This window comes from Phyllobates terribilis, unplaced genomic scaffold (assembly GCF_046119375.1).
Source record: "Phyllobates terribilis strain yellow unplaced genomic scaffold, ASM4611937v1 Scaffold_473__1_contigs__length_1414477, whole genome shotgun sequence".
Lineage (NCBI taxonomy): Eukaryota > Metazoa > Chordata > Amphibia > Anura > Dendrobatidae > Phyllobates > Phyllobates terribilis.
The window spans coordinates 454,894-599,072 of record NW_027363233.1 but is presented as its reverse complement, the minus strand read 5'-3'; positions in this window follow the sequence as shown (position 1 = coordinate 599,072).

Below are 144,179 nucleotides of genomic sequence, written 5' to 3'. Positions count from 1 at the left end.
CTCTGACTCCAAACTAGCGGCCTCATTCATTTTTTCAATTAGGACTTCATCCAAAATGCCAGGATCTTCTATGTACTGTTTCAGCTGAAACTTGATATCTTTGCTGATTAATCCCATTCCCAATGATCTCAAGAACTTCTTCTGGACTAGTCCAACATCACACTTCTCTTCCGCTTCTACATCTCTGGATGCAAACAACAGTCTATCCTTTAGTTCAATTGCTCTGAACAAGAAACTTTGGGGCGATTCATTATTTTTCTGTGAGAGGTTAATGAGTTGGTGGAACAATTCTGAAGTACTCTCTTCTTTATAGTGCCTTTTTAAAATCATCTTCAGCTGTTGCGAGGTCAATTGACTTTTCATTTCTAGCATACTATGGAGGTTCAGTCCTTTCACCACCCCCTCAACAATCTCATCTGGCTGGTAGCCTTTCTGTAAGCCTGCATCAATCTGGTGCAACAAGTTCCTATAAGACAGTCTCTCTTTCTGTACACACTCTTCAATCTGTCCCAGGATCTTGAATTCTTTCCATATGGTGATTTGTGGTGTTAGAGAGGACTGTCTCCCTGATTTATCTAACCCGAGCAGGTTAAATGTCCTGTCTGAATCTATCACCCGTTCAGAGGTTTTGGTCGATTCCTGCAGGGCTGTTGTTAGGGCTTTGAATTGTTCTTTCAATTCCTGTCTGTGGACAGAGATTCCTGCTTTTGGTAATTGGTGCCGCCCCTCCATCCTCCAACTTCAACCTGGTTAGAAACTGTGTTAGTTCCTGGAGGAATGTCCCCATGATGTCTTCAGCTTCTTTCTCCCCCAGCTCATCCATTTTTGCATTAATGGCAGCTAACAGTTGCCTGCGGTTGTGTGCTTTGGAAATCTGTTCTACTGACATCTTTATATGTTCTGCTACTGTGCTCAATTCTTCACAGGTTAACTGAAGAAGCAGCTTACTAATTCTGTCCATTTGTATTTCCACATCCATTGCTGCTAGTGAGTTTTTCTTTAGGGCTCAAGTAATGAGAAAGCAAGCAAAGATATCTCCAGCAGGACCAGGGTTGTATATATATTGTTAAAACTTCACTTTTAATTTCAAATTGTAAAAGCCAAGGATGAGTTACAAAATGAGCAATATAGCGGCTCTTAGGTACAGCACATTCCAACGCGTTTCGGCTAAACCTTAACTGGTGTAGCAGAGTTGAGTTGAGGTGCTCTGCTGCTGTGCTTTTCCAGACACTTTTCCTCTTCTCCCTCTACACGCTAATTCCCACATAGGATTCCCCGTACGGGCCACCAATGTTACACACACGCTGCTAGGTTCAGATAGGGGCGAGACAGGTTATATGAATTCTTTGGAATACTAGGGGAACCGTTACTCAGGGCGACCATCGACAATGTGCTGCAGCTTCTCTGCACACAGGGGTATTGACCCTCAGGCACAGACACGTAGGTTGTTTCACTTGCTGACCAGACACACTTGACAAGAGTCCTCATAAACGGTAGAACAGTAGCATTTAATAAGAAGCCGCACACCCAGTCCAAGTTAAGACTTATGAGCAACAGGCTCCAGTGACAAACAGTACAGTTTCCTTTGCAGCACAGCAGTTCACAGTCTTCCCAGTAGTACAAGACAGCACAGTTCTAATGCAAAGGCACATTAATGAACACAGCATTCTTTACAGCACAGTGAGATGGAGGCTGGGAGGGTTTGCTGAGGGAGATGATCCCTGTGACACCATTTCTTACAGTCCTTATCTTTCTGTCTGACAATACTCTGCACTGATAGTTCAGGAACTCTCCTGACCTGTGCTTAGCTTCACTCCTGACTTGAATCCTTTTCACTTGCAGGGGCGCTTCTGTGAGATACAAAACACACATAACACCTTTCTCTTCAGCTCCAGCCAGACAGTAAACAACTTCCCCACAATCCCCCTGGGGCTCTGCTAAAAACACTCCCCTTCTCCTGTGACTGTGTTAACCCCTCTAGTTGCTGGATGCTTCTGGAGCACAACACTTCCTGTCTCATGTGCTTGTGTTACTTCTGCATGTCACATATTCCCTTGTATCTTCATCCCAAGGATGCCGATATTAGTGAAAGTGCCATTGCATAAACTCTTTGGCTGGCTGTTCCAGTGCGGCCCGCGGACTGGGACAACCACGAGCCGCATTTTGCCCAGGTCTGCCCTAAGTGATGTTATTTATTTTGAATACATGAATTCTTAAAGCATTGTACAAATATTTGAGTTGATACTGTAATAATCGAATTGAAAGAGAAGTGAAAAAAAGTTTCTCTAATATGAATATTTATTTTTTCCAATGCTCCAGCTGTTACCGAACTAGTGACTTGGGACATGATCAACCCTATTTAGGACTTTAATTTGCAATCCTTTTTGTTGGTCAAATCATTGAAAAATCTCCATTTATATTATATCATTTTTGAAAGCTGGATGGGAATTTTTTGCTCACCTAAACCATTTCATGCATCATAAACAAGCGTTTTTGGACAGAGCGTTAAGTTGCTGAACCCTTTAACATTACACAAATATTGTGAATGATGGGTTGGTACTGTTAGAATCTGACAGATTATCGACCAGTGTAAATGTAGCTTTAGTCTCCATTACAGGCAGATCAGTGGGGGAGACATCTGTATTTGTAGAGATGTAAACTCAACTTCTTTTCTAACTCAATTGATCATAGATTGGGGAGATAGATGCTACCAGTGAAGTGCTGCTGTCAACCAAAGTTCATTTCTCCGCACAAAGGATGTGTGAGCAATGCCTGAGGATGGCTCTGTGTATCCATTCTTCATAATATCGCCTTCGTTTTTTTTCATCCTTTTCTTCATAGAAGTATGAAAAGCGTTTAATGTACTAAGAAAAAATAAAAACATTTCTTTGTGGGGTAAAACCTTTAAGACCCCTCAATTTAGTTGTGTGATGGCTTGTGTAACGACACAGCTTTTCTTCTTAAAGGGAATCTGCCACACCCTGGGAGATATCAGACCTCTACTATGAACATACAGGTTATAGAAAAGTAAGTCTATATGTTACACGCACTCCACTAGGTTCAGATAGGGGCGAGACAGGTTACATGAATTCTTTATATTCCTGGGGAAACCGTTACTCAGGGCGACCGTAGACCATGTGCTGCAGCTTCTCTCAGGCACACAGGGGTATTGACCCTCAGGCACAGACATGTAGGTTGTAGGTAGACACACTTGTCAAGAGTCCTCATAAACAGTAAAACAGTAGTGTTTAATAAGAAGCCACACAGCCAGTGCAAGTTAAGTCTTATGAGCAACAGGCTCCAGTGACAAACAATACAGTTTCCTTAGCAGCACAGCAGTTCACAGTCTTCCCAGTAGTACAGGACAGCACGGTTCTAATGCAAAGGCACATTAATGAACACAGCATTCTTTACAGCACAGTGAGATGGAGGTGGGGGGGAGGGTTTGCTGAGGGAGATGATCCCTGTGACACCATTTCTTCCAGTCCTTATGTAGCACCCTGAGGATTCGGCTGCTACAGGGGTATTGCACCTCAACCCAGAGGTGTGATATTCCACTCCCGGGTAAGGATGGAGTGTGGAACTGAGCTCAGTTAGCTGCATGCACTACACACATCCCATTTCCGGGGAACAGACCGATGGTACTCCCACTAGAGAAATGTGCAGGTACGACAGTGTCTGTTCCTGGCTGGAGTGGGAGGGGGGTGGAACATCCCAGTAGTGTAGGGGCAGATAGGGGGAGCAGTCTGGGTAGTGCTAGGAGCTCATTGGGTGCTGGTCACCTGAGCTCACACATAGAGGGAGTATATAAGGTGGGCACCATCTTAGATCAGGGTCAGTCTGTCAGTCTTTTGTCAGAGCAGAGCAGAGGAAGAGAGCAGAGGAGAAGAGCAGCTCCAAGGCCCAGAGAGAGAGAGGAGAAAGAAAGACCCAGAGGGGGAGAAAGAAGGAACTCCAAGAGCCCAAATTAGACCAGAGGGTGAAGAGTTGGCAACAGGGTACCGGATCCCAAGCTGGCAGAGGCTACAGCACACCTTAGCCAGGAACCGGAGGTCGTGGGCAGGACCGATCTGCCACGATCACCCACTAAATCCACCCGGAAGGCAGACCAGGAATAGGGTCAGGGAACCCAGAGACAAGGGTTTACCACCAAGAGGCCCGAGGGAGCCGGACATAGGTGGATCCCTGGTGGGGAAGGCCAGAGAAGAGGACAGGACAGAAAGGGAGCTCAGGACCACGCTCCAGAATCACCTGGGGGTTGGACGAGTCCAGGACCTGGTGGACGCAGCACGGCTCGGGTGGTCACTCAAGGCCGGAGTGACCAGAACAACTGCAGTAAGTAAAAACCCTGAACTGCACAGCCCGACTCTGAGTCTCATTTCCATCCTCGCTGCACCACCACAACCCCCATCCTCTGCAACTGACCCCCTGAGGCTATACCCCTCCCATTGGGGGTTATACTACCTGAGCTGCACATACATCACCAGCCTCAGCGGACCCTGCTGCAGCGGCGGCCGTATTGACCGCAATTCAACGGGTGGCGTAGTCGACACAAAAGAACATCTAGTAACATCATAAGGACTGCCACACACTGAGCTTGACACCCTGGGCACGGACCGGGTCACAGCCACTCGGAGACTACAACCCCCATCTGATCCGGCTCCGGGTATCCCCAACAACACTGGCCCAGGGGGCGCGTCACTTATCTTTCTGTCTGAAAATACTCTACACTGCTAGTTCAGGAACTCTACTTGACTTGTGCTTAGCTTCACTCCTGACTTTAATCCTTTTCACTTGCAGGGATGCTTCTGTGAGATACAGAACACACACACCACCTTTCTCTTTGGCTCCAGTCAGACAGTAAACAACTTCCCCACAATCCCCCTGGGGCTCTGCTAAAACACCCCCCTTCTCCTGTGACTGTGTTAACCCCTCTAGTTGCTGGATGCTTCTGTAGCACAACACTTCCTGTCTCATGTGCTTGTGCCACTTCCAATAGTTGCTGAATGCTCCCAAAGAAACAGCACCACTTCTGCATGTCACACTCTGCAACAGCACTACTTCTGCATGTCACATATACATACCTGTATGGCCCATAGTAGAGATTTGATTGCAGAGCTATGTGTTTTTATCAACTTGGTTTTGCACAGGCTTGGCTTCCCCCGGATGCCAAGAAATCCCAGCTTATCTGTTTTTTATTCTCTGAAATCCCCGCCTATGTTCTTATTTACCATATCCCCCCCTCCTCTGCACGTCACATAGAGCGCGCTTTGCTTCATCCCGGCCCGTCTCTCTGTGCACTGCGCCGCAGCTTTCTATTGCACAGGCTCCGGGGAGTCAGCTCTTGGCTTCTCTGGAGGAGTGTTTTGTCCTCCCTGCTTCCTGCTTATGATTTGTCAGTGTTATACAGGGGAGAAAAATTAGAGTCCCCAGAGAAGAATCTCTTTTAACCACCTTTTGGTCTTAGTGAAAACTAGAATTTAAACTTTATTAGCCAATATCTCTGTAATGAAAATGAGAAAAAAATAAAATATATATTTTATTCAGCGCTGCAGTCACACCTTGTTCACACCTATTTCTTGTTTTGGAAGTGCCGGTCTGTTTCTTCTGTTTCTATGTATAAGCTTTGACTGCGCACTCCGCCTCTAGGCCACAGGCGATTTTAATTGCAGCAGGATCTTATTGTCCCACACACAAGCAGACATAGTCTCTTAGAGAGGTATTCATATTGATAGGGTCCTGGTATTTTGAGAGACGCCTTACCGTGGCTACCAGGTACACATGAATTGGCCAATTTATGCGCTAAGATTTCTCATTTATTTCTATTTTCTACAGCAGTAATGCTATTCAAACTTCATATATTTCATGTTTGCATACTTAGCGTTACACTTAGCGTTACAAATTGCAAGACGTTAAAACACACTTCATCACCTTTATGCCACACACAGGTTACTGTGCAGCTGCTTGGAATAGCAATAAGCGACATTGTAATAAAAATATTACTGGCCCTTTAAGAAATTAAACCCTGATCACAATGACTCTCAGGTCAGGCCCCCTAGAGACCACTGAACTGGCTGTGGTCATTGAGGACCGGCTGAGAGCCACTGGACCCAGAGATCAGGAGGAAGGCGAAGAAACCCCCCGGAGAGTTCTGACTCGGAGGGGGGGGGGGGGATTCCTTCCTGACCCCAGTGGTGGCGATCGGATATTTCGCTGGATCATTTCTGTCCTGCTGCATATTGCTGTATATCTACATGTATTATAAGCTCAGGAGAGCCGATCCTGGGAAGGAAAAGAGAAATACACCCACAAATTACAATCTAATGTACAATGTACAGACTGCTCCTGAGGGCATGCAGAATAATGTACACCCTGTCCTAGGAGCTTACAATCTAATATACAATATACAGACTGCTCCTGAGGGCATGCAGAATAATGTACACCCTGTCCTAGGAGCTTACAATCTAATATATAATATACAGACTGCTCCTGAGGGCATGCAGAATAATATACACCCTGTCCTAGGAGCTTAAAATCTAATATATAATATACAGACTGCTCCTGAGGGCATGCAGAATAATGTACACCCTGTCCAAGGAGCTTACAATCTAATATACAATATACAGACTGCTCCTGAGGGCATGCAGAATAATGTACACCCTGTCCTAGGAGCTTACAATCTAATATACAGTATACAGACTGCTCCTGAGGGCATGCAGAATAATGCACACCCTGTCCTAGGAGCTTACAATCTAATATACAATATACAGACTGCTCCTGAGGGCATGCAGAATAATGTACACCCTGTCCTAGGAGCTTACAATCTAATATACAGTATACAGGCTGCTCCTGAGTGCATGCAGAATAATGTACACCCTTTCCTATGAGCTTACAATCTAATATACAATATACAGACTGCTCCTGAGGGCATGCAGAATAATGTACACCCTGTCCTAGGAGCTTACAATCTAATATACAGTATACAGGCTGCTCCTGAGGGCATGCAGAATAATGTACACCCTGTCCTAGGAGCTTATAATACAATATACAGGCTGCTCCTGAGGGCATGCAGAATAAGGCACATCCTGTCCTAGGAGCTTACAATCTAATATACGATATACAGACTGCTCCTGAGGGCATGCAGAATAATGCACACCCTGTCCTAGGAGCTTACAATCTAATATATAATATACAGGCTGCTCCTGAGGGCATGCAGAATAATGCACACCCTGTCCTAGGAGCTTACAATCTAATATATAATATACAGACTGCTCCTGAGGGCAAACAGAATAATGTACACCCTGTCCTAGGAGCTTACAATGTAATATATAATATACACACTGCTCCTGAGGGCATGCAGAATAATGTACACCCTGTCCTAGGAGCTTACAATCTAATATACAATATACAGACTGCTTCTGAGGGCATGCAGAATAATGCACACCCTAGCCTAGGAGCTTACAATCTAATATACAATATTCAGAATGTTCCTGAGGGCATGCAGAATAATGTACACCCTGTCCTAGGAGCTTAAAATCTAATATATAATATACAGGCTGCTCCGGAGGGCATGCAGAATAATGCACACCCTGTCCTGGGAGCTTACAATCTAATATACAATATACAGACTGCTCCTGAGGGCATGCAGAATAATGTACATCCTGTCCTAGGAGCTTACAATGTAATATATAATATACAGACTGCTCCTGAGGGCATGCAGAATAATGTACACCCTGTCCAAGGAGCTTACAATCTAATATACAATATACAGACTGCTCCTGAGGGCATGCAGAATAATGCACCCCTTGTCCTAGGAGCTTACAATACAATATACAGACTGCTCCTGAGGGCATGCAGAATAATGTACACCCTGTCCTAGGAGCATACAATCTAATATACAATATACAGACTGCTCCTGAGGGCATGCAGACTAATGTACACCCTGTCCTAGGAGCTTACAATTTAATATATAATATACAGGCTGCTCCTGAGGGCATGCAGAATAATGCACATCCTGCCCTAGGAGCTTACAATCTAATATACAATATACAGACTGCTCCTGAGGGCATGCAGAATAATGTACACCCTGTCCTAGGAGCTTACAATGTAATATATAATATACAGACTGCTCCTGAGGGCATGAAGAATAATGTACACCCTGTCCTAGGAGCTTACAATCTAATATACAATATACAGACTGCTCCTGAGGGCATGCAGGATAATGTACACCCTGTCCTAGGAGCTTACAAGCTAATATATACAATATACAGACTGCTCCTGAGGGCATGCAGAATAATGTACACCCTGTCCTAGGAGCTTACAATCTAATAAACAATAAACAAACTGCTCCTGAGGGCATGCAGAATAATGTACACCTTGTCCTAGGAGCTTACAATCTAATATATAATATACAGACTGCTCCTGAGGGCATGCAGAATAATGTACAGCCTGTCCTAGCAGCTTACAATCTAATATATAATATACAGGCTGCTCCTGAGGGCATGCAGAATAATGTACACCCTGCCCTAGGAGCTTACAATCTAATATATAATATACAGACTGCTCCTGAGGGCATGCAGAATAATGTACACCCTGTCGTAGGAGCTTACAATCTAATATATACAATATACAGACTGCTCATGAGGGCATGCAGAATAATGTACACCCTGTCCTAGGAGCATACAATCTAATAAACAATATACAGACTGCTCCTGAGGGCATGCAGAATAATGTACACCTTGTCCTAGGAGCTTACAATCTAATATATAATATACAGGCTGCTCCTGAGGGCATGCAGAATAATGTACACCCTGTCCTAGGAGCTTACAATATAATATATAATATACAGGCTGCTCCTGAGGGCATGCAGAATAATGTACACCCTGCCCTAGGAGCTTACAATCTAATATATAATATACAGGCTGCTACTGAGGGCATTCAGAATAATGTACACCCTGTCCAAGGAGCTTACAATCTAATATACAATATACATGTTGCTCCTGAGGGCATGCAGAATAATGTACACCCTGTCCTAGGAGCTTACAATCTAATATATAATATACAGACTGCTCCTGAGGGCATGCAGAATAATGTACACCCTGTCCTAGGAGCTTACAATCTAATATATAATATACAGGCTGCTCCTGAGGGCATGCAGAATAATGCACATCCTGTCCTAGGAGCTTACAATCTAATATATAATGTACAGACTGCTCCTGAGGGCATGCAGAATAATGCACACCCTGTCCTAGGAGCTTACAATCTAATATACAATGTACAGACTGCTCCCGAGGGCATGCAGAATAATACACACCCTGTCCTAGGAGCTTACAATCTAATATATAATATACAGGCTGCTCCTGAGGGCATGCAAAATAATGTAAACCCTGTCCTAGGAGCTTACAGCCTAATATATAATATACAGGCTGCTCCTGAGGGCATGGAGAATAATGAACACCCTGTCCTAGGAGCTTACAATTTAATATACCATATACAGGCTGCTCCTCAGGGCATGCAGAATAATGTACACCCTGTCCTAGGAGGTTACAATCTAATATACAGTATACAGGCTGCTCCGGAGGGCATGCAGAATAATGTACACCCTGTCCTAGGAGGTTACAATCTAATATACAGTATACAGGCTGCTCCTCAGGGCATGCAGAATAATGTACACCCTGTCCTAGGAGCTTACAATCTAATATATAATATACAGGCTGCTCCTGAGGGCATGCAGAATAGTGCACACCCTGTCCTAGTAGCTTACAATCTAATATATAATATACAGACTGCTCCTGAGGGCATGCAGAATAATGCACATCCTGTCCTAGGAGCTTACAATCTAATATATAATATACAGACTGCTCCTGAGGGCATGCAGAATAATGTACACCCTGTCCTAGGAGCTTACAATCTAATATATAATATACAGGCTGCTCCTGAGGGCATGCAGAATAATGCACACCCTGTCCTAGTAGCTTACAATCTAATATATAATATACAGACTGCTCCTGAGGGCATGCAGAATAATGTACAACCTGTCATAGGAGCTTACAATCTAATATATAATATACAGGCTGCTCCTGAGGGCATGCACAATAATGAACATCCTGTCCTAGGAGCTTACAATTTAATATATAATATACAGACTTCTCCTGAGGTCATGCAGAATAATGTACACCCTGTCCTAGGAGCTTACAATCTAATATATAACATACAGACTGCTCCTGAGGGCATGCAGAATAATGTACACCCTGTCCTAGGAGCTTACAATCTAATATATAATATACAGGCTGCTCCTGAGGGCATGCAGAATAATTCACATCCTGTCCTAGGAGCTTACAATCTAATATATAATATACAGGCTGCTCCTGAGGGTATGCAGAATAATGTACACCCTCTCCTAGGAGCTTACAGCCTAATATATAATATACAGGCTGCTCCTGAGGGCATGGAGAATGATGCACACCCTGTCCTAGGAGCTTACAATCTAATATACAGTATACAGACTGCTCCTGAGGGCATGCAGAATAATGTACACCCTGTCCGAGGAGCTTACAATCTAATATACAATATACTGGCTGCTGCTGAGGACATGTGGAATAATGTACACCCTGTCCTAGGAGCTAACAATCTAATATACAATATACAGACTGCTCCTGAGGGCATGGAGAATAATGTACACCCTGTCCTAGGAGCTTACAATCTAATATATAATATACAGACTGCTCCTGTGGGCATGCAGAATAATGTACACCCTGTGCTAGGAGCTTACAATCTAATATACAATGTACAGACTGCTTCTGAGGGCATGGAGAATAATGTACACCCTGTCCTAGGAGCTTACAATCTAATATATAATATACAGACTGCTCCTGTGGGCATGCAGAATAATGTACACCCTGTCCTAGGAGCTTACAATCTATTATACAATATACAGACTGCTCCTGAGGGCATGCAGAATAATGTACACCTGGTCTGAGGAGCTTACAATCTAATATACAGTATACAGACTGCTCCTGAGGGCATGCAGAATAATGTACACCCTGTCCTAGGAGCTTACAATCTAATATATAATATACAGACTGCTCCTGAGGGCATGCAGAATAATGTACACCCTGTCCTAGGAGCTTACAATCTAATATATAATATACAGACTGCTCCTGAGGGCATGCAGAATAATGTACACCTGGTCTGAGGAGCTTACAATCTAATATACAATATACAGACTGCTCCTGAGGGCATGCAGAATAATGCACACCCTGTCCTAGAAGTCTACAATCTAATATATAATATACAGACTGCTCCTGAGGGCATGCAGAATAATGTACACCCTGTCCTAGGAGCTTACAATCTAATATACAATATACTGGCTGCTCCTGAGGACATGCAGAATAATGTACACCCTTTCCTAGGAGCTTACAATCTAATATACAATGTACAGACTGCTCCTGAGGGCATGCAGAATAATGTACACCCTGTCCTTGGAGCTTACAATCTAATATAATATACAGGCTGCTCCTGAGGGCATGCAGAATAATGTACACCCTGTCCTAGGAGCTTACAATCTAATATGTAAAATACAGGCTGCTCCTGAGGGCATGCAGAATAATGTACAACCTGTCCTAGGAGCTTACAATCTAATATACAATATACAGACTGCTCCTGAGGGCATGTGGAATAATGTACACCCTGTCCTAGGAGCTTACAATCTAATATACAATGTACAGACTGTTCCTGAGGGCATGCAGAATAATGCACACCCTGTCCTAGGAGCTTACAATCTAATATAATATACAGGCTGCTCCTGAGGGCATGCAGAATAATGTACACCCTGTCCTAGGAGCTTACAATCTAATATATACAATATACAGACTGCTCCTGAGGGCATGCAGAATAATGTACACCCTGTCCTAGGAGGTTACAATCTAATAAACAATATACAGACTGCTCCTGAGGGCATGCAGAATAATGTACACCTTGTCGTAGGAGCTTACAATCTAATATATAATATACAGACTGCTCCTGAGGGCATGCAAAATAACGTACACCCTGTCCGAGGAGCTTACAATCTAAAATACAGTATACAGACTGCTCCTGTAGGCATGCAGAATAATGTACACCCTGTCCTAGGAGCTTACAATCTAATATATAATATACAGACTGCTCCTGAGGGCATGCAGAATAATGTACACCCTGTTCCTTGCTTACAATCTAATATACAATGTACAGACTGCTCCTGAGGGCATGCAGAATAATGTACACCCTGTCCTAGGAGCTTACTATCTAATATACAATATACAGACTGCTCCTGAGGGAATGCAGAATAATGTACACCCTGTCCTAGGATCTTACAATCTAATATAATATACAGGCTGCTCCTAAGGGCATGCAGAATAATGTACACCCTGTCCTAGGAGCTTACAATCTAATATACAATATACAGACTGCTCCTGAGGGCATGCAGAATAATGCACATCCTGTCCTAGGAGCTTACAATCTAATATACAATGTACAGACTGTTCCTGAGGGAATGCTGAATAATGCACACCCTGACCTAGGAGCTTACAATCTAATATACAATGTACAGACTGCTCCTGAGGGCATGCAGAATAATGCACACCCTGTCCCAGGAGCTTACAATCTAATATATAATATACAGGCTGCTCCTGAGGGCATGCAGAATAATGCACACCCGGCCCTAGGAGCTTACACTCTAATACACAGTATACAGACTGCTCCTGAGGACAAGCAGAATAATGTACACCTTGTCCTAGGAGCTTACAATCTAATATATAATATACAGACTGCTTCTGAGGGCATGCAGAATAATGTACACCCTGTCCTAGGAGCTTACAATCTAATATATAATATACAGGCTGCTCCTGAGGGCATGCAGAATAATGTACACCCTGTCCTAGGAGCTTACAATCTAATATATAATATACAGGCTGCTCCTGAGGGCATGGAGAATAATGTACACCCTGTCCTTGGAGCTTACAATCTAATATATAATATACAGACTGCACCTGAGGGCATGAAGAATAATGTACACCCTGTCCTAGGAGCTTACAATCTAATATACATTGTACAGACTGCTCCTGAGGGCATGCAGAATAATGTACACCCTGTCCAAGGATCTTACAATCTAATATAATATACAGGCTGCTCCTGAGGGCATGCAGAATAATCTACACCCTGTCCTAGGAGCTTACAATGTAATATATAAAATACAAGCTGCTCCTGAGGGCATGCAGAATAATGTACACCCTGTCCTAGGAGCTAACAATCTAATATACAATATACAGACTGCTCCTGAGGGCATACAGAATAATGTACACCCTGTGCTAGGAGCTTACAATCTATTATACAATATACAGACTGCTCCTGAGGGCATACAGAATAATGTACACCCTGTCCTAGGAGCCTACAATCTAATATATAATATACAGGCTGCTCCTGAGGGCATGCAGAATAATGTACACCCTGTGCTAGGAGCTTACAATCTAATATACAATGTATAGACTGCTCCTGAGGGCATGCAGAATAATGTACACCCTGTCCTAGGAGCTTACAATCTAATATATAATATACAGACTGCTCCTGAGGGCATGCAGAATAATGTACACCCTGTCCTAGGAGCTTACAATCTATTATACAATATACAGACTGCTCCTGAGGGCATGCAGAATAATGTACACCCTGTCCGAGGAGCTTACAATCTAATAAACAGTACACAGACTGCTCCTGAGGGCATGCAGAATAATGTAAACCTTGTCCTAGGAGCCTACAATCTAATATATAAAATACAGACTGCTCCTGAGGGCATGCAGAATAATGTACATCCTGTCCTAGGAGCTTACAATCTAATATACAATATACAGACTGCTCCTGAGGGCATGCAGAATAATGTACACCCTGTCCTAGGAGCTTACAATCTAATATAATATACAGGCTGCTCCTGAGGGCATGCAGAATAATGTACACCCTGTTCTAGGAGCCTACAATCTAATATATAATATACAGACGGCTCCTGAGGGCATGCAGAATAATGTACACCCTTTCCTAGGAGCTTACAATCTAATATACAATGTACAGATTGCTCCTGAGGGCATGCAGAATAATGTACACCCTGTACTAGGGAGCTTACAATCTAATATAATATACAGGCTGCTCCTGAGGGCATGCAGAATAATGTACACCCTGTCCTAGGAGCTTCCAATCTAATATATAATAAACAGGCTGCTCCTGAGGGCATGCAGAATAATGTACACACTGTCCTAGGAGCTTCCAATCTAATATACAATATACAGACTGCTCCTGACGGCATGTGGAAAAATGTACACCCTGTCCTAGGAGCTTACAATCTAATATACAATGTACAGACTGTTCCTGAGGGCATGCAGAATAATGCACACCATGTCCTAGGAGCTTACAATCTAATATAATATACAGGCTGCTCCTGAGGGCATGCAGAATAATGTACACCCTGTCCTAGGAGCTTACAATCTAATATATACAATATACAGACTGCTCCTGAGGGCATGCAGAATAATGTACACCCTGTCCTAGGAGCTTACAGCCTAAGATATAATATACAGGCTGCTCCTGAGGGCATGCAGAATAATGTACACCCTGTCCTAGAAGCTTACAATCTAATAAACAATATACAGACTGCTCCTGAGGTCATGCAGAATAATGTACACCTTGTCGTAGGAGCTTACAATTTAATAAATAATATACAGACTGCTCCTGAGGGCATGCAGAATAATGTACACCCTGTCATAGGAGCTTACAATCTAATATATAATATACCGACTGCTCCTGAGAGCATGCAGAATAATGTACACCCTGTCCGAGGAGCTTACAATCTAATATACAGTATACAGACTGCTCCTGAGGGCATGCAGAATAATGTACACCCTGTCCTAGGAGCTTACAATCTAATATATAATATACAGACTGCTCCTGAGGGCATGCAGAATAATGTACACCCTGTCCTAGGATCTTACAATCTAATATAATATACAGGCTGCTCCTGAGGGCATGCAGAATAATGTACACCCTGTCCTAGGAGCTTACAATCTAATATATAAAATACAGGCTGCTCCTGAGGGCATGCAGAATAATGTACACACTGTCCTAGGAGCTTACAATCTAATATACAATATACAGACTGCTCCTGAGGGCAGAATAATGCACATCCTGTCCTATGAGCTTACAATCTAATATACAATGCACAGACTGCTCCTGAGGGCATGCAGAATAATGTACACCCTGTCCTAGGAGCTTACAATCTAATATATAATATACAGACTGCTCCTGAGGGCATGCAGAATAATGTACACCCTGTCCTAGGAGCTTACAATCTATTATACAATATACAGACTGCTCCTGAGGGCATGCAGAATAATGTACACCCTGTCCGAGGAGCTTACAATCTAATAAACAGTACACAGACTGCTCCTGAGGGCATGCAGAATAATGTAAACCTTGTCCTAGGAGCCTACAATCTAATATATAAAATACAGACTGCTCCTGAGGGCATGCAGAATAATGTACATCCTGTCCTAGGAGCTTACAATCTAATATACAATATACAGACTGCTCCTGAGGGCATGCAGAATAATGTACACCCTGTCCTAGGAGCTTACAATCTAATATAATATACAGGCTGCTCCTGAGGGCATGCAGAATAATGTACACCCTGTTCTAGGAGCCTACAATCTAATATATAATATACAGACGGCTCCTGAGGGCATGCAGAATAATGTACACCCTTTCCTAGGAGCTTACAATCTAATATACAATGTACAGATTGCTCCTGAGGGCATGCAGAATAATGTACACCCTGTACTAGGGAGCTTACAATCTAATATAATATACAGGCTGCTCCTGAGGGCATGCAGAATAATGTACACCCTGTCCTAGGAGCTTCCAATCTAATATATAATAAACAGGCTGCTCCTGAGGGCATGCAGAATAATGTACACACTGTCCTAGGAGCTTCCAATCTAATATACAATATACAGACTGCTCCTGACGGCATGTGGAAAAATGTACACCCTGTCCTAGGAGCTTACAATCTAATATACAATGTACAGACTGTTCCTGAGGGCATGCAGAATAATGCACACCCTGTCCTAGGAGCTTACAATCTAATATAATATACAGGCTGCTCCTGAGGGCATGCAGAATAATGTACACCCTGTCCTAGGAGCTTACAATCTAATATATACAATATACAGACTGCTCCTGAGGGCATGCAGAATAATGTACACCCTGTCCTAGGAGCTTACAGCCTAAGATATAATATACAGGCTGCTCCTGAGGGCATGCAGAATAATGTACACCCTGTCCTAGAAGCTTACAATCTAATAAACAATATACAGACTGCTCCTGAGGGCATGCAGAATAATGTACACCTTGTCGTAGGAGCTTACAATTTAATAAATAATATACAGACTGCTCCTGAGGGCATGCAGAATAATGTACACCCTGTCATAGGAGCTTACAATCTAATATATAATATACCGACTGCTCCTGAGAGCATGCAGAATAATGTACACCCTGTCCGAGGAGCTTACAATCTAATATACAGTATACAGACTGCTCCTGAGGGCATGCAGAATAATGTACACCCTGTCCTAGGAGCTTACAATCTAATATATAATATACAGACTGCTCCTGAGGGCATGCAGAATAATGTACACCCTGTCCTAGGATCTTACAATCTAATATAATATACCGACTGCTCCTGAGAGCATGCAGAATAATGTACACCCTGTCCGAGGAGCTTACAATCTAATATACAGTATACAGACTGCTCCTGAGGGCATGCAGAATAATGTACACCCTGTCCTAGGAGCTTACAATCTAATATATAATATACAGACTGCTCCTGAGGGCATGCAGAATAATGTACACCCTGTCCTAGGATCTTACAATCTAATATAATACACAGGCTGCTCCTGAGGGCATGCAGAATAATGTACACCCTGTCCTAGGAGCTTACAATCTAATATATAAAATACAGGCTGCTCCTGAGGGCATGCAGAATAATGTACACACTGTCCTAGGAGCTTACAATCTAATATACAATATACAGACTGCTCCTGAGGGCATGCAGAATAATGCACATCCTGTCCTATGAGCTTACAATCTAATATACAATGCACAGACTGCTCCTGAGGGCATGCAGAATAATGTACACCCTGTCCGAGGAGCTTACAATATAATAAACAGTATACAGACTGCTCCTGAGGGCATGCAGAATAATGTAAACCTTGTCCTAGGAGCCTACAATCTAATATATAATATACAGACTGCTCCTGAGGGCATGCAGAATAATGTACACCCTTTCCTAGGAGCTTACAATCTAATATACAATGCACAGACTGCTCCTGAGGGCATGCAGAATAATGTACACCCTGTCCTAGGAGCTTACAATCTAATATATAATATACAGACTGCTCCTGAGGGCATGCAGAATAATGTACACCCTGTCCTAGGAGCTTACAATCTAATAAACAGTACACAGACTGCTCCTGAGGGCATGCAGAATAATGTAAACCTTGTCCTAGGAGCCTACAATCTAATATATAAAATACAGACTGCTCCTGAGGGCATGCAGAATAATGTACACCCTGTCCTAGGCGCTTACAATCTAATATACAATATACAGACTGCTCCTGAGGGCATGCAGAATAATGCACATCCTGTCCTAGGAGCTTACAATCTAATATACAATGTACAGACTGTTCCTGAGGGAATGCTGAATAATGCACACCCTGACCTAGGAGCTTACAATCTAATATACAATGTACAGACTGCTCCTGAGGGCATGCAGAATAATGCACACCCTGTCCCAGGAGCTTACAATCTAATATATAATATACAGGCTGCTCCTGAGGGCATGCAGAATAATGCACACCCGGCCCTAGGAGCTTACACTCTAATACACAGTATACAGACTGCTCCTGAGGACAAGCAGAATAATGTACACCTTGTCCTAGGAGCTTACAATCTAATATATAATATACAGACTGCTTCTGAGGGCATGCAGAATAATGTACACCCTGTCCTAGGAGCTTACAATCTAATATATAATATACAGGCTGCTCCTGAGGGCATGCAGAATAATGTACACCCTGTCCTAGGAGCTTACAATCTAATATATAATATACAGGCTGCTCCTGAGGGCATGGAGAATAATGTACACCCTGTCCTTGAAGCTTACAATCTAATATATAATATACAGACTGCACCTGAGGGCATGAAGAATAATGTACACCCTGTCCTAGGAGCTTACAATCTAATATACATTGTACAGACTGCTCCTGAGGGCATGCAGAATAATGTACACCCTGTCCAAGGATCTTACAATCTAATATAATATACAGGCTGCTCCTGAGGGCATGCAGAATAATCTACACCCTGTCCTAGGAGCTTACAATGTAATATATAAAATACAGGCTGCTCCTGAGGGCATGCAGAATAATGTACACCCTGTCCTAGGAGCTAACAATCTAATATACAATATACAGACTGCTCCTGAGGGCATACAGAATAATGTACACCCTGTGCTAGGAGCTTACAATCTATTATACAATATACAGACTGCTCCTGAGGGCATACAGAATAATGTACACCCTGTCCTAGGAGCCTACAATCTAATATATAATATACAGGCTGCTCCTGAGGGCATGCAGAATAATGTACACCCTGTGTTAGGAGCTTACAATCTAATATACAATGTATAGACTGCTCCTGAGGGCATGCAGAATAATGTACACCCTGTCCTAGGAGCTTACAATCTAATATATAATATACAGACTGCTCCTGAGGGCATGCAGAATAATGTACACCCTGTCCTAGGAGCTTACAATCTATTATACAATATACAGACTGCTCCTGAGGGCATGCAGAATAATGTACACCCTGTCCGAGGAGCTTACAATCTAATAAACAGTACACAGACTGCTCCTGAGGGCATGCAGAATAATGTAAACCTTGTCCTAGGAGCCTACAATCTAATATATAAAATACAGACTGCTCCTGAGGGCATGCAGAATAATGCACATCCTGTCCTAGGAGCTTACAATCTAATATACAATATACAGACTGCTCCTGAGGGCATGCAGAATAATGTACACCCTGTCCTAGGAGCTTACAATCTAATATAATATACAGGCTGCTCCTGAGGGCATGCAGAATAATGTACACACTGTTCTAGGAGCCTACAATCTAATATATAATATACAGACGGCTCCTGAGGGCATGCAGAATAATGTACACCCTTTCCTAGGAGCTTACAATCTAATATACAATGTACAGATTGCTCCTGAGGGCATGCAGAATAATGTACACCCTGTACTAGGGAGCTTACAATCTAATATAATATACAGGCTGCTCCTGAGGGCATGCAGAATAATGTACACCCTGTCCTAGGAGCTTCCAATCTAATATATAATAAACAGGCTGCTCCTGAGGGCATGCAGAATAATGTACACAGTGTCCTAGGAGCTTCCAATCTAATATACAATATACAGACTGCTCCTGAGGGCATGTGGAAAAATGTACACCCTGTCCTAGGAGCTTACAATCTAATATACAATGTACAGACTGTTCCTGAGGGCATGCAGAATAATGCACACCCTGTCCTAGGAGCTTACAATCTAATATAATATACAGGCTGCTCCTGAGGGCATGCAGAATAATGTACACCCTGTCCTAGGAGCTTACAATCTAATATATACAATATACAGACTGCTCCTGAGGGCATGCAGAATAATGTACACCCTGTCCTAGGAGCTTACAGCCTAAGATATAATATACAGGCTGCTCCTGAGGGCATGCAGAATAATGTACACCCTGTCCTAGAAGCTTACAATCTAATAAACAATATACAGACTGCTCCTGAGGGCATGCAGAATAATGTACACCCTGTCATAGGAGCTTACAATCTAATATATAATATACCGACTGCTCCTGAGAGCATGCAGAATAATGTACACCCTGTCCGAGGAGCTTACAATCTAATATACAGCATACAGACTGCTCCTGAGGGCATGCAGAATAATGTACACCCTGTCCTAGGAGCTTACAATCTAATATATAATATACAGACTGCTCCTGAGGGCATGCAGAATAATGTACACCCTGTCCTAGGATCTTACAATCTAATATAATATACAGGCTGCTCCTGAGGGCATGCAGAATAATGTACACCCTGTCCTAGGAGCTTACAATCTAATATATAAAATACAGGCTGCTCCTGAGGGCATGCAGAATAATGTACACACTGTCCTAGGAGCTTACAATCTAATATACAATATACAGACTGCTCCTGAGGGCATGCAGAATAATGCACATCCTGTCCTATGAGCTTACAATCTAATATACAATGCACAGACTGCTCCTGAGGGCATGCAGAATAATGTACACCCTGTCCGAGGAGCTTACAATATAATAAACAGTATACAGACTGCTCCTGAGGGCATGCAGAATAATGTAAACCTTGTCCTAGGAGCCTACAATCTAATATATAATATACAGACTGCTCCTGAGGGCATGCAGAATAATGTACACCCTTTCCTAGGAGCTTACAATCTAATATACAATGCACAGACTGCTCCTGAGGGCATGCAGAATAATGTACACCCTGTCCTAGGAGCTTACAATCTAATATATAATATACAGACTGCTCCTGAGGGCATGCAGAATAATGTACACCCTGTCCTAGGAGCTTACAATCTATTATACAATATACAGACTGCTCCTGAGGGCATGCAGAATATTGTACACCCTGTCCGAGGAGCTTACAATCTAATAAACAGTACACAGACTGCTCCTGAGGGCATGCAGAATAATGTAAACCTTGTCCTAGGAGCCTACAATCTAATATATAAAATACAGACTGCTCCTGAGGGCATGCAGAATAATGCACATCCTGTCCTAGGAGCTTACAATCTAATATACAATATACAGACTGCTCCTGAGGGCATGCAGAATAATGTACACCCTGTCCTAGGAGCTTACAATCTAATATAATATACAGGCTGCTCCTGAGGGCATGCAGAATAATGTACACCCTGTTCTAGGAGCCTACAATCTAATATATAATATACAGACGGCTCCTGAGGGCATGCAGAATAATGTACACCCTTTCCTAGGAGCTTACAATCTAATATACAATGTACAGATTGCTCCTGAGGGCATGCAGAATAATGTACACCCTGTACTAGGGAGCTTACAATCTAATATAATATACAGGCTGCTCCTGAGGGCATGCAGAATAATGTACACCCTGTCCTAGGAGCTTCCAATCTAATATATAATAAACAGGCTGCTCCTGAGGGCATGCAGAATAATGTACACACTGTCCTAGGAGCTTACAATCTAATATACAATATACAGACTGCTCCTGAGGGCATGTGGAAAAATGTACACCCTGTCCTAGGAGCTTACAATCTAATATACAATGTACAGACTGCTCCTGAGGGCAAGCAGAATAATGCACATCCTGTCCTAGGAGCTTACAATCTAATATACAATGTACAGACTGTTCCTGAGGGCATGCAGAATAATGCACACCCTGTCCTAGGAGCTTACAATCTAATATAATATACAGGCTGCTCCTGAGGGCATGCAGAATAATGTACACCCTGTCCTAGGAGCTTACAATCTAATATATACAATATACAGACTGCTCCTGAGGGCATTCAGAATAATGTACACCCTGTCCTAGGAGCTTACAGCCTAAGATATAATATACAGGCTGCTCTTGAGGGCATGCAGAATAATGTACACCCTGTCCTAGGAGCTTACAATCTAATAAACAATATACAGACTGCTCCTGAGGGCATGCAGAATAATGTACACCTTGTCGTAGGAGCTTACAATCTAATAAATAATATACAGACTGCTCCTGAGGGCATGCAGAATAATGTACACCCTGTCCTAGGAGCTTACAATCTAATATATAATATACAGACTGCTGCTGAGAGCATGCAGAATAATGTACACCCTGTCCAAGGAGCTTAGAATCTAATATACAGTATACAGACTGCTCCTGAGGGCATGCAGAATAATGTACACCCTGTCCTAGGAGCTTACAATCTAATATATAATATACAGACTGCTCCTGAGGGCATGCAGAATAATGTACACCCTGTCCTAGGAGCTTACAATCTAATATACAATGTACAGACTGCTCCTGAGGGCATGCAGAATAATGTACACCCTGTCCTAGGATCTTGCAATCTAATATAATATACAGGCTGCTCCTGAGGGCATGCAGAATAATGTACACCCTGTCCTAGGAGCTTACAATCTAATATATAAAATACAGGCTGCTCCTGAGGACATGCAGAATAATGCACATCCTGTCCTAGGAGCTTACAATCTAATATACAGACTGCTCCTGAGGGCATGCAGAATAATGTACACACTGTCCTAGGAGCTTACAATCTAATATACAATATACAGACTGCTCCTGAGGACATGCAGAATAATGCACATCCTGTCCTAGGAGCTTACAATCTAATATACAGACTGCTCCTGAGGGCATGCAGAATAATGTACACCCTGTCCTAGGAGCTTACAATATAATATACAGACTGCTCCTGAGGGCATGCAGAATAATGTACACCCTGTCCTAGGATCTTACAATATAATATACAGACTGCTCCTGAGGGCATGCAGAATAATGCACAACCTGTCCTAGGAGCTTTCAATCTAATATACAATGTACAGACTGTTCCTGAGGGCATGCAGAATAATGCACAACCTGTCCTAGGAGCTTACAATCTAATATACAATGTACAGACTGCTTCTGAGGGCATGCAGAATAATGTACACCCTGTCCTAGAATCTTACAATCTAATATATACCATATACAGACTGCTCCTGAGGGCATGCAGAATAATGTACACCCTGTCCTAGGAGCTTACAATCTAATAAACAATATGCAGACTGCTCCTGAGGGCATGCAGAATAATGTACACCTTGTCGTAGGAGCTTACAATCTAATAAATAATATACAGACGGCTCCTGAGGGCATGCAGAATAATGTACACCCTGTCCTAGGAGTTTACAATCTAATATATAATATACAGACTGCTCCTGAGGGCATGCAGAATAATGTACACACTGTCCTAGGAGCTTACAATCTAATATACAATGTACAGACTGCTCCTGAGGGCATGCAGAATAATGTACACCCTGTCCTAGGAGCTTACAATCTAATATAATATACAGGCTGCTCCTGAGGGCATGCAGAATAATGTACACCCTGTCCTAGGAGCTTACAATCTAATATATAAAATACAGGCTGCTCCTGAGGACATGCAGAATAATGTACACCCTGTCCTAGGAGCTTACAATATAATATACAGACTGCTCCTGAGGGCATGCAGAATAATGCACAACCTGTCCTAGGAGCTTTCAATCTAATATACAATGTACAGACTGTTCCTGAGGGCATGCAGAATAATGCACAACCTGTCCTAGGAGCTTACAATCTAATATACAATGTACAGACTGCTTCTGAGGGCATGCAGAATAATGTACACCCTGTCCTAGAATCTTACAATCTAATATATACCATATACAGACTGCTCCTGAGGGCATGCAGAATAATGTACACCCTGTCCTAGGAGCTTACAATCTAATAAACAATATGCAGACTGCTCCTGAGGGCATGCAGAATAATGTACACCTTGTCGTAGGAGCTTACAATCTAATAAATAATATACAGACGGCTCCTGAGGGCATGCAGAATAATGTACACCCTGTCCTAGGAGCTTACAATCTAATATATAATATACAGACTGCTCCTGAGGGCATGCAGAATAATGTACACACTGTCCTAGGAGCTTACAATCTAATATACAATGTACAGACTGCTCCTGAGGGCATGCAGAATAATGTACACCCTGTCCTAGGAGCTTACAATCTAATATAATATACAGACTGCTCCTGAGGGCATGCAGAATAATGTACACCCTGTCCTAGGAGCTTACAATCTAATATATAAAATACAGGCTGCTCCTGAGGGCATGCAGAATAATGTACACACTGTCCTAGGAGCTTACAATCTAATATACAATATACAGACTGCTCCTGAGGGCATGCAGAATAATGCACATCCTGTCCTAGGAGCTTACAATCTAATATACAATGCACAGACTGCTCCTGAGGGCATGCAGAATAATGTAAACCTTGTCCTAGGAGCCTACAATCTAATATATAATATACAGACTGCTCCTGAGGGCATGCAGAATAATGTGCACCCTTTCCTAGGAGCTTACAATCTAATATACAATGTACAGACTGCTCCTGAGGGCATGCAGAATAATGTACACCCTGTACTAGGGAGCTTACAATCTAATATAATATACAGGCTGCTCCTGAGGGCATGCAGAATAATGTACACCCTGTCCTAGGAGCTTCCAATCTAATATATAATAAACAGGCTGCTCCTGAGGGCATGCAGAATAATGTACACACTGTCCTAGGAGCTTACAATCTAATATACAATATACAGACTGCTCCTGAGGGCATGTGGAAAAATGTACACCCTGTCCTAGGAGCTTACAATCTAATATACAATGTACAGACTGCTCCTGAGGGCAAGCAGAATAATGCACATCCTGTCCTAGGAGCTTACAATCTAATATACAATGTACAGACTGTTCCTGAGGGCATGCAGAATAAGCACACCCTGTCCTAGGAGCTTACAATCTAATATAATATACAGGCTGCTCCTGAGGGCATGCAGAATAATGTACACCCTGTCCTAGGAGCTTACAATCTAATATATACAATATACAGACTGCTCCTGAGGGCATTCAGAATAATGTACACCCTGTCCTAGGAGCTTACAGCCTAAGATATAATATACAGGCTGCTCCTGAGGGCATGCAGAATAATGTACACCCTGTCCTAGGAGCTTACAATCTAATAAACAATATACAGACTGCTCCTGAGGGCATGCAGAATAATGTACACCTTGTCGTAGGAGCTTACAATCTAATAAATAATATACAGACTGCTCCTGAGGGCATGCAGAATAATGTACACCCTGTCCTAGGAGCTTACAATCTAATATATAATATAAAGACTGCTGCTGAGAGCATGCAGTATAATGTACACCCTGTCCGAGGAGCTTACAATCTAATATACAGTATACAGACTGCTCCTGAGGGCATGCAGAATAATGTACACCCTGTCCTAGGAGCTTACAATCTAATATACAATGTATAGACTGCTCCTGAGGGCATGCAGAATAATGTACACCCTGTCCTAGGAGCTTACAATCTAATATATAATATATAGACTGCTCCTGAGGGCATGCAGAATAATGTACACCCTGTCCTAGGAGCTTACAATCTATTATACAATATACAGACTGCTCCTGAGGGCATGCAGAATAATGTACACCCTGTCCGAGGAGCTTACAATCTAATAAACAGTACACAGACTGCTCCTGAGGGCATGCAGAATAATGTAAACCTTGTCCTAGGAGCCTACAATCTAATATATAAAATACAGACTGCTCCTGAGGGCATGCAGAATAATGCACATCCTGTCCTAGGAGCTTACAATCTAATATACAATATACAGACTGCTCCTGAGGGCATGCAGAATAATGTACACCCTGTCCTAGGAGCTTACAATCTAATATAATATACAGGCTGCTCCTGAGGGCATGCAGAATAATGTACACCCTGTTCTAGGAGCCTACAATCTAATATATAATATACAGACGGCTCCTGAGGGCATGCAGAATAATGTACACCCTTTCCTAGGAGCTTACAATCTAATATACAATGTACAGATTGCTCCTGAGGGCATGCAGAATAATGTACACCCTGTACTAGGGAGCTTACAATCTAATATAATATACAGGCTGCTCCTGAGGGCATGCAGAATAATGTACACCCTGTCCTAGGAGCTTCCAATCTAATATATAATAAACAGGCTGCTACTGAGGGCATGCAGAATAATGTACACACTATCCTAGGAGCTTACAATCTAATATACAATATACAGACTGCTCCTGAGGGCATGTGGAAAAATGTACACCCTGTCCTAGGAGCTTACAATCTAATATACAATGTACAGACTGTTCCTGAGGGCATGCAGAATAATGCACACCCTGTCCTAGGAGCTTACAATCTAATATAATATACAGGCTGCTCCTGAGGGCATGCAGAATAATGTACACCCTGTCCTAGGAGCTTACAATCTAATATATACAATATACAGACTGCTCCTGAGGGCATGCAGAATAATGTACACCCTGTCCTAGGAGCTTACAGCCTAAGATATAATATACAGGCTGCTCCTGAGGGCATGCAGAATAATGTACACCCTGTCCTAGAAGCTTACAATCTAATAAACAATATACAGACTGCTCCTGAGGGCATGCAGAATAATGTACACCTTGTCGTAGGAGCTTACAATTTAATAAATAATATACAGACTGCTCCTGAGGGCATGCAGAAAAATGTACACCCTGTCCTAGGAGCTTACAATCTAATATATAATATACCGACTGCTCCTGAGAGCATGCAGAATAATGTACACCCTGTCCGAGGAGCTTACAATCTAATATACAGTATACAGACTGCTCCTGAGGGCATGCAGAATAATGTACACCCTGTCCTAGGAGCTTACAATCTAATATATAATATACAGACTGCTCCTGAGGGCATGCAGAATAATGTACACCCTGTCCTAGGATCTTACAATCTAATATAATATACAGGCTGCTCCTGAGGGCATGCAGAATAATGTACACCCTGTCCTAGGAGCTTACAATCTAATATATAAAATACAGGCTGCTCCTGAGGGCATGCAGAATAATGTACACACTGTCCTAGGAGCTTACAATCTAATATACAATATACAGACTGCTCCTGAGGGCATGCAGAATAATGCACATCCTGTCCTATGAGCTTACAATCTAATATACAATGCACAGACTGCTCCTGAGGGCATGCAGAATAATGTACACCCTGTCCGAGGAGCTTACAATATAATAAACAGTATACAGACTGCTCCTGAGGGCATGCAGAATAATGTAAACCTTGTCCTAGTAGCCTACAATCTAATATATAATATACAGACTGCTCCTGAGGGCATGCAGAATAATGTACACCCTGTCCTAGGAGCTTCCAATCTAATATATAATAAACAGGCTGCTCCTGGGGGCATGCAGAATAATGTACACACTGTCCTAGGAGCTTACAATCTAATATACAATATACAGACTGCTCCTGAGGGCATGTGGAAAAATGTACACCCTGTCCTAGGAGCTTACAATCTAATATACAATGTACAGACTGCTCCTGAGGGCAAGCAGAATAATGCACATCCTGTCCTAGGAGCTTACAATCTAATATACAATGTACAGACTGTTCCTGAGGGCATGCAGAATAATGCACACCCTGTCCTAGGAGCTTACAATCTAATATAATATACAGGCTGCTCCTGAGGGCATGCAGAATAATGTACACCCTGTCCTAGGAGCTTACAATCTAATATATACAATATACAGACTGCTCCTGAGGGCATTCAGAATAATGTACACCCTGTCCTAGGAGCTTACAGCCTAAGATATAATATACAGGCTGCTCTTGAGGGCATGCAGAATAATGTACACCCTGTCCTAGGAGCTTACAATCTAATAAACAATATACAGACTGCTCCTGAAGGCATGCAGAATAATGTACACCTTGTCATAGGAGCTTACAATCTAATAAATAATATACAGACTGCTCCTGAGGGCATGCAGAATAATGTACACCCTGTCCTAGGAGCTTACAATCTAATATATAATATACAGACTGCTGCTGAGAGCATGCAGAATAATGTACACCCTGTCCGAGGAGCTTACAATCTAATATACAGTATACAGACTGCTCCTGAGGGCATGCAGAATAATGTACACCCTGTCCTAGGAGCTTACAATCTAATATATAATATACAGACTGCTCCTGAGGGCATGCAGAATAATGTACACCCTGTCCTAGGAGCTTACAATCTAATATACAATGTACAGACTGCTCCTGAGGGCATGCAGAATAATGTACACCCTGTCCTAGGATCTTGCAATCTAATATAATATACAGGCTGCTCCTGAGGGCATGCAGAATAATGTACACCCTGTCCTAGGAGCTTACAATCTAATTTATAAAATACAGGCTGCTCCTGAGGGCATGCAGAATAATGTACACACTGTCCTAGGAGCTTACAATCTAATATACAATATACAGACTGCTCCTGAGGACATGCAGAATAATGCACATCCTGTCCTAGGAGCTTACAATCTAATATACAGACTGCTCCTGAGGGCATGCAGAATAATGTACACCCTGTCCTAGGAGCTTACAATATAATATACAGACTGCTCCTGAGGGCATGCAGAATAATGCACAACCTGTCCTAGGAGCTTTCAATCTAATATACAATGTACAGACTGTTCCTGAGGGCATGCAGAATAATGCACACCCTGTCCTAGGAGCTTACAATCTAATATACAATGTACAGACTGCTTCTGAGGGCATGCAGAATAATGTACACCCTGTCCTAGAATCTTACAATCTAATATATACCATATACAGACTGCTCCTGAGGGCATGCAGAATAATGTACACCCTGTCCTAGGAGCTTACAATCTAATAAACAATATACAGACTGCTCCTGAGGGTATGCAGAATAATGTACACCCTGTCCTAGGAGTTTACAATCTAATATATAATATACAGACTGCTCCTGAGGGCATGCAGAATAATGTACACACTGTCCTAGGAGCTTACAATCTAATATACAATGTACAGACTGCTCCTGAGGGCATGCAGAATAATGCACATCCTGTCCTAGGAGCTTACAATCTAATATACAATGCACAGACTGCTCCTGAGGGCATGCAGAATAATGTAAACCTTGTCCTAGGAGCCTACAATCTAATATATAATATACAGACTGCTCCTGAGGGCATGCAGAATAATGTGCACCCTTTCCTAGGAGCTTACAATCTAATATACAATGTACAGACTGCTCCTGAGGGCATGCAGAATAATGTACACCCTGTACTAGGGAGCTTACAATCTAATATAATATACAGGCTGCTCCTGAGGGCATGCAGAATAATGTACACCCTGTCCTAGGAGCTTCCAATCTAATATATAATAAACAGGCTGCTCCTGAGGGCATGCAGAATAATGTACACACTGTCCTAGGAGCTTACAATCTAATATACAATATACAGACTGCTCCTGAGGGCATGTGGAAAAATGTACACCCTGTCCTAGGAGCTTACAATCTAATATACAATGTACAGACTGCTCCTGAGGGCAAGCAGAATAATGCACATCCTGTCCTAGGAGCTTACAATCTAATATACAATGTACAGACTGTTCCTGAGGGCATGCAGAATAATGCACACCCTGTCCTAGGAGCTTACAATCTAATATAATATACAGGCTGCTCCTGAGGGCATGCAGAATAATGTACACCCTGTCCTAGGAGCTTACAATCTAATATATACAATATACAGACTGCTCCTGAGGGCATTCAGAATAATGTACACCCTGTCCTAGGAGCTTACAGCTTAAGATATAATATACAGGCTGCTCCTGAGGGCATGCAGAATAATGTACACCCTGTCCTAGGAGCTTACAATTTAATAAACAATATACAGACTGCTCCTGAGGGCATGCAGAATAATGTACACCTTGTCGTAGGAACTTACAATCTAATAAATAATATACAGACTGCTCCTGAGAGCATGCAGTATAATGTACACCCTGTCCGAGGAGCTTACAATCTAATATACAGTATACAGACTGCTCCTGAGGGCATGCAGAATAATGTACACCCTGTCCTAGGAGCTTACAATCTAATATATAATATACAGACTGCTCCTGAGGGCATGCAGAATAATGTACACCCTGTCCTAGGAGCTTACAATCTAATATACAATGTACAGACTGCTCCTGAGGGCATGCAGAATAATATACACCCTGTCCTAGGATCTTACAATCTAATATAATATACAGGCTGCTCCTGAGGGCATGCAGAATAATGTACACCCTGTCCTAGGAGCTTACAATCTAATATATAAAATACAGGCTGCTCCTGAGGGCATGCAGAATAATGTACACACTGTCCTAGGAGCTTACAATCTAATATACAATATACAGACTGCTCCTGAGGGCATGCAGAATAATGCACATCCTGTCCTAGGAGCTTACAATCTAATATACAGACTGCTCCTGAGGGCATGCAGAATAATGCACAACCTGTCCTAGGAGCTTTCAATCTAATATACAATGTACAGACTGTTCCTGAGGGCATGCAGAATAATGCACACCCTGTCCTAGGAGCTTACAATCAATATACAATGTACAGACTGCTTCTGAGGGCATGCAGAATAATGTACACCCTGTCCTAGAAGCTTACAATCTAATATATACAATATACAGACTGCTCCTGAGGGCATGCAGAATAATGTACACCCTGTCCTAGGAGCTTACAATCTAATATATAATATACAGACTGCTCCTGAGGGCATGCAGAATAATGTACACCCTGTCCTAGGAGCTTACAATCTAATATATAATATACAGACTGCTCCTGAGGGCATGCAGAATAATGTCCACCCTGTCCTAGGAGCTTACAATCTAATATACAATGTACAGACTGCTCCTGAGGGCATGCAGAATAATCTACACCCTGTCCTAGGAGCTTACAATCTAATATAATATACAGGCTGCTCCTGAGGGCATGCAGAATAATGTACACCCTGTCCTAGGAGCTTACAATCTAATATATAAAATACAGGCTGCTCCTGAGGGCATGCAGAATAATGTACACACTGTCCTAGGAGCTTACAATCTAATATACAATATACAGACTGCTCCTGAGGGCATGCAGAATAATGCACACCCTGTCCTAGGAGCTTACAATCTAATATATAAAATACAGGCTGCTCCTGAGGGCATGCAGAATAATGTACACACTGTCCTAGGAGCTTACAATCTAATAAACAATGTACAGACTGCTCCTGAGGGCATGCAGAATAATGTACACCCTGTCCCAGGAGCTTTCAATCTAATATATAATATACAGGCTGCTCCTGAGGGCATGCAGAATAATGCACACCCTGCCCTAGGAGCTTACACTCTAATACACAGTATACAGACTGCTCCTGAGGACATGCAGAATAATGTACACCTTGTCCTAGGAGCTTACAATCTAATATATAATATACAGACTGCTCCTGAGGGCATGCAGAATAATGTACACCCTGTCCTAGGAGCTTACAATCTAATATACAATGTACAGACTGCTCCTGAGGGCATGCAGAATAATGTACACCCTGTCCTAGGATCTTACAATCTAATATACAATGAACAGACTGCTCCTGAGGGCATGCAGAATAATGTACACCCTGTCCTAGGATCTTACAATCTAATATAATATACAGGCTGCTCCTGAGGGCATGCAGAATAATGTACACACTGTACTAGGCGCTTACAATCTAATATATAAAATACAGGCTGCTCCTGAGGGCATGCAGAATAATGCACATCCTGTCCTAGGAGCTTACAATCTAATATATAATATACAGACTGCTCCTGAGGGCATGCAGAATAATGCACATCCTGTCCTAGGAGCTTACAATCTAATATACAATGCACAGACTGCTCCTGAGGGCATGCAGAATAATGTACACCCTGTCCTAGGAGCTTACAATCTAATATACAATATACAGACTGCTGCTGAGGGCATGCAGAATAATGCACATCCTGTCCTAGGAGCTTACAATCTAATATACAATGTACAGACTGTTCCTGAGGGCATGCAGAATAATGCACACCCTGTCCTAGGAGCTTACAATCTAATATACAATATACAGACTTCTCCTGAGGGCATGCAGAATAATGTACACCCTGTCCTAGGAGCTTACAATCTAATAAATAATATACAGACTGCTCCTGAGGGCATGCAGAATAATGTACACCCTGTCCTAGGAGCTTACAATCTAATATATAATATACAGACTGCTCCTGAGGGCATGCAGTATAATGTACACCCTGTCCGAGGAGCTTACAATCTAATATACAGTATACAGACTGCTCCTGAGGGCATGCAGAATAATGTACAGCCTGTCCTAGGAGCTTACAATCTAATATATAATATACAGACTGCTGAGAGCATGCAGAATAATGTACACCCTGTCCTAGGAGCTTACAATCTAATAAACAATGTACAGACTGCTCCTGAGGGCATGCAGAATAATTTACACCCTGTCCTAGGATCTTACAATCTAATATAATATACAGGCTGCTCCTGAGGGCATGCAGAATAATGTACACCCTGTCCTAGGAGTTTACAATCTTATATATAAAATACAGGCTGCTCCTGAGGGCATGCAGAATAATGCACACCCTGTCCTAGGAGCTTACAATCTAATATATAATATACAGGCTGCTCCTGAGGGCATGCAGAATAATGTACACCCTGTCCTAGGAGTTTACAATCTAATATACAATATACAGACTGCTCCTGAGGGCATGCAGAATAATGCACATCCTGTCCTAGGAGCTTACAATCTAATATACAATGCACAGACTGCTCCTGAGGGCATGCAGAATAATGTACACCCTGTCCTAGGAGCTTACAATTTAATATACAATATACAGACTGCTCCTGAGGGCATGCAGAATAATGCACATCCTGTCCTAGGAGCTTACAATCTAATCTGCAATGTACAGACTGTTCCTGAGGGCATGCAGAATAATGCACACCCTGTCCTAGGAGCTTACAATCTAATATACAATGTACAGACTGCTCCTGAGGGCATGCAGAATAATGTACACCCTGTCCCAGGAGCTAACAATCTAATATATAATATACAGGCTGCTCCTGAGGGCATGCAGAATAATGCACACCCTGCCCTAGGAGCTTACACTCTAATACACAGTATACAGACTGCTCCTGAGGACATGCAGAATAATGTACACCTTGTCCTAGGAGCTTACAATCTAATATATAATATACAGACTGCTCCTGAGGGCATGCAGAATAATGCACACCCTGCCCTAGGAGCTTACACTCTAATACACAGTATACAGACTGCTCCTGAGGACATGCAGAATAATGTACACCTTGTCCTAGGAGCTTACATTCTAATATATAATATACAGACTGCTTCTGAGGGCATGCAGAATAATGTACACCCTGTCCGAGGAGCTTACAATCTAATATATAATATACAGACTGTTCCTGAGGGCATGCAGAATAATGCACACCCTGTCCTAGGAGCTTACAATATAATATATAATATACAGACTGCTCCTGAGGGCATGCAGAATAATGTACACGCTGTCCTAGGAGCTTACAATCTAATATACAATGAACAGATTGCTCCTGAGGGCATGCAGAATAATGTACACCCTGTCCTAGGAGCTTACAATCTAATATATAAAATACAGGCTGCTCCTGAGGGCATGCAGAATAATGCACACACTGTCCTAGGAGCTTACAATCTAATATACAATATACAGACTGCTCCTGAGGGCATGTGGAAAAATGTACACCCTGTCCTAGGAGCTTACAATCTAATATACAATGTACAGACTGCTCCTGAGGGCAAGCAGAACAATGCACATCCTGTCCTAGGAGCTTACAATCTAATATACAATGTACAGACTGCTCCTGAGGGCATGCAGAATAATGTACACCCTGTCCTAGGAGCTTACAATCTAATATATACAATATACAGACTGCTCCTGAGAGCATGCAGAATAATGTACACCCTGTCCTAGGAGCTTACAATCTAATAAACAATATACAGACTGCTCCTGAGGGCATGCAGAATAATGTACACCTTGTCGTAGGAGCTTACAATCTAATAAATAATATACAGACTGCTCCTGAGGGCATGCAGAATAATGTACACCCTGTCCTAGGAGCTTACAATCTAATATATAATATACAGACTGCTCCTGAGGGCATGCAGAATAATGCACATCCTGTCCTAGGAGCTTAAAATCTAATATACAATGTACAGACTCTTCCTGAGGGCATGCTGAATAATGCACACCCTGTCCTAGGAGCTTACAATCTAATATACAATGTACAGACTGCTCCTGAGGGCATGCAGAATAATGTACACCCTGTCCTAGGAGCTTACAATCTAATATATACAATATACAGACTGCTCCTGAGGGCATGCAGAATAATGTACACCCTGTCCTAGGAGCTTACAATCTAAAAAACAATATACAGACTGCTCCCGAGGGCATGCAGAATAATGCACACCTTGTCGTATGAGCTGTAAGGCAGCGCTCGTCATCATACTGGGGGTAACTCGCTTCGCTGCGTCAATCAATGCACACGTGCAATGTCTTTACGTTTTTCACACAGTGTTGCAGTTTATTATGGCACTTCATAAACCGCTGTTCACACACAGTTCAACTTAGTCCGCCACCGGCAGGTTTACACACATAAACAATTCATGAGCCAAGTGGCACACCAGCCCACTTGCTCCAGGGTACAGCTTACGGCAAGGTAATAAAGTAGCAATGTTCATATCACAATGTCCATATAGCACCGGGTATTACCTTTGCCGGGTATAGCTGTCTCAGTCCGTTACTCTGCCACCACTGTGGCTCTGCGGCTTCCCAGGTAGGGGTCTCCAGCCGTCGTTCCGTCTAAGGCTACTGGTATGTCTCCACTCACATCCAGCCTGCGCCTTTCAGGACTCTTCCACAAGCCGGCTTTCCCTCAAAGGCCACTGACATCCATGCATCGGATCCAGGCTTGGCCTTTCAGGCTGCCAGGCTTCACTCTCGGCCTCACTAGGCCTCTCACAAACGGTATCACGGTATCCCACACACATGGGGAACAGGCCTCACGCCTCACACCGAACACACCTGTCTCAAATTAAGCAGGGTTTATATATGCTGTGCACAGACAGCCACATACTGACAGGACCTTGCTGATGTCACAGTCATGTGATCAGTCAGCTGTGTGTATAGGTCCTGTGTGCTGTCCCAGTCATGTGTACAGAGCTTTACTGTGCATACAGGACCTGGGTGTTGTCACAGTCATGTGACCAGTCAGTTAAAGGGGAAAGTACATGGTCCGGTAAACACATCCTGGACCATTTACAGTAATGCTAGCAAGCTGCTGCATTACATATCCCCCCCCTCTGTTCAAACTTGTGGGGTTGAACACATAATATACACAATAACATTATAACCCCCAGCTCACATAGAGACCATGAACTTTACAATTGTGCTACTCAGCCCCTGGGACCTTAGTCAATGACACTAGCCCATTCCTTAGGGACCTACCATTTGTCACTGTCACTGACTTCGCCAGGTCACCTTTCCGGGTCGTAACTTTGTCAGGTCTCCCCCGCTCCCAGCGGTCAGTTGTAACCTTGTCAGGTCTCCCCCGCTCCCAGCGGTCAATCGAAACCCTGTCAGGTCTTCCCCGCTCCCAGCGGTCAATACAGCAGCGCGACTCACATGCCCCGGTATCTAAGGTCCGGTTCGACTCCGTACTGTCCCGTCCTCTATTGGGTCGTTTGTATGGGCTGCTCAAACCGGAGTTACTGGAGGTCTCACTACCTCTAAACCCACACCCACTACTCTCAGGACATCCTAAAAGGTCCCTAACTTCAGCTGTAGCTGTTCTGTTATTTAGGGGGCCCTTTCTCTGTCGGGTCTCACTATTTCTAGACGGCTTCCATCTTCTGCTGCTCAGATGATGCTGTCTATCTACTCGCAGTCTAGCGAGATTCAATTGTTCTACCTCCTGCAGGTAGGTCACTCGGTACTCAATCAGCATGCGTATATATTCTAGGCTTTCTTCTGTTCCTACAGCGGAGAAGGACACCATGCCGTCTTCGTCTGGTATCCAGTCCTGTTGATCACGTGGACTGCTTACTCTCATCACACCAGACTTTTTGACCATCATCTGCATGGCTCGACCACTTCTCCCAATGAGCTTTCTCACCAGAACATGAGGCACCCGGATGACCTCTTCACGCATACTGTGAGCTTTCCTCCTAAGCTCCAGTTGTCTAACGGCTTGCTCCGTCTTCAACCGGAGAAACCGCTTCGTGCGAATACATCGCCAGTGCATATCACTTAGGATCGCCACCCTCTTCACTGTGACTTCGGTCGTGGACAGGACCACCAGCTGTTTAGCTTCTGAGGTCAAGTACACCTTACAGGCTCCCACAGCCTTCTTAAACTCTTCATGCACGGACTCACGGGTGCATTCTTCCCTCAAGTCCTCGGGTACATCTACGAGGCACTTGTACCGAGACGTTTCGGTCTCACCAGTGGTTTCCAGACGATCAACCAGCTCAGGTTTCAGGGACAACTGACTTCCAGCTTCTTCACCCTGGATGCTTCCCCTGAGCTGACTCACAACTACCACTTCACAACTTTTCGTCTTGACCACCTCCACTTCACCTTTATCTTCCAACACCATACTCTTAGCTCTCCTCAGGTCTACCTTCTCATGGTCTAAGGGAGTAAGTGCAACTTGTTTGCCTTTTCCCTTCTCCAAGGAGACCTCGTTCACCATGTGACACTTTGCTAGGCGACCTTTGAGCTCCAAAACTTCTCCTTCCAGCTCAATTACTCGCCTCTCAGCGGCCCGTCTCTGAAGCTCTTCCTGCTTCAACTGCTCTTCCAGCAGCAGAGCTCTCTCAGACCTCTCCGTCTCCAATGTGCCCACTCGGCTCTCAATAGCCAGTCTCTCACGCTTCTCTTGCGTCCACTGGGTTTGTAGCAACTCCTTGAGCTCCCTGATCTCGGCTCTTACTTCCACCGAATCATCCAAGCTCGCATCACTCGAGGAGGTATCTGCTTCACACCTCCCCTCACCAGCGGCCAACTCCTGGCCCTGGTCTGTGGATTCTCCGACAGACTCCTCCATCTTTTTCCGCTCAGCTTCCATCTTGCTGACTGTTTCTTTAAGGTACGTCTCCGCCTTCTGGAGAGCATCACAGGACATCTGTAGCTCCTTCACCTGAGCTTCCAGATCTAGGGTCTTTCCCCGGAGACCATCATTCTCCTCATGGGTGTCTTGCAGAGTGGTCACAACCGCTTGGCGCACTTGCTCTGCACCCACCTTATCCTCCTCTAGTTTTTCCTTCACCTTGAGGAGATCCTCATAATCTCTCTTACTCTGTTGCAGTTCCCTACTGCGTTCACCACACTCCTTCTTGGAGTCACACAGCTCCTGGTTGAGCTGTTTGCGCAGTCGTTCTAGGATTTGTTCGCGTCCAGAAACACCATTCTGCCGCGCCTCCTTCTCAAGCTTCAACTGCAAAACCTCTTCCTGGATTTTGCGGCGGTCCTCCTTAATTGCGTAGAACATTTCCTTCCACTGGTTAATTTCCTCGTTGCTTCCCTTTAGATCTCGCTGTAAGTCCTTCACAAGCTGGTGTATTTTCTGCTGTTCAGACTCCAGGATCAACTGGATTGAGGACACGTTCCCCAGGTTTCCACATAATTGCTGCCCGTCACTCTGACCCTGCTGGCCGATAGGTTCCAGCTCTTGGTCACGACTGGCCGCCTCCCCTTCCAGGGCTGTCAGATCCTTCTGACTCGGTACCGTACCGGAGGTTGCTACTGGCAACGTCACCTCCTCTTCTACCTCTAATGGAGGATCCACACTTGAAGCAAAGGCACACAGTACTACCCTCTCTTTATTTTTATTTTCAGCCAAGTCTACAGGAGCAACCTTTTTGTGGCCCTTGCGCCGTCTACGAGATGGGGACTCTCTCACCTCGTCTAGCCCCTCCTGACTGAACTCACTTTTTACTTTCATAGTGTCACAGTCAGCTACGGGGTCTGTGTCACTACCCATGGTGTTGTGGACTAACAGGTCACCTCCCACTTTGACGTCACCCCCTTCTACTGGAGTTACCACGTTATCAACGGTCACATTGTCATTTTTAGGAGGCACCAACCCACCACCAGTAACAATTTTCAGTTTTCTACACTCCATACTCTTGTGAAAATCCGCCCCTTTTTTAGACTCCGCCCCCTTTTTAACAACCACACCGGCAGGGTAATTTTTACACAAAAAATCAGCAGTAGTCTTAGGACTCAGTTCACAACATCTCTTACCACCTCCCCGGGCACTCTGGGACAACACTGGCGCCCCCGGAGAGTCCATAGAATGGTCCACTGCCGCCATTCCATATGGTGCCCACAGCTCCTGCGGTTCCTGCACCATGTCCAGTAAAAGTTTCCCAAATACCTGCTCCGGTCCCAACCGGCCCTTCAACCGCTCAATAGCTCCAGACAGATCTGCTGCTTTGCTCACAGCCATCGCGGTACACTGTTCACACTAGCACTTCATCGCTCTCCCGGAAAAATTTTCGTGGCCCCACCAAGCCACAGCAAACCAGGTTTGAGTGCGACGCCAATCTTCGCAACCCCGCCGAGTTGCCGCAAGATGCTTTATCCACACTCGTCGTCCTGTGCCGTTGCCCCTAGCAACCAGGGTTGTCGTTGCCACTAGCAACCGGGCTGCCGTTGGCCGCACTCTCGAACCATATGTAAGGCAGCGCTCGTCATCATACTGGGGGTAACTCGCTTCGCTGCGTCAATCAATGCACACGTGCAATGTCTTTACGTTTTTCACACAGTGTTGCAGTTTATTATGGCACTTCATAAACCGCTGTTCACACACAGTTCATCTTAGTCCGCCACCGGCAGGTTTACACACATAAACAATTCATGAGCCAAGTGGCACACCGGCCCACTTGCTCCAGGGTACAGCTTACGGCAAGGTAATAAAGTAGCAATGTTCATATCACAATGTCCATATAGCACCGGGTATTACCTTTGCCGGGTATAGCTGTCTCAGTCCGTTACTCTGCCACCACTGTGGCTCTGCGGCTTCCCAGGTAGGGGTCTCCAGCCGTCGTTCCGTCTAAGGCTACTGGTATGTCTCCACTCACATCCAGCCTGCGCCTTTCAGGACTCTTCCACAAGCCGGCTTTCCCTCAAAGGCCACTGACATCCATGCATCGGATCCAGGCTTGGCCTTTCAGGCTGCCAGGCTTTACTCTCGGCCTCAATAGGCCTCTCACAAACGGTATCACGGTATCCCACACACATGGGGAACAGGCTTCACGCCTCACACCGAACACACCTGTCTCAAATTAAGCAGGGTTTATATATGCTGTGCACAGACAGCCACATACTGACAGGACCTTGCTGATGTCACAGTCATGTGATCAGTCAGCTGTGTGTATAGGTCCTGTGTGCTGTCCCAGTCATGTGTACAGAGCTTTACTGTGCATACAGGACCTGGGTGTTGTCACAGTCATGTGACCAGTCAGTTAAAGGGGAAAGTACATGGTCCGGTAAACACATCCTGGACCATTTACAGTAATGCTAGCAAGCTGCTGCATTACAGAGCTTACAATCTAATAAATAATATACAGACTGCTCCTCAGGGCATGCAGAATAATGTACACCCTGTCCTAGGAGCTTACAATCTAATATATAATATACAGACTGCTCCTGAGGGCATGCAGAATAATGTACACCCTGTCCGAGGAGATTACAATCTAATATACAGTATACAGACTGCTCCTGAGGGCATGCAGAATAATGTACACCCTGTTGTAGGAGCTTACAATCTAATATATAATATACAGACTGCTCCTGAGGGCATGCAGAATAATGCACACCCTGTCCTAGGAGCTTACAATCTAATATACAATGTACAGACTGCTCCTGAGGGCATGCAGAATAATGCACACCCTGTTCTAGGAGCTTACAATCTAAAATACAATATACAGACTGCTCCTGAGGGCATGCAGAATAATGCACACCCTGTCCTAGGAGCTTACAATCTAATATACAGTATACAGACTGCTCCTGAGGGCATGCAGAATAATGTACACACTGTCCTAGGATCTTACAATCTAATATAATATACAGGCTGCTCCTGAGGGCATGCAGAATAATGTACACCCTGTCCTAGGATCTTACAATCTAATATAATATACAGGCTGCTCCTGAGGGCATGCAGAATAATGTACACCCTGTCCTAGGAGCTTACAATCTAATATACAATATACAGACTGCTCCTGAGGGCATGCAGAATAATGTACACCCTGTCCTAGGAGCTTACAATCTAATATACAATATACAGATTGCTCCTGAGGGCATGCAGAATAATGCACATCCTGTCCTAGGAGCTTACAATCTAATATACAATGCACAGACTGCTCCTGAGGGCATGCAGAATAATGTACACCCTGTCCTAGGAGCTTACAATCTAATATACAATATACAGACTGCTCCTGAGGGCATGCAGAATAATGCACATCCTGTCCTAGGAGCTTACAATCTAATATACAATGTACAGACTGTTCCTGAGGGCATGCAGAATAATGCACACCCTGTCCTAGGAGGAGCTTACAATCTAATATACAATATACAGACTGCTCCTGAGGGCATGCAGAATAATGTACACCCTGTCCCAGGAGATTACAATCTAATATATAATATACAGGCTGCTCCTGAGGGCATGCAGAATAATGCACACCCTGCCCTAGGAGCTTACACTCTAATACACAGTATACAGACTGCTCCTGAGGACATGCAGAATAATGTACACCTTGTCCTAGGAGCTTACAATCTAATATATAATATACAGACTGCTCCTGAGGGCATGCAGAATAATGCACACCCTGTCCTAGGAGCTTACAATCTAATATACAATGTACAGACTGCTCCTGAGGGCATGCAGAATAATGTACACCCTGTCGTAGGAGCTTACAATCTAATATATAATATACAGGCTGCTCTTGAGGGCATGCAGAATAATGCACACCCTGCCCTAGGAGCTTACACTCTAATACACAGTATACAGACTGCTCCTGAGGACATGCAGAATAATGTACACCTTGTCCTAGGAGCTTACAATCTAAAATATAATATACGGACTGCTCCTGAGGGCATGCAGAATAATGCACACCCTGCCCTAGGAGCTTACACTCTAATACACAGTATACAGACTGCTCCTGAGGACATGCAGAATAATGTACACCTTGTCCTAGGAGCTTACAATCTAATATATAATATACAGACTGCTTCTGAGGGCATGCAGAATAATGTACACCCTGTCCTAGGAGCTTACAATCTAATATATAATATACAGACTGCTCCTGAGGGCATGCAGAATAATGCACACCCTGTCCTAGGAGCTTACTGCCTAATATATAATATACAGGCTGCTACTGAGGGCATGGAGAATAATGTACACCCTGTCCGAGGAGCTTACAATCTAATATACAGTATACAGACTGCTCCTGAGGGCATGCAGAATAATGTACACCTTGTCCTAGGAGCTTACAATACAATATATAATATACAGACTGCTCCTGAGGGCATGCAGAATAATATACACCCTGTCCTAGGAGCTTACAATCTAATATACAATGAACAGACTGCTCCTGAGGGCATGAAGAATAATACACACCCTGTCCTTGGAGCTTACAATCTAATATACAAAGCACAGACTGCTCCTGAGGGCATGCAGAATAATGTACACCCTGTCCTAGAAGCTTACAATCTAATATAATATACAGACTGCTCCTGAGGGCATGCAGAATAATGTACACCCTGTCCTAGGAGCTTACAATCTAATATATAAAATACAGGCTGCTCCTGAGGGCATGCAGAATAATGTACACACTGTCCTAGGAGCTTACAATCTAATATACAATATACAGACTGCACCTGAGGGCATGCAGAATAATGCACATCCTGTCCTAGGAGCTTACAATCTAATATACAATGTACAGACTGTTCCTGAGGGCATGCAGAATAATGCACACCCTGCCCTAGGAGCTTACAATCTTATATACAATGTACAGACTGCTCCTGAGGGCATGCAGAATAATGCACACCCTGTTCCAGAAGCTTACAATCTAATATATAATATACAGACTGCTCCCGAGGGCATGCAGAATAATGTACACCCTGTCCCAGTAGCATATAGCCTAATATATAATATATAGGCTGCTCCTGAGGGCATGGAGAATAATGTACACCCTCTCCTATGAGTTTACAATCTAATATACAATGTACAGACTGCTCCTGAGGGCATGCAGAATAATGCACACCCTGTCCTAGGAGCTTACAGCCTAATATATAATATACAGACTGCTCCTGAGGGCATGCAGAATAATATACACGATGTCCTAGGAGCTTACAATCTAATATATAATATACAGGCTGCTCCTGAGGGCATGCAGAATAATGTACACCCTGTCCTAGTAGATTACAGCCTAATATATAATATACAGGCTGCTCCTGAGGGCATGGAGAATAATGCACACCCTGTCCTAGGAGCTTACAATCTAATATACAGTATACAGTCTGCTCCTGAGGGCATGCAGAATAATGTACACCCTGTCCTAGGAGCTTACAATCTAATATACAATATACAGACTGCTCCTGAGGGCATGAAGAATAATACACACCCTGTCCTAGGAGCTTACAATCTAATATACAGTATACAGACTGCTCCTGAGGGCATGCAGAATAATGTACACCCTGTCCTAGGAGCTTACAATCTAATATACAATATACAGACTGCTCCTGAGGGCATGAAGAATAATACACACCCTGTCCTTGGAGCTTACAATCTAATATACAAAGCACAGACTGCTCCTGAGGGCATGCAGAATAATGTACACCCTGTTCGAGGAGCTTACAATCTAATATACAGTATACAGACTGCTCCTGAGGGCATGCAGAATAATGTACACCCTGTCCTAGGGGCTTACAATCTAATATATAATATACAGACTGCTCCTGAGGGCATGTGGAATAATGTACACCCTGTCCTAGGAGCTAACAATCTAATATACAATATACAGACTGCTCCTGAGGGCATGTGAAATAATGTACACCCTGTACTAGGAGCTAACAATCTAATATACAATATACAGACTGCTCCTGAGGGCATGCAGAATAATGTACTCCCTGTGCTAGGAGCTTACAATCTAATATACAATGTACAGACTGCTCCTGAGGGCAAGCAGTAAAATGTACACCCTGTCCTAGGAGCTTACAACCTAATATATAATATACAGACTGCTCCTGAGGGCATGCAGAATAATGTACACCCTGTCCTAGGAGCTTACAATCTAATATACAATATACAGACTGCTCCTGAGGGCATGCAGAATAATGTACACCCTGTCCTAGGAGCTTACAATCTAATATAATATACAGGCTGCTCCTGAGGTCATGCAGAATAATGTACACCCTGTCCTAGGAGTTTACAATCTAATATATAATATACAGACTGCTCCTGAGGGCATGTAGAATAATGTACACCCTGTCCTAGGAGCTTACAATCTAATATACAATGTACAGACTGCTCCTCAGGGCATGCAGAATAATGTACACCCTGTCCTATGGGCTTACAATCTAATATATAATATACAAGCTGCTCCTGAGGGCACACAGAATAATGTACACCCTGTCCTAGGAGCTTACAATCTAATACACAATATACAGACTGCTCCTGAGGGAATGCAGAATAATGTAAACCCTGTCCTAGGAGCTTACAATCTAATATACAATGTACAGACTGCTCCTGAGGGCATGCAGAATAATGCACACCCTGTCCTAGGAGCTTACAATCTAATGTACAATATACAGACTGCTCCTGAGGGCATGCAGAATAATGTGCACCCTGTCCTAGTAGCATATAGCCTATTATATAATATATAGGCTGCTCCTGAGGGCATGGAAATAATGTACACCCTGTCCTATGAGCTTACAATCTAATACAGAATATACAGACTGCTTCTGAGGGCATGCAGAATAATGTACACCCTGTCCTAGGAGCTTACAATCTAATATACAATGTACAGACTGCTCCTGGGGGCATGCAGAATAATGCACACCATGTCCTAGGAGCTTACAATCTAATATACAATATACAGGCTGCTCCTGAGGGCATGCAGAATAATGTACACCCTGTCCTAGGGGCTTACAATCTAATATACAATATACAGACTGCTCCTGAGGGCATGCAGAATAATGCACACCCTATCCTAGGAGCTTACAATCTAATATACAATGTGCAGACTGCTCCTGAGGGCATGCAGAATAATGTACACCCTGTCCCAGGAGCTTTCAATCTAATATATAATATACAGGCTGCTCCTGAGGGCATGCAGAATAATGCACACCCTGCCCTAGGAGCTTACACTCTAATACACAGTATACAGACTGCTCCTGAGGACATGCAGAATAATGTACACCTTGTCCTAGGAGCTTACAATCTAATATATAATATACAGACTGCTCCTGAGGGCATGCAGAATAATGTACACCCTGTCCTAGGAGCTTACAATCTAATATACAATGTACAGACTGCTCCTGAGGGCATGCAGAATAATGTACACCCTGTCCTAGGATCTTACAATCTAATATACAATGAACAGACTGCTCCTGAGGGCATGCAGAATAATGTACACCCTGTCCTAGGATCTTACAATCTAATATAATATACAGGCTGCTCCTGAGGGCATGCAGAATAATGTACACACTGTACTAGGAGCTTACAATCTAATATATAAAATACAGGCTGCTCCTGAGGGCATGCAGAATAATGCACATCCTGTCCTAGGAGCTTACAATCTAATATACAATGCACAGACTGCTCCTGAGGGCATGCAGAATAATGTACACCCTGTCCTAGGAGCTTACAATCTAATATACAATATACAGACTGCTGCTGAGGGCATGCAGAATAATGCACATCCTGTCCTAGGAGCTTACAATCTAATATACAATGTACAGACTGTTCCTGAGGGCATGCAGAATAATGCACACCCTGTCCTAGGAGCTTACAATCTAATATACAATGTACAGACTGTTCCTGAGGGCATGCAGAATAATGCACATCCTGTCCTAGGAGCTTACAATCTAATACACAATATACAGACTGCTCCTGAGGGCATGCAGAATAATGTACACCATGTCCTAGGAGCTTACAATCTAATATACAATATACAGGCTGCTCCTGAGGGCATGCAGAATAATGTACACCCTGTCCTAGGAGCTTACAATCTAATATACAACATACAGACTGCTCCTGAGGGCATTCAGAATAATGCACACCCTGTCCTAGGAGCTTACACTCTAATATACAATATACAGACTGCTCCTCAGGGCATACAGAAAAATGCACACCCTGTCCTAGCAGCTTACAGCCTAATAGATAATATACAGGCTGCTCCTGAGGGCATGCAGAATAATGCACACCCTGTCCTAGGAGCTTACAATCTGATAAACAATATGCAGACTGCTCCTGAGGGCATGCAGAATAATGTACACCCTGTCCTAGGAGCTTACAATCTAATATACAATGTACAGACTGCTCCTGAGGGCATGCAGAATAATGTACACCCTGTCCTAGCAGCTTACAATCTAATAAACAATATACAGACTGCTCCTGAGGGCATGCAGAATAATGCACACAATGTCCTAGGAGCTTACAATCTAATATATACAATATACAGACTGCTCCTGAGGGCATGCAGAAAAATGTACACCCTGTCCTAGGAGCTTACAATCTAATATATATAATATACAGGCTGCTCCTGAGGGCATGCAGAATAATGCACACCCTGTCCTAGGAGCTTACAATCAAATAAACAATATACAGACTGCTTCTGAGGGCATGTGGAATAATGTACACCCTGTCCTAGGAGCTTACAGTCTAATAAACAATATACAGACTGCTCCTGAGGGCATGCAGAATAATGTACACCCTGTCCTAGGAGCTTACAATGTAATATACAATATACAGACTGCTCCTGAGGACATGCAGAATAATGCACACCCTGACCTAGGAGCCTAGAATTAAATAAACAATATACAGACTGATCCTGAGGGCATGCAGAATAATGCACACCCTATCCTAGGAGCTTACAATCTAATATATAATATATAGACTGCTCCTGAGGGCATGCAGAATAATGCACACCCTGTCCTAGGAGCTTACAATCTAATATACAGGCTGCTCCTGAGGGCATGCAGAATAATGCACACCCTGTCCTAGGAGTTTACAATCTAATATATAATAAACAAACTGCTCCGGAGGGCATGCAGAATAATGTACACCCTGTCCTAGGAGCTTACAATCTAATATACAATATACTGACTGCTCCTGAGGGCATGCAGAATAATGTACACACTGTCCTAGGAGCTTACAATCTAATATACAATATACAGACTGCTCCTGAGGGCATGCAGAATAATGCACACCCTGTCCTAGGAGCTTACAATCTAATATACAATGTACAGACTGCTCCTGAGGGCATGCAGAATAATGTACACCCTGTCCCAGGAGCTTTCAATCTAATATATAATATACAGGCTGCTCCTGAGGGCATGCAGAATAATGCACACCCTGCCCTAGGAGCTTACACTCTAATACACAGTATACAGACTGCTCCTGAGGACATGCAGAATAATGTACACCTTGTCCTAGGAGCTTACAATCTAATATATAATATACAGACTGCTCCTGAGGGCATGCAGAATAATGTACACCCTGTCCTAGGAGCTTACAATCTAATATACAATGTACAGACTGCTCCTGAGGGCATGCAGAATAATGTACACCCTGTCCTAGGATCTTACAATCTAATATATAATATACAGACTGCTGAGAGCATGCAGAATAATGTACACCCTGTCCTAGGAGCTTACAATCTAATAAACAATGTACAGACTGCTCCTGAGGGCATGCAGAATAATTTACACCCTGTCCTAGGATCTTACAATCTAATATAATATACAGGCTGCTCCTGAGGGCATGCAGAATAATGTACACCCTGTCCTAGGAGTTTACAATCTTATATATAAAATACAGGCTGCTCCTGAGGGCATGCGGAATAATGTACACACTGTCCTAGGAGCTTACAGTCTAATATACAATATACAGACTGCTCCTGAGGGCATGGAGAATAATGCACATCCTGTCCTAGGAGCTTACAATCTAATATACAATATACAGACTGCTCCTGAGGGTATGCAGAATAATGCACATCCTGTCCTAGGAGCTTACAATCTAATATACAATGCACAGACTGCTCCTGAGGGCATGCAGAATAATGTACACCCTGTCCTAGGAGCTTACAATTTAATATACAATATACAGACTGCTCCTGAGGGCATGCAGAATAATGCACATCCTGTCCTAGGAGCTTACAATCTAATCTGCAATGTACAGACTGTTCCTGAGGGAATGCAGAATAATGCACACCCTGTCCTAGGAGCTTACATTCTAATATACAATGTACAGACTGCTACTGAGGGCATGCAGAATAATGTACATCGTGTCCCAGGAGCTAACAATCTAATATATAATATACAGGCTGCTCCTGAGGGCATGCAGAATAATGCACACCCTGCCCTAGGAGCTTTCACTCTAATACACAGTATACAGACTGCTCCTGAGGACATGCAGAATAATGTACACCTTGTCCTAGGAGCTTACAATCTAATATATAATATACAGACTGCTCCTGAGGGCATGCAGAATAATGCACACCCTGCCCTAGGAGCTTACACTCTAATACACAGTATACAGACTGCTCCTGAGGACATGCAGAATAATGTACACCTTGTCCTAGGAGCTTACATTCTAATATATAATATACAGACTGCTTCTGAGGGCATGCAGAATAATGTACACCCTGTCCTAGGAGCTTACAATCTAATATATAATATACAGGCTGCTCCTGAGGGCATGGAGAATAATGTACACCCTGTCCGAGGAGCTTACAATCTAATATACAGTATACAGATTGCTCCTGAGGGCATGCAGAATAATGTACACCCTGTCCTAGGAGCTTACAATATAATATATAATATACAGACTGCTCCTGAGGGCATGCAGAATAATGTACACGCTGTCCTAGGAGCTTACAATCTAATATACAATGAACAGACTTTCCTGAGGGCATGCAGAATAATGTACACCCTGTCCTAGGAGCTTACAATCTAATATATAAAATACAGGCTGCTCCTGAAGGCATGCAGAATAATGCACACACTGTCCTAGGAGCTTACAATCTAATATACAATATACAGACTGCTCCTGAGGGCATGTGGAAAAATGTACACCCTGTCCTAGGAGCTTACAATCTAATATACAATGTACAGACTGCTCCTGAGGGCAAGCAGAACAATGCACATCCTGTCCTAGGAGCTTACAATCTAATATACAATGTACAGACTGCTCCTGAGGGCATGCAGAATAATGTACACCCTGTCCTATGAGCTTACAATCTAATATGTACAATATACAGACTGCTCCTGAGGGCATGCAGAATAATGTACACCCTGTCCGAGGAGCTTACAATCTAATATACAGTATACAGACTGCTCCTGAGGGCATGCAGAATAATGCACACCTTGTCGTAGGAGCTTACAATCTAAGTAATAATATACAGACTGCTCCTGAGGGCATGCAGAATAATGCACATCCTGTCCTAGGAGCTTACAATCTAATATACAATATACAGACTCTTCCTGAGGGCATGCAGAATAATGCACACCCTGTCCTAGGAGCTTACAATCTAATATACAATGTACAGACTGCTCCTGAGGGCATGCAGAATAATGTACACCCTGTCCTAGGAGCTTACAATCTAATATATACAATATACAGACTGCTCCTGAGGGCATGCAGAATAATGTACACCCTGCCTAGGAGCTTACAATCTAAAAAACAATATACAGACTGCTCCCGAGGGCATGCAGAATAATGCACACCTTGTCGTATGAGCTTACAATCTAATAAATAATATACAGACTGCTCCTGAGGGCATGCAGAATAATGTACACCCTGTCCTAGGAGCTTACAATCTAATATATAATATACAGACTGCTCCTGACGGCATGCAGAATAATGTACACCCAGTCCGAGGAGATTACAATCTAATATACAGTATACAGACTGCTCCTGAGGGCATGCAGAATAATGTACACCCTGTCCTAGGAGCTTACAATCTAATATATTATATACAGACTGCTCCTGAGGGCATGCAGAATAATGCACACCCTGTCCTAGGAGCTTACAATCTAATATACAATGTACAGACTGCTCCTGAGGGCATGCAGAATAATGCACACCCTGTTCTAGGAGCTTACAATCTAATATACAATATACAGACTGCTCCTGAGGGCATGCAGAATAATGCACACCCTGTCCTAGGAGCTTACAATCTAATATACAGTATACAGACTGCTCCTGAGGGCATGCAGAATAATGTACACACTGTCCTAGGATCTTACAATCTAATATAATATACAGGCTGCTCCTGAGGGCATGCAGAATAATGTACACCCTGTCCTAGGATCTTACAATCTAATATAATATACAGGCTGCTCCTGAGGGCATGCAGAATAATGTACACCCTGTCCTAGGAGCTTACAATCTAATATATAAAATACAGGCTGCTCCTGAGGGCATGCAGAATAATGTACACACTGTCCTAGGAGCTTACAATCTAATATACAATATACAGACTGCTCCTGAGGGCATGCAGAATAATGCACATCCTGTCCTAGGAGCTTACAATCTAATATACAATGCACAGACTGCTCCTGAGGGCATGCAGAATAATGTACACCCTGTCCTAGGAGCTTACAATCTAATATACAATATACAGACTGCTCCTGAGGGCATGCAGAATAATGCACATCCTGTCCTAGGAGCTTACAATCTAATATACAATGTACAGACTGTTCCTGAGGGCATGCAGAATAATGCACACCCTGTCCTAGGAGGAGCTTACAATCTAATATACAATATACAGACTGCTCCTGAGGGCATGCAGAATAATGTACACCCTGTCCCAGGAGCTTACAATCTAATATATAATATACAGGCTGCTCCTGAGGGCATGCAGAATAATGCACACCCTGCCCCAGGAGCTTACACTCTAATACACAGTATACAGACTGCTCCTGAGGACATGCAGAATAATGTACACCTTGTCCTAGGAGCTTACAATCTAATATATAATATACAGACTGCTCCTGAGGGTATGCTGAATAATGCACACCCTGTCCTAGGAGCTTACAATCTAATATACAATGTACAGACTGCTCCTGAGGGCATGCAGAATAATGCACACCCTGTTCTAGGAGCTTACAATCTAATATACAATATACAGACTGCTCCTGAGGGCATGCAGAATAATGCACACCCTGTCCTAGGAGCTTACAATCTAATATACAGTATACAGACTGCTCCTGAGGGCATGCAGAATAATGTACACCCTGTCCTAGGAGCTTACAATCTAATATATAATATACAGGCTGCTCCTGAGGGCATGCAGAATAATGTACACACTGTCCTAGGAGCTTACAATCTAATATACAATATACAGACTGCTCCTGAGGACATGCAGAATAATGCACATCCTGTCCTAGGAGCTTACAATCTAATATACAATGCACAGACTGCTCCTGAGGGCATGCAGAATAATGTACACCCTGTCCTAGGAGCTTACAATCTAATATACAATATACAGACTGCTCCTGAGGGCATGCAGAATAATGCACATCCTGTCCTAGGAGCTTACAATCTAATATACAATGTACAGACTGTTCCTGAGGGCATGCAGAATAATGCACACCCTGTCCTAGGAGGAGCTTACAATCTAATATACAATATACAGACTGCTCCTGAGGGCATGCAGAATAATGTACACCCTGTCCCAGGAGCTTACAATCTAATATATAATATACAGGCTGCTCCTGAGGGCATGCAGAATAATGCACACCCTGCCCTAGGAGCTTACACTCTAATACACAGTATACAGACTGCTCCTGAGGACATGCAGAATAATGTACACCTTGTCCTAGGAGCTTACAATCTAATATATAATATACAGACTGCTCCTGAGGGCATGCTGAATAATGCACACCCTGTCCTAGGAGCTTACAATCTAATATACAATGTACAGACTGCTCCTGAGGGCATGCAGAATAATGTACACCCTGTCCTAGGAGCTTACAATCTAATATATAATATACAGGCTGCTCCTGAGGGCATGCAGAATAATGCACACCCTGCCCTAGGAGCTTACACTCTAATACACAGTATACAGACTGCTTCTGAGGACATGCAGAATAATGTACACCTTGTCCTAGGAGCTTACAATCTAAAATATAATATACCGACTGCTCCTGAGGGCATGCAGAATAATGCACACCCTGCCCTAGGAGCTTACACTCTAATACACAGTATACAGACTGCTCCTGAGAACATGCAGAATAATGTACACCTTGTCCTAGGAGCTTACAATCTAATATATAATATACAGACTGCTTCTGAGGGCATGCAGAATAATGTACACCTTGTCCTAGGAGCTTACAATCTAATATATAATATACAGGCTGCTCCTGAGGGCATGCAGAATAATGTACACCCTGTCCTAGAAGCTTACAATCTAATATAATATACAGACTGCTCCTGAGGGCATGCAGAATAATGTACACCCTGTCCTAGGAGCTTACAATTAAATATATAAAATACAGGCTGCTCCTGAGGGCATGCAGAATAATGTACACACTATCCTAGGAGCTTACAATCTAATCTACAATATACAGACTGCTCCTGAGGGCATGCAGAATAATGCACATCCTGTCCTAGGAGCTTACAATCTAATATACAATGTACAGACTGTTCCTGAGGGCATGCAGAATAATGCACACCCTGCCCTAGGAGCTTACAATCTAATATACAATGTACAGATTGCTCCTGAGGGCATGCAGAATAATGCACACCCTGTTCCAGGAGCTTACAATCTAATATATAATATACAGACTGCTCCCGAGGGCAGGCAGAATAATGTACACCCTGTCCTAGTAGCATATAGCCTAATATATAATATATAGGCTGCTCCTGAGGGCATGGAGAATAATGTACACCCTCTCCTATGAGCTTACAATCTAATACAGAATATACAGATTGCTCCTGAGGGCATGCAGAATAATGTACACCCTGTCCTAGGAGCTTACAATCTAATATACAATGTACAGACTGCTCCTGAGGGCATGCAGAATAATGCACACCCTGTCCTAGGAGCTTACAGCCTAATATATAATATACAGACTGCTCCTGAGGGCATGCAGAATAATATACACGCTGTCCTAGGAGCTTACAATCTAATATATAATATACAGGCTGCTCCTGAGGGCATGCAGAATAATGTACACCCTGTCCTAGTAGATTACAGCCCAATATATAATATACAGGCTGCTCCTGAGGGCATGGAGAATAATGCACACCCTGTCCTAGGAGCTTACAATCTAATATACAGTATATAGTCTGCTCCTGAGGGCATGCAGAATAATGTACACCCTGTCCTAGGAGCTTACAATCTAATATACAATATACAGACTGCTCCTGAGGGCATGAAGAATATTACACACCCTGTCCTAGGAGCTTACAATCTAATATACAATATGCAGGCTGCTCCTGAGGGCATGAAGAATAATACACACCCTGTCCTAGGAGCTTACAATCTAATATACAGTATACAGACTGCTCCTGAGGGCATGCAGAATAATGTACACCCTGTCCTAGGAGCTTACAATCTAATATACAATATACAGACTGCTCCTGAGGGCATGAAGAATAATACACACCCTGTCCTTGGAGCTTACAATCTAATATACAAAGCACAGACTGCTCCTGAGGGCATGCAGAATAATGTACACCCTGTTCGAGGAGCTTACAATCTAATATACAGTATACAGACTGCTCCTGAGGGCATGCAGAATAATGTACACCCTGTCCTAGGGGCTTACAATCTAATATATAATATACAGACTGCTCCTGAGGGCATGTGGAATAATGTACACCCTGTCCTAGGAGCTAACAATCTAATATACAATATACAGACTGCTCCTGAGGGCATGTGGAATAATGTACACTCTGTCCTAGGAGCTAACAATCTAATATACAATATACAGACTGCTCCTGAGGGCATGCAGAATAATGTACACCCTGTGCTAGGAGCTTACAATCTAATATACAATGTACAGACTGCTCCTGAGGGCATGCAGTAAAATGTACACCCTGTCCTAGGAGCTTACAATCTAATATATAATATACAGACTGCTCCTGAGGGCATGCAGAATAATGTACACCCTGTCCTAGGAGCTTACAATCTAATATACAAAATACAGACTGCTCCTGAGGGCATGCAGAATAATGTACACCCTGTCCTAGGAGCTTACAATCTAATATAATATACAGGCTGCTCCTGAGGTCATGCAGAATAATGTACACCCTGTCCTAGGAGTTTACAATCTAATATATAATATACAGACTGCTCCTGAGGGCATGTAGAATAATGTACACCCTGTCCTAGGAGCTTACAATCTAATATACAATGTACAGACTGCTCCTCAGGGCATGCAGAATAATGTACACCCTGTCCTAGGAGCTTATAGCCTAATATATAATATATAGGCTGCTCCTGAGGGCATGGAGAATAATGTACACCCTCTCCTATGAGCTTACAATCTAATATATAATATACAAGCTGCTCCTGAGGGCACACAGAATAATGTACACCCTGTCCTAGGAGCTTACAATCTAATACACAATATACAGGCTGCTCCTGAGGGCATGCAGAATAATGGAAACCCTGTCCTAGGAGCTTACAATCTAATATACAATGTACAGACTGCTCCTGAGGGCATGCAGAATAATGCACACCCTGTCCTAGGAGCTTACAATCTAATGTACAATATACAGACTGCTCCTGAGGGCATGCAGAATAATGTACACCCTGTCCTAGTAGCATATAGCCTATTATATAATATATAGGCTGCTCCTGAGGGCATGGAGAATAATGTACACCCTCTCCTATGAGCTTACAATCTAATACAGAATATACAGACTGCTCCTGAGGGCATGTAGAATAATGTACACCCTGTCCTAGGAGCTTACAATCTAATATACAATGTACAGACTGCTCCTGAGGGCATGCAGAATAATGCACACCCTGTCCTAGGAGCTTACAATCTAATACACAATATACAGACTGCTCCTGAGGGCATGCAGAATAATGTACACCATGTCCTAGGAACTTACAATCTAATATACAATATACAGGCTGCTCCTGAGGGCATGCAGAATAATGTACACCCTGTCCTAGGAGCTTACAATCTAATATACAATGTACAGACTGCTCCTGAGGGCATGCAGAATAATGTACACCCTGTCCTAGGAGCTTACACTCTAATATACAACATACAGACTGCTCCTGAGGGCATTCAGAATAATGCACACCCTGTCCTAGGAGCTTACACTCTAATATACAATATACAGACTGCTCCTCAGGGCATACAGAAAAATGCACACCCTGTCCTAGCAGCTTACAGCCTAATATATAATATACAGGCTGCTCCTGAGGGCATGCAGAATAATGCACACCCTGTCCTAGGAGCTTACAATCTAATATATAATATACAGGCTGCTCCTGAGGGCATGCAGAATAATGCACACCCTGTCCTAGGAGCTTACAATCTGATAAACAATATGCAGACTGCTCCTGAGGGCATGCAGAATAATGTACACCCTGTCCTAGGAGCTTACAATCTAATATACAATGTACAGACTGCTCCTGAGGGCATGCAGAATAATGTACACCCTGTCATAGGAGCTTACAATCTAATAAACAATATACAGACTGCTCCTGAGGGCATGCAGAATAATGCACACCCTGTCCTAGGAGCTTACAATCTAATATATAATATACAGGCTGCTCCTGAGGGCATGCAGAATAATGCACACCCTGTCCTAGGAGCTTACAATCAAATAAACAATATACAGACTGCTTCTGAGGGCATGTAGAATAATGTACACCCTGTCCTAGGAGCTTACAGTCTAATAAACAATATACAGACTGCTCCTGAGGGCATGCAGAATAATGTACATCCTGTCCTAGGAGCTTACAATGTAATATACAATATACAGACTGCTCCTGAGGGCATGCAGAATAATGCACACCCTGACCAAGGAGCCTAGAATTAAATAAACAATATACAGACTGATCCTGAGGGCATGCAGAATAATGCACACCCTGTCCTAGGAGCTTACAGGCTGCTCCTGAGGGTATGCAGAATAATGCACACCCTGTCCTAGGAGTTTACAATCTAATATATAATATACAAACTGCTCCGGAGGGCATGCAGAATAATGTACACCCTGTCCTAGGAGCTTACAATCTAATATACAATATACTGACTGCTCCTGAGGGCATGCAGAATAATGTACACCCTGTCTTATGAGCTTACAATCTAATATACAATATACAGACTGCTCCTGAGGGCATGCAGAACAATGTACACCCTGTCATAGGAGCTTACAATCTAATATACAATATACAGACTGCTCCTGAGGGCATGCAGAATAATGTACACCCTGTCCTAGGAGCTTACAATCTAATAAACAATATACAGACTGCTTCTGAGGGCATGCAAAATAATGTACACCCTGTCCTAGGAGCTTACAATCTAATAAACAATATACAGACTGCTCCTGAGGGCATGCAGAATAATGTACACCCTGTCCTAGGAGCTTACAATGTAATATACAATATACAGACTGCTCCTGAGGGCATGCAGAATAATGCACACCCTGACCTAGGAGCTTACAATCAAATAAACAATATACAGACTGCTCCTGAGGGCATGCAGAATAATGCACACCCTGTCCTTGGAGCTTACAATCTAATATACAGGCTGCTCCTGAGGGCATGCAGAATAATGCACACCCTGTCCTAGGAGTTTACAATCTAATATATATTATACAAACTGCTCCGGAGGGCATGCAGAATAATGTACACCCTGTCCTATGAGCTTACAATCTAATATACAATATACAGACTGCTCCTGAGGGCATGCAGAATAATGCACACCCTGTCCTAGGAGCTTACAATCTAATATATAATATACAGACTGCTCCTGAGGGCATGCAGAATAATGTACACCCTGTCCTAGGAGCTTACAATCTAATATATAATATACAGACTGCTCATGAGGGCATGCAGAATAATGTACACCCTGTCCTAGGAGCTTACAATCTAATATACAATATACAGACTGCTCCTGAGGGCATGCAGAATAATGTACACCCTGTCGTAGGAGCTTACAATCTAATATACAATATACAGACTGCTCCTGAGGGCATGCAGAATAATGTACACCCTGTCCTAGTAGCATATAGCCTAATATATAATATATAGGCTGCTCCTGAGGGCATGGAGAATAATGTACACCCTCTTCTATGAGCTTACAATCTAATATATAATATACAAGCTGCTCCTGAGGGCATACAGAATAATGTACACTCTGTCCTAGGAGCTTACAATCTAATACACAATATACAGACTTCTCCTGAGGGCATGCAGAATAATGCACACCCTGTCCTAGGAGCTTACAATCTAATATACAATGTACAGACTGCTCCTGAGGGCATGCAGAATAATGTACACCCTGTCCTAGGAGGTTACAATCTAATATATAATATACCGACTGCTCCTGAGGGCATGCAGAATAATGTACACACTGTCCTAGGAGCTTACAATCTAATATACAATATACAGACTGCTCCTGAGGGCATTCAGAATAATGCACACCCTGTCCTAGGAGCTTACACTCTAATATACAATATACAGACTGCTCCTGAGGGCATGCAGAATAATGCACACCCTGTCCTAGCAGCTTACAGCCTAATATATAATATACAGGCTGCTCCTGAGGGCATACAGAATAACGTACACCCTGTCCTAGGAGATTACAATCTAATAGATAATATACAGGCTGCTCCTGAGGGCATGCAGAATAATGCACACCCTGTCCTAGGAGCTTACAATCTAATAAACAATATACAGACTGCTCCTGAGGGCATGCAGAATAAAGTACACCCTGTCCTAGGAGCTTACAATCTAATATACAATGTACAGACTGCTCCTGAGGGCAGGCAGAATAATGTACACCCTGTCCTAGGAGCTTACAATCTAATAAACAATATACAGACTGCTCCTGAGGGCATGCAGAATAATGTACACCCTGTCCTAGGAGCTTACAATCTAATATACAATATACAGACTGCTCCTGAGCGCATTCAGAATAATGCACACCCTGTCCTAGGAGCTTACAGCCTAATATATAATATACAGGCTGCTCCTGAGGGCATACAGAATAACGTACACCCTGTCCTAGGAGATTACAATCTAATAGATAATATACAGGCTGCTTCTGAGGGCATGCAGAATAATGCACACCCTGTCCTAGGAGCTTACAATCTAATGAACAATATACAGACTGCTCCTGAGGGCATGCAGAATAAAGTACACCCTGTCCTAGGAGCTTACAATCTAATATACAATGTACAGACTGCTCCTGAGGGCAGGCAGAATAATGTACACCCTGTCCTAGGAGCTTACAATCTAATAAACAATATACAGACTGCTCCTGAGGGCATGCAGAATAATGTACACCCTGTCCTAGGAGCTTACAATCTAATATACAATATACAGACTGCTCCTGAGCGCATTCAGAATAATGCACACCCTGTCCTAGGAGCTTACACTCTAATATACAATATACAGACTGCTCCTGAGGGCATGCAGAATAATGCACACCCTGTCCTAGCAGCTTACAGCCTAATATATAATATACAGGCTGCTCCTGAGGGCATACAGAATAACGTACACCCTGTCCTAGGAGATTACAATCTAATAGATAATATACAGGCTGCTTCTGAGGGCATGCAGAATAATGCACACCCTGTCCTAGGAGCTTACAATCTAATGAACAATATACAGACTGCTCCTGAGGGCATGCAGAATAAAGTACACCCTGTCCTAGGAGCTTACAATCTAATATACAATGTACAGACTGCTCCTGAGGGCAGGCAGAATAATGTACACCCTGTCCTAGGAGCTTACAATCTAATAAACCATATACAGACTGCTCCTGAGGGCATGCAGAATAATGTACACCCTGTCCTAGGAGCTTACAATCTAATATACAATGTACAGACTGCTCCTGAGGGCATGCAGAATAATGTACACCCTGTCCTAGGAGCTTACAATCTAATAAACAATATACAGACTGCTCCTGAGGGCATGCAGAATAATGCACACCCTGTCCTAGGAGCTTACAATCTAATATATACAATATACAGACTGCTCCTGAGGGCATGCAGAATAATGTACACCCTATCCTAGGAGCTTACTATCTAATATACAATATACAGACTGCTCCTGAGGGCATGCAGAATAATGCACACCCTGACCTAGGAGCTTACAATCAAATAAACAATATACAGACTGCTCCTGAGGGCATGCAGAATAATGCACACCCTGTCCTAGGAGCTTACAATCTAATATACAGGCTGCTCCTGAGGGCATGCAGAATAATGCACACCCTGTCCTAGGAGTTTACAATCTAATATATAATATACAGACTGCTCCGCAGGGCATGCAGAATAATGTATACCCTGTCCTAGGAGCTTACAATCTAATATACAATATACAGACTGCTCCTGAGGGCATGCAGAATAATGTACACCCTGTCATAGGAGCTTACAATTTAATATACAATATACAGACTGCTCCTGAGGGCATGCAGAATAATGTACACCCTGTCCTAGGAGCTTACAATCTAATATATAATATACAGACTGCTCCTGAGGGCATGCAGAATAATGTACACCCTGTCCTAGGAGCTTACAATCTAATATATAATATACAGACTGCTCCTGAGGGCATGCAGAATAATGTACACCCTGTCCTAGGAGCTTACAATCTAATATACAATATACAGACTGCTCCTGAGGGCATGCAGAATAATGTACACCCTGTCCTAGGAGCTTACAATCTAATATACAATATACAGACTGCTCCTGAGGGTATGCAGAATAATGCACACCCTGTCCTAGGAGCTTACAATCTAATATATAATATATAGACTGCTCCTGAGGGCATGCAGAATAATGCACACCCTGTCCTAGGAGCTTACAATCTAATATACAGGCTGCTCCTGAGGGCATGCAGAATAATGCACACCCTGTCCTAGGAGCTTACAATCTAATATACAATATACAGACTGCTCCTGAGGGCATGGAGAATAATGTACACCCTGTCCGAGTAGCTTACAATCTAATATACAGTATACAGACTGCTCCTGAGGGCATGCAGAATAATGTACACCCTGTCCTAGGAGCTTACAATCTAATATACAATATACAGACTGCTCCTGAGGGCATGCAGAATAATGCACACCCTGTCCTAGGAGCTTACAATCTAATATACAATATACAGACTGCTCCTGAGGGCATGCAGAATAATGTACACCCTGTCCTAGGAGCTTACAATCTAATATATAATATACAGGCTGCTCCTGAGGGCATGCAGAATAATGCACACCCTGTCCTAGGAGCTTACAATCTAATATATAATATATAGACTGCTCCTGAGGGCATGCAGAATAATGCACACCCTGTCCTAGGAGCTTACAATCTAATATACAGGCTGCTCCTGATGGCATGCAGAATAATGCACACCCTGTTCTAGGAGTTTACAATCTAATATATAATATACAGACTGCTCCGGAGGGCATGCAGAATAATGTACACCCTGTCCTAGGAGCTTACAATCTAATATACAATATACAGACTGCTCCTGAGGGCATGCAGAATAATGCACACCCTGTCCTAGGAGCTTACAATCTAATATACAATATACAGACTGCTCCTGAGGGCATGCAGAATAATGTACACCCTGTCCTAGGAGCTTACAATCTAATATACAATATACAGACTGCTCCTGAGGGCATGTGGAATAATGTACACCCTGTCCTAGGAGCTTAGAATCTAATATATACAATATACAGACTGCTCCTGAGGGCATGCAGAATAATGCACACCCAGTCCTAGGAGATTACAATCTAATATACAATATACAGGCTGCTCCTGAGGGCATGCAGAATAATGTACACCCTGTCCTAGGAGCTTACAATCTAATATACAATATATAGACTGCTCCTGAGGGCATGCAGAATAATGTACACCCTGTCCTAGGAGCTTACAATCTAATATACAATATACAAACTGCTCCTGAGGGCATGCAGAATAATGTACACCCTGTCTTAGGAGCTTACAATCTAATATACAATATACAGACTGCTCCTGAGGGCATGCAGAATAATGTACACCCTGTCCTAGGAGCTTACAATCTAATATACAATATACAGACTGCTCCTGAGGGCATGCAGAATAATGCACACCCTGTCCTAGGAGCTTACAATCTAATATACAATATACAGACTGCTCCTGAAGGCATACAGAATAATGTACACCCTGTCCTAGCAGCTTACAATCTAATATACAATATACAGACTGCTCCTGAGGGCATGCAGAATAATGCACACCCTGTCCTAGGAGCTTACAGTCTAATATACAATATACAGACTGCTCCTGAGGGCATACAGAATAATGTACACCCTGTCCTAGGAGCTGACAATCTAATATACAATATACAGACTGCTCCTGAGGGCATGCAGAATAATGCACACCCTGTCCTAAGAGCTTACAGTCTAATATACAATATACAGGCTGCTCCTGAGGGCATGTGGAATAATGTACACCCTGTCCTAAGAGCTTACAGCCTAATATATAATATACAGACTGCTCCTGAGGGCATGCAGAATAATGTACACCCTGTCCTAGGAGCTTACAATCTAATATACAATATACAGGCTGCTCCTGAGGGCATGTGGAATAATGCACACCCTGTCCTAGGAGCTTACAATCTAATATACAGGCTGCGCCTGATGGCATGCAGAATAATGCACACCCTGTCCTAGGAGCTTACAATCTAATATACAATATCCGAATGTAGCTTACCGAGGGGTGGCTACGGTGGAGCGGGGTCACAGGAGGCCGGTGTCGGCGGGCCCTGGGATCTCATAAGATGTCTGCGCCGGTGAGCAGAGTAACTTTTCCCATTGATTACCCTGCAGTGGGCTTTTTTAAAATGGACGCTGGACGCGGCGCATGCATCTCCCGAGATCTCAATCTGCGCATTCGTCTCCTCCAGCAGCCATTTTCTCAAAGTCTACTGCAGGGCAATCTATAGGAAAGGGTACTCTGCTCACCGGTGCCGATATCTCCTGCCGCCGCCGGCCCCTGAAGCAGCGGCCCTGTCTCTGGTGACCCCGCTCCGCTGCCGCCGCCCCCTGGTGAACTACTGTTAAATAGACTATAAGAGGCACCACCATTTTATTTAAAAAAATGATTTTCCACCCCAAAATTTGGGGTGCATCTTATGGTCCAGTGCGTCTTATAGTCTGCAAAATATGGTAATTGCAATGCAAGTCTATGCGTCTGTGGAAAAATTGGACTGCACGTTGACATCTGAGTGTGGTTCGATTTTCACCGACTGACAGAAGGGAGAAGATGAGAAACCTTTTGTTTCTCCTCTCCATGTCCGAGATAAACTGATACCACTCTGATCAAAGTCTGATTAGAGTCTGTAACTCTATTACACCAGTTGCCTCAATTTTGCTCATTATATCCTGTGGTTCCAGTTCTGGTCTTCCTGCTGCCATCAAGCCACTACGTTCTCCGTTGTTTCTGCTCGGCCATCCTGCTGCGCCACCGTCATCTGTCCGTGCTTCATTACTGCTGCTCATCTGAACTAGATGAGACATAACACCTATCATTACAAAAAAGAGGATTAAATGATAGGTCCTATTTAAGGAATCATCCTGATGCACAAGAGAGAACACGTCACTCAGAGATGTTTGCTGAGATTTTTTAGGGGTAAATGGTGAAGTTCTAAACTTCACCACAAACTCCCCACAGTTACACAATGTGTGAATAGGGCCTTAGTGTTAAGTGAAGAGCTTCCTTCATAGACTTGTGACACGCCCTGGGGGGATGGGGATGACTCGGTACCCGGGTCTTTGCCTGCTGGCCTTTGGGGATGTCGCGGTGGTTGGCTCCCGGGCCCGTACACTGGGGTCAGCTTTAAAAAGGGGATTGTTTGTAAATTTTTATGAAAGTTCGTGACGCCACCTGTGGTGTCTGGTGAGGATCACCAGCGCTGCAGCAGTCCACTGAGGCCGGTGTTGTGGCAGCTTAGATGGTATCGCTCCCCACAGGTGGAGCAGGGCCTCAGGGCAGCGTACGAGGGGGGATGCAGGACAGAGGGGACCCAGCCGGGTCAGAGAAAGAACGGGGATGGACACGGTAGTCACTTCAGTACCTTTTACTGGTGGTAGTTCAGGCACATCCCGGAGCACTGTAGGGTGTAGGGTGCATATCAGGATCCTTCCCAATGAGCGGGTGTAGGGCCTCCTGTTTCTTGCCTCTGCGTAGTAAGTTTCTGACCTGCCTGGAGCTAGGCCTAACTTTATCTCTGTCCTGCACCGCCTTCTCTTGGAGCACACGCTCCCAGTTTACGGGGCCTATGTTTCTCCAAGCTCTGTTACGTATCAGCTCTCTAGTGAACCTGGGACCTGTAGTTCTCCAGGGATTCCGGTTATGCCTTACTGGGTCTTAGAGATCCCGGTAAGCTCGGACCTGGTGTCCGGTAAATTCAACGGGGTGAGCTGGTTAAGCTCCTCTGCCCCCTAGTGTTATGATCTGTAACATAAACTAAGGAAAGAATGGGAAAAGCTGTCCCTACAGTAAGACTAAGCTGGATCCCTACGATGTAGTGGGCAGCCTGTTCCTTGTGAACAGACCCGCCTTCGTCCTCGGCTAGTCTGAACGGAGACCTATAGAATAAAGGGAGGGGTCCCTAAAAGAACTAAGGACTGGGACAAAAATGTGACACCTCCTAACAGAAGTTGTTGCAGAGCAAAAAGACAAACTGACAAAAAGTACTAGAGGTCCCAGAGGACCAAGCAAACTAGACAGAAATAGGCACCGAAGCACCTGGCTAGAGAGACAGGCAAAAAACACTGAAGTCCAGCAAAGCCAGAAGGGTGGGGCTGGAATATATAGGCAGCTGGTCACGTCACTGCAAAACACAAGATAGCAAAAACTAACAGGAGGGTTCTAACAGTACCCCCTCTTCTATGAGGATCCTCCGGATCCTCCAGGCCCAGGCCTATCAGGAAACCTCCTGTGGAAAGCTTTAACAAGCATAGGAGCAGAGACATCATCCGTCCTTACCCAGGAGTTGTCTTCGGGACCAAAACCCTTCCAGGAGACAAGATACTTTAATATCCCTCTATGCCATCTTGAATTCAAAATACGAGAGATTTCATATTCACCGTCTTCCACCACAGGAGGAACTGTGACAGTGGCATCCCTATTAGAAACGTCAGCCTTTTTCAACAAGGAAACATGAAACACAGGATTAATCTTCCAGGAAGTAGGGACATCCAACCTGACAGTAGATGGGTTAACAACCTGAAGCACTTTAAATGGACCCACAAACTTAGGACCCAGTTTTTTAGAGGGAATCCTCAACCGCAAGTTCTTCGAGGACAACCAAACCATGTCACCCACAGTAAACAAAACCTCTTTACGTTTCCTGTCAAAATACTTCTTGGACTTCTTGTTAGCCTCTTGCAGGTTACAACGTACATTAGTCCAAACTCTCTCCAAATCACCGGAAAAATTCTCCTACTCCGGCAACGCCGACCCCAATTTGGAGAACGAACCAAAAGACGGATGTCTCCCAGTGCAACTAAAAAAAGGAGAACACCCAGCAGAGGAGGATATATGATTGCTAAGAGCAAATTCTGCGAGAGGCAGAAACTCAGACCACACCTCTTGATTGTCCGCCACAAAACAAAGCAAAAACTGTTCAACATCCTGGTTCTTTCTTTCAGTCTATCCATTAGACTCAGGATGATAACCAGACGAAAATGACAAATGGACTCCCAACCTGTCACAAAAAGCACGTCAAAAGCGAGCCACAAACTGAGGTCCTCTATCAGAAACAATATCCGTGGGAACGCCATGGAGCTTGACAATCTCCTTAAAAAACGCCTTAGCGAGTGTCTTGGCACAGGGCAACTTAATGAATGGAACCAAATGACACATCTTACTAAAAAGGTCTACGACCACCCAGATGACAGTAAAACACTCAGACACAGGAAGATCAGCAATAAAATCCATAGAGAGATGTGTCCAAGGCGCACTAGGAACCTCCAGAGAGCAAAGCAACCCCACAGCAGCAGTATGTGAAGCCTTTGACATAGCACACACAGTACACTGACGCACCCACTTGATGACTTCCTTCTGCCATCCAGGCCACCAAAAACTGCGACTGATCAGTCTCTTAGTCTCCGAAACTCCTGGATGATCTGACAACCGAGACTCATGACACTCCACAAACAAATCTCTCCTAAAGGCTCTAGGCACGAACAACCTCCCATAGGGAGTGTTAGATGGAGCATCATTTTGAGCATTCAGAATCCCATTCTCCAAATCAGAGTCCAATGCCGCCACCACAACTCCTTTCTGCAAAATGCTCTCCTCCTCCTCGGCACCGACCGTAGGAGAGAAGCTGCGAGATAAAGCATCGGCTTTAACATTCTTAGTACCAGGAATATAGGTAACAGAAAAATGAAACCGAGAAAAAAAAAGTGCCCACCTAGCTTGACGGGCATTCAAGCGCTTGGCAGCATCCAGAAAGATCAAATTCTTATGATCTGTGAAAACCTGAATAGGAAATCTAGCGCCTTCCAAAAAATGACGCCAGTGTTCAAACGCAAGTTTAATAGCCAGAAACTCCCGATTTCCAACATCATAATTCAGTTCGGCTTCCGAAAACTTTTTCAAAAAGAAGGCACAAGGATGTACTCCACCTTTGTTCTCCCGAGACAAAACTGCTCCGATCCCCACCGATGAAGCATCGACCTCGACCAAAAAAGGTTTGGTCTCATCAGGCTGTATAAGGATAGGGGCAGAACTGAACCTCTCTTTGAGATACTCAAACGCTTCAATGGCTTCAGTAGTCCACTGGACCGTATTCGCACCTTTCCTGGTGAGATCGGTTAGAGGTTTAACAATTACAGAAAAATTCTTAATGAATTTCCTGTAATAACTGTCAAAACCCAAAAACCTCTGTATAGATTTCAAACCAATAGGCCTAGGCCATTCCTGCACAGCCTGAACCTTCACAGGGTCCATCTCAAAGCCCTCGCTGGAGACAATGCAGCCCAAAAAACTAATTTTCTGCTCAGCGAACTCACATTTCTCCAGCTTAGCAAAGAGTGAATTATCACTCAATAACTGTAAAACTTCACGTACACTCTGCCAATGGGACTCTAGATCTGGTGAATAAATCAAAATGTCATCCAAATACACAACCACATTCTTACCAATCAAAGGTCTCAGGATGTCATTAATAAGGTTCTGAAAAAATGCAGGTGCATTGGTAAGACCAAAAGGCATCACCAGATTCTCAAAGTGACCTACCGGAGTGTTAAAAGCAGTTTTCCATTCATCACCCTCCTTCACACGTAACAAATTGTATGCCCCTCGGAGATCAATTTTTGAGAACCACTTGGCTCCCACTAACTGGTTAAACAAGTCAGGAATTAACGGCAATGGGTAGGAATTGCGTACGGTAATCTTATTAATTTCACGAAAAACCAGACATGGACGTAAACCGCTGTCCTTTTTTTTAACAAAGAAGAATCCGACTGCCACAGGCGACTTAGAAGGTTTAATGTGACCAGCAGCCAGGCTGGTCTGTATTTATTCCTCCAAGGCCTTTGTCGTCACTGAATTTTGGGTCTTCTATCCTTTGGATTACGAGCTCGGAGAGAATGAAGACACAGGACAGGATGTTTGTGTCTAAACATACTCTAAAAACTTTATTACAAAACACAGGGCTAATATACACCCTAAAGGCAGGAAACGGATTTGCCATATATGGTTCGATTATACAGTTTAGCTGAACAAGCGAAAAAAGCTAGTTTCTGTATGCTTTAAAATATTTAATTAGACTTATCTAGTTAGCAAGGTCATTTCATCTTTCTGCAAGAACACATTATTGCTACAAGAAGAAACATCTGGCCAGGGAGAATCACTTTATCTTCTCCCAAAGACACGCTATTGATACAAGAAGGAACATTCATAGCTGTTGTTTTCACCTAAAATAACTGTCAGACTTATATAGCATAGATGGGGCCCTTAAACTTGAGGGACTCCATCTTCTGCTATAACATTCCATTCTTTTGTTCCTTCATTTATCAATACGAATTTCTATGTTTTCTTTTAGTACAACGCTAAATACACATTAAAAAAAGCTTAAAAACCAAATAAACCGCAAGACACATTAGCAAAACCTGTAAAATAGCTTGTACTATACCAGCCAACCATCCACCAATACCTTTAAACCAATTTGCGGGATTTAGAAAGGAAAATCTCTGTGTGGAATTATTGGCCAAAGTATCTGAACAGTTCACTCAAAAGTTTATCTCTTCCCATGAGACCGGGACAGCGAGAAAGTGTATGCTAGTGGACGTCACAGGGGCATGTGTACATATCCAACAATTAGCAATGGTCTGGTTTTGCTCCTTTAGTCCATCGATTAGAGCAAGATGGTGTCTAATGAATCTATTGTCGTCTCCATCCATGGTGCCTAACCTAGTCCATGCACCTGTGGTCGCAAGTATGCAGGTAAGTATAAACAATGTCAGCATTCTTTGTCCGCTGGTTCTCCTAGTATCTTTTTGCAATGGGACGCGTGGATCCAGGTCTCTTTTCCCTCTAGCTTAACGGCTGTACTTGTGGTCAGCAGAACTTGAAAGGGTCCGTTGCCAAACAATATCTCATATGGAGAGAGTCCAGTCTTTCTATTAGGCGTGTATCTTACTGAAAACAGAGCAAGTGGTAAACAGTCCGGCCATGGTTTTTCTGTCTCAGCCATGGCTTTCTGAATTTTTAATTTCAATGTCCCATTCAGTCTTTCCACTTTACCACTACTTTGTGGGTGATATGGGGTATGGAATGCTTGTTGAATTCCTAGAGCTGACATGACTTCATTCATTATTTCACCTGTGAAGTGTGTACCTCTGTCACTCTCAATTACCTCTGGTACCCCATACCTGCAGACCACCTCCGCAAGCAGTTTCTTTGCGGTTGCCGCAGCCGTGGCTTTGGCAATCGGGAAAGCCTCTGGCCATCCTGAGAACAAATCAATACAGACCAACACATATTCCCATGATCCTGACTTTGGCAGCTGAATATAATCAATTTGCAGTCTCTGGAATGGATAGAGGGGCCGGGGGGGTGTGTTTGGGTGGTGTTTTAACTACTCTACCCTGATTATGTGTAGCACATATCATGCACCCTTGTACCAGGTTTTCAATACAGGTGGAGAATCCTGGTGCCACCCAATGTTTCTGCATCACACTCATCACACCCGTTTTAGATTGGTGTGTCGGCCCATGTAGTATCTGGGCAGCTGCTGGGTACAGTGCCCTTGGAAGGCATCGTCGTGTCCCTTTCCCCCATACCCCATTTGCTTCATTCAGGCATGCACCTTCCTTTAACCACTTATCAACCTCCTCCTTTTGAGCCTGAGCCTGCATTTGGGATAAGATGTCATCTGACACAAAGGGGTTTTTAGGGGCACTTAACTGACATACTGTTGACCCTTGTTGCGGCTTACAGGCTGCTGTTTTTGCCGCTGCATCTGCCATCGCGTTTCCTCTGCTTACCTGGTCGGTGCGTCTGGTATGTGCTCTTACCTTTATGACAGCTACTTGTTTAGGTAGTTGTAGCGCATCAATTAACTGCTGGACCGCATCAGCATTCTTAATGGGGTGTCCTGCTGCCGTCAGGAAACCTTTTGACTTCCATATTGGACCAAAATCATGCGATATACCGAATGCGTACCTAGAATCTGTGTAAATGTTAACAATACTACCTTCCGCTAGTTTACAGGCCTCGGTTAGGGCCCTAAGTTCAGCTTCTTGAGCCGACTGGTGTGGGAGCATTGGTTCTGCCTTGATTACTGCATTGAGGGAGACAACTGCATATCCAGTATGGAAGGTACCTGAATCGTCCTGATGACGGGATCCATCTACAAAAAATTCAAAATCTGCATTTTGTAATTCATGTTCAAATACAGTAGGTAAACCTGCCGTTTCTTGTGCCATCATTTGTACACAGTCATGAGGAACTTCCTCTCTTGGATCTTCCTTATAAAGCACAGTACCTGACTCCTCCTTTAGATCCGAGAGAGGTAACAAAGTTGCTGGGTTCAGAGTAGTACACCTCTGTAAAGAAACATTGGGAGACATTAACAGTGCACATGGTAACCTGAGATGACGTGCTGCTGAGAGGTGAGCGGGTTGCACTTGATTCAATATAGTGTAGACATCATGAGGTGTTAGAACGGTGAGCGGGTGGTCAAGAACAATGTCTGCGGATTTATGGAGTAATAGTCCAACAGCATGCAGAGCACGTACGCAGGATGGTGCACCTCTGGCTACCGCATCCAATCTGCCACTAAAGTAGGCAACAGGTCTCTGATTATCACCGTGTGTTTGAGTTAAAACTCCTGCTGCATGTCCAGCTTGTTCATGAAGGTACAGAGTAAATGGGAGCTCATAATTAGGGGTACCCAAAGCTGGAGCGGCCAAAATACGGTTCTTGAGAGAATAAAAACAGTCTATTGCCTCTGGTGTTAGTACAAAAGGTGTTGGAGTAAGACAGTCATAGAGGGGCTGCATCAAAATAGAGATGGCATGAATCCACTGTCTGCAATAGGAAACAAGTCCAAGAAAAGTTCTGAGGGCTGCAACATTAATGGGGACGGTGAATGCCTGTACTGCTTGTTTGCGTGCATTTGTTAAATGACGAGCTCCTGGTGTAATGTAATGTCCCAAAAAGGTGACTGAAGATTTACAAAACTGAAGCTTATCTTTCGATGCCTTGCAGCCAGCGTGATAGAGAAACAACATAAGCGATATAGTTGCACTATGACATTGTTTCCTGGAGGGGGCACAAATGAGCAGGTCATCGACATATTGCAAAACAACGATATGTGGTTCAGACCATCCCTCCAGTATTTCCTGCAGACTTGCAGTGTACATTGTGGGTGAATTCTGGGCACCCTGTGGCAACACTGTCCATGTATATTGACTACCCTGGAATGTGAAAGCAAACAGGTACTGGCAGTCAGGATGTAATGGTACACTGAAAAATGCATTTGCCAAATCAACCACTGAAAAGCAAAGAGAGTTAGAAGGTATCTGTGACAGAAGAGTATGCGGGTTGGGCACAACTGGTGTTAGAAGTTCTGTGGCTTTGTTAACCAACCGGAGGTCATGGACCATTCTATATGCGGCTGGTTGTCCTGGCACACTCTTTTTCTTTACTGGGAACAGGGGAGTGTTGCAAGGGGACTGGGTTTTGACTAGGACTCCTCTCTGTAGTAATTTTTGGACCTGCTGGGCTATGGCATTCTCCTGAGCCGAGCTAAGGGGATACTGCCTCTGTTGAGGCAAGATGGCTCCTGGTTTTAATTTCACCATTACTGGTTGAACTCTTAACCTACCAACATCTGTTTTGTCTGAGGCCCAAAAATCATGTGGTACAGCATGCTCTAATATCAGGGGAAACTCATTTGTCTCTTCTATGCTGGCAATATCTAGTGACATAATTTTGCAAAGGGTACTTGGTTTTAAACCTGGGGTCATGGTGACAGTGCCATCGGGATGATACTCAATATGTGCTTGTAATTGGGACAACACATCATTTCCCAATAGATTTCATTGGCCTTGGGGCGACACCATGAGCTGGCTATGTACAGTAGCTCCTTGAATTTGCAGGGGAATTCTCTTAGTGACAGGGAGCAGGACAGACGGGGAATTGAAGGGGGTGGCAATGACATGATGTGAAAAATCAGTGTCAGTATATGGCCAATCACCTTGCGTAATTACTGAATTGTCGGCCCCCGTATCTACTTGGAAATCGATTTCATGTCCCCCTGGTAGGTTCACCTGCACTATACAACTGGGAGTTGGGGGTAAGGAGATGAGGGGGTTCATGTGCAAGCTACCCTCATCCTATGGGGGCGTTGTTTGGTCGGCTGGAGGACCCATACTCTGAGCATTTGGATACGGGTTGGTCCTACAGTTCTTTCTAAAATGTCCTGGCTTTTTACATCCGTAACACAGTTTCTGTCCTCCTCCTTCAGTCCGTCCTCTGCCTCTGTTGTTTCTGGGGGTCGTCTCTACTATATGTATTCTGGCAGCTCTTTTTGCCTGCGCTATGTCATGCTGTGCCCCCTGAGCTATTCTAGCTAAATCTTCTGCCTTCACTGATCTCCAGTCCGGTCTACTTGCTTTTACCTTCTCTGCAATCTCTTTCTTTAGTCCATTCATGAAAGCACTTGCTAATACCCTCTCACTAGTCTTATTCCCGGGGTTGAACCCCATTTCTGACCAGGTTTTCTTTAGTGCATAGAAATAATCCTTAGGACCTTCCTCCTTCCCCTGCACTCTATCTTCTAGTGTAACTTGCTTTTCTGCTTGCCTATCTTTACATGCTTTTACCAACGCTTTTGCGTACAGAACCCCGGCTGCTGCATCATTAGCCTCCGCTACATCAGGGCCTGTTCTACTGTCATATTGTTTATAAGTTTCGTCCGTCAGTCTGTCATACCGAGCTTCATCTGCCAATTTCCCTTTAATTACCCCCTGCAGATCTATTCTAGTGGCATGATACGTATCCTGTATGGTGGTGATGATTCTAGCAAAACCCATAGGGGACTGGGATGGGTCTGGCAGCTGGGAGATCAGTGCCAACTGCTCTGAAGGACTCCATGGTCTATACATTAACATTGTGCGAGCTTCCTGACCTGGAACCACTGCATCCCCCCCTGCTGCTGCTGGTGCTGCTCCCGGTGCTCCTGGCACAACTACCGTCCTCATTGGGAATAGACTAGCTGGGTGGGGTCTCGGTCCTCCACATGCCACACAGATGTCTACTGTCAAGGGATTCTGCTGTCCACATCTGGGGCAAACCCAACATTTAGGTTCCTGGGAATTCTGATACTGGGGTGGGGGTGACGTCGGGAGCGGACAGGGAGGAAAATCTGTCATTCCAGTTTGTCAGTCTGTAACGTCCGTCTCCTAATTCTTCAATCTTTCCTTCAAAATAAGCGCATGCATTCATCCATACATCTACTGTCCCTAACAGACCCTTATCTTTCAGCCATCCATGATAGGAGTTAAAAAAGGACTTCCATTTCTCTCCATTCATCTCTCCATTCTCATTCATTCCCGCTTTACACAATATTTTGTCAATTCCAATCAGTGCCTGTTTCCCTTCTCTGCGTACCACTAAGTCTTTGGCTATAATGCCTTCCTTGGCATTTTGGTTCCCCATTTTTTTTCGGTTCTCCTCACCTAGAAGAGACTCCTCAGTCACTTAGACAATGGTCACTTAGACAATGGGCCACAAAGGTTTCTGAACCATTCCACTACTAGCCTCTCTAGGACTTATACGCCAACCAGAAAAACAGACCAAAAACACCAATCCCGGGACACATCCACAACACAATCATTGGATCCATACTTTCATTCTTAAATTCTTCCAAAGGATAGAAGGCAGGACTGATCTGAGGGGATTCTACTGGTTCAAAGGGACCTGAGCCAGACAACAATCTGTGAATTACCTGGGGAGCCGACCGCTCGGGGGTGAGGGAGTCTCTTCTATGCAGTGATATAATTAGGTAGAATATAACAGTTATTCTTACCTCAGCGCTGTATATATCACCAACAGAGAGCTTCACTCTTCCCACGTCTCGGACCGGTCGAGCACCCCTGGGTAGATTAACTCAAGGTCCCTGTTCGAGGCGCCAGCTGTCGTCACTGAATTTTGGGTCTTCTATCCTTTGGATTACGAGCTCGGAGAGAATGAAGACACAGGACAGGATGTTTGTGTCTAAACATACTCTAAAAACTTTATTACAAAACACAGGGCTAATATACACCCTAAAGGCAGGAAACGGATTTGCCATATATGGTTCGATTATACAGTTTAGCTGAACAAGCGAAAAAAGCTAGTTTCTGTATGCTTTAAAATATTTAATTAGACTTATCTAGTTAGCAAGGTCATTTCATCTTTCTGCAAGAACACATTATTGCTACAAGAAGAAACATCTGGCCAGGGAGAATCACTTTATCTTCTCCCAAGGACACGCTATTGATACAAGAAGGAACATTCATAGCTGTTGTTTTCACCTAAAATAACTGTCAGACTTATATAGCATAGATGGGGCCCTTAAACTTGAGGGACTCCATCTTCTGCTATAACACCTTTCTTTCAGGGATAGTCAGATTAAACAAGCGACTTTTGGGAAGAGTAGCACCCGGAACAAACTCAATGGCGCAATCATAATCCCTATGAGGAGGTAAAACTTGCGACTCCTCCTCCGAAAAAACCCTCCAAAAATCTTGAATAGGTACAGGTAATTCCACTTTTTCCACAGCCGCAGAGCGACCATTACAACATTTATCATAGCACTTCAGACTCCAAGACTTAATCACATTAGTAGACCAGTCCAATAAAGGATTGTGCAGTTTTAACCAAGGCAATCCTAGAACAACTGGAGAGGGTAAATTATCCAAAACAACCAAGTCCAAAATTTCTTGGTGAACTCCATTGATAGTGAGAGGAAATGCAGCAACCTTGTGAGTAATACATTTCAAAGGAGTGTTATCAATTGCAACCACAGAAATAGGTGATGACAAAGGTTTGGATTTCAATTTAAGGTTTTCCAAAAACCCTTTATCAATCACATTAAGTGCTGAACCACACTCCACAAATACCTGAAATTCAATCAAATCTCCCTGCAGAGTAGTACACCCAAAAAGGAACACTCCTGCAGAGCGTAAACAAGCTATACGGGCGTAACTGACATTTTTTTTTTCTTTACTTAAACGACGCTCACAATACTTAATCACATGGTCACCTTTACCACAATAAAGACACAATCCCTCGGCGAATCTCCGGTCTTTTTCCTGAGGACGGAGTAACATCCCCCCAACCTCAATCGGTTCCCCGCCGTCAGAGCAGATTTTCTGGGGACTAGGACCTGACATTACAGGAGTCTTTACCTCATTGAGCCTGCACCTCAGTCTCCTGTCTATACGAACAGCTACCTGCATAGCCTCCTGCAGAGTCTCAGGTGCAGGGAATGCAATTAGCAAATCCTTAACCCTTTCACTCAGACCAGCAAGAAATAACCATCTCAGCGCCGAATCATTCCACTTAACTTCTGAAGCCCATCTCCAGAAGTGTGTGCAATAATTTTCAACATCATCAGACCCCTGATTCAAACGTTTAAGTTCTGATTCAGCAGATGAGATTCGATCAGGATCGTCATATAATAGCCCCATAGCAGAAAAAAATTCTTCAACAGAACTTAAACAAGGATCATTAGGCGGGAGAGAAAAGGCCCAACCCTGTGGTTCTTTGCGCAAAAGTGACATAATAAAACCAATGCGTTGTGATTCATTCCCAGAGGATCTTGGTCTCAAACGAAAATATAACAAACAAGCATTTTTAAAGGAAAAAAAATCTTGCTGTTTACCATAAAAAACGTCAGGCAGTCCTACCTTTGGTTCCACAAAATGCGCTCCAGGACAGCTACTCACGTGTTGCTGAAGCTCGGCCACCTCCAGAGACAATCCTGCAGGCGTTGAGCCAACTCCTGGACGGAAACCATACTGATCCCCAAATTTCTTTCCTTTTAGTTTTTTTTTTGGGCTGGACTTACTGTTGTGATCTGCAACAAGAACTAAGGAAAGATAGGGGAAAGCTGTCCCTACAGTAACACTAAGCTGAATCCCTACGATGTAGCGGGCTGCCTGTTCCTAGTGAACAGACCCACCTTCGTCCTCGGCTAGCCTGAACGAAGACCTATAGAAATAAGGGAGGGGTCCCTAAAGAACTAAGGACTGGGACAAAAATGGGACACCTCTGAAACAGAAATTGTTGTAGAACACAAAAAACAAACTGACAAAAAGTACTAGAGGTCCAAGAGGACCAAGCAAACTAACAGAGATAGGCACCGAAGCTCCTGGCTAGCAAAACAGTCAAACAACACTGAAGTCCAGCAAAGCCAGAAGGGAGGAGCTGGAATATATAGGCAGATGGTCACGTGACCGCAAAACACAAGATAGCAAAAACTAACAGGAGGGTTCTAACAATGTGCCCACGATGCAGAAACGCTCCGTATTTTTCCTGAGCATTTCTGCATCTCCCCTGGCAGAAAAAACGCATGCGGATTGTACATGCGGATTGTACATGCGTTTTTCCTGCCAGGGACATGCGGATGTGAAGCGTTCTTCACATGCATTTCCGCATGCGGGTTGACAAGCGCTTTCCAAGCGATTTTAGCATCACTTGGAAAGTGCTTGACAACTTGGTCACACTATATAAATCCATGCAAACAGCATGGATTTATATAGTGTGACCCGAGAAAATGTCAAAAAATAAAAAATAAATATAGACTTACCTTCCGATGGCCCCCGGTGTCTAGCTTCACCGTCCCGGCTGCCGGCAGATCATGTTACACTGAAGGACCTGCCGACGTCAGTGTCGCGTGACCCGTCACATGACTATGGCGTCAGCGCAGGTCCTTCAGTCCATCGCGAACTGCCGGCATGAGAGGAGGAGCGCATCGGGGGCCGCCAGAAGGTAAAAAATAAATAAATATTTATTTTATTCTTTTTTTTTTACAGTTTTCTATGGTACCCGGGTCCGGAGGAGAGTCTCCTCTTCTCTAGACCTGGGTTCGATCCACACATTAGAACGCATGGAATGCGCATCTACATATACAGTGATGCGTAATCCATGCGATCTAATGCAAGTCAATGGCGGCGAAAAAGCAGCACTTCCGCAAAATAATTGGTAGTGCTGCGTTTTTTTCCGCAATGATAATCCGCAGCGGAAATTTCCGCAGCATGTGCACAGCACAAGCGGATTATCATTGGGGAACATGGCAGGCCTTCTACCATGTGTTTTTTAAGCGTTTATGCAGCTTTTTTGCCGCTGCGGGAAAGCTTAAAAACGCATCGTGGGCACACAGCCTTAAGGAGACCAATCTCTGTGATGGGGGAAGGGCACTAAAATAGTGTATGTCCTACACAACAAACTACCTGATAGAAGACTGAAGACCGGGACACAGAGCCACCGAATACAAGAGACACAAGCAGTGTCTGACTGGTGCCAGGGGCCCCCACTATCCAACTCTAGGGCCCCACTTCTCAACTACATGCAAATGTGACATTATCCTCAATCACAAATGTATATAACAATGAACTGGGTAGATTGGTAAATGAATAAGATGCTACCTTTGTCTGCACATAGTGAGTAAAGTTTATTGTGCCAAGTACTGCTCATATAAGAGGGTGGTGGCCACTCTGCACAGGGGCCCACTGGAGGATTCTCCTGTCGGCCAGTCCAAGCCTGAGCACAGAGCTGGCACAAAAATGCTCCCATCCCATCCAAAGTTCTGGCCAGAAGTGGTCTTCATGGAAGAATTGTAATCAAAAACAATATCTTAGTCATAGAAACAAGGGTGCAGAAAAATGGCAGCCTTGGCTATGGACTAATGAGCAAAAATGTGAAATATTTGCCGGTCACAGAAGACAGTTAGTTTGTCAAAGGGCTGGAGAGTGGAACAATATAGAGGGTCTGCAAGCAACAATGAAGTATGGTGAAGGTGTAAGGGACGAGACAAGGGGCTGCTCGTTGTGTGCACATATTACTGATTCAGCTAAAGGCACATTCAGACTATGTTCTGCCACAGTTGGTGAGACACTGGGACTCTTTAACTCCGCAAAGAAGAAGACAGACATGTTTACGAAAATAAAGTCACTTACTAGGTCTGGAAAAAATGTACAATGGGTAGCAGGAATAATGCTTTAAACTTTCATCTGTATAGTATGACAGAGGTTCACACTTAATGGTTGAGGACGGCGCAATACTTGTGTAGAACTTTGCAAATGAACAGCAAGCTCCACCAAGGGCCTTCATATTCCCAGTACAGGGCTACATGGGTCGATGTATTGCGCTGTGACCATTGTACCAGCCTGGCTGATCCCATATTTTTTCACAAAGACCTCCAGGTCTGGCTAACACTGAGACTAGCTTTAAAATGATTTATTTTTCTGTGAGTGCCCCAACTTGCCTTTGGTATGGAGCACTGCTGCCACTGTTACTTGAATGCTGAAATGTATTCCCTAGTATGTCTGCTCTTCGCACACACAAAATTATGGCTAGATCCGATTGAGGGTGTCCTTTCTTCTCTGCAGCTCTACTCAGACTCTCTATTAAAACAGGAACTAACTCCTGGTGCCCACTCACTCCTCCCCAAACTATGGGCTGGCCCTACAGTTAACCATGTCCACCCCTGTACAGAGGAAAACTGGAGCCTACATAAGGATAAAACACATAAAACCACAGGTCACACTAACTATACAGTCAGGAGTCTTCAGAGAGGGTGTTCAGACGTCTTCTACACCATTACAGAGGGACCTGGCATATTTAGAACTCCAGTTCAACAAATGGAGTTGGGGATTTGGTCATCATTAAAGGTGTCTTCAATGCAGAGAAATATAGCAGATAATTATTAGTGTTGAGCGAGTATGTTCTGTTAACCCTTTTGGCGAGTATGCTCATGCCGAGCACCGAGTATTTACAGTTGCTAGTGTTATGTTTGAATCACTCCCATGTGCATGATTTGCGACTGTTTGGACAACTTTAATACATGTGAGGAATGTGTAAGAAATAGACATTCCTTACATGTACTAAAGCTGTCAAACAGTCGCAAATCATGCACACGGGAGTGATTCAAACATAACACCGAGCAGCTGTAGCTACTCGGTGCTCGGCCCAAGCATACTCGCCGAAAGAGTTAACAGAACATACTCGCTCAACACTAATAATTATCCATCATGCAATACCATCAGTTAAGCGTCTGACTGGCTCTAAATTTATTATTCAGCAGTGTAATGCGCTAACGCAGAAAGACCCAGCAAGACTGGCACCAAACCAGCAAATCCGCAGGGACAGACGCACTTGGCGCAAGCTGCCCAGCTAGGTGAGCTCTTTAGGACTGGGAACACTTTTCACTCAGCTCCCAGTGATGGAAGGGGGACTTTGGCAGAGCCTTCCCAGGCCCACTGTCGCCAGCCAGCTGGAGTCTGGTGACACGGCCGGTGCCTAGTCAAGAACCAGGAGGGTACCTCTGTAAGAACATCTAGGAAAAATTAAAAGGGAAAGAGAAGACTCCTAAGACAAAACGCTGGAAAGATAACAACTAACAATGATAGCACCCCTCACCACCACAGCACATTGAAACTGTAATAAACAGCAAAGGACTGAGCAGGGAACAGGGTTAAATAGCCCATCTAATGATCAGGTGTTGAATACCTCTCAATCAATCAACCCAAGACAACCACTCCGTGCTAACTTGCACAGCAGCTTGGACCCAATCCCACCACTGCCTAGTGCCAGACACAGCAGTATCGTGTGTTGCCTGACAACCGGGGGAACACAGCATCCCATGTTAACCGGGCATTGTATCAGTGGGAGATACGGCGTCCCGCGTCCTCACAAATCCTACTACTCCAGAGCGCGATGCTCCATAAGATTGAGACGGTTTTCCGGCATGCATTGTAGCTTCGCCTGCAGAGTCAGGACAATGGTGGCCCCTGCGACCGGAGTAGCGTAGCACTGGACTTGATCCATTCCCAGGTGGGAGCACAGAACCACAATACCTAACAAGTAGGACAATGACCCCAAATATAAAGCCAATGTGACTAAGTACTATCACCAGTATAAAAAAGAACAACGAACCTGGAAATGATGATATGGCCCCCGCAGAACACTGATCTCAAAATCATCAAGTCTGTCTTGGATTACATAGAGAGACAGAAGTATTTTTGTCCAAGCCTACATCCACAGAAAATCTGTGGTTATTTTTTAGTGAGCCAAGATATTGGGAACAGTCTCCTTGTTGAGGTCCTTCACAAAACTGTATGCAAGTGTACCTGATGCTTTGATGTTGTTTTGCAGCATTTTTCCATACCTGTTTAAAAATATTGCACAGTACTGTATGTACCCATTTGACTGACTGGTTATAGATGCATGCAGTGGCGTAACTAGAGTCTTATGGGCCCAAGTGCAAGATCTGGTCCGGGTCCCCCTTCCAACTTGAATAAATTATTATATTATATTATATATATATATGTACAGTGGTGGCCAAAAGTATTGGCACCCCTGCAATTCTGTCAGATAATACTCAGTTTCTTCCTAAAAATCATTGCAATCACAAATTCTTTGGTATTATTCTCTTCATTTAATTTGTCTTCAATGAAAAAACACAAAAAGAATTGTCCTAAAGCCAAATTGGATATAATTCCACACCAAACCTAAAAAAGGGGGTGGACAAAAGTATTGGCACTGTTTGAAAAATCATGTGATGCTTCTCTAATTCGTGTAATTAACAGCACCTGTAACTTACCTGTGGCACCTAACAGGTGTTGGCAATAACTAAATCACACTTGCAGCCAGTTAACATGGATTAAAGTTGACTCAACCTCTGTCCTGTGTCCTTGTGTGTACCACATTGAGCGTGAACAAAAGAAAGAAGACCAAAGAACTGTCTGAGGACTTGAGAAACCAAATTGTGAGGAAGCATGAGCAATCTCAAGGCTACAAGTCCATCTCCAAAGACCTGAATGTTCCTGTGTCTTCCGTGCGCAGTGTCATCAAGAAGTTTAAAGCCCATGGCACTGTGGCTAACCTCCCTAGATGTGGACGGAAAAGAAAAATTGAAGAGAGATTTCAATGCAAGATTGTGCAGATGGTGGATAAAGAACCTCGACTAACATCCAAACAAGTTCAAGCTGCCCTGCAGTCTGAGGGTACAACAGTGTCAACCCGTACTATCCGTCGGGGTCTGAATGAAAAGGGACTGTATGGTAGGATACCCAGGAAGACCCCACTTCTTACCCAGAGATATAAAAAAGCCAGGCTGGAGTTTGCAAAAACTTACCTGAGAAAGCCTAAAACGTTTTGGAAGAATGTTCTCTGGTCAGATTAGACAAAAGTAGAGCTTTTTGGGAAAAAGCATCAACATAGACTGTACAGGAGAAAAAAAGAGGCATTCAAAGAAAAGAACACGGTCCCTACAGTCAAACATGGCGGAGGTTCCCTGATGTTTTGGGGTTGCTTTGCTGCCTCTGGCACTGCACTGCTTGACCGTGTGCATGGCATTATGAAGTCTGAAGACTACCAACAAATTTTACAGCATAATGTAAGGCCCAGTGTGAGAAAGCTCTCTCCCTCAGAGGTCATGGGTCTTCCAGCAGGACAATGACCCAAAACACACTTCCAAAAGCACTATAAAATGGTTTGAGAGAAAGCACTGGAGACTTCTAAGGTGGCCAGCAATGAGTCCAGACCTGAATCCCATAGAACACCTGTGGAGAGATCTTAAAATGGCAGTTTGGAGAAGGCACCCTTCAAATATCAGGGACCTGGAGCAGTTTGCCAAAGAAGAATGGTCTACAATTCCAGCAGAGCATTGTAAGAAACTCATTGATGGTTACCGGAAGCGGTTGTTCGCAGTTATTTTGGCTAAAGGTTGTGCAACCAAGTATTAGGCTGAGGGTGCCAATACTTTTGTCTGGCCCTTTTTTGGAGTTTTGTGTGAAATGATCAATGATTTGATTTTTGCTTCATTCTCTTTTGTGTTTTTTCCTTGCAAGCAAATTAAATGAAGATAATAATACCAAAGAATTTGTGATTGCAATCATTTTCAGGAAGAAACTGAGTATTATCTGACAGAATTGCAGGGGTGCCAATACTTTTGGCCACCACTGTATATATATATATATATATATATATATATGCGCGTCCTCCGCCCTGGTATATACCGTATATCACTCATCCTGGTATATATGTCCCTCATCCTGGCCCCATCCTGGTATTTATATCGCCCTTGTCCCTTATCCCGGGCCCATTCTGGTATATACAGTATATCCCTCATCCTGGTATATTTTACCCATTCTGCTACTGTTCTTTAATGTATAGAAGAAAATAAAATATGCTCATCAGGGGCGTATGTAAAAGTCACGGGGCTCCATAGAAGAAGTATAATGGACATCTCATAGTCCTTTATATTATATAATACATCCCATAGTCCTCCATATAATACACTGCACAGCCCATAGTCATCCATATTAGCATAATACACAGCCCATATCCTTCATATAATATAATACACAGCCATTAGTCCTCCATAAAGTATAATGTACAGCCCATAGTCATCCATGTAGTATAGTGCACCCCATAGTCATCCATAAATTATAATGCACAATCCATAGTCAATCATAACGTATAATGCACAGCCCATAGTCATCCATGTACTATAATGCACCCCCATAGTCATCCATAAAATATAATGCACCCCATAGTCATCCATAAAACATATTGCACCCTATAGTCATCCATAAATTATAATGCACAGCCCATAATCATCCATGTACTATAATGCAGCCCCATAGTCATCCATAAAGTATAATGCATCTCCATAGTCATCCATGTAGTAGTGTGGCGCCCCTGAGGGTTCGGTCGCCACAGAGATACTGCACCTCACCCAGAGGTGTGGTGTCTCCCTTCTCTCAGGTAAGGAGGGAGTGCAGCACGGAACCCTAACACCTACATACAACACTACACTACCCCAGGCCAGCAGGAGGGGCAAGACGCAATGTAGTTTTCTGCTGAGCCATGACCCTGGCTGGGGTGGGGGGAACCCAAAGTTAGGGGGAACCAGTAGTGGGTGTGGGTGGAGGAAGTAGTTTATGGGAGCACTCATACAGTAGATATATAAAAAGGTAGACATCTTAACAAGAGCAGGGAGTTGAGGAGTGTGGTTCAGAGGAACAGTCTGGGAGCAGAGTCTCTGTAGGAGCTCTGCTCCACTACAAGGGCCCAGGACTGAGGCCCAGGAGGGGAGCAGGGAGTAAGCTCTGTTCTGTAGACGGGATCCTAGGGGAGTACGGCGAGTGCAGGCGGCACCCGTACACCCCGAACCTGCCAAGTGTCAGGAGGATCTAGGCCGCAAGAAGGGGACCGGCCCCTGGCCCAGTCGTGCAGCTTCAGGCCTCGGCTGGAAAAACCAGAGGCTTCTGACTTCTATAGCCAGGAGCCAAACCCCCACTTCAATCCAAGTAAGGTCAAGCATGTCTGTGCAACTCCGACGGACAGGGGGGACCTCGCAGTCACCCGAACAGGATTCACAATGGGAAGCGCAGGGCAGGAGGGAGTAAGACCCAGCGTGAAGTCGGTCTAGAGAGGTACATAAGAAAGTGGGGTTCTGCCAGGTACACCCAAACTGCCTGAGGAAGGATGGAACCCCGGCCCGGTGAACCCTGTCCAGCGCTGACAGCCTGCATGGCACAGGGATGGTGCTGCATTCCCGTGCCATGTAGTCGATCAGAGAAAAAAAAGTGAAAGTCCCAGAGTGGGACAAAGCAATAAACTATATAAGCTTCCAGAAAGTGAAAAAAAAAATAAAAATAAAAATTGCAAAAATATAAAAAAAAAATAAAAAAAATAATCCACCAAAAAAAAAATATAATGTACCCATCAATAAATATTATTATAAAAAAAACAAAAAAAACCAATAAAAGTACACATATTTGGTATCGGCACGTCCGGAACAACCTGACCTATAAAACTGTCCCACTAGTTAACCCCTTCAGTGAACACGGTAAAAAAAACAAAAAAAAACAAAGCAAAAAACAATGCTTTATCACCATACCGCCAAACAAAAAATGGAATAACACGCGATCAAAAAGACAAATATAAATAAAAATGGTACCGCTGAAAACGTCATCTCGTCCCGCAAAAAAACAAGCCAACATAAAGCTCCATCAGCCGAAAAATAAAAAAGTTATAGCTCTCAGAATAAAGCGATGCTAAAAAATATTTTTTTTCTATAAAATTGCTTTTATTATGTAAAAGTGCAAAACATAGAAAAACGATATAAATGTGGTACCGCTGTAAACGTACTGACCCGAAGAATAAAGCTGCCTTATCAATTTTACCACACGCGGAACAGAATAAAAAAAAACAAAAAAAACAATTCCTGAATTGTTGGTTTTTGTTTATTCTGCCTTCCAAAAATCAGAATAAAAAGCGATCAAAAAATGTCACGTGCCTGAAGATGGCACCAATAACAACGTCAAGTCATCCCGCAAAAAACGAGCCGTCACATGACTGTCTGCCAAAATCTGGAAAAATTATAGCTCTCAAAATATGGCGATGCAAAAACTAGATTTTACAAAAAATGCGTCTTTTAGTGTGTGACAGCTGTCAGTCATAAAAACCCCATATGATTCTGGTATTGCTGTAATCACACCGACCCGAAGAATAAAGTCGTCTAATCACTTATACCGCACAAGGAACGGCGTCAAAAATAAACTCTTGGGTTAGGATTGGGCTAGGGTTAGGGCTGGGTTTGGGGTTAGAGTTGTGCTAGGGTTAGGGTTGTGCTAGGGCTAGGGTTGTGCTAGGGTTAGGGTTGTGCTACGGTTAGGGTTGTGCTAGGGTTAGGGCTGGGGTTGGGGTTAGGGTTGTGATGGGGTTGGGATTTTTTTCAAAAGTAAGAAAAAAAGATGACGATATGGCGACTAGTGTTGAGCGCAAGTGCTCGCTACTTGAGTTTGCATCGGGTGCTCTGGTATGCATTGAGTATCGTGGGTATTTGAGTGACATGCTCGAGTCTCTGCCCCATATGCTTCGCGGCCAAAAAAACTTTACGGGGATTGCCTGCCATGCACGAGCGATCCCCGCATGTTTTTTTTTGGGTGTCTAATAACCGTGAAACATGCGGAGCAGGGACTCGAGCATGTCATTCGAGCACACGCTGTACATGGTGCATACCTGAGTACCCGATGCAAACTCAAGTAGCGAGCACTTGCGCTCAAGACTAATGACAACTTATTCAATATGATGACCTAATGTAAACAAATTCTGTGTTGTACCTCTGGGTTCAAAATGTTCACTATGCACCTTAATAAAATCCTTGAGGGGTATAGTTTCCAAAATGGGGTCACTTGTGGGGGAGCTCCACTGTTTAGGCACATCACGGGCTCTCCAAACGCGACATGGTGTCCGCTAACAAATTGAATGGAAAATCGTCTCAAATTGTTAGCGGACGCCATGTTGCGTTTGGAGAGCCCCTGCGTGCCCAAACATTGGAGCTCCCCCACAAGTGACCCCATTTTGGAAACTAGACCCCCCAAGTCACCTATCTAGATGCATAGTGAGCATTTGGAACCCCCAGGTGCTTCACAAATTGATTCATAAAAATGAAAAAGTGTTTTTTTTTTCACTTTTTCATTTTTATGAATCAATTTGTGAAGCACCTGGGGGTTCCAAGTGCTCACTATGCATCTAGATAGGTGCCTTGGGGGGTCTAGTTTCCAAAATGGGGTCACTTGTGGGGGAGCTCCAATGTTTGGGCACACAGGGGCTCTCCAAACACAACATGGCGTCCGCTAATTATTCATGCAAATTTTACAATCAAAAAGTCAAATGGCGCTCCTTCCCTTCCGAGCCCTGCCGTGCGCCCAAACAGTGTTTTTTCCCCAAATATTGGGTATCTGCGTGCCCAGGGGAAATTGCACAACAAATTTTGGTGTCCATTTTTTCTTGTTACCCCTGTGAAAATAAAAAAAATTGGGTCTAAAGTAACATTTTTGTGAAAAAAGTTAAATGTTCATTTTTTTCTTCCACATTCAAAAAATTCCTGTGAAGCACCTGAAGGGTTAATAAAGTTCTTGAATGTGGATTTGAGCACCTTGAGGGGTGCAGTTTTTAGAATGGTGTCACTTTTGGGTATTTTCTGTCATAAAGACCTCTCAAAGTGACTTCAAATGTGATGTGGTCCCTAAAAAAATGGTTTTGTAAATTTTGTTGGAAAAATGAGAAATCGCTTGTCAACTTTTAACCCTTATAGCTCCCTAACAAAAAATAATTTTGGTTCCAAAATTGTGCTGATGTAAAGTAGACATGTGGGAAATGTTATTTATTAACTCTTTTGTGTGACATATCTCTCTGATTTAAGGGCATAAAAATTCAAATTTTGAAAATTGCAAAATTTTCAAAATTTTCGCCAAATTTCCGTTTTTTTCACAAATAAACGCAAGTGATATCGAAGAAATTTTACCACAATCATGGAGTACAATATGTCACGAAAAAACAATCTCAGAATCAGGGGGATCCGTTGAAGCGTTCCAGAGTAATTACCTCATAAAGTGACAGTGGTCAGAATTGTAAAAATTGGCCTGGTCATTAACGTGCAAACCACCCTCGGGGCTTAAGGGGTTAAAGGGGTGGTCCAAAACCAAATTTTATTTTACTCCTAAATCTCTAGCTATTTAATGTCATAATCTGATCTTTTTTTCTAATATACTTTAATTTAAAATTCCCTATCCTTCCCTCACTACTCTGATTTATTTATATTACTTTCTCTTTGATGATGAAACGAATCGTCATCAGGGGGCAGAGGCTACAGTCATTGCCACAGCCTTTGCCCACTCCCTGAAATGAAGCGTCATTAGTGGCCTCCGTTTCGGGGGCTGGGCTAGTCCCTGCTTTACCGAGCATGTGTTGGTTGTCAGTTCTGATATATGCTCAGTAGATTCCGGTCACTGTGCACTGTTCTTCTTCTCACCCATTAGTATGGGTGAAATCTGCAGCAAAAACTCTGAAAGAATTGACATGCTGCAGATTTACATCTATAAGGAAAAAATAAGCAACATGTGCATGAGACTTCAGGATTCTCTTTCACTCTGCTGACATCCGGAAACCCTTCAGGTTTTGTGACAAATCTGTGCAGAAAAATCTGCGACAATCTGCAACGTCTGCACAGGCCCTCACACATACAGGATAATATATGATTTATATGACTGACTGATTTGATATACTGTTATACATTATACACATTGTATGTATATACAGATATATGACAGTGCGTATAATGTATAACAGCTGATGTCTGTATTATTCTTTATACTATAGTGTAAACACTAAGAGAGTACACATATGGATATTAATAAAAGAATTACGTTGTTATGTTATTATGTATTGTAAGATGGCTTCCGGACAGGTCCTTGAGGGGAGATATGCGTTACCAAGGTTAGTAGCTTCGGTGATATAAACCCAGAGAGAGTTAATTGGGCGTATCAGGGCTGTTTTTACGAGCAGTCATTAGAGTTGGGAAGGATTGGCTGCTCACATATCCCCACCCAAGGGCCTGTGTATAAAATGGAGACCAAGTGTCTCATTCAGTGTCTGTGGCTGGAGGTGTGGAGACCTCCAGCGTGTCTGTGCTACAGGACACTGACCGTGAGCAGGTGAACCTGCAGTATTGTATGGACTAGTTATTTTCTGTTTTGTTACTTTGTGCCGGACAAGGCTGTCTTTTGTTTACTTTGCAAGTGCGGTTTATTAGGTCTGAATAAACCTGCCTTGGACATTTTTAAAGAAACAGTATCCTGTGCCTACCTCTAACGCGGCTGAGTGAGTACAATTCTCTACAGTATATATATGTATTAATATTATCTTTTTAGTTTTTCCTCACGTTCACCTTTTCCCCCTCCCCAACCCTCCCGTCCACACCTCTCCCCTCCTTTTTTTCCTTCCCTTCCCCTTTATTAATTGTTCACATGTCCCTGAAATTTTATTATTTTATACATTTTTTTCTTTTATATATATTTTATATATTTTTCACCCTTTATTTATTGTTCACATGTCACTGTATTTTTATATATTTATATAAACATATTCACTATTGATTTTCACGATTTCGATATATGTATTAAAGGGGTTTTCCCACAAACAGAAGTAATTGTAATGAATGGCTGTGTCTGATGGTGTACAGAACATGGTCTGATCATACCACATCTCCTGGGCAGGGGAGGAAGCAAAGGAGTATACAGACATTACAGCAGGGAATAACAGAGGATTCATTTTGTGAGGGAAAATATAGTTTAAATCAGGCAGTGAAGTGTTTTACCTCAGAAAATGAATCCTCTGCGATCCCCGGCTGTAATGTCTGTATTGTCTTTTGCTCCCCCCCTGCCCAGGAGCTGTGGTATGTTCCGTACAGGGTCAGACACAGACAATGATTCAAATGAACTTTTGTTTGTGGGAAAACCCCTTTAATAATGACTTAGTATTTATTCCCCCTTTTTCTCCATCTATTATAATGGTTATTTTTAGTCTAATTCATTAATCTTTGTATTGTATATGGGGACTAATATCCGTATAATATACAGTATATATTATTTATTTATCACCTGATCACACATAATAATTTATGATATTCTTTATATTCTTATATACATGTAACACTCACTACCCCCTATTCCTGTGTATTGCTGTAATATATAACCTATACTCGTTATCCATCATTATAAATTAAGAAGATTTTCCACTTTATCCGATATATCCACACTCAATCAGTAGATTAGATGTCTGCTGAAGAGGCAATACACATGAACGTCTCCACGTCATCCTCCCCGACTGTATCTATATGTGCCCCGTGACCCCCGATCATGTGTCTCCATCACGTGATCGCAGCGTCACAGGTCACATGTCGCCGTAGTTGCCTCATAGCGTTGGTGCGCGTTGTGTATCGCGCCACGCCTCCTCAGCACCCATTGGTTGGTGGAGACATACCTCCATCCTGATTGGCTATAGTTGGCCGTTTAACTCTTAGCTCTTTCCGAATGATGCCACCCCCTGACGAAGACAAGAAGCCGAAACATACATCGGGTGGACGCCATTCAGGAGTGGGATCTGCATCTGCTATAGCGTGAGTACAATGCACATGTGGTCACCTTTTTTAAAAAAGCTTAAAGTGGATACAAATACAGATCTGTCAACAGCACATATGCCCAAGTCAGTGCACTACTCTCTACAGGATTCACACCGACATCCAAATAATAAGGGACCAGCCCTTGTATATATACATACACAGGTGCATCTCACTAAATTAGAATATCATCAAAAAGTTACTTTATTTCAGTTCTTCAATATAAAAAAGTGAAACTCGTATAGCCATAATCATCAGCATTAACAGAAATAAACAATAGATCACTCTGTAATGAATCTATATAATATATGAGGTTCACTTTTTGCATTGAAGAACTGAAATAAATTAACTTTTTGATGATATTCTAATTTAGTGAGAAACTCCTGTATTTGTTCACATATGAGATATATAATTTATGTATATTTATACTTTGGAGGCACTTCTGTGGCGCCCCTGAGGGTTCGACCGCCACAGGAATGCTGCACTTCTTTAGTGGAGTGTAGTGTTCCTCCTCCGAGGTAAGGCCAGTGTGATAGTTGTGACCTAACCTTTTGCATCCAACACCATACTTCTCCACCAGAGGGAGCTAGTATGCACTAGGTGCTGCTCCCCTGGTTACAGGGAGACTGGGGAACACAAAGTGGTAGGAACCAGTTAGTGGGTGAGGGTGGAGGACTTACAAGTTAGTTACCCTTGAGATCTAATACTTAATGAAAAGCCATTTTTGATCTTAGTCCTTTTCTGCTAGTCGTTCGTTGGTCCTAGTTAGTCAAGTCCTAGTGATCGCACTGTGCTGTCAAACTACTACGTGTTAATGTGACTTCCCTCCGGGAGCGCAGATCCTGTGTGGGCCTGCACCGGTAAGGGACACAGCCCTCGTACCCTGGCCTTGGGACGAGAGGTAGGTTGCAGACAAGGAATGTCTCAACCCGGCCAAGGACCAGGATCAAGAAGGCCCAGGAGCTGTAGAGTGTGGCTCCCCAGCAAATGGGTCCCGGGGAGGATGCAGACGGAGCGGAGTACGCCACCTGTCCTCGCCTACCTGATCTATTCAGAGGGATTCTGGCTGCATGAGGGGTACTGGCCCCCGACACCCGATCTTGTACCTTATGTCTTGGACGGGAAAGCCCGGTTAGGCCCTGAGGATCCCACCGGGCATCGGATGGAGAGGAATTGCCACCCGTGCCTTAGTCCAGAGAGGAGCTCAGAGGGAGACCCGGCCTAGCTACACACGCACAGACGGGAAAGGGTGAAGTCTGTAGTGCAGGAACATTCTGGTGTAGGGTCGCTACAGAACACTGGACTTTCTCGGAGGTAGTCGGACCCCCGTCCCTGGTGGCCGCAGGACTCGGCGGGGAGAAGGGAGTCACCTTCCCGCTGTCATCTCTAAGTGAGTAAAGCCTTGGAAGTTCACCCCTATGGCCTCCGGACTGTTCATTATGCGCCATACCATGCGACGCGGTGCCCGTACTCCTCGCACTACTACCCCGCTTCCATCCTGTCTGCCTGCCCTGAGGCCCTGCTCCGCCTGTGGGGAGCAGTGAGAACTTTGGCCGCCATAACACCATGCCTCAGCGGACTGTAGCGGCGCTGGTGACCCTTCACCAGGCACCACAGGTGGCATAGTCGTTAATCAGCCACTCAAGCCGGACTAGCCCACACCATCTCTTTCTAATGTGACGGCCCTGAGCACGGGTCGGGCCCGGGCCACGGCTGCATCCCACCTCTCCATCACAGGGCCAGACACCGAGTCCCCCAACACCCAGGGTAAAACACTGGCTTCTCTGAGTAGAGGCGTCACACTTGCACTTTATGTAAAGTTTATGATAATTAAACAATCATATGTACAGATATATCTAACTAATGATATGTATATATATTTTTATATACTGGATTAATTTGTGGCTTGATTCTCTGTATTATCCCTTTGCTGTTCTAATCATGATCCATTCCCACTGGTGTTAATTGTAATTCCTGTCTCGACGTCCCCTTTGCGTATAGTTAATTCCCCCCTTTTTTTGCATTTCCTCCTCTTCCACCTGGTTATCAATAAAATAATTATGTGCATCACCCACATGCCTGGACTCTTCTGGTCGATGTCTCCTTTCTGCTATATACTAGAGTGGTAGACTATGTGCACAGATACATGGAGAGCCATATACTTCTCAGGAGGTGCGCAGCGTCCACCTCCTCACCGCACAGGCCCACAAGCTCCTCTCCGGCAGGAAGAAGATGCATTCAGGCGGCTCCTACCACTGCAGCAGACGGCAGTGCACAAGTATACAGGGTGCAGTGTGGATGTGTCTGCACCACTGGGATGTGGCCGACCTGCATGTATACATATGCCCCTCTGCAGGGGGGACTGGCCCACCGGAGGATCGGGAAAACCCCCGGGTCCCGATGGCCACGCCCCCAAGCCCCGCCCCTCTACACCCCCTGGGCCCTGTACAGAGAACAGAGCCCTCCCCCCCCCCGGTTCGCAGCACTGCCGATATGATTAGTGATGGGCCCTCTGCCTCCTCTGCGCAGCGACACTGCCGGCGCGTGCGCAGGAGGTCAGTCTCAGGGTGATGACGTCATTGCCCTGGGACTGCTTCCTGTGCGCGCTGTGGAGTACGGACCCTGCGTCGCTCCAGGCAGCGGCTGCAGCTCATCTCGACGCGTCAGTATGAAAAGCAGGAAGCGGGGGGGGGGGGGGGGTGACTGGGAGGACCCCTGGCCGAGGCTGGCAGTAAATACTACTGGGCGATGGGCATGATTATCATCAGGAAAACATGGTCGGCGGCTGGAGGCCAGCTGAGCACTTCTCTGACAACTGGGTTCTAGTGTTATTCTGTGCCTGCTCATCTCTGATATTTGTCTGATGGCAAAGATGTAGCAGAGCTGGAGACAGAAGATCCGTGGATTACGTCAGAGCAAGGGTTTTGTTTTTAATTAAAGATGGAGTCCCTACATGTGTTTTGTGTTTTATTTTTATTAAAAAAAAAATTCTGTGTTGTGTTTTTTCTGTTTACTAGAAATTCATGGTGGCCATGTCTAGTTTGGCGTGACGCCATGAATCTCAGGCTTAGTGCCAGCTGATAATACAAAGCTGGTATTAACCCCATTATTACCCAGCGTGCCACCCCCCACCAGGGCCGTTGGAAGAGCCGGATAAAGTGCCTGGAAATGGCGCTACGATGAATGCGCCAATTCCAGGGGTGGCTGCAGGCTGCCATTTTCAGCGTGGGGGGCCCAGAATGCTTGGGCCTTACCATGCTGAGAATCCCAGCCCCCAGCCCCCCCCGATCAAAATATGGCGGGAGCCCACGCATTTTTTATTTGAATTATTTTTTTAAATAATTAAAAAAAAACATTGGGCTTTCCTGACTTTTGATCACCAGTCAAGGTAAAACCAGGCAGATAAAGCAGACAGCTACGGGCTGCCACCTCTATCTGCGCTGAGAATCAAAATTTCTGCAGAGCGCTATGTCATTTTTGTTTTATTATTTATTTATTTTCACACTTCTATATGTGTGACAGTCCCAACAGCTAATCACAGACGCTGACACAGAAAATGGGCGTCTGTGATTGGCTGCTTGAGTAACCTGAAAGCAGCCCATACATAGTACCATACTAGAATGTATGGGCTGATTGTACATTACTCAAACAGCCAATCACAGAAGCCCATCCTCTTTGACAGCATCTGCGATTGACTGTTGGGTCTGTCACATATAAAAGTGTGAAAAGAAAATTTTAAAAACAAATTTTTGATTCTCACCGCAGATAAAGCAGACAGCTACGTACTGCCACCCCCAGCTGCCTGGCTTTACCTTGGCTGGCGATCAAAAGACAGAGAAGCCGAATATTTGTTTTAAACTTAACTTTTTTTTTTCCCGCCATATGTTGATCGCCAGCCAGATAAAACCAGGCAGCTGGGGGCTGGGATTCGCAGCATGGTAAGGCCCAAGCGTTCTTGGCCCTCCACGCTGAAAATCGCAGCCCACAGCCATCCCTGAAAATGGCGCATTCATCATGGCACCATTTCCAGGTGCTTTACCCGGCTATTCCAGCGGCCCTGGTGGTGAGTGGCACCCTGGGTAATAATAGGGTTAGTACCAGGCCAGCTTTGCCTTATCAGCTGGTACTAAGCCCGAAATTCATGGTTTCATGCCAAATTAGACATAGCCACCATCAATTTCTAGTAAACAGAAAAAAAAAGACAATTTTTTTTTTTTTTATTAAAAATAAAACACATTTAGGGACTCCATCTTTAATAAAGAAAAATCCTCACTCCCAACGTAATCCATAGGTCTTCTGTCTTCATCTCTCTTAGATCTTTGCCATCAGACAAATATGTCTGCTGACAGATGAGCAGGCACAGAATGACACTGGAGCACTGTTACTGTGTAGTGCAGTGCTATGTTTCTTTTTTTGTCATTTCATGCAGTGTAGAAATCTTGGGAAAAGTGTGGATTGTGCTCTGGAAGTGATCAGTTATAGCTAACTATGTTATTTTCTGCAGAGATAAGTCCTGTATAGAAGATGTGATATATCGGTCTGCAGTTAAAGAACTTCACCTAGAGACATCACTGGTGAGTATGTGTATTACCTATACACACACACACACACTGACACTATATACAGAGCTCCTGTGCATAATGTCACTGGTGATCACTGTATTACCTGTACACTGACACTATATACAGAGCTCCTGTGTATAATGTCACTGGTGATCCCTGTATTTCCTATACACACACACACTGACACTATATACAGAGCTGTGCATAATGTCACTGGTGATCCCTGTATTACCTGTACACTGACACCATACACAGAGCTCCTGTGTATAATGTCACTGGTGATCACTATATTACCTGTACACTGACACTATATACAGAGCTCCTGTGTATAATGTCACTGGTGATCACTATATTACCTGTACACTGACACTATATACAGAGCTCCTGTGCATAATGTCACTGGTGATCACTATATTACCTGTACACTGACACTATATACAGAGCTCCTGTGTATAATGTCACTGGTGATCACTATATTACCTGTACACTGACACTATATACAGAGCTCCTAAGCATAATGTCACTGGTGATCACTATATTACCTGTACACTGACACTATATACAGAGCTCCTGTGTATAATGTCACTGGGGAACACTGTATTACCTGTACACTGACACCAAACACAGAGCTCCTGTGTATAATGTCACTGGTGATCCCTGTATTTCCTGTACACTGACACTATATACAGAGCTCCTATGCATAATGTCACTGATGATCACTGTATTACCTGTACACTGACACTATATACAGAGCTCCTGTGTATAATGTCACTGGTGAACACTGTATTACCTGTACACTGACACCAAACACAGAGCTCCTGTGTATAATGTCACTGATGATCCCTGTATTACCTGTACACTGACACTATATACAGAGCTCCTATGCATAATGTCACTGGTGATCACTATATTACCTGTACACTGACACTATATACAGAGCTCCTGTGTATAATGTCACTGGTGGTCACTGTATTACCTCTACACTGACACTATACACAGAGATCCTGTGTATAATGTCACTGATAATCACTATATTACCTGTACACTGACACTATATACAGAGCTCCTGTGTATAATGTCACTGGTAATCACTGTATTACCTCTACACTGACACTATACACAGAGCTCCTGTGTATAATGTCACTGATAATCTCTACGTTATCTGTACACTATAAGAAAACCGGAGAAAACACGAGTAGTATAGCAAAGAACAAAATATATTTATTTATAATTAATCAACATGATAATAAAGGGTTATACAAAAGAGATAGTGATAAGGCAAGAGGATCTTAAAAGGCAGTGCCAGACACAGTGACCCATGGCAGTAAAACTGCGAGGCAGTCCCAGATAAAAGGGCATCATCAAGTGTACAAGCATCAGGACACTCCAAATAACAGTACATAATAGCAGTACATGATTACAATAAATAACCCTCAATAGGGCACAAGTCAAAAGAAGGACCATATAACATACACAGTTCTCAAGAGGTAATGGCTATATATGGAAATAGTATAATGTCAGGAACAGAAGTGCTGACTGCTAGGCGCCCATAAAATGCATGGGAACACAGGGAAATGCCCAAAGAGATGGAGAGAATCACTCACCCAGATAAGTGACACCGGGTGACGGAAAGCCCGCAGACTGCCAGAGGGATCACAGAGGGTGCCGGCAGGTGAAAGCGCGCCCCGACGCGCGTTTCGCTCTTCTTTTTCAAGAGGCGCTGTTTAGTGTACCTGACAGGACCTGAATATATACGCCCACCACTGGTCACGTGATGGGTAGGGACGCAATTCATTGGTGTGGGACGGCGCGTGTGCTCGAAGCCGCGCCCCCCGCCGCACGCATCACAGCCACCAATACCCGAGCGCGCGCCCGGGGGCGTGCCTAGGAAACGCCCCCAGGAGCGCGCCCGGGGCATGAGGCAGCCAGATACGGGCGCAGGCAAGCCCAGGATCAGAGGACACGCGCACCACCAATGAATAAGTGAGGATAACAAGGTGGAATATGCATAAAAGACAGAGAGCATGAAATACAAAAAACATCAAATAGGGTAGAATACTCTCTGTCGCAGTACAGTAGATATAACAGATGACTGGGGCATCAATATACAAAGGATCCAAAAACAGTCACATGCGTGATTGAGAAAATTCCCAAAATGGGTATAGATCACAGAGTATGTACATGGATACAATTCAACATAGAACCGCATTCCCCCAAAAAACAGGAAAGATGATAGTCATCAGAGGGCTCTTGAGAGATGCTCCAAGTTGTCAGGTGTCACTTATCTGGGTGAGTGATTCTCTCCATCTCTTTGGGCATTTCCCTGTGTTCCCATGCATGTTATGGGCGCCTAGCAGTCAGCACTTCTGTTCCTGACATTATACTATTTCCATATATAGCCATTACCTCTTGAGAACTGTGTATGTTATATGGTCCTTCTTTTGACTTGTGCCCTATTGAGGGTTATTTATTGTAATCATGTACTGCTATTATGTACTGTTATTTGGAGTGTCCTGATGCTTGTACACTTGATGATGCCCTTTTATCTGGGACTGCCTCGCAGTTTTACTGCCAAGGGTCACTGTGTCTGGCACTGCCTTTTAAGATCCTCTTGCCTTATCACTATCTCTTTTGTATAACCCTTTATTATCATGTTGATTAATTATAAATAAATATATTTTGTTCTTTGCTATACTACTCGTGTTTTCTCCGGTTTTCTTATATTGTTTGAGAGTAGGCAATTTGAACTTGGTGCCGGACAACATGTCTTAGCACCATGTTCTACACCATAGTATTTATCTGGCCAGCTTTGTTTTCATGTTATCTGTACACTGACTCTATATACAGAGCTCCTGTGTATAATGTCACTGGTGATCACTATCTTACCTGTACACTGACACTATATACAGAGCTCCTGTGTATAATGTCACTGATGATCACTGTATTACCTCTACACTGACACTATATACATAGTTCCTGTGTATAATGTCACTGGTGATCACTATATTACCTGTACACTGACACTATATACAGACCTCCTATGCATAATGTCACTGGTGATCACTATATTACCTGTACACTGACACTATATACAGAGCTCCTGTGTATAATGTCACTGATGATCACTGTATTACCTCTACACTGACACTATATACATAGTTCCTGTGTATAATGTCACTGGTGATCACTATATTACCTGTACACTGACACTATATACAGACCTCCTATGCATAATGTCACTGGTGATCACTATATTACCTGTACACTGACACTATATACAGAGCTCCTGTGTATAATGTCACTGGGGAACACTGTATTACCTGTACACTGACACCAAACACAGAGCTCCTGTGTATAATGTCACTGGTGATCCCTGTATTTCCTGTACACTGACGCTATATACAGAGCTCCTATGCATAATGTCACTGGTGATCACTGTATTACCTGTAGACTGACACTATATACAGAGCTCCTGTGTATAATGTCACTGGTGATCACTATATTACCTGTACACTGACTCTATATACAGAGCTTTTTTACATTTTCATTATCAGTCACTATCTGATGCCATTGTGTGCCATGGTCATGGCGTGGCGGTATTTGTCCCTTGTATGTGGTATTATTCAGACAGTCACTATGTTGTGGTAATATGTGGTCTTCTCATGGTGTGGCAGTATATATACCTTGTACTTGGTAGTATTTGATCACTATGTGGTGGTATGTGTTCTGGTCATGGTGTGGCGGTATTTCTCTCTTCTATATGGTATTATTAGTCTAGGTATAGTGGATGGTTGTCAGTCATTTGTTTTTTCGGATATTAAGAATAGGAACATTCTTTATTTGCAATACATATTAAATACTTGGATGTTTAACCTCTCCCTGTGTTGTGACTACTACACAGCAGCAGAGATTTATTGGTTAATAAAGTTGATTCATTTTGAAAGAGTTTGTGGACTTATGTTATTCCTATATACGGTAACTGCATGGTGCTGGTGGGCCCCAAGATTGATTTTTCCTGGTGGGCCCCAGGTACTCCAGTCCGGCGCTGGTCCCAGACAGTTACCTCCTCATCTGTCCTGCTGCCGGCTGGGAGTCCTGTACAGTGCAGCATGTAGTGTGATGTGAATGCCACACTATGGAGATGCTGCTCCTACTACTGCCAAGTGAGGATCTCACCTCCCCAGTATGGTGCCCTCAGGAGCTCCCACAGGGCATCACAGGCCTTAGTATGAAGCAATTCCACAAGTCTTCTAGTATTGCTTCATACTAAGGCCTGTGATGCCCTGTGAGAGCTCCCTGAGGGCACCATACTGGGGAGGTGAGAGCCTCACCTCATGGGGCCCCATGATCTCTATGTACGATCCCTGACTGGGCCCCATGATCTCTATGTACACCGCTGACTGGGCCCCATGATCTCTATGTACACCGCTGACTGGGCCCCATGATCTCTATGTATGCCGCTGACTGGGCCCCATGATCTCTATGTATGCCGCTGACTGGGCCCCATGATCTCTATGTACGCCGCTGACTGGGCCCCATGATCTCTATGTACGCCGCTGAGGGGGCCCCATGATCTCTATGTACACCCCTAACCTGATTGGCCCCATGATCTCTATGTACGCCCCTGACTGGGCCCCATGATCTCTATGTACGCCCCTGACTGAGCCACATGATTTCTATGTACGATCCCTGACTGGGCCCCATAATCTCTGATCTCTCATGATTTATTTTTTTTTATTAAAGATGGAGTCCCTAAATATATTTTGTGTTTTATTTTTACTGTGTAGTGCGGCACTATGTTGCATTTTGTCATTTCATGCAGTGTAGAAATCTTGGGAAAAGTGTGGCTTGTGCTCTGGAAGTGATCAGTTATAGCTAACTATGTTATTTTCTGCAGCGATAAGTCCTGCATAGAAGATGTGATATATCGGTCTGCAGATAAAGAACTTCACCTAGAGACATCACTGGTGAGTATGTGCATTACCTATACACACACACACTGACACTATATACAGAGCTCCTGTGCATAATGTCACTGGTGATCACTGTATTATCTGTACACTGACACTATATACAGAGCTCCTGTGCATAATGTCACTGGTGATCACTGTATTACCTGTACACTGACACTATATACAGAGCTCCTGTGTATCATGTCACTGGTGATCACTGTATTACCTGTACACTATATACAGAGCTCCTGTGTATAATATCAATGGTGATCATTGCATTACCTGTACACTGACACTATATACAGAGCTTCTGTGTATAATGTCACTGGTGATCACTGTATAACCTGTACACTATATACAGAGCTCCTGTGCATAATGTCACTGGTGATCACTGTATAACCTGTACACTGACCCAATATACTGAGCTTTTTTACATTTTTATTATTTTAGCATTATTTGTCACTATGTGGTGGCATTATGTGCTTTGGTCATGACATGACGATATTTGTCCCTTCTATGTGGTATTATTCAGTCACTATATGGTGGTAATATGTGGTCTCATGGTGTGTCAGTATTTATACCTTGTATCTGGTAGCATTTGATCACTATGTGGTGGTATTATGTGCTTTGGTCATGGTGTGGCGGTATTTGTGCCTTGTATGTGGCATGATTTGGGCACTATGTGGTGGTAATATGTGATCTGGTCACGGTGTGGTGGTATTTCTGCCTTCTATCTGGTAATATTGGTCTTGGTAGAGTGGATTGTGGTTGGTCATTTGTTTTATCTGATATCAATAAGGGGAAACCTCTTTATTTCCAATAGATATTAAATACTTGGATGTTTAGCCCCTCCCTGACCTGTGACTATTACACAGCAGCAGAGATGCAGTTACAGAGGTTCACCAGAGAAAGCAAGTTGGCATTTGGTGAGATTTTCACCTCTGTATTTATAAGACAAAACCAGGAGTGGGTGAGAAATGCATAAAACATGACCTCGGATTGCTCCACTCCTGGTTTTGTCTTATAAATACAGAGGTAAAAATCTCACCAAATACTCAAAGTGCCACAATCTTCTGACAGTGCGGATTCCACCAATAAATAAGTGATCCCCTTCCCAACCTGTGCATCGCTGATAACTTGTTTTCACCAATAAAAACCCTTTAATGCAAACTACAGTAATTGTACATCGCAGTTCTGGTGAGCGCACAGTGATGGGCAGGAGCCGCCAGTATAATGGGTATAACGGCTAACAGGTATTTGCAAATAGCTGAAGGGTCGGCTCGGGTGGGTGGGCCCCTGGAGTCAATGTCCATGGTGGGCCCCAGACACCTCAGTCCGGCGCTGCCCCTCTGCCCCCGACCCAGCCCGCCCCTGATTTGTCACGCACGGACCCGAAGCGACTGTGCACTGCGATATACACATCCTGTTGAAATTTCTGCTGGCGTTTACAAGCCCCAACCCCCCTGGGCCCGGTCGCAGTGACTGCCACTGCGACCGCGGACATTACGCCCCTGGCTACGTGAATCATATGTCCCATTTTGGTGCTCCTCACCATTTGCATGGCACAGTCATGCATGCTTCTCCATCACCATAGCATGCTGCAAACAATCAGGATGGCTTCTGCTACATCTCTATATAAAAAGATAGTACATCTGTATTTCTATGATACGTAGAGTGGATGGAAATCATACATCTTGCTAATATTTATTATATTACATTCATCTGATGCTCTGTAGTAATAATGTAAATTAAATTGGCGACTTAGTGCAGTACTATTACTATTAGTAAATGTGGCACCTTGTGTTCCACAGAATATCTGAATATTACCTGAATATTTAATCTCAGCTAATGTTCATTTATCTCTTAAATATCATTGGTCAGATGCTGATCACATGACCAGTGGTGGTGCATGCATGATGATTCCATATGAAGTGCACTGAGTGACAGTTGTAAGTGACAGTTGGAATTGACCAACAACAGTGGAAGAGATGTCGGCTAACTCTAAGCAAAGCAATAATATGGATATAAAAGAGGAGGAGATTGTGGTGAGCAGAGAAAGAGTGAAGACACGAAGACTTTCCCATGACACATCTGATGATGAGAGGAAGTCTTCAGTCAACAGGACAAAACCACCAGTCCAGAAGAAAGAAGTAGAGGAGAACGTGGTGAGGAGAGAAGCAGCGAAGAGACTAAGACCTTCCCATGACACATCTGATGATGAGAGGAAGTCTTCAGTCAACAGGACAAAACCACCAGTCCAGAAGAAAGAAGAAGTAGAGGAGAACGTGGTGAGGAGAGAAGCAGCGAAGAGACTAAGACCTTCCCATGACACATCTGATGATGAGAGGAAGTCTTCAGTCAACAGGACAAAACAACCAGTCCAGAAGAAAGAAGAAGTGGAAGAAAAGGAGAAGGTAGAAAGTCAGAAGATGGGAGCCAAGAAGAGAGGAGCCATCTTCATCTCATCAGGGGACAAAAAGGAGAAGAAAAGAAGAAGGATTACATTAGGACAGAAACCCATGGATCTAAAGCAGAAGGCTGAAGAAGCTGAAGGAAGCAGCGGTGTTCGGCCAACCGGCTCCAAAAGCACAGTCTCTGATACCATCAAGAGGAGATTATTATTCCATCAAGTGCTTGGCCGGGGATGCTATGGAACGGTCCTGCTGGCGGAAGATTCATCTACCCGCAAACATTTTGCTGTTAAGATCATCTGCAAAAGAGCCCTGCTTGCTGACGGTGATGAGCGTGTGATGGTGGAGCGACGGGTTTTACAGCTGGCATCTGGGAGCCCCTTCCTTGTCCACGCAGACTTTGCATTCCAGACCAAGGTACAGTATTGATTGCTCGATATTAGGAAATGTCACACGTACCACACACTGCTCTGCCTCATGGACCCCACTGATATCATCTTACATTTCAATATAGCATGTCCCAAGGTAACCGCAGACAATAAGATGAATGTGATGACTATACACATGGGATATTGTGGCCCCTACTGTAATCAATAACATTTATGGCGGGGCTTGGTACATTGGGAATCATTTATTAAAACAGCCTTTTTACTTATCCCAGCCAATCACAGAACAGCTTTTACTTTTCCAGGTCCGTTAAAACAACCTTAGCTGAGCTCTAATTGGTTAGTATGGGTAACTAGTTTTCTAGTGAGCAGATTTATTAATGAGGCCCAATGTACCCCGCTCTATAAATGATAGAAAATATTAGATGTCATCATAGAGGTCAGTGAACTGTAGAAAATCACTTGCCCGGACCTCATGTGTCTAATTGGGTGACTGGTAATATTTGTATCATTTGCAGCATTCGCTGGGCATTATCTTGTTCGTAGGCATCATCGCCATGTAGTAGTCTCTAGCTCATTTCTTTGACACTGTAGAATTTTACATATTATTATGTGGGGGACCCTGTGTACACTATATGTCAGGGCTATTGACTTTTGTGCACTTTATATACAATTTGAGAATGTGTTAATATTTTTGTATACAAGTATTATCTGTATCTTAAAGGTTTTTGTTAATTAATGTTGGGACATTTTTATGCACGTGCATCTACTTGTTTTTCATTGCCATGTTTTCTATGTATAAATATACTGGAATAAAGTACAAAATCCACTGTCTTGGAGTGAAATTTCTTCTAACCTCACCAACTAATGAAAAAGATGGTATCATATTGACCAGGGGCGAGGTGGGCCAGAGGGGCACATGCCCTCCAAGCCGGTGGCCAAGCAGCTGCTTCTTTACAGACTGCAGGGCGGCCCTGTATCTTTCATTGTGTACATGTGCCAGCTGGGCATCTGCAGCCCAGAACAGCCGGCACAGGCCACGTTCTTATGCCTGCCGGAGAGAAGCTTCAGCCGCTGAGCAGTACGAGAGGGCAGACATCTTTGATTCTTGTAAGGCCACGACCCCACTATCAGTATTTGGTCAGTATTCGGTCAGTATTTTTTCTCAGGAGTTGGAGACAAAACCAGGAGTGGGTGATAAATGCAGAATTGGTGACTTGTTTCTATTATACCTTTTCTCTGATTGTTACTGACCTGGTTTTGGCTCCCACTCCTGAGAAAATATACTGACCAAATACTGATAGTGGGGCCGTGGCCTTAGCCTGAGCTCCGGATAGTGGTCAGGACAGGAGATTTATGCTTTTTGTAGAGTGTGGAAGTGGCAGGATGCTGCTCACCTCCTGACAAGTCCAGGGCCAGATCCTGAATGTTATCTATGGTCGCTCTGCTGAGGATCAGAAAGATTTATTGTAGCAGATGGACCCTTCAAGCAGGTTGGGGTCGTGCTGTCAGTGTGAGATCATCGGCTCTCGATCTGTATGAATGTTCAAATCACATCGGACCTGAGATCGAGACACTTCAGACCTTACTATACAGACCCCTGCCCCAGACTGATCCTGCACCAGCTACAGGGCCAGAGCCGGCATAACCATCCATTGCACCAGGGCAAGTGCCAGGGCCCTGGGCAAGAGGGGGGCCCCACTCACAGTTGGGGACACTGGAACGCTATTGGGCCTGTGAGTTGGGGGGGCTCAGTGTAACCCCCCCCCGTGCTTTACGGTGTTTGAAATATTCACCTCTCGTCATACCCTGCTGGCCGCAGGTCCAGTCTCCTCTGCGTCTTCTGACTCTGTGACGTCTCAGTGTTGAAGAGACAGGACCTGTAGCCAGCAGGGTATGAGGAGAGGTGAGTATTTTATTTATTTTTTTATGTATCGAGCCCATTCTCTATGGAGCATTATATGGGACCCATTCTCTATGGAGCATTATATGGGGCCCATTCTCTATGGAGCATTATATGGGGCCCATTCTCTATGGTGCATTATATGGGGCCCATTCTCTATGGAGCATTATATGGGGCCCATTATTCTGTATGGCATATTTCATGACGCCCATTATTCTGCATGGAGTAATATATGGGGTCAATTATGGTGTAATGAGCATTATATGGGGTTCATTATTGTGTATAGAGCATTATATGGGGCCTATTATTCTGTATGGAACATTATATGGGGTCCATTATTCAGTATGGAGCCCATTCTGTATAGAGGACTATGTGGTGCCCATAATACTGTATGGAGTACTATGTAGTGCCCATAATACTGTATGGAGTACTATGTAGTGCCCATAATATTGTACGGAGGACTATGTGGTGCCCATAATACTGTATGGAGGACTATAATGTACAGTCTAAAATGAAAACTTTTGAATCCCCCCTTGACACGCCCCATACACTGTGAGGATTCGCCGGTTTCTGAGCTATTATAGAATTTACAATAGATATCACTCATGTAATGTAAGAAGTACCGTATTTTTCGGACTATAAGATGCACCAGACCATAAGATGCACCTAGGTTTTAGAGGAAGAAAATAAAAAAATAAAAATTTAAGCCAAAAATGTGTCCATGATGCACTTTTAAGGGGGAGGGGGTCTTCTGCTGACACTGGTATAGGGGTAATGTCCCCCAATTCTGACAATATCCCCCATCCTGGTATATATGCCCCCCTCCTTCCTTTTATACGTGGTCCCCATCCTGGTATGCATGGAACCCCTCATCCCTATCCCGGTATGCATGGCACCCCTCATCCCTGTCCCGATATGCATGGCACCCCTCATCTCTGTCCCGGTATGCATGGCTCCCCTCATCCCTGTCCCGGTATGCATGGCACCCCTCATCCCTGTCCCGGTATGCATGGCACCCCTCATCCTTATCCTGGTATAGTGGTATGCATGGCACCCCTCATCGCTGTCCTGGTATGTATGGCACCTCTAATCCCCATCATGCTGCACATGGCCCCCTCAACGTTACCCTGGTATGTATGGCCCCCTCAGCATTACCCTGGTTTGTATGGCCCCCTCAGCGTTTCCCTGGTATGTATTGCCCCCTCTTCCTTATCCTGGTATGCATGGTCCCCCTAATCCCCATCATGCTGCACATAAAAGAAAATAAACACTGATACTCACCTTTCTTCTCTCCTCCAGCGCCGCGTCCTGTCTGCCCGTACTGATCTCTCCATGTGAGCCGCGCATGACATCACTGCCATGCGTGGCTCACAAGGAGAGATCAGCTGCCAGAAGTCACTGCTCCCCATGCCGGGACTGTGTGCGCTTATTAAAGGGCATGAATATTCACCCCTTCACCATGCCCATGGGCGTGGAGAGAGGTTGAATATTCATGCCCTTTAACAGCGGGCACAGGCGATTCTGGCAGGAGCCACAGCGCGGCTACACTGTGTGCTGCTAATAAGGAGCATGAATATTCATTTTCTTTAGCAGCGGGGACAGTGTAGGCTGCAGCGGGCGGCTGCTGCCTCCTGTGCCCCGCTCCTCTACCGCTCCCCCAACACCCCACATATATATACCCCCCCCCAACATTTGGACTATAAAACGCACCCCCCATTTTCCTCCAAAATTTTGGAGGGAAAAAAGTGCGTCTTATAGTCCGAAAAATACTGTAAGTGAAATTTTTGGCATTGTACTATATCTATATTTCTCCGCCTTATCTGTGCATCATGAATTGTGGTATGTGGTAAAGGGACCCACTGAGACTCTTTTGAGCCTATGAAAACCTGGAGCCGGCCCTGTACAGGACATCACAGATTATATCTATACTGCCATCTATACAATGTGATGTCTGGTAGTCGGTGCAGGATCAGTCCAGGGCATATATGATCTAATGTCAGTGCACAATAAAGTACATACTGTACATTGCTGACATACTGTGACTACAGACATCAGATCTTATACAGTATATATATTGCTGTATGTATATACATGTATATGACTGTAGATACCACCAAAATAAAACAATAGGTGCTTATTGACGCTAAAATAAATATTGCAAAAATTAAAAGACAATTCTACAGAGTATAACATTGGAGGACCCCAAGTCACCAACACATGAGTATCACATATATAGAGACAGTAGTGAATATATATATACTAGATGGTGGCCCGATTCAAACGCATCGGGTATTCTAGAATATGTATGCGGTACACCGGGCGCAATCAGCACAGCGGTGTTTAAATTTGGCGCCAATATCGCTTATTGGTCCCGGCCGCGACCAATCAGCGAATTGTATTAGTGAGGACCGGGGAGCGGCGCTGCGGGAGATGACCGGCTGCTCGCAGCAGAAGTATCCCGACCGGCGGCGCCGCTCCCCGGTCCTCCCTTCACACTTACCGTCGGGAGATCAGCGGTCCTAGCCGCTGATCTCCCGACGGTAGCCGCATGGAGGTCAGCGGCGCCGCCGGTCAGGGTAGTTCTGCTGCGATCAGCCGGGAGATGACCGGCTAGCGCCGGTCATCTCCCGGCTGCATCGCCGCTGACCTTCGTGCGGCAGATGAGCCGCTAACAGCCGCCATCTTTTTTCTGAAATCCCGCGTCGCTGATTGGCCGCGGCCGGACCAATCAGCGACGGGAGATTTTCTAGACAGACAGACAGACGGGATAAGACAATTATATATATATTAGATATATGCCTATAACATGGTTGCCAAAAAAAATCCTAATGATTGCACGCATATGTAGCACAATGTGAATGTTAATCTATATATATAATCGTCTTATCCCGTCTGTCTGTGTGTCTGTCTGTCCAGGAAATCCCGCGCCGCTCATTGGTCCGCCAGCGGCCAATCAGCGCCGCGGGATTTCTGAAAAAAGATGGCGGCCGTTAGCGGCTCATTTGCGAGACCGAGCTCAGCGGCGATGCAGCCGGGAGATGACCGGCGCGAGGCGCTCATCTCCTGGCCGGTACCAGCTGAAGGAACCCGACCGCCGGACCCATCTGCGGGACTGAGATGCATCCGGGAGATGAGCGGCGCGAGGCGCTCATCTCCCAGCCGGTATCAGCGGAAGGACCGCCGGCGCCGCTGACCTCCATGCGGAAGGGAGGACCGGGGAGCGGCGCTGTGGGTCGGGATACTTCTCCTGCGAGCGCCCGCTATGTCCCGGGTTCTCGCAGCGTAAGTAGCCGCACAGGCAGCGCCGCTCCCCAATCCTCACCAAGACGATTCGATGATTGGTCGCGGTCTTCGGACCCGACCAATCACTGAAGTTAGCGCAAAACTTAAACACCGCTGTGCTGATTGGTCGCCGACGCTGCCTGCGACCAATCACCGATTTGGGCGCCAAATTTAAATATCGGCCGCGGCCAATCAGCACAGCGGTGTTTAAATGTGGAGCCAAGATCGGTGATTGATCGCGGCCGATATTTAAATTTGGCGCCCAAATCGGTGATTGGTTGCGGTCAGCGTCCGCGATCAATGAGCACAATAGTGTTTAACTTTGGCACCAAAATCAGTGATTGGTCGCGGGCCAAGACAGCGACCAATCACCGATTTGTGCGCCAGATTTAAATAGCGGCCGCGACCAATTGGATGTCAGCGGCGCTGCCTGTGCGGGTACTTCCGCTCCGAGAACCCGGGACATGAGCGGGCGCTCGGAGCAGAAGTATCCGGACCCGCAGCGCCGCTCCCCGGTCCTCCCTTCACACCCTAGCCGCTGATGTCCCCACAGTATCTGCATGGTGTTACAAAGGTCCGGACATTTGTGTTAAAAATCGCTGATTGGTCGCTGGCGCTGCCCGCGACCAATCACCGATTTGGGCGCTAAATTTAAATATCGGCCGCGGCCAATCAGCACAGCGGTGTTTAAATGTGGAGCCAAGATCGGTGATTGATCGCGGCCGATATTTAAATTTGGCGCCCAAATCGGTGATTGGTCGCAGGCAGCGCCAGCGAGCAATCACCGATTTTTAACACAAATGTCCGGATCTTTGTAACACCATGCGGATACTGTGGGGACATCAGCGGCTAGGGTGTGAAGGGAGGACCGGGGAGTGGCGCTGCGGGTCGGGATACTTCTGCTGCGAGCGCCCACTCATGTCCCGGGTTCTTGCAGCGGAAGTATCCGCACAGGCAGCGCCGCTGACATCCATGCGGCTAGGGTGTGAAGGGAGGACCGGGGAGCGGCGCTGACATCCAATTGTTCGCGGCCGCTATTTAAAAGTGCCGCACAAATCAGTGATTGGTCGCTGTCTTGGCCCGCGACCAATCACGGATCTTGCCGCAAAAGTTAAACACTACGGTGCTGATTGGTCGCGGACGCTATTTAAATGTGGCGCCAAAATTGGTGATTGGTCGCGCCCTACGTCGGCGACCAATCAGCACAGCGGTCTTTAAATGTGGAGCCAAGATCGGTGATTGGTCGCGGCCGATATTTAAATTTGGCGCCCAAATCGGTGATTGGTCGCGGGCAGCGCCAGCGAGCAATCACCGATTTTTAACACAAATGTCCGGATCTTTGTAACACCATGCGGATACTGTGGGGACATCAGCGGCTAGGGTGTGAAGGGAGGACCGGGGAGCGGCGCTGCGGGTCGGGATACTTCTGCTGCGAGCAGTCGCTCATGTCCCGGGTTCTCGCAGCGGAAGTACCCGCACAGGCTGCGGCGCTCCCCAGTCCTCACTAATACAATTCCGCTCCCCGCTCCTCACCAATACGATTAGCTGATTGGTCGCGTGCGGAGAGCGCGACCAATCAGTGATCTTGGCGCTAAAGTTAAACACCGCTCTGCTGATTGGTCGCGGCTGCTGCCCGCGACCAATCACCGATTTGGGCGCCACATTTAAATAGCGCCCGCGACCAATCACCAATTTGGGCACCACATTTAAATAGCGGGCGCGACCAATCACTGATCTTGCCGCCACATTTAAACACTGCTGTGCTAATTGGTCGCGGACGCCAGCCGCGACCAATCAGCGAGTTTGGCGCCAAATTTAAACAACGCTCTGCTGATTGGTCGCGGCTGGACTCCGCGACCAATCAACGAGATTGGTGCCAAATTTAATCAACGCTCTGCTGATTGATCGCGGTCGCTGGCCGAGATCAATCAGCAGTATTGGCGCCAAATTTAAACCTCACTCTGCTGATTGGTCGCGGTCGCTTGCCGCGACCAATTAGCAGTATTGGGGCCAAATTTAAACACCTCTTTGCTGATTGGTCGCGGTCGCGACTAATCAGCGATTTTGGTGCCAAATTTAAACACGCTCTCCAGTCCTCACTACCACGGTTCGCCGATTGGTCGCGACCGCCGCCCGCGACCAATCAGCGCTTTTGGCCCAAAATTTAAACACGCTCTGCTGATTGGTCGCGGCCGCCATCCGCGACCAATCAGCGATTTTGGCGCCAAATTTAAACAACGCTCTGCATCGCTCTGCTGATTGGTCGCGGTCGGCGGTCGCGACCAATCAGCAGTATTGGCGCCAAATTTAAAAACCGCTCTGCTGATTGGTCGCGACTAATCAGTGATTTTGGTGCCAAATTTAAACACGCTCTCCAGTTCTCACTAACACGGTTCGCTGATTGGTCGCGGCCGCCGCCCGTGACCAATCTCCGATATTGCCGCCAAATTTAAACACCGCTTTGCTAATTGCGCCCGGTCGGCCGCATACATATTCTAGAATACCCGATGCGTTAGAATCGGGCCACCATCTAGTCTATATATAGTTGACAATAACTAAGGGGAAATGTAAGTGTTTTTAGAACTACTAAGAAGATAGCTTCTTACACTCACAAGCCCAAGTGAGTACACATATATAGTATATAATATTAAGCTCTATAAAGAATCTCCTATAAAATAATACATTCAAAATGGAGGAGCAGTAGTTACAAGGCAACTTAAATGTCCAAGTGAGTAAATGTGGGATGTGGTCCTATGTGCACCAATGTACCTTTCGTCCTTGTTTCATCAGGGGCCCCCAAAACATCCATTTTGGATGTTTTATTTTATAGGAGATTCCTTATAGAGCTTAATATTATATACTATATATGTGTACCCACTTGGGCTTGTGAGTCTATTGTGGTATAGCGACAAGCTCGGCTGTATGCGTAGGTAAAACACAAGATACTGTCTCTTTAAATTCTCAGGTTAGTTTATTTAGCAGTCATAAACTACCCTTGAGTCCATAAATAAAAACACAGCCCATTCAGCTAAAGAGACAAAACAAAATGCAAAACTTTCAGAACTTTCAGCAGAGTCCTTATCTCGGCCAAGGTCTGGCCACTCACAATTAGCTACACACAGGTTGATCACAGCATGTGCTAGCTCCTTCCTAGAACAAAGTTTCCCCAGGTACTGAACACACCTGAGTGTCAGGGCTGACTATTTAAAGCCCAGACACTCCCCTGATTGGAAGGATGGTGGATAACGTTCCTCCCTACACTTTCATTATCCACTGAAAACATTCCCTTGTAAATATCGTTCTATTAACTCTCTCTGCACCTACTTCTGCATGAGAACTTGTATGTTTTCACATCACTGAGTCTAAGAGTCTCAGCGACACATACCTCCCTTCTGACACACTACCAGTGACTTTGTCACACTATGAAGATATCCTTTTAGTAGTTCTACAGACGCTTACATTTCCCCTTAGTTAATGTCAATTATATAGATTAACATTCACATTGTGCTACGTATCTGTGCAATCATTAGGATTTTTTATTTTTGGCAACCATATTATAAATATATATATAATATATATATATACAGTACAGACCAAAAGTTTGGACACACCTTCTCATTTAAAGATTTTCTGTATTTTCATGACTATGAAAATTGTGCATTCACATTGCAGGCTTCAAAACGATGAATTAACACGTGTGGAATTATATACTTAACAAAAAAAAGTGTGAAACAACTGAAAATATGTCTTATATTCTAGGTTCTTCAAAGTAGCCACCTTTTGCTTTGATGACTGCTTTGCACACTCTTGGCATTCTCTTGATGAGCTTCAAGAGGTAGTCACCGGAAATGGTCTTCCAACAATCTTGAAGGAGTTCCCAGAGATGCTTAGCACTTGTTGGCCCTTTTGCCTTCACTCTGCGGTCCAGCTCACCCCAAACCATCTCGATTGGGTTCAGGTCTGGTGACTGTGGAGGCCAGGTCATCTGGCGTATCACCCCATCACTCTCCATCTTGGTCAAATAGCCCTTACACAGCCTGGAGGTGTGTTTGGGGTCATTGTCCTGTTGAAAAATAAATGATGGTCCAACTAAAGGCAAACCAGATGGAATAGCATGCCGCTGCAAGATGCTGTGGTAGCCATGCTGGTTCATTATGCCTTCAATTTTGAATAAATCCCGAACAGTGTCACCAGCAAAGCACCCCCACATCATCACACCTCCTCCTCCATGCTTCACGGTGGGAACCAGGCATGTAGAGTCCATCCGTTCATCTTTTCTGTGTCACACAAAGACACGGTGGTTGGAACCAAAGATCTCAAATTTGAACTCATCAGACCAAAGCACAGATTTCCACTGGTCTAATGTCCATTCTTTGTGTTCTTTAGCCCAAACAAGTCTCTTCTGCTTGTTGCCTGTCCTTAGCAGTGGTTTCCTAGCAGTTATTTTACCATGAAGGCCAGCTGCACAAAGTCTCCTCTTAACAGTTGTTGTAGAGATGTGTCTGCTGCTAGAACTCTGTGTGGCGTTGACCTGGTCTCTAATCTGAGCTGCTGTTACCTGCGATTTCTGAGGCTGGTGACTCGGATAAACTTATCCTCAGAAGCAGAGGTGACTCTTGGTCTTCCTTTCCTGGGGCGGTCCTCATGTGAGCCAGTTTCTTTGTAGCGCTTGATGGTTTTTGCAACTGCACTTGGGGACACATTCAAAGTTTGCCCAATTTTTCGGACTGACTGACCTTCATTTCTTAAAATAATGATGGCCACTCGTTTTTCTTTACTTAGCTGCTTTTTTCTTGCCATAATACAAATTCTAACAGTCTATTCAGTAGGATTATCAGCTGTGTATCCACCAGACTTCTGCACAACACAACTGATGGTCCCAACCCCATTTATAAGGCAAGAAATCCCACTTATTAAACCTGACAGGGCACACCTGTGAAGTGAAAGACATTTCTGGTGACTACCTCTTGAAGCTCATCAAGAGAATGCCAAGAGTGTGCAAAGCAGTCATCAAAGCAAAAGGTGGCTACTTTGAAGAACCTAGAATATAAGACATATTTTCAGTTGTTTCACACTTTTTGTTAAGTATATAATTCCACATGTGTTAATTCATAGTTTTGATGCCTTCAGTGTGAATGTACAATTTTCATAGTCATGAAAATACAGAACAATCTTTAAATGAGAAGGTGTGTCCAAACTTTTGGTCTGTACTGTATGTGCTCATTTCTACAGTGGGGAAAATAAGTATTTGATACTTTGCCGATTTTGCAAATTTTCCCACCTACAAAGAATGGAGAGGTCTGTAATTTTTATCGTAGGTCACTTCACTTGTGAGAGACAGAATCTAAAAGTAATCCAGAAAATTACTTTGTATGATTTTTACATAATTCATTTGTATATTATTGCATGAAATAAGTATTTTTATACAATAGAAAAACAGAACTTAATATTTGGTACAGAAACTTTTGTTTGCAATTACAGAGGTCAGATATTTCCTGTAGTTCTTGACCAGGTTTGCACGCACTGCAGCAGGGATTTTGGCCCCTTCCCCCATACAGATCTTCTCCAGATCTTTCAGGTTTCGGGGCTGTCACTGGGCAGCATTGAGTTACAGCTCCTTCCAAAGATTTTCTATTGGGTTCAGGTCTGGAGACTGGATAGGCCACTCCAGGACCTTGAAATGCTTCTTACGGAGCTACACCTTAGTTGCCATGGCTGTATATTTCGGGTCATTGTCCTGCTGAAAGACCCATTCTTGACCTTTGACCTTTCTCAGAATTATCTCATGAGGCGAGATCTTGCATGGAGCCCCAGATTAAGGAAGATTGACAGTCAACAATCTATTTAGCTATAATATATGACGCGCTCCCTGGGCCGTGGGGTACTCGGTGCAGGGCCGGTCGGTGCAGGGGAGATATCACAGTGGCGGTGACCCGGTCCGTGACCCAGGGCGGTCAATAAAAGGAGATATTTACAGGGGATATATAGTTTTTATATACAGTTCGTGACGCCACCTGTGGTATGCGGCTATATGGAGCGGCCGCTGCGGAGCAGGTCCTCTGGAGCTGGTGTAAATGCAGCAGAGTTGGTTTACCCCTCCACAGGTAGAGCTTAGCTCCAGGGCTGTGCTGAGATGTTATGGATGTTGCTGTTGCAGTTGTAGTGCAGGGGGTGATGGCGCGGCCAGAATAATTCACAGAGACAGTGTGGTGCAGTCTTCAGGGTTTACTCACAGTTGTTTAGTTCCTCAGGTTACACTTTCTGGACTACGACCTCCCACATCGCGCTGCTTTCACCAGGCAGGGGTGCAGCAAACTCCCAGGTGTTTCAAGAGTGCCTGACAGGACCCCGTTCTATATGACCTTCTCAGCCGTCTTTCTGCGCTGGCCCTCACCCTTCTTGCCCTGTGCCTCGCCAAACAATGTCCCTAGTTGGTATCCTCGGATCTTTCTGGGCAACCTGGAGTTCCCTGGATCCTATGTGGTTACCTTTTTGGCGACTTGAGTGCGGATGTGGCAACTGCACCCTGAAAGTACAGAAGCCTCCGGTTCCTAGTTGAACTTTGTAATTCTCACTAGTTAGGGGCCGGTCCCCTCTGCGGCTTGATCCCTCCACCGCCTGGCAGATTCGGGCATACAGGTGGCCTCCAGCACTGCCCGTACCCCTGGGATCCCTTCCACGCTCCTGGAGCCTTTCTCCTGCTCCTCTCTCTCTCTCTTCAGTCTTGGGCCTCTCTGGCTAGGCCCTCCTCCTGAGCAGAGCTCCTACAGAGCTCCTGCTCCCAACTCTTCCTCTCACTGAAGAACCCTTCTAGATTGTTCCACCTTCTTTTTATAGCACTTCTTACTGAGCTCCCCTGATTTACTTCCTCCACCCACACCCACTACATGGTTCCACCTATTTTGGTTCCCCCCACTCCAGCCAGGGACAGGGCTCAGAAGGGAAGCGACGCATCTTGCCCCTCCTGCTGGTCTGGAGTAGTGTAGTGTTGGATGCAGGTGTTAGGGTCCCGGGCAGCACTCTATCCTTACCTGAGAGTGAGATACCACACCTCTGGGTGAGATGCAGTACCTCTGTGGCGACTTAACCCACAGGGGCGCAACATATACACACATATATAATTCTAGACAATCGTGTTAAAAATGATGGTCGGCTTCCAGAAAAAAAGAGATCTCCCAGACAAGTAAGCAAATGTCCCGGGCACAGCCAAAGTCTACTGAAACCTCTTGAAAAGCTGCTTTTCTAATACTTCTTGTATGAGAACCTGAGATGCTACGTTAACCACTTCGCGCCAGAGCCTGTTTTTGCCTTCGTGACCGAGCCAATTTTTTCAATTCTGACCACTGTCACTTTATGAAGTAATTACTCTGGAACGCTTCAACGGATCCCCCTGATTCTGAGATTGTTTTTTCGTGACATATTGTACTTCATGATAGTGGTAAAATTTCTTTGACATCACTTGCGTTTATTTGTGAAAAAATCGGAAAATTTTGGAAATTTTGCAATTTTCAAACTTTGAATTTTCAACCAGACTTTTAAATAGGGGTATGCTGGTGTAATAATTGTCCACATATAGATTGTAGCCTTTTTGAAAAAATGGACTTATCAGCTCCCAAACAATTTTTCCAGATGTCCCCAGATAAGTGGGGCATCCTGGTGGGTTTAGTTGGCTATCTTTCCCCTCATATATGTGAAAAGCGGATGTGTATCGGGTTGAACTTTCGCACATTTTATAGAGCTTTATTCCAAACCTTGCCCTTTTAGATGGGATAAATTGCTTGAGGTGCAGTCTTCCTTTGAATTTTACAAGGGACTCATCTATAGAAATATTTTGTGTTGGGGTGTAGAGGCTTAAGAATTTTTCTGTCAAATTTTCAATGATGGGTCTAATTTTATATAACCTGTCATGTTCTGGGGCATTTCTGGGCAGGCATGGACTATTGTCGTTAAAATGCCAAAACCGCATGAGCATTTCATAACGGGTCCTAGGAAGAACGACTGAAAACATAGGGGTGGCTTGAACAGGGTGGTTGGACCAGTAGGATCGAATGCTCGGTTTTTTAACAATCCCCATGGCAAATGTAAGTCCTAAATTTTTTTTTATTTCCGGGACATTAGTTGGTGTCCATAAATTTGCCCTAGCATAGTAAGATCGGGGATTCTGGCTTTGGAATTGGGATGCGTATAAATTTGTTTGCACGACAATATGCTCTAGCAAGCTGTCTGTAAAAAACAAATTAAAAAAATGAATTGGTCCAAAATCTTCCACCTCCACATTTATACCAGGAGTGGCGTTGAAATCAGGGCTGAATGGAGCAGCCGAATCCGAAGCCTCCCATCTGGGAAATGCTATATCACGTGGCAAAGCCCCTTGTACACTGGCGTGCGCCAATTCACTAGTAGCAGGGACAGCGCTTGTACTGGGCAGTGTTCCCTGATTTGGAGACGTTTCTCCAGTAGCGCTATTTGCCCTATTGTTGTACTGGTCCTTGGGCTTGAGGATGGAACAGAATCACTGCTCATTTCTGAGCTCTCAGTGTCGCCGCTACTAAAGCCCTCAAAATCCACATCTCCATCTGAGATTGCACTGTCATCAGTGTCAGAACATAGCAGGGCATACACCTCCTCTGCGGTATAAGTCTGACGGGCCATTTTATTTGTTTTTATATTTTTTGACTGGACTGGACTGACCGGACTGGACTGACCGGACTGGACTGACCGGACTGGACTGACCGGACTGGACTGACCGGACTGGACTGACCGGACTGGACTGGACGGACTGGACTGACTGGACTGGACTGACTGGACTGACTGGACTGGACTGACTGGACTGACTGGACTGGACTGACTGGACTGGACTGACCGGACTGGACTGACCGGACTGGACTGGACTGACCAGACTGACTGGACTGGACTGACCGGACTGACTGGACTGGACTGACCGGACTGGACTGGACTGACCAGACTGACTGGACTGGACTGACCGGACTGACTGGACTGGACTGACTGGACTGGACTGACCGGACTGGACTGGACTGACCGGACTGACTGGACTGGACTGACTGGACTGGACTGACTGGACTGGACTGACTGGACTGGACGGAACTGGACTGGACTGACTGGACTGGACTGACCGGACCGGATGGGACTGGACTGACCTGACTGGACTGGACTGGACTGACCTGACTGGACTGGACTGGACTGGACTGACCTGACTGGACTGGACTGGACTGACCTGACAGGACTGACTGACCTGACCTGACAGGACTGACTGACTGACAGGACTGACTAACCCTAACCTAAATCTTACTTTCTTTTTTTCTACTTTCACAGTGGCAAGGCTGACACAGCTCTTGTCACACTGTTTCTCCTCTGCTCTCTCACTGAGATCGGAGGGGAAACAGTGTATTTATCAGGCAGATCGCCCTCTCTGATTGGCTGGTGTGATGCTGACATCATCGAGACCTGAGCCAATCAGGTCTCAATGAGGTCAGAGGTCACAGCATCAGGATCCCCTCGCTGCTAAGGTATGTGGGGGTCTGGATCACCGACCACCGGTGTCACTATCTTTTAAATGCCGCGATCGCTATGGATCGCTTCATCTAGAAGATAGGAACAGGTTAACATCATGGGGACCTGATCCAATCAGGTCCCCATGATCTCACATGTCAGAGCTATCGCTCTGCACTGGAACCGCAGCGCTTGCAGGACCCTGGGGGTCCTGAGCGCTGCGGGACCACCCACCGTTTTTAAACGTCGGCGCTGCACAGAGCCCAGGCAGCGCTGACGTTTATGTACAGTGGGCGGTCCTGAACCGGTTAACAGATGGAGCATCATGTCCTTCAGACCACCACTTTTATGGCCTGGTATTATTGTAGCTTGGATTAGGGTATACAACAACCATGCTTTGTGCACTGCAGTCTACACTCGTCCAGTCCAGTCGGGCCTCCCTGACTGTTGGTCAGTAAGATATGTGTAAGTATTTTCTGTATGATATATTATTCTGCTGATACAACTAGTGAGACCTCCGGGCACAAAGATTTCATTCTTTTGTCTGAGTTAAATGCTTTGAAAAACATGATTCAATCCGAGCACCATATCTAAGGAGTCTCGCCACGTGAAGCTAGTTTCATGAAAACATGCCTCCATTTTTTACTTATTAAAGTGTTGTACAAGGTCTGACCTCGTGTTTTTACCATAAACCATAATCATTTTATAATAAATCTGCCAGATGCTGCGGGGGAAGAGATACTGGCACCATGCCTGCCCTGTGCATCAGTAATCACAGGACACCCCTATAAATATCTGACATAAAAGGACATTGAACATTAACTGAACAAAATGTACAGCAATTCTTTCTATCTCCGTATGCCCCTGAAGAAAATCATTCTACATATCCGCATATTTAAGTGACCCTCCACAGGAGCATCATTATGAACCCTAAGGTGTCATTACAGGGGTCTCATGGTCATCAGCTAGAACATTGAAACAAATGATGGGACATGTGAAATGTAATCCTTCTTACATGGGACATGTAGACCACCTTCCATTTATCCTGCGGCCTATAGTTATACGGAGCTATTCTGTAGTAGGTGTGTAGATATTGTGATCTTTTGGCCACTTTACCTGCATACAAATCTACTTCTGTATTTCTGTGCTCCAGCTCTGTGTGCTGCTTGGTCTGGAATACGTGAGCTGCGGGGACTTTAACACCTTCCTTCTGGAGAAGGGGCGGCTTGACATCCCCAGCGCAAGGTACATTTTATGTTACCTACAATCCTGATCATAACTGTATAGAAATGTCTAGCATTGATCCGTTCACTTCGGTGCTGTATTATCTGCCTTTGGGTTCTGGTGTTTTTAATATAAAAAATATTGTAGATTGCAGCGAAATTAACCAGAACATTGACAGAAATCTGAGTGGCCTCATTATTCTTCAGTGGGATCTGGCAGGATTTGTTGTATGTTCTGCATATGGTCATCTTGTTCTAATCGTCTAGTCAATGTAGATAATATTGGCTGGAAGCAATATCTTTGTGTTTCTTGTCTTCTCCTCAGAAAGTTACACTCATTCATGTCTTTCTGTCAGATTCTATGCCGCTGAACTGGTCTGTGGAATCCAGTACCTCCACTCCAAGGGCGTCATCCACAGAGACCTCAAGCCCGAGAACATCTTGGTGGCTGAAACGGGCCATATTAAGATCACAGATTTCGGTCTCGCAATTGACAACATGCATGGAGACCGAACAGCCACCGAATACGCTGGGACTGCCGGTTACATGGCTCCTGAGGTGGGATAATAGTGCTTTCCTATTTAGTTTTCGCTAAAATTACAGTCCATGGGAATGTTAACATTTTGACCTTTTTGTTCTTACTTCCATGATAGATTTTTGCTGGCGAGGAGTATAACGCCGGAGTAGACTGGTATTCTCTTGGTGTCATCTTAAAAGATATGGTTACCAGTGAGTGTACGTTCCATCTGACACTCGATGAGGCATCCTCCGGCATTGATGACATCATTAAACAGGTCAGTATAATTCCAGGTTATTAGTACTATGGGTTGTACAATATTCATTTAAATGGTGAAGTTGTGAGAATGTTTTATTACCTCTACCGCTTACCTTCATGGGTTTTACTTTATTGTTTTTAGCTCCTACAGAAAGATCCTGCCAGACGCTTAGGAGTCCATGGTAACATCCGAGAGCACGTGTTTTTCCAGTGTATTGATTGGGTCTCTGTGGAAGCCCTGAAAGTGCCTCCACCTCACATCCCTGTAGTAAGTATATGACCAGATCACATTGCACCTCTGTTAAGTATTAGTTAGCGCTGACACTTAGGCTATGTGCCCACGATGCAGAAATGCCCAGGATTTTTTCCTGAGCGTTTCTGCATCTCCCTGGCAGAAAAAAACACATGCGGATTGTACATGCGGATTGTACATGCGGATTGTACATGCGGATCGTACATGCGGATCGTACATGCGGATCGTACATGCTGATTGTACATGCGTTTTTCCTGCCGGGGACATGCGGAAATGGAGCGTTATTCACTGACATTTCCGCATGCGGATTGTACATGTGGATCATACATGCGGATTGTACATGCGGATTGTACATGCGTTTTTCCTGGCAGGGACATGCGGATGTGAAGCGTTCTTCACATGCATTTCCGCATGCGGATTGACAAGCGCTTTCCAAGCGATTTTAGCATCACTTGGAAAGTGCTTGTGACAACTAGGTCACACTATATAAATCCATTCAAACTGCATGGATTTATATAGTGTGACCCGAGAGAGTGGTTAAAAATAAAAAAAACAAATGTATACTTACCCTCCGATGGCCCGCGCTGGCTTGCTTCGCTCGGTGCCGGCACTTTGCAGTGGATTGAAAGACCTGCCGATGTCAGCATCACATGACCCGTCACATGTCTCTGACGTCAGCGCAGGTCCTTCAATCCACTGCAGAGTGCCGGGAAGCAAGTAGGAGCGCAGCGCGGGCCGCCGGAAGGTAAATATACATTTATTTTTTATTTTATTCTTTTTTTACAGATTTTTTAATGGTGCCTGGGTCCGGAGGAGAGTCTCCTCTCCTCTAGTCCTGGGTACCATCCGCACATTAGAACGCACCAATTACGCAAGTACAGATGCAGTCTTGCGGAGTTGGCGCGTTCTAATGCAAGTCAATGGCGGCGATAAACGCAGCATTTCCGCAAAATAATTGGTAGTGCTGCGTTTTTTTCCGTAATGATAATCCACAGCGGATATTTCCGCAGCATGTGCACAGCACATGCGGATTATCATTGTTGCCCTTCTACCATGCGTTTTTAATGCGTTTCCGCAGCTGCAAAAATGCTGCAGAAACGCATTAAAAACGCATCGTGGGCACACAGCCTAACATTGGAAAATCAACATCATCCAGAGCTGCTGGTCCTGGTGTGATGGTCCAGATCATTTCATATCATCCTTCTCAAGAACGTTTGAGATTTTGGTAATAATTATTTTTTTGTTTGTTTTATAGCCATCTAAAGCTCATCACAGTTCTCGACCACACCATCTGGAGAAATTAGAAGCAGCAGAGGCCAAAAAGTCACCTCTTAAAGCAAAGGACCAGGCTATGTTCAAGGGATTTTCTTTTGTCAACTTGGAAACCCTTGACAAGACACCAGCTCCATAGTCATCAGAGCCAGCTGTCTTCCTCAGCCTCCAGAAGACCTTGAAGAACTGAAGATTGGACATCACTTTGATGATCATCTGAAAGCACTGCTGGAATGAAGATGACCATGGATACGACACTGAGGGACCCAAAACACAGACCCCAAAGATGAAGAAGCCAGACAATGTAATCATGCGCTGGCAGTAAGTATAAGCGCCACAACATCTGCGCTTCACTATACTCATAGGCATGTGCAGAACATTTTACACTACCCGGTAATTGGATTTCCTCTTGCTCATGACAGCTCCATCTTTCGGTGCTGTCTTGGGGTAAGAAGAAATAACATGGTGTGCGATGGCCGGCTATTAAGGGGAGGAAGGAGGCCGGATTTTTTTTTTTAAAAAAACATACATCATTGCACATGTCTATGATCATTTTTATCATTACCGGTAGTAAGATTTCCTCACACTCATGAAAGTGCTGTCATGGGTGTCGGGAAGAGGTGTGTGATGGCCGGCTATTAAGGGGAGGAAGGAGGCCGGATTTTTTTTTTTTTTTAATTACAGGTGAGCATAAAGATGACAGCAGATCCCAGTGGAGACATAGAAGATAGAGATGCCAGCAGATCTACTCCTATTCTGGCGGTAAGTATAAGCGCCACAACATCTGCGCTTCACTATACTCATAGACATGTGCAGAACATTTTACACTAACCGGTAATTGGATTTCCTCTTGCTCATGACAGCTCCATCTTTCGGTGCTGTCTTGGGCTAAGAAGAAATAACATGGTGTGCGATGGCCGGCTATTAAGGGGAGGAAGGAGGCCGGATTTTTTTTTTTAACTAACATTGCACATGTCTATGATCATTTTTACCATTACCAGTAGTAAGATTTCCTCACACTCATGAAAGTGCTGTCATGGGTGTTGGGAAGAGGTGTGTGATGGCCGGCTATTAAGGGGAGGAAGGAGGCCGGATTTTTTTTTTTTAAATGATCAGTTAATAATGAAGATAAGCATAGCAATGACAGAGGATCCCAATATATGACACCATAGACAGAGATGCCAGCAGATCTACTCATACGCTGGCAGTAAGTATAAGCGCCACAACATCTGCGCTTCATTATACTCATAGGCATGTGCAGAACATTTTACACTACCAGGTAATTGGATTTCCTCTTGCTCATGACAGCTCCAGTCTTTGGTGCTGTCTTGGGCTAAGAAGAAATAACATGGTGTGCGATGGCCGGCTATTAAGGGGAGGAGGAGGCCAGATTTTTTTTTAACTAACATTGCACATGTCTATGATCATTTTTACCAGTAACAGTAGTAAGATGACTCCTGAGACCCAGCAACAAAATTTCCCCAAAAAGTCCCATGTAATAAGGACAACATACAGAATTTAACAAAAACTCCTTTTAATGGTTAGAGGTCGGTCACAGCCAAAAAGGACGTGCTCAGCGCGTAACTGGTATAAAACCCGGTTAAGGCACTATTGGCCAGCTGAAACGGGTACAAATCCATATTCCACTGCCGGACTCCCGGCGCATATCATACTTCGTACTGGAGAAAAACATCAAGATAGAGCAAATGACTGCTGCTGTGACTTAAATACAGAACAACGAAATAATACCAACAAAACACACTGTACATGGGAAAAAAGGGGAGGGGTGGTGGGAAACGCAGACTGCGGGTCCCATGCTTGTGTGGAGAGAGGCTGGAAGAGGCAGGTGACTAGCCCAGGGGATGGGGGAAGACTCGGTTACCCGGGCCTTTAGCCTTAAGGAGGTCGCGGTGGTCGGCTCCCGGGCCCGTACTCTGGGGTCTCTCTTTAAAAAGGCGTTGATAGATGTTAAGTTTATAAAAGTTCGTGACGCCACCTGTGGCTTCTGGTGAGGATCACCAGCGCTGCGCAGTCCACTGAGGCCGATGATAAGGCAGCTGGATGGTATAGCTCCCCACAGGTGGAGCTAGGCCTCAGGGCAGTGTATGACGGGGTATGCAGGACAGAGAGACTCAGCCGTGTCAGAGCCAGAACAGGGACAGACACGATAGTCACTTCAGTACCTTTTACTGATGGAAATTCAGGCACTCCCAGGAGCACTGTAGGGTGAAGGGTGTATGTCCGGATCCTCCCCAATGAGCGGGTTTTGGGCCTCCTGTTCCTTGCCTCTACGTAGTAAGTTTCTGACCTGCCTGGAGCTAGGCCTAACTTTGTCTCTGTCCTGCGCTGGCTGACCTTGTGGTAGGGCCTTCTCTTGGAGTGCATGCTCCCAACCTACGGGGCCTATGTGTCTCCTGGCTCTGGTAGGTATCAGCACTTTAGCGATCCTGGGACTTGTAGTTCTCCAGGGATTCTGGTTATATCTTACTGGGTCGTGGATATCCCGGTAAGCTTCGGACCCGGTGTCCGGTAAATTCTTCTTCGGGGTGAGCTAGTTAAGCTCCTCTGCCCCCTATGTACTAACTCTCTCTACTCGCCTTCGGCCTACTCGGGCCCTCAATAGGCTACTCACACTAATGGCAGCTTGCCGAGCTTCACCGATCTTATGGCGCCGGCACGCCTAAGCTCACTATTCTGAGCTACGACTCAACCGGGCTCAACTCTGTATTCAGGCTTGCACTAACTGAACTCTCCAGAGGAATTGCTGAGTCACTGAGCTCCACTGCAGACTGACCTGTTTCTGTGTCTCACTCTGCAGGAACTGACTGCCTGGCTCCACCTTCCCTTCTTTATATATCCCTAACGGCTCCCTTTGGTCGTCTGAGGTGGAAGGTGGAGATGTGTGAATGGTTATGGGGGCCTCTTGTGGAGGAATCCGTCAATACACCCTTCTAGGATCTGTGATACCAAGCACAGCTGGGCTTCACACAGGGTCTGGACTTATAAAGAGGGGAAGAGGGAGGAAGAAGAGGATTATTGGGTGAAAGCCAGGAGGAGAGGAGAAAAAGAACATGGGACACACAATTTAACCCCTTCAGCAGGGCACAGCAGTCAAGGGGCATTCAATTAAAGATTGACGTGCCCTGCAGACTGCTGAGACCCAACAACAATATTTCCTCAAAAAGTCCCATGGAATAACGACAACACACAGATCTTAACCAAAACTCCTTTTAATGGGTAGAAGTCGGTCACAGCCAAAAAGGACGTGCTCAGTATGTAACTGGTATAAACCTCGGTTAAGGCACTATTAGCCAGCTGAAACGGGTGCAAATCCATATGCCGCAGCTGGACTCCCAGCGCAAGTCAGACTTCGTACCGGAAAAAAACATCAAGATGGAGCAAATGACCGCTAAGGAGGAGCGGAGTATTTATACTGCGCTCCGCCCCCCACCCATTTGGTAAAAAGCTTGTTCTATGCTATCCTGGAGACCGGAGAGAAAAGTATCCAGCCCTATTTCCGTCAGATGGACTCCATCGGGTAGCATAAGACTGGAATTGTCTCCCTCAAGTTGGTGATGCCTCATGACCACTCCGGCCTTAAAACGGATAAAGCGGGACAAGCGGGCATTAAGCGTGCGCACAGAACGTTCAACTGCCGCCGCATCTCTCGCGCCCTGCCATGCAACACGTGACATGACCTCTGACCAAATCAGAGTAAGCTCTGGAAAAAGTCTGTGGAATTTATCCACGTCGGAGCGCATGATTGTGAGGAGCTCCGCTAGGTGAAAGGAGCAGAGATCATTCCCGCCCGCATGCAGGACTAGAATTAAGGGAGAGGAACCAGTCTCAGCTATCCGCACCACCTCGGGAAGAACCTGAGGCCAGGTCAAGCCTCTTATTCCTCTCCAAAAAACGTTGATGCCGTGGAACCCAAGACCTCTGCCACCTGGTCGACGTTCTGCTCTTTGGGATGCCCAGAAGATGTAAGAGTGGCCCAGTATCCATACTGTGTGTTTTACACCAACTATGAAGAGATAATAAAGTTAGTGAAGCAATAAATTCGGTCTGATGTATCTTGCAAAACAGGAGGAACGCCATCTACCAATGCGCTGGATCTCGGAGTTAGGCAAACCAGCACGGGCTGCTTCGGTAGCAGCTGCTATCCTAAAGGAGTACGTACCAAATACCTTGAGAGGAAGGCCTACGAAAGCTAAACATTTCCAAAAAAGGGATTGAAATTGAAAAACCGTAAGAGGAGAACCATCCTCATGTGAGAAAAAGGAGTCACCAGATCGCCAGAACGATAAGTAATTATTAACAAGGGTTAAAGGACAAATATTAACAAGGGATGGTAAGAAGGGGAACCCATGAACAAATACCGGACGGGTCAATTTTCGATTTCCGAAAGTGGATACGGAGACCTCGGTCACAGGGAGTGACACCATCATACTGGAGTCCTCCTGAAGTGCGCTTGGATGGGGACACCAATTCACTAATGCGCAAAGCACCAAACCAAAAAACGCGAGTCAAAAAGCGGCAGAGAGTAGAGCAGACTTGAAAGGAGAAGAGCGGACAGCGGGAGTGGGTTGATTAGGCGGGTAAGTAAACTGAAAGAAATGGGCGGTCTGTTCCCCTGACGAGTGTGCTCCCTCCTCCAACCCATAATAGCCTGCCGAATGATGAAAACCTTAGTAACATCGTTCCAACCTAAGAGGTGAAAATAAACACTGAGATCAGATAGGCGGTTCTGTGCAACGGCTTCTGAAACACCCATGCTGCGCAAGTAAAGTAAATATTCGATTGTGACCTCCAGACGGGCAGCGTCGGATGCTGCTGCTGATCTATCCCCAAATAGGTTATGCCACTCATTCCATGCCTTACCGTAAGAACGCCATGTAGACGAGGCCACTGAAGATCTCACCAACTCCATCAATCTTTCTCTACCACCTCCCACATGAGGGATGGGCATGGATGCCCCTCTGGTTTGGCCGCGGGGAAATATTCCCGGAATTTCTGCCAATCGAAACGAGAAAGAGAATCAGCAATGACATTATTTGTACCCGGAACATGGCGGGCTTAAAACCAGATGTTTAAACTTAAGCATTTTAATACCAGAAATCTGAGTAATTTGATAACCAGGGGAGATGAGGATGACAAGTGATTTATGGCGTGTACAATACTCATATTGTCAGTCCAATAACAGATCCGTTTATCCCTGAGGGATGGGCCCCATAAAGAAATGGCTGTGATGATAGGAAATAACTCTAACCAAGTAAGGTTTTTAACCCAGCCCTCAGTGCGCCAAGATTCCGGCCAAGGTTCGGCACACCATTGGTCTCCAAAAATGACACTGAAACCAGTAGATCCAGCGGCATCGGAAAAAAGGGAGAGATCCTCATTAGTCAATTCCGATAACTAAAAGCATGTATATCCATTATAGGACAAGAGGAACTCCTTCCCAACCAGCAAGTCTGCTTTCAAAGGAGGTTTTATCCAAATTCTATGATGGGGAAGCTTGATGCTTTTGGTCGAGAGGGATAAACGTCTGGAAAAAATTCTCCCCATAGGCATTACTGTGCAAGCAAAGTTAAGGAGGCCTAGCATGGACTGCATTTGACATAGTGTTACTTTGAGAACAGAACAAAATCCTTCAATCTGGGACAGCAATTTTGAATTTTTTTCTGAGGGAAGGTGAAAAACCATGGCAACGGAATCAATCTCAATTCCTAAAAAGGATAGCGAAGTAGTAGCAAAAGTTTTTCCACTGGATAAGGGAACGCCAAAATACGACGCGAAAAAAATAAAATTGTCCAGCAAAAATTGACAGGACCTGGAATCTGGTGGTCCCACAAAAAGAAAATCGTCAAGATAATGGATTATAGCGGAGGAACCTGTTTCATACTTGACCACCCATTCTAGGAAAGAACCAAATAATTCAAAATAATAGCAAGAGATGGAACAACCCATGGGAAGGCAGGTAGATCTCACATCACCGTTACTTTCTGAGTAGCAACGTCTTCGGAAAGTTTATGAAGCTACATTTACAGAAAACATGGGTCCACTGGCTTTACTAAACGCCATCTACAAACTCGAGCTTCAAGATTTGGAGAGGTGTGTATTGCAAGAATTTTTATCACCCAACCACTTTGAGTAGCAGAAGGAGAGATAGCATTAGCAAACTCTCAAGAACTATCTGCATTCTACAATGACGGAACAACGGTTAAACAGCCGAGCCCTTCTGTCAATTGAGCATGAGCTCGCCAGACACCTGAATTTTAAAGACCTGATTAAGGATTTTTCTAACCAGCAGGTAACACGACTGCCTGTTCCATACATGTAAATTTGCATCTTCACATCTTCTACATTGCAGCCAGTTTTACATTAGTGTGTTATTGCCATGTATGTTCCCCTGTATTATGGATGAGTGTCCTAGCCTGACTGCGGGATTACTGACCCAAAGTCCTAGCATTAGACAGATGTAACAGATCGGATAGTAATGTTTCAGTTCTGAGACCTGCACCTGACTGACCCTGCGATGCAGTATCGGTACCCCAGATGGGAATACCCATTTAATATTAGGGCTCAGTTTTTAGGATAGAGCGCACTATTGTTTGTTGTTCTTGAATTTATGGAAATACGTCTTTATTATTATGGTTCATTCCTTAGATCGTTGTTTTAATATGTTTTCTGACATCACAAAATGACCTTATTTTCATTGTATTAATTGGTTATACGTTTTGTCTTTGTTTTGTTACATTATAATTTTGCACTTTACATAATTGACCAAAGGATTTAACTAAATGACTCTTATGAAAAATAGATTTAATTAGTGAAATGTTTAGTGGGAATGTTTTACAAAACTTTCATGTTAAGGGCATTGACCATGCTCTGGTTATTCTTAACCAATGTGTGTGTGAGATGAATAAAAGGCCCTTAATGCAGAAATTCAACATAGAAATATAGTCTATTTCCCATATTTCGTATTTAGTGCCGAAGTTCAAGAAAGACCATAATACTAAGTGCCTTATCATCATCTCAAACACATTGGTCAAGAATAACCAGAAAATTGGCAATCCTTTTAATCATAGTTTAACTTTTTGGAAGAATTTACTTTAAAGTTTGTCACCCCTTATATCATAAATAATAAATAAACAGAAATTGCTTTTCTAATAGAATAACACGTCCAGAAGAGATTCCTTTTCAGCAGTCACCTCATTATCATAGCCAGCAGGATTACAATGAGAGATAACAGAATCCACCATTCATATTAGGTCGTGTCACAGCTCACCTCTTCCCCTTTCCTGCACAATGACATCTGCATGTCACTAAACATGAGAACATGTATAGAAAACTCTCCCTAGGAATTAGAGTCCCCTGTTTTGTCTTGTGATATGAACAATAGACATATGGATGTATATATATCTCCAAACAGGCAAGACAGCAGATTTCCATAAATGTACAGAAAACAGGATACAATAATCTGAAGTCAGAAATACAGATTCTAAAAAAATTATCACAATCTGGTTTCAATTAGTTTCAAAAATGTACGTCACTCATTCCCTTAAAGAAAAATAAGCAAAATATACCTAAAAAGAATATTGGATAGTTTAAGAAATGTTTAATAGGTTAGAGTAGAGTAGGGCCCTGCCAAAAGAGTCTACCTTGTCGTGGTGGCAGGCTTAAAAAATCTTTTGGCCAAAACAAAAGCTGATGGCTGTGTATGTGATATGGTGTTCGATGGGAACTGTTTATGTGTGATTGGTGAAACCGAGGTGCAGAAGCAGAGTTTTTCCAAGCGTGGGAGGTGGGACGGTGGAAAGTTTGAGGGGTGGAGGCGGGGCTGGTGTGGAGTCTTAAGGGTGCCCGGAAATGTTGCCAGTATGGGGTGCTGAAATTCCTGGTGGCAGCCCTGCTTCAGTATGTAGCAAAAATCACAGTCTCCTACTCTCCACAGGCATGTGTTCAAAGGAGTATGTTACGGATCCGGGTGGTGGAACCTCTGTGCTGCGGTGCAAGGAGGGACCAGAGGGGCGTAAGTAGCTGTCAACTCGGACTGACCAAGGTCATACGGCGGCTCAATCGACTCCGTGACCAGGGAAGGACCGAGCAGAGAGACCAGGTGCTACTCTGGGACCGAACTTGTATGAGAGCAGGTGACTTCCACGGGTCAGAAGGCAGGGACTGACCGGTACAGCAGATGAGCACGGCAGGCAGGCTGATGGGTGATCCGGGTAGGCGGACTGGCAGACACAGCAGGTAACAAGCAGGAGCCTCCAGATAGGCTGGCTGGTAGGCACGGCAGGTAACAGGCAGGTGCTTCCAGGTAAGCAGGCGGGCAAGGCCCATAGACAGACTGGCGGACTTGACTGTAGACAGACTGGCGGGCTGGAGAGTAGACAAGCTGGCAGACTGGACTAGTAGTCAGGCTGGCGGGCTGGACTTGTAGTCAGGCTGGCGGGCTGGACTTGTAGTCAGGCTGGCGGGCTGGACTTGTAGTCAGGCTGGCAGCGGGACCTGAGGGCTGAAGCAGAGTTTAACACACAAAGCTACAACCTTGCATGGGCACCTCCATCTTGGAGGAGGTGCCTTTTATATGAGAGGTCCTCCGGTCATTGGCTGGGGACTCTTTAGGACGGCGTGCGCGGCCCCTTTAAGAGGGAGGGAGCGAGCGCGCGCCCTAAGCACAATGCCCGGGAAGCTGCGCGCGCCGGCAGAAGCAGGAGCGCCGGAAGACGCCGGGAGGGGAGCGCGGCGGTAAGAGGGACGGCGTCTCTGCCTGTCAAGGCGCAGAGACACCGATACTACAGAGTATTGTCATGACAAGCGCTGGGGTGTTCAGAAAACCTCAAGCTGTCATGACAACCCTTTGGCACCCCACAATCATGATGCAGGGACAGTTAGAACAGTGTGCCCCACCTGGACCAGTCACTGTAAATTCTGCCATCACAGATAGTTAGCGGCATATAACAGGTTAACGGCCGCTTCCGTCCACTCGCATCTGTTAGAGGCAGATGATGGCTGAATAATGCAGCTATCATTTGTCGGCTCAGTTCCCAAGTCCACATCAAAGAACGGGACCTGGGATTTGTGTTATTTGTTTCTATAAACCGTTTTGTTTTTTACTTTTTTTTCTTTAGTTCCTTTACAGAACGTGAACCTGGTTGAGCTTTATTGCACGATGCTGCGAGGCATGATTTACAATTGCAGCTGTGGGGGCCATTGTGTGAGTTGGTTGACTAAAAGAGCCCCCTACCTTTATTTGACAACCTAGATGCCACTGATACTATAGGTTGCGGCATCAAAGGCGTTAATTAAAGATAACAGCTAGGATCAAAGACATTGACTGCTCAGTTCCTGCGGGAGCCCCTCAGTGATCCAGCTGGAATGGTGCCAGCACCGGAGGTGAGTATAGCTCCTATTATTTTACTTTGTGGAAACACAGTGATTGAGAAGGGTTGGTCCTAGTAGTGAACATCAGAGAGAGACTTGCGGCCTAGCCGGAAAACCCAGTGATCCCTGCTAGGGCCAGAGCTTCATAGAGAACTTACATGGAAACTCACACGACTGGGCACACCACCTTTGTGAAGAGAACATTAACGTTAAATAGTGAAAGACTTTCTCTGCTATCCCAAGCTTACTGTTATTAGTTCTACTGTTGATTTGCCTTGTTACTAACACTTTATAGAGTATAAAGTATATACCGTATATACTCGAGGATAAGCCAACTTTTTCAGCACACTGAACTCATCATCTTTCCTTCATCTCGCATATCTTCCCCACCTGATCTTTCTATCACAGTAAATGACATCACACTTTCCCCTGTCCCCGGAGTAACCCCTGACTCTGCCCTGTCCTTCAAACCCCACATCCAAGCTCTTGCCACCTCCTGTGGCCTCCAGCTCAAAAGTATTCCCAGAATCCATCTTTTCCTCAACCCTCAATCTATTAAACTGCTTGTTCATGCCCTCATCATCTCCCGCCTCGACTACTGCAGCACCCTCCTCTGTGGCCTACCTGCTAACACTCTCGCACCCCTCCAGTCCATCCTCAACTCTGCTGCTCGACTGGTTCATCTCTCGCCTCACTATTCCTCTGCTACCCCCCTTTGCAAATACCTTCACATGCTAATAATAATAATAATAAAAAGTAATTTTTCATTTAACTTTGCATGAAGCCCTGTGGGTTATACAAAATTTCTGAATACGGTTTTGAATATTTTGAGGTGTATACATGACATATAGGTCCCTCAAAATCTTTTCAAATGTGTAGATGGTCCTGAAAAACTGAGGGATGGGACATTTCATTGGCATACAAAGTTCAAAAATTAGACTTTTTCTAAATATTTGTCAAATTTCCGATATTTTTTATATAAATGTCTATCATATTGACCTAAATTTACCACGAACGTAAACTACAATGTGTCAAGAAAAAAATTATTACCACATAAAATGGCACATATTAGTTTAAAAAATTTGGCTTGGTCAGGAAAGTAAAAACTACCTTAAGTGGGAAGGGGTTAAAGAGTTAATCCCAATATATGTAATAACTCTGAAGTGGAGCAGACTCCACAATACAAACTGTTTATTTTATTAAAATAAATACATTTCTTAGACCTGATGAGGCTTGTTTGGTTGCATTAAAAATCCACTTGCTTTTGAGCCGAAACATTGGCACCTGTTCACACGGGCCAATAAATACACCATTTTTTATGTAATTTTCTATTAAGTGCTACCATCTTTTTTGCTTACTTATATGCCGACACTGGGGTATCGTGTGCCGAGACCCTTGGAGCTCTCACAGCCATAAAAACTGAACGGCCGTGCAGTCCCTCCGCCTCTTATGGGACGTGCTGGTGAAGGTGCGTACGCAATGACATTGTAGCATCGGCATCTCTGCCCCGTTCTAGGCAGAGACGCCGTCCCTCTCACCTCCCCGCTCCTGGCGCGGCGTCCTCCAGCGCTGCTCTCCCCGCTGCTTCCGGCGCGCGCTCCTTCCCCGGCAGTGTGCTTAGGGCGCGCGCGCGCGCTCCCCCTCTCTTAAAGGGACCGCGCGCGCCGTCCTAAGGAGTCCCCGGCCAATTGCCGGAGGACCTCCCATATAAAGGGCACCTCCTCCAAAATGGAGGTGCCCGAGCAATGTTGTTTGCACCTGTGTCTCACCTGTGCTTCAGCCCTCAGGTCCCGTTGCCAGTTACCTGCCAGATTCCTGCCAGCTTGCTGCCTTTGTCCTGCCTGATATCCAGTCACCTGCCTGCTAGCCTGAGGTCCGACGGTCTGCCTTCCAACTCCTGTCAGTCTGTCTATGGACCAGCTTGCCCGCTCACCTGGGAGCGCACACCTGTTACCTGCCTGCTAGCCTACCTGGAGGCTCCGCCGTCACGTGCTGTGACCATCTGCCTTTTCAGAGACTCCTGCCCGCTCACCTGGGAGCGCACACCTGTTACCTGCCTGCTAGCCTACCTGGAGGCTCCGCCGTCACGTGCTGTGACCATCTGCCTTTCCAGAGACTCCTGCCCGCTCACCTGGGAGCGCCCACCTGTTACCTGCCTGCTAGCCTACCTGGAGGCTTCGCCGTCACGTGCTGTGACCACCTACCATTCCAGAGACTCTCGCTTGCTCACCTGGGAGCACACATCTACCATCTGCCTGCTAGCCTACCCGGAGGCTCTGCCATCACAGGTCGTACCTACCCTTTACCCAGAGACTGCCCTGGTCACTTGCCGTAACTCCCTGCCCGTTCATCCAGAGACTGCCCCGGTCACTTGCCGTAACTCCCTGCCCGTTCTTCCAGAGACTGCCCCGGTCACTTGCCGTAACTCCCTGCCCGTTCTTCCAGAGACTGCCCCGGTCACTTGCCGTGGCCTCCTGCCCGTTCTTCCAGAGACTGCCCCGGTCACTTGCCGTGACCTCCAGCCCGTCCACTCAGAGACTGTCCCGGTCACCTGCTGTGACTGCCTGCCCGTCATCCCTGATTGCCACCCGCTCCCTTACAAGGACCGCCCCCTTGTATAGTAGCTCAGAGGTTCCGCCTCCCAGACCCATTACAGTTTGCTCGGGCCATGGAACCCGGTGGCACCCAAGCTCCCTCGCTCTCGGACCTGTGTCATGAACTGTCCCGCCAGAGGTCCCAACAGGAGTCCATCCTGGGTCACCTGCGGAATGTCAATTCTCGCCTGGACACTCTGCTCCGCCAGCAACCTCCGCTAGCGCCATGATTCGCAATCCGACAGCTCCGCTGTCCACCAACACTATGGTATCCTACCCCGGACCCCGGCTTTCTGCACCTCCTCGCTTCGGAGGCGACTCCGCTCAGGCTCGGGGCTTCATAAATCAGTGCACCCTGCACTTTGAACTCCTGTCCCACCAGTTTAACTCCGACCGGGCCAAAATTGCCTTCATCATGTCCCATCTCACCGGAGAGGCTCTGGCCTGGCTAAATCCTCTATGGCCTTTCTCACGGCCTTCCGGAAAGTCTTCGACGAACCCGGACGGAAGACCTCATCCGCATCGTCACTGCTACGCCTCCGTCAGGGAAGCCTCACCGTGGGCCAATATGCCATACGGTTCCGTACCCTTGCCTCGGAGCTGGCCTGGGATAATGACGCTCTGGTTTCAGTCTTCTGGGAGGGTCTGTCCGGCCGTATTAAAGATGAACTTGCCGGTCGGGACATTCCTACCACCCTCGATGACCTGATAGCTCTTGCCACCCGGATTGACCTGCGGTTCCAGGAGCGTGCCAAAGAGGTCACCCGTGAGAGGAGGTTTCCACGCCTAGCTCCTACTTTTCAGCAACCCGTCACTCCCTCCGTCTCTCCTGAGCCTATGCAGGTCGACCAGACCAAGATGGTCGGTTCTCGCCAAGAATCTCGCCGAGCCGAGGGAAGCTGTTTCTATTGTGGCAGTAAGAAGCACTTCATCCGTTCCTGCCCGGAAAAGCCGGGAAACGCCAGTGTCTAGGACCACTCGGAGAGGTCGTCCTAGACAAAAGTAAGTCCTCTCCGTCTCTGACCTTACCGGTCTCTATTGCTTGGGGAGAAAACCGTCTCTTCGAACTCGCCCATCTGGATTCTGGAGCTGCTGGAAACTTCATCGCCCAGTCTCTGGTAGAGAGATACCATATTCCCACCAAGTCCCTGGCGGAGCCATTGTCAGTTGCTTCCGTGGATGGAAGACTTCTCTCGGAGACCATCCTGCTCGTCACCGAACCTATAACCCTACAGGTGGGAATGCTGCACTCTGAGGAGATCTCATTCCATGTGCTGTCCGGACTTTCTCACTCCTTGTTGCTAGGTCTACCTTGGCTCCAGACACATGAACCCGTATTGAACTGGCGGTCTGGTGAAGTACTCCGATGGGGTCCTGACTGCCATAGGACCTGCCTGGTTCCGGTCCGTCCACTTCGCCCTCAGCCTACTCCAGCTAATTTACCTGGTCTCCCGGCTCCCTACTGGCCCTATGCGGACGTCTTCGGTAAGAAGGAAGCTGAGACGTTGCCGCCCCATAGGCCATACGATTGCCCGATCGACCTGGTACCTGGCACCACTCCTCCCCGTGGGCGTATCTACCCGTTATCTGCAGCCGAGACCCGAGCCATGTCTGAGTACATTGAAGAGAATCTGGCTAGGGGATTTATCCGAAAATCTACCTCCCCGGCTGGAGCCGGATTCTTCTTTGTCAAAAAGAAAGACGGCTCGCTACATCCCTGTATTGACTACAGAGGACTCAATCTCATTACGGTAAAAAACAAATATCCCCTGCCACTCATCTCCGAATTGTTTGACCGGCTCAAGGGCGCCAGGATCTTCTCCAAGCTGGATCTTCGAGGAGCGTATAATCTGGTCCGTATCTGTCAAGGAGACGAGTGGAAGACGGCATTCAATACCCGGGACGGTCACTACGAGTACCTTGTGATGCCCTTCGGTCTCTGTAATGCTCCCGCGGTCTTTCAGGAACTAGTCAATGACATCTTCCGTGACCTCCTGTACTCCTGCGTAGTGGTATACCTGGACGATATCTTGGTCTTCTCTCCGGAACCACCTTTACGCCAAATACGAGAAGTGCCTCTTCGATCAGACCTCCCTTCCATTCTTGGGCTATGTCATCTCCCAAACAGGTCTGCAAATGGATCCCGAGAAGCTCTCTTCCGTTCTAAAATGGCCTCGTCCTGAAGGTTTGAAGGCGATACAGCGATTCCTGGGCTTCGCTAATTATTATCGTCTTTTCATCCCACACTTCTCGTCTCGGACTGCTCCCATATCTGCACTTACCCGTAAGGGGGCTAACCCCAGGATATGGTCGCCTGAAGCCGAGGAGGCCTTCCTTTCCCTAAAGAAAGCCTTCGCCTCTGCTCCCGTCCTGCACCGTCCGGACTGTAATAAACAATTCTACCTGGAGGTTGATGCTTCCTCCTCCGGAGCCGGAGCGGTGCTCACCCAGAAGTCTTCTACCGGGAGAATGGTAACGTGCGGCTTCTTCTCCAAAATCTTCTCCTCGTCGGAGCGCAACTACTCCATTGGAGACCGGGAATTGCTAGCCATCAAATTGGCACTAGGAGAGTGGCGCTATCTGCTTGAAGGGGCTCTCTACCCGGTAATTATCTACACGGATCACAAAAACCTGGCATATCTCCAAAATGCCCAGAGGCTCAATCCTCGCCAGGCCCGGTGGTCGTTGTTTTTTGCCCGCTTCGACTTCACTCTTCATTTCCGTCCGGCGGACAAGAACGTCAAAGCTGATGCCTTGTCTCGGTCTTTCCTGTCCTCCGATCAAGAGGAGGAACCTACGCACATCATCGACTCCTCCAAGGTGATGAATGTGGCTCCCTTGGATCTAACTCGTCTTCCACCCGGTAAGACGTTCATAGCTGTGCCAGATCGGGAGAGGGTTCTTCGCTGGGGACATTCTTCTAAACTAGCTGGCCATGCTGGCCAAAAAAAGACCTTTCAACTTATTGCCCGGCATTACTGGTGGCCTACCCTACGTAAGGACGTGGTAGACTTCGTCGCGGCCTGTTCATCCTGTGCTCGTAACAAAGTTCCCCGACATCTACCTGCCGGCCATCTCCTGCCCCTTCCCGTACCTGCTGCTCCTTGGCAACACATCGCTATGGACTTTATCACCGACCTTCCAGTTTCTGCCGGTTGTACCGTCATTTGGGTTGTCGCTGACCGTTTTTCTAAGATGGCCCACTTCATTCCCCTGCCTGGTCTTCCGTCTGCACCCGAGTTGGCTAAAGACTTTATCCGCCACATCTTCCGTCTCCATGGTCTGCCCCTCCACATCGTGTCGGATCGTGGGGTTCAGTTCACCTCTCGTTTCTGGAGAGCCACTTATAAGCTGCTGGACATTACCCTGGATTTCTCCTCCGCTTACCACCATCAGTCCAATGGTCAAGTGGAGCGGATCAATCAGATCTTGTCCAGCTACCTCCGGCACTTCGTGGATGCTCACCACTCGGACTGGGTGGATCTTCTACCGTGGGCCGAGTTCTCTTATAACAACCATGAGAGCGAGTCCTCTTCCAAATCCCCGTTCTTTATAGTTGGTGGCCAACATCCCCGGATTCCACTTCCTGTCTCCGTTTCTGTGGACAACCCTGCTGCGGAGTCTCTTGTCAGCGAATTTTCTACTATTTGGGAGAGCACCAGGTCCGCTCTTCTTCTCTCCTCTGAGCGGATGAAGAGATATGCTGATAAGAGACGTCTGGATCCGCCCCAATTCCGTCCGGGAGACAAGGTTTGGCTCTCATCCAAACATGTGCGGCTCAAAATACCCACCTACAAGTTGGGTCCTCGATTCATCGGCCTCTTCGAAGTCCTCAGGCAAATTAACCCTGTGGCCTACAAATTAAAACTCCCGGCCACCCTACGGATCCCCAACTCCTTCCACGTATCTCTCCTCAAACCCGTTGTCTTTAACTCTTTTTCCAAAAATCCAGGTGCCCCTCCTGCTCCGGTTTCCGCTGATGACATCTTTGAGGTAGAGAGTATTCTGGCCTCCAAGAGGGTAAGAGGAAAAACCTTTTTTTCTGGTAGATTGGAAGGGGTTTGGTCCTGAGGAGAGAACTTGGGAACCCAGGGAGAACATCAACGCCCCGCTTCTCCTTGAAAAATTTCTTTCTGGCCTAAAAAAGAGGGGGCCTAAAGGGGGGGGGTACTGTAGCATCGGCGTCTCTGCCCCGTTCTAGGCAGAGACGCCGTCCCTCTCACCTCCCCGCTCCTGGCGCGGCGTCCTCCAGCGCTGCTCTCCCCGCTGCTTCCGGCGCGCGCTCCTTCCCCGGCAGTGTGCTTAGGGCGCGCGCGCGCGCGCTCCCCCTCTCTTAAAGGGACCGCGCGCGCCGTCCTAAGGAGTCCCCGGCCAATTGCCGGAGGACCTCCCATATAAAGGGCACCTCCTCCAAAATGGAGGTGCCCGAGCAATGTTGTTTGCACCTGTGTCTCACCTGTGCTTCAGCCCTCAGGTCCCGTTGCCAGTTACCTGCCAGATTCCTGCCAGCTTGCTGCCTTTGTCCTGCCTGATATCCAGTCACCTGCCTGCTAGCCTGAGGTCCGACGGTCTGCCTTCCAACTCCTGTCAGTCTGTCTATGGACCAGCTTGCCCGCTCACCTGGGAGCGCACACCTGTTACCTGCCTGCTAGCCTACCTGGAGGCTCCGCCGTCACGTGCTGTGACCATCTGCCTTTTCAGAGACTCCTGCCCGCTCACCTGGGAGCGCACACCTGTTACCTGCCTGCTAGCCTACCTGGAGGCTCCGCCGTCACGTGCTGTGACCATCTGCCTTTCCAGAGACTCCTGCCCGCTCACCTGGGAGCGCCCACCTGTTACCTGCCTGCTAGCCTACCTGGAGGCTTCGCCGTCACGTGCTGTGACCACCTACCATTCCAGAGACTCTCGCTTGCTCACCTGGGAGCACACATCTACCATCTGCCTGCTAGCCTACCCGGAGGCTCTGCCATCACAGGTCGTACCTACCCTTTACCCAGAGACTGCCCCGGTCACTTGCCGTAACTCCCTGCCCGTTCATCCAGAGACTGCCCCGGTCACTTGCCGTAACTCCCTGCCCGTTCTTCCAGAGACTGCCCCGGTCACTTGCCGTGGCCTCCTGCCCGTTCTTCCAGAGACTGCCCCGGTCACTTGCCGTGACCTCCAGCCCGTCCACTCAGAGACTTTCCCGGTCACCTGCTGTGACTGCCTGCCCGTCATCCCTGATTGCCACCCGCTCCCTTACAAGGACCGCCCCCTTGTATAGTAGCTCAGAGGTTCCGCCTCCCAGACCCGTTACAGACATCATCGCGTACGCGTCTGCATAGAGGGCCAAGATGCCAGTACAGAAGTGCAGCTGCAGGGGATTATATGAAAGGTTAGTATCAATTTATTTATATTTAATAGAATTAATTAAATGGTCTTGGGGAAGAGCACATGATGAACTGGGAGTGGAGGTTGGGGAAAGCACTTGGAGAATAGGGAGTGGGGGAAGGGGAGAGCACATGATGAATTGGGAGTGGGGGGGGAGAGAGCACATGGTGAATTGGAGGTGGGGAGAGCAAATGATGATTTTGGAGTGGGGGTGGGGAGAGCTCATGATGAACTGAGAGTCGGGGGTGGGGAGAGCACATGGAGAATTGGAAGTGGGGGGTGAGGAGAGCACATGGTGAACTGGAATTAAGGGGTAGGGAGAGCACATGGTGAACTGGGAGTGGGGGGTGGGGAGAGCACATGGTGAATTGGGAGTGAGGAGTGGATAGAGCACATTATTAATTGGGGGTGGGGAGAGCACATGGTGGGTGGGGAGAGCAAATTATGAATTGAAGGTGGGGGGTGGAGAGAGCAAATGGTGAATTGCGAGTGGGGGGTGGGGAGAGCACATGGTGAATTGGGGGTGGGGAGAGCAGATAATGATCTGGGGGGTGGGGAGAGTACATGGTGAATTGGAAGTGGGGGGTGGGGAGAGCATATGCTGAATGGGGGAGTGAGGAGAACAAATGATGAATTGGGAGTGGTTGGGGAGACCAAATGATGAATTGGGAGTGGGTGGGGAGAGCAAATGATTAATTGAGAGAGGTGAGTGGGGAGAGCTAATTGTGAATTGGGAGTGTGGAGAGCACATGGTGAATTGGGGGTGGGGAGAGCAAATGGTCAATTGGGAGGGAGCAGTAGTGAGAGCTAATGGTGAATTGGGAGTGTGGAGAGCATATGATGAATTGGGGGAGGGAAGAGCAAATGGTGAATTGGGAATAGGGGGTGGGGAGAGCAAATGGTGAATGGAGCAAATAGTGAGTGGGGGGTGGGGAGAGCAAACGTTGAATTGGAAGTGGGGGGTAGAGAGCAGATGGTGAATTAGGAGTGCGGGTGGGGAGAGCAAATGGTGAATTGGGAGTGGAGGGTGGGGAGAGCAAATGGTGAATTGGGAGTGGAGGGTGGGGAGAGCAAATGGTGAATTGGGAGTGGAGGGTGGGGAGAACAAATGGTGAATTGGGAGTGGGGAGAGCAAATGATGAGTTGGGAGTGGGGAGAGAAAATGGTGAATGGGGAGTGGGGAGGAAATGGTGAATTGGGAGAGGGGGGTGGGGAGAGCTAGTAGTGAATTGGGAGTGGGGAGAGCTAATGGTGAATTTGGAGTGGGGAGAGCAAATGTTGAATGGGGGGTGGGGAGAGCTAATGGTGAATTGGGAGTGGGGGAGAGCAAATAATGAATTGGGAGTGGGGGAGAGCAAATTATGAATTGGGAGTGGGGGAGAATAAATGATTATGAATACAGGTTGGGAGAGAGCACGAACATGACATAATGAATTGGAGTGGAGGGGTTCATGTAAATATAATGAATTGGGGGAGCGGGAGGTACAGAGTGGGGGTTGTTGAGGATGCAGGAGTGTGACTGGTAATGAATTGGGAAAGAGTACAGGTGCTATTTAATTTATATATTTATTGGGTGGAGAAAGTGGCTATTTACAGTTAGTGGGGGGCCGTGGTGGATTACAATTTGTATTTGGAATAGTGGGTTGCATAATAACTAATTATATATTAATGGTGGGTGCACATCTGTATTCAGCTGCGTAATGTAGAATTTGGGGAATGTGCTCTAGATAACTGTGTGCTATTTTATTCAGAGACGAGTCCTGGCTGGAAGAAGTGAGGTCAGTCTGCGCTGGATGAAAGTGAAAAAAAGCGAAGATGAAGGACTTCAACTAGAGACGTCACTTGTGAGTCAGTGTGTTCTCTGTACAATGACACTATATACTAATGTACAGAGCTCCTGTGTATGTCACTGGTGATCACTGTATTACCTGTAACTATATGCAGAGCTCCTGTGTATAATGTCACTGGTGATCACTGTATTACCTGTACACTATATACACAGCTCCTATGTATAATGTCACTGGTGATCACTGTATTACCTGTACACTATATACAGAGCTCCTGTGTGTTTTTTTAGATTTGGCTATCTTAGGAGGATATCTGTGTGTGCAGGTAACTATTACTGTGCAGAATTATTAGGCAACTTAATAAAAACCAAATATAATCCCATCTCACTTGTTTATTTTCACCAGGTAAACCAATATCAGTGCACAAAATTTAGAAATAAACATTTCTGACATGCAAAAACAAAAAACAAAAAAATTAGTGATCATTATAGCCACCTTTCTTTATGATGACACTCAACAGCCTTCCATCCATAGATTCTGTCAGTTGCTTGATCTGTTTTCGATCAACATTGCGTGCAGCAGCCACCACAGCCTCCCAGACACTGTTCCGAGAGGTGTTCTGTTTTCACTCCCTGTAGATCTCACATTTTATGATGGACCACAGGTTCTCTATGGGGTTCAGATCAGATGAACAAGGGGGCCATGTCATTATTTTTTCTTCTTTTAGACCTTTACTGGCCAGCCATGCTGTGGAGCAGTTGGATGCATGTGATGGAGCATTGTCCTGCATTTAAATCATGTTTTTTTTGAACGATACCGACTTCTTCCTGTACCACTGCTTGAAGAAGTTGTCTTCCAGAAAGTGGCAGTAGGTCTGGGAGTTGAGCTTCACTCCATCCTCAACCCGAAAAGGTCCCATAAGTTCATCTTTGATTATACCAGCCCATACCAGTACCCCACCTCCACCTTGCTGGCGTCTGAGTCGAAGTGGAGCTCTCTGCCCTTTACTGATCCAGCCTCTGGCCCATCCATCTTGCCCATCAAGATATTTCTTGGCCCATTCTTGACATTTTATCTTATGTTTCTTGTTCAAAGGTGGTCGTTTTTCAGCCTTCCTTACCTTGGCCATGTCCCTGAGTATCGCACACCTTGTGCTTTTTGATACTCCAGTAATGTTGCAGCTCTGAAATATGGCAAAGCTGGTGGCGAATGGCATCTTGGCAGCTTCACGCTTGATTTTCCTCAATTCATGGGCAGTTATTTTGCGCCTTTTTTGGCCAACACGCTTCTTGCGACCCTGTTGGCTATTTGCCATAAAATGCTTGATTGTTCGGTGATCACGCTTCAAAAGTTTGGAAATTTCAAGATTGCTGCATCCCTCTGCAAAACATCTCACAATTTTGGACTTTTCAGAGCCCGTCAAATCTCTCTTCTGACCCATTTTGCCAAAGGAAAGGAAGTTGCCTAATAATTAAGCAAACCTTATATAGGGTGTTGATGTCATTAGTCAACACCTCTCCTCATTACAGAGATGCACATCACCAGATTTACTTAATTGGTAGTTGGCTCTCAAACTTATGCAGCTTGGAATAGGACAACATGTATAAAAAGTATCATGTGATCAAAATACTTATTTGCCTAATAATTCTGCACACAGTGTATATGTGGTATTATTTGGTGACCATTTGGTGGTAATATGTGGTCTGGTCATGGTGTGGTGGTATTTGTTCCTTGCTTGTGGTATTATTTGATCACTATGTGGTGGTAATATGTGGTCTGGTCATGGTGTTGCAGTATACCTTGTATGTGGTATTATTTGGTGACTATGTGATGGTAAATTGTGGTCCGGCTATGGTGTGATGGTTTTTGTTCCTTGAATGTGATATTATTAGTCATTTTAAAAAATTTATGTGACACATTCCTTTAAAGAAAAAGAAATAAAAATATACCTAAAAAGAGTATTGGATATTTTAAGAAAGGTTTAATAGGTTAGAGTAAAGTAGGGCCCAGCCAAAAGAGTCTAACTTGTCGTGGTGGTTGATTATAAAAATCTTTTGGCCAAAACAAAAGTTGCTGTATACGATATATGGTTGAGTGGAAACTGTAAATCTGTGATTGGTGAGGGCGTGGTGCAGAAGTGGAGTTTTTCCAAGATTGGGTGGTGGGACTGTGGAAGTTTCGAGGGGTGGAGGTGGAGCTGGGGTGGAGCCTGGGCGGAGTCTGAAGGGAGCTTGAAAATGTTGCCAATATTGGGCCCTGAAATTCCTGGTGGCAGCCCTCTATCTATCTATCTGTCTATCTAAATAACAAAGTAAGGCTATGTGTGTTGTGATCTACAAGAAGAAATAAGGAAAGATAGGGGAAAGCTGTCCCTACAGTAAGACAAAGCTGAATCCCTATGATGTAGCGGGCTGCCTGTTCCTAGTGAACAGACCCACCTTTTTCTTCGGCTAGTCTGAACGAAGACCTATAGAATTAAGGAAGGGCTCCTAAAGAACTAAGGACTGGGACAAAAATGGGACACTTCCTAAACAGAAATTGTTGTAGAACACAAAAGACAAATTGACAAAAAGTACTAGAGGTCCAAGAGGACCAAGCAAACTGACAGAGCTAGGCACCGAAGCACCAGGCTAGCAAAACAGTCAAACAACACTGAAGTCCAGCAAAGCCAGAAGGGCAGAGCTGGAATATATAGGCAGGTGGTCACGTGGCCACAAAACACAAGATAGCAAAAACTAACAGGAGGGTTCTAACAGTACCCCCTCTTCTATGAGGATCCTCCAGGCCCAGGCCTATCAGGAAAGCTCCTGTGGAAAGCTTTAACAAGCCTAGGAGCAGAGACATCATCCGTTCTTACCCATGAGTAGTCTTTGGGACCGAAACCCTTCCAGGAGACAAGATACTGTAATTTCCCTCTATGCCATCTAGAATTCAAAATACGAGAAATTTCATATTCGCCGTCTTCCACCACAGGAGGAACTGTGACAGTGGCGTCCCTATTAGATACGTCAGCCTTTTTCAAGAAGGAAACATGAAACACAGGATTAAACTTCCAGGAAGTAGGGACATCCAACCTAACAGCAGACGGGTTAACAACCTGAAGCACTTTAAATGGACCCACAAACTTAGGACCCAGTTTTTTAGAGGGAATCCTCAAACGCAGGTTCTTCAAGGACAACCAAACCATGTCACCCACAGTAAACAAAACCTCTTTACATTTCCTGTCAAAATACTTCTTGGACTTTTTGTTAGCCTCTTGAAGGTTACAACGTACATTAGTCCAAACTCTCTCTAAATCACCGGAAAAATTCTCCTCCTCCGGCACCGCCGACCCCAATTTGGAGAAAGAACCAAAACACGGCTGTCTCCCAGTACAACAAAAAAAAAGGAGAACACCCAGCAGAGGAGGATGTATGACTGTTAAGAGCAAATTCTTTGAGAGGCAGAAACTCCGACCACACCTCTTGATTGTCCGCCACAAAGCAACGCAAAAACTGCTCAACATCCTGGTTCTTTCTTTCAGTCTGTCCATTAGACTCAGGATGATAACCAGACGAAAATGACAAATGGACTCCCAACCTGTCACCAAAAGCACGCCAAAAGCGAGCCACAAACTGAGGTCCTCTATCAGAAACAATATCCGTGGGAACGCCATGGAGCTTGACAATCTCCTTAACAAATGCCTTAGCGAGTGTCTTGGCGCAGGGCAACTTAATGAATGGAACCAAATGACACATCTTACTAAAACGGTCCACGACCACCCAGATGACAGTAAAACCCTCGGACACAGGAAGATCAGTAATAAAATCCATAGTGAGATGCGTCCAAGGCACACTAGGAACCTCCAGAAGGCAAAGCAACCCCGCAGCAGGAGTATGTGAAGCCTTTGACCTAGCGCACACAGTACACTGACGCACCCACTTGATGACTTCCTTCTGCCATCCAGGCCACCAAAAACTGCGACTGATCAGTCTCTTAGTCTCCGAAATTCCTGGATGACCTGCCAACAGAGACTCATGACACTCCACAAACAAATCTCTCCTAAAGGCTCCAGGCACGAACAACCTCCCATGGGGAGTGTTAGATGGAGCATCTTCTTGAGCTTTCAGAATCCCATTCTCCAAAACGGAGTCCAAAGCCGCCACCACAACTCCTTTCTGTAAAATGCTCTCCTCCTCCTCGGCACCGACCGTAGGAGAGAAGCTGCGAGATAAAGCATTGGCTTTAACATTCTTAGTACCAGGGAAATAGGTAACAGAAAAATGAAACCGAGAAAAAAAAAGTGCCCACCTAGCTTGACGGGCATTCAAGCGCTTGGCAGCATCCAGATAAATCAAATTCTTATGATCTGTGAAAACCTGAATAGGAAATCTAGCGCCTTCCAAAAAATGACGCCAATGTTCAAACGCGAGTTTAATAGCCAGCAGCTCCCGATTTCCAACATCATAATTCAGTTCGGTTTCCGAAAATTTTTTCGAAAAGAAGGCACAAGGATGTACTCCACCCTTGTTCTCCTGAGACAAAACTGCTCCGACCCCCACCGATGAAGCATCGACCTCGACCAAAAAAGGCTTGGTCTCATCAGGCTGCATAAGGATAGGGGCAGAACTGAACCTCTCTTTGAGATACTCAAAAACTTTAATGGCCTCAGTAGTCCACTGGGCCGTATTCGCACCTTTCCTGGTGAGATCGGTTAGAGGTTTAACAATTACAGAAAAATTCTTAATGAATTTCCTGTAATAATTGGCAAAACCCAAAAATCTCTGTATAGATTTCAAACCAATAGGCCTAGGCCATTCCTGCACAGCCTGAACCTTCACAGGGTCCATCTCAACAGAGGCTGGACAGACATCTGTCTGAGATGATCTAGTGAATCCTGCTTTGAGCAGGGGGTTGGACCAGATGACCCAGGAGGTCCCTTCCAACTCTACCATTCTATGATTCTATGATTCAAAGCCCTCGCTGGAGACTATGTAGCCCAAAAAACTAATTTTCTGCACAGCGAACTCACATTTCTCCAGATTAGCAAAGAGTGAAATATCACCCAATAACTGCAAAACTTCACGTACCCTCTGCCAATGGGACTCTAAATCTGGTGAATAAATCCAAATGTCATCCAAATACACAACCACATTCTTACCAATCAGAGGTCTCAGGATGTCATTAATAGGGTTCTGAAAAAATGCAGGTGCATTGGTAAGACCAAAAGGCATCACCAGATTCTCAAAATGACCTACCGGAGTGTTAAAAGCAGTTTTCCATTCATCACCCTCCTTCACACGTAACAAATTGTATGCCCCCCGGAGATCAATTTTGGAGAACCACTTGTCTCCCACTAACTGGTTAAACAAGTCAGGAATTAACGGTAATGGGTAGGAATTGCGTACGGTAATCTTATTAATTTCACGAAAATCCAGACATGGACATAAACCGCCGTCCTTTTTTTTAACAAAGAAGAATCCGACTGCCACAGGCGACTTAGAAGGTCTAATGTGACCAGCAACCAGGCTAGTCTCTTTGTACTCCTCCAAGGCCTTTCTTTCAGGGATAGTCAGATTAAACAAGCGACTTTTGGGAAGGGTAGCACCCAGAACAAACTCAATGGCGCAATCATAATCCCTATGAGGAGGTAAAACTTGCGACTCCTCAAAAAAAAACCTCCAAAAATCTTGAATAGGTACAGGTAATTCCACTTTTTCCACAGCCGCAGAGCGACCATTACAACATTTATCATAGCACTTCGGACTCCAAAACTTAATCACATTAGTAGACCAGTCCAATAAAGGATTGTGCAGTTTTAACCAAGGCAATCCTAGAACAACTGGAGAGGGTAAATTATCCAAAACAACCAAGTCCAAAATTTCTTGGTGAACTCCATTGATAGTGAGAGAAAATGCAGCAACCTTGTGAGTAATACATTTCAAAGGAGTGTTATCAATTGCAACCACAGAAATAGGAGATGACAAAGGTTTGGATTTCAATTTAAGGTTTTCCAAAAACCCTTTATCAATCACATTAAGTGCTGAACCACAATCCACAAATACCTGAAATTCAATCAAATCTCCCTGCAGAGTAGTACACCCAAAAAGGAACACTCCTGCAGAGCGTAAACAAGCTATACGGGCGTAACTGACCTTTTTTTTTTCTTTACTTAAACGACGCTCACAATACTTAATCAAATGGTCACCTTTACCACAATAAAGACACAATCCCTCGGCGAATCTCCGGTCTTTTTCCTGAGAGTGGAGTGACATCTCCCCAACCTCCATCGGTTCCCCGCCGTCAGTGCAGATTTTCTGGGGACTAGGACCTGACATTACAGGAGTCTTTACGTCATTGAGCCTGCACCTCAGTCTCCTGTCTATACGAACAGCTAACTGCATAGCCTCCTGCAGAGTCTCAGGTGCAGGGAATGCAATTAGCAAATCCTTAACCCTTTCACTCAGACCAGCAAGAAATAAACATCTAAGCGCCGAATCATTCCACTTAACTTCTGAAGCCCATTTCCTGATGTGTGTGCAATAATTTTCAACATCATCAGACCTCTGATTCAAACGTCTAAGTTCTGATTCAGCAGATGAGATTCGATCAGGATCGTCATATAATAGCCCCATAGCAGAAAAAAATTCTTCAACAGAACTTAAACACGGATCATTAGGCTGGAGAGAAAAGGCCCAACAATGTGGTTCTTTGCGCAAAAGTGACATAATAAAACCAATGCGCTGTGATGCATTCCCAGAGGATCTTGGTCTCAAACAAAAATATAACAAATAAGCATTTTTAAAGGAAAAAAATCTTGCTGTTTACCATAAAAAACATCAGGCAGTCCTACCTTCGGTTCCACAAAATGCGCTCCAGGACAGCTACTCACGTGTTGCTGAAGCTCGGCCACCTCCAGAGACAATCCTTGCAGGCGTTGAGCCAACTCCTGGACGGAAACCATACTGATCCCTGAATTTCTTTCCTTTTAGTTTTTTTTTTGGGCTGGACTTACTGTTGTGATCTGCAACAAGAACTAAGGAAAGACAGGGGAAAGCTGTCCTTACAGTAAGACTAAGCTGAATCCCTACGATGTAGCGGGCTGCCTGTTCCTAGTGAACAGACCCACCTTCGTCCTCGGCTAGTCTGAACGAAGACCTATAGAATTAAGGGAGGGGTCCCTAAAGCACTAAGGGCTGGGACAAAAATGAGACACCTCCTAAACAGAAATTGTTGTAGAACACAAAAGACAAACTGACAAAAAGTACTAGAGGTCCAAGCAAACTGACAGAGAAAGGCACCGAAGCACCTGGCTAGCAAAACAGTCAAACAACACTGAAGTCCAGCAAAGCCAGAAGGGCGGAGCTGGAATATATAGGCAGATGGTCACGTGACCGCAAAACACAAAATAGCAAAAACTAACAGGAGGGTTCTAACAATGTGCCCACGATGCAGAAATGCTCCGGATTTTTCCTGAGCATTTCTGCATCTCCCCTGGC